The sequence below is a fragment of the Pseudorca crassidens genome, chromosome 15, assembly GCF_039906515.1.
Source record: "Pseudorca crassidens isolate mPseCra1 chromosome 15, mPseCra1.hap1, whole genome shotgun sequence".
NCBI lineage: Eukaryota > Metazoa > Chordata > Mammalia > Artiodactyla > Delphinidae > Pseudorca > Pseudorca crassidens.
Genome location: NC_090310.1, coordinates 15,078,952 through 15,211,341, shown reverse-complemented (window position 1 = coordinate 15,211,341; position 132,390 = coordinate 15,078,952). Strand labels below are relative to the sequence as shown.

The following is a 132,390-nucleotide window of genomic DNA, read 5'->3' as shown; positions in this document are numbered from 1 at the left end:
GGATACCAACAGCATTTGCTATGAAGAGTGTGTACAGATGAAGTTTTTTTTTTTTTTTTTTTGACCGTACGCGGGCCTCTCACTGTTGTGGCCTCTCCCGTTGTGGAGCACAGGCTCCGGACGCGCAGGCTCAGCGGCCATGGCTCACAGGTCCAGCCGCTTCGCGGCATGTGGGATCCCCCCGGACCGGGGCACGAACCCGCGTCCCCTGCATCGGCAGACGGACCCCCAACCACTGCGCCACCAGGGAAGCCCCAGATGAAGTTTTGATAGCTGTTTCTAGGTAGCCCTCCCTCCTCTGGGGCGTTCTCCCACTGCCCATCACCCAACCTTTGCCAGTGCAGTACCCACGACTCTGCCCTTAGCACCCATCCTAATGCTCACATCAGTCCTGTTAAGTGGTCATCTCTTGCTATTTACTGATGTCTGAATTTCACTTATGAGGAAGCTGAGACTTAGAGAGATCATCTCAATTGCCTGAGGTCATACAGATAAAGAGGAGATGGAGCTGGGATTCAAACCTGTTTCTGTCTGGCTCCAAAGCTTTTCTCTTTAACTGTCCCAATGGCCTCAGAGGAATGGCCTGCAGCAGGCACGAGGGAGGTAGGGGGGAGAGAGTGGCTGTTGTTTAGCTGTTATAATATCAGGTGAATCATATGAAATCGCTGACACGTTTGTTGACAAAAATGGCAATTGCATGCAGTTCATCGAGATACAAGAAAATCATGGCTTAGATGGACATCTGCTCCAGATGTGATAGGAAGGAAGGCAGGTGAGGGAAGTGTCCTAGGGGAGGCGACCCCTGACTCAAGAAGGGGCAAGAGTCTTCCAGTCAGAGGGCAGCACAGGTGGGGCTAAAAGAGTGGGCAGGAGCTTGGTTGGGCATCTGTGCTCTGTAAACTAGAGTGAGGAGTTTGAGTTTTATTCAAAGCGCAATTAGATGTCATCAAAGGATGACTGATAAGATAATGGCCCTTTGTATCTTTGGGGGTGTTGCAACACATGTCACTTGAAATTGTTCTACACAATTTCTTCTTCTGACTTCAAAATCCATTAAAAATCCATTTTCTTCTTCCTTACATTGAAAGACAAAAGACCTCAAGATCTCCAGATGTCCTTAACTGACCCAGAAAGGAGAGGGCCTCTGTACCTGCAGGCACCTGTCCTTGGATGGGCAGTCAAGGCTCAGAGTCCACATCGGCCTCTTTGCACTGGAAACTTGTGTTGAATTCAGTCAGATAGGAGCTTTATGATAGGTTAAAAAGTAAATTATTTGTAGTGACAAATTACCCTAGCATGATCACAAAGTTACTAATAAACAGGGCCATAAATGTCTGGTGAGAAGCAGATAAACCCAGGAAAGTCTGTCCTTGTTTTTACTTTTTGGGGTTCAGAATAAACAAATCTCTACAGTCTCCACCCTTCTTTTCTTACTTAGTAATAGGTTCTTATCGGGGACACCGTGAAAGATTGTTATATTGTTATATTAATAGTTATGACCCTCAGTGAATTGTGTTTCCCTGCATCCCACTCCCTTGCAATGTGACATTGCTGCTGCTCCCATCAAGTGGTGGGGTCTTCCTCTCTAGCCTCTGGAATCTGGGCTGCTCTTGTGCTTTGCTTTGACCAATGGAATGTGGTAGAAGGGCTATTGTGCAAGTTCCTGGGCCGTCAGAAGCACTGCAGCTTCTGTGCTCACCCTCTCAGACTCCTGAGACCACTGTGCTGAGACCCAGCTAGCCTATTGGAGAATGAGACAGCTGAGGCCCTCAGCTGACAAGCCAGCACAACCACATGCACGAGTCCACATTTGACCTTCCAGTCCAGTCCAACCATCCAACAGCTGTGGCTACAGGCAAGTCCAACAAAAGAACTGCCCAGATTGTCACTTCCTAGAACTGTGAGAAATCATAAATTGTGGATGTTTCAATCCACTGTATTTTGGAGTGGCTTGTTATGATGCAATGGATAACTAATACAGCCAAACAATGAAAGAACATTTCCCATTTTCCTTTGTGGCTAGGTGTGGCCATGTAGCTAGATTCTGATGAAGGGGATGTGAGTAGAGTGAGTGAACAACTTTGTAGTCAGGTCCTTTGAGAGAAGGAGTATGCTCCTTTCCTCCTTGCCATCTTTTCACCAGCTGGAGTGTGAATGTTCTGGTGCACCATTTATTCTTTTTTCAATTTTATTTTATTTTATTTTTTTAACATCTTTATTGGAGTATAATTGCTTTACAATGGTGTGTTAGTTTCTGCTTTATAACAAAGTGAATCAGCTATACATATACATATATCCCCATATCTCTTCCCTCTTGTGTCTCCCTCCTTCCCACCCCTCTAGGTGGTCACAAAGCACCAAGCTGATCTCCCTGTGCTATGTGGCTTCTTCCCACTAGCTATCAGTTTTACATTTGGTAGTGTATCTATGTAAATGCCACTCTCTCACTTTGTCCCAGCTTACCCTTCCCCCTCCCCATGTCCTCAAGTCCGTTCTCTAGTAGGTCTGCATCTTTATTCCCATCCTGCCCCTATGTTCTTCATGACAATTTTTTTTTTTTAGATTCCATATATATGTGTTAGCATACGGTATTTGTTTTTCTCTTTCTGACTTACTTCAGTCTGTATGACAGACTCTAGATCCATCCACCTCACTGCAAATAACTCAATTTCATTTCTTTTTATGGCTGAGTAATATTCCACTGTATATATGTGCCACATCTTCTTTATCCATTCATCTGTCGATGGACACTTAGGTTGCTTCCATGTCCTGGCTATTGTAAATAGAGCTGCAATGAATATTGTGGTACACGAATCTTTTTGAATTATGGTTTTCTCAGGTTATATGCCCAGTAGTGGGATTGCTGGGTCATATGGTAGTTCTATTTTTAGATTTTTAAGGACCCTCCATATTGTTCTCCATAGTGGCTGTATCAGTTTACATTCCCACCAACAGTGCAAGAGGGTTCCCTTTTCTCCACACCCTCTCCAGCATTTATTGTTTGTAGATTTTTTGATGATGGCCATTCTGACTGGTGTGAGGTGATATCTCATGGTAGTTTTGATTTGCATCTCTCTAATGGTTAGTGATGTTGAGCATTCTTTCATGTGTTTGTTGGCAATCTGTATATCTTCTTTGGAGAAATGTCTATTTAGGTCTTCTGCCCATTTTTGGATTGGGTTGTTTGTTTTTTTGATATTGAGCTGCTTGTAAAGTTTGGAGATTAATCCTTTGTCCATTGCTTCATTTGCAAATATTTTCTCCTGTTCTAAGGGTTGTCTTTTCGTCTTGTTTATGGTTTCCTTTGCTGTGCAAAAGCTTTTAAGTTTCATTAGGTCCCATTTGTTTATTTTTGTTTTTATTTCCATTTCTGTAGGAGGTGGGTCAAAAAGGATCTTGCTGTGATTTATGTGGTAGAGTGTTCTGCCTATATTTTCCTCTAAGAGTTTGATAATGTCTGGCCTTAAATTTAGGTCTTTAATCCATTTTGAGTTTATTTTTGTGTATGGTGTTAGGGAGTGCTCTAATTTCATTCTTTTACATGTAGCTGTCTGGTTTTCCCAGCACCACTTATTGAAGAGGCTGTCTTTTCTCCATTGTAATTTCTTGCCTCCTTTATCAAAAATAAGGTGACCATATGTGCGTGGGTTTATCTCTGGGCTTTCTATCCTGTTCCATTGAGCTATATTTCTGTTTTTGTGCCAGTACCGTACTGTCTTGATTACTGTAGCTTTGTAGTATAGTCTGAAGTCCGGGAGCCTGATTCCTCCAGCTCCGTTTTTCTTTCTCAAGATTGCTTTGGTTATTCGGGGTCTTTTGTGTTTCCATACAACTTGTGAAATTTTTGGTTCTAGTTCTGTGAAAAATGCCAGTGGTAGTTTGATAGGGATTGCATTGAATGTGTAGATTGCTTTGGGTAGTAGAGTCATTTTCACAATATTGATTATTCTAATCCAAGAACATGGTATATCTCTCCAACTGTTTGTATCATCTTTAATTTCTTTCATCAGTGTCTTATAGTTTTCTGCATACAGGTCTTTTGTATCCCTAGGTAGGTTTATTCCTAGGTATTTTATTCTTTTTGTTGCAATGGTAAATGGGAGTGTTTCCTTAATTTCTCTTTCAGATTTTTCATCATTAGTGTATAGGAATGCCAGAGATTTCTGTGCATTAATTTTGTATCCTGCTACTTTACCAAATTCATTGAGTAGCTCTAGTAGTTTTCTGGTAGACTCTTTAGGACTCTCTATGTATAGTATCATGTCATCTGCAAACAGTGACAGCTTTACTTCTTCTTTTCCAATTTGTATTCCTTTTATTTCTTTTTCTTCCCTGATTGCTGAAGCTAAAACTTCCAAACTATGTTGAATAATAGTGGTGAGAGTGGGCAACCTTTTCTTGTTCCTGATCTTAGTGGAATTGGTTTCAGTTTTTCACCATTGAGGACAATGTTGGCTGTGGGTTTGTCATATATGGCCTTTATTATGTTGAGGTAAGTTCCCTCTATGCCTACTTTCTGGAGGGTTTTTATCATAAATCGGTGTTGAATTTTGTTGAAAGCTTTTTCTGCATCTATTGAGATGATCATATGGTTTTTATTCTTCAATTTGGTAATATGGTGTATCACATTGCTTGATTTGCGTATATCGAAGAATCCTTGCATTCCTGGGATAAACCCCACTTGATCATGGTGTATGATCCTCTTAATGTGCTGTTGGATTCTGTTTGCTAGTATTTTGTTGAGGGTTTTTGCATCTATGTTCATCAGTGATATTGGCCTGTAGTTTTCTTTCTTTGTGACATCTTTGTTTGGTTTTGGTATAAGGGTGATGGTGGCCTTGTAGAATGAGTTTGGAAGTGTTCCTCCCTCTGCTATATTTTGGAAGAGTTTGAGAAGGATAGGTGTTAGCTCTTCTCTAAAGTTTTGATAGAATTCACCTGTGAAGCCATCTGGTCCTAGGCTTTTGTTTATTGGAAGATTTTTTTAAAATTAAGTAATTAATTAATTTTTGGCTGCGTTGGGTCTTCGTTGCTGAGTGTGGGCTTTCTCTAGTTGCGGCAAGGGGGGGCTACTCTTCGTTGCGGTGCGTGGGCTTCTCATTGCGGTGGCTTCTCTTGTTGCGGAGCATGGGCTCTAGGCACGTGGGCTTCAGTAGTTGCAGCACGCAGGCTCAGTAGTTGTGGCTCACAGGCTCTAGAGTGCAGGCTCAGTAGCTGTGGCCCATGGACTTAGTTGCTCCGCGGCATGTGGGATCTTCCCAGACCAGGGCTCGAACCTGTGTCCCCTGCACTGGCAGGCGGATGCTTAACCACTGCACCACCAGGGAAGCCCTAAATATATACTTTAAAGAATGTAAGTGGCAGACTTGACATTTCTCCAAAAAAGATATACAAATGGCCAGTAGCACATGGCAAGATGTTCAACATCATTAGTCATTTGGGAAATGCAGATCAAAACCACAATGAGATACCACTTCATACCCCTTAGGATGGCTATTATTTAAAAACAAACAGGGGCTTCCCTGGCGGTCCAGTGGTTAAGACTGGGGCACAGTTCGGTCCCTGGTCAGGGAACCAAGATCCCTCATGCCACACGGCATAGCCGAAAAAAATAATAATAAAAATAAAAACAAACAGAAAATAAGTGTTGATCAAGATAGGGAGAAATTAGAATCCTGTGCATTGCTGACAGCTCCCCTAATTTTTGGCCCTGCTTCCAACTTAGGACCAACTGTGACTGGGATGGGAACTAACCTGCATCTTCTGTACAGAGAGACCCGTTCCCCTGCCCGAGATCATCTCTGCCTTTCTTTAACTTCGTTCATGCACTGGGTATTGATGGGGTGCTTCCTATGTGTCAGGTGTTGTGCTGGGTGCTGGGGATAGAGGAGCTAGAAGGACACAGTCCCTACATTGAAGAGGTCTATAGCCCTCCCCCCAATCCTTGTCACGTCAAGTCATTCCTTTTTGTTTTTCCTTCTCCAAGTGTCTCCTTCTGAGACTCACCAAAGCAGAACTAATCACTTCCTGCAGGTCACTGTGCTGTACAGTAAAACTTCTATTTGAACGCATGAGATTATTTTCTTCCTGTAGGGTATGATCTCCTTGAAGGCTGGCCCCCTTAGCTGCATGTCTTGCTTCCCCAGCAGCTGGCCTACAGCCCTGGGTCAGGTGAGCAGCTCCTATGTATGGGATGAATGGTTGAGTGAAATAACGCTACCCAAGCAGCGCGGGGGGGGGGGGGGGGTGGGGTAGAGAGGGGGGAAGTAAGATCGTCGGCATCGTGGTTAAGACTCCAGCACCTTGAAACCTATCCTCACGTAGTACTAGCTGGGCAAACAGAGGCAAATGACTCAACTTCTCTGTGCCTCAATTATGCATCTGTAAAATGGGATAATAGCTACCTCCTTCCCCTAGGGCTGTTGTGAGGATTCAATGAGCTAATAGACATAAAGTGCACAGTGACATAAATAATCCCAGTTGAAAATCGCACAGAGGACCTAAATACACATTTTTCCAAAGAAGACATAGAGATGGACTACTGGCGTATGAAAAGATATTCAACATCATTAATAATCAGAAAATGCAAATCAAAATCACAATGTGATATCACCTCACACCTGTCAGAGTGGCTATTACCAAAAAGACAACAAGTAACAAGTGTTGGTGAGAATGTGGAGAAAAGGGAACCCTCGTACCCTGTTGGTGGGAATGTAATTGGTGTAGCTGTTATGGACAACGGTATGGAGGTCCCTCAAAAAATTAAAACAAAACTACTAGATGATCCATCAATTTCACTTCTGGGTATTTATCTGAAGAAAACAAAAAACACTAATTCAAAAAAATACATGCATCCCGATGTTCATTGCAGCATTATTTACAATAGCCAAGATATGGAAGCAACCTCAGTGTCCATCAACAGATAAATGGATAAAGATGTGGTGTATATATATATATATATATATATATATATATATATATATATATATATATATATATATATATATATATATACACACATACACACACACACACACACACACACACACACATACCGGAATACTACTCAGCCATAAAAAAAATAATGAAATCTTGCCATTTGTGACAACATGGGTGGACCTAGAGGGTATTATGTTAAGTGAAATAAGTCAGACAAAGACAAATACTTTGTGATTTCTCTTATATGTGGAATCTAAAAAGCAAAGCAAATGAACAAATATAACTCAACAGAAACAAAGTCATAGATACAGAGGATAAACATGTGGTTACCAGAGGGGAGGGGGAAGGAGGAAAGACAGAAATAGGTGAGAGAGATTAAGAGGTGCAAATTTCTACTTGCAAAGTAAATGAGTCATGGGTATGAAATGTACAGCATGGGCAATATAATCAATAACCTTGTAATATCTTTGTACAGTAACAGATGACAACTAGACTCATCATGGTGAAATGTATAGAAATATCAAATCACTATGTTGTGTGACAGGATCTAACATAGTATTGTAGGTCAATTAGACTTCAAAAACAATTAGATAAACTCATGGAAAAAGAGATCAGATTTGTGGCTACTAGAGGTAGGGTTTGGGGGCAGGGGTACCTAGATGAAGGTGGTCAAAAGGTACAAACTTCCAGTTATAGGGAGGTAATGTACAACATGATAAATATAATTAACACCACTGTATGTTATAAGTGTAAGTTGTTAAGAGAATAAATCCTAAGAGTTCTCATCACAAGGAAAAATATTTTTTTTCTATTTCTTTAATGTTTTACCTATGTGAGATGATAGATGTTCACTAACCCTATTACAGTCCTCATTTCATGATGTATGTAAGTCAAATCATTACATTGTATGACAAACTTACACAGTGCTGTAGGTCAATCATATCTCAATAAAACTGGAAAAAAATAAAGTGCACAGTGACATAAATGTTAGGATTATCACAGCTCCTTTGTTCTGCCAGTAAGATGTTATTATGCTATGCCTGCTTCTCCCTTCCATGTCCCGACCTTCCCAAGCATTGGCTAAAATTCTCCAGCACCCTCAAATCATCCATCACACCAGAACTCCATGCCCAGGGATCCAGGAGTGTAGGGAGAACCAGATGCTTTTGGAGAGAAGCATCTTCCTGAGTACCTATGCCTGTGTGTGTTTCTATACGATAGAATTCAAATAAATTGTTTTGAGAAAATGTGGGGGCGAGGTAGGAAACTGTCCTTCGAAGACAGAGAAGTGAGACGGGTTGCTTGTAGCAGGAGGAAGGGCAGAAACTTTAGGGAAAATCCATTCAGGCCCTGTGGGTGAGCATGGGGTGGAAATACATGAGAAACCCGAGGGTTTCTGCCCATTAGATTTCTGTTCTCTTCTTTCCATGGAAAAGAAACAACCTGGGAGACAGATTCCAAATAATTCAGTTCCACTTAGCTCAGGCAAACCAGACCTGAATTAAAACAGCTTTTGTCCTGGTTTCTCCACCACCCCAACCCTGCCCCAGTATGTGGCAGATCAGATGCAGCCCCTCCTGCCCCACCATCCTTCTGGAATCGTCTTCAGCATCTCTGAGCTCAAGGACAGAGTAGAGACTTACTGAGCCAGGAATGCCAGCAGTGGGAAAGGATGACTGTTCTCCAAATCTCCCCAGACCCTCCCTCTGCCCTTGACCTCTTGCTCCAGGCTAGGGGTGCCAGGTGGACAAAGCTGGATGTGGACTCCCTCTTCCTAGAACACCAGAATCACAACTAGCTGCTGGACAATCATCAACAGGAAGTCACTGGAACTCACCAAAAAATATACCCCACATCCAAAGACAAAGGAGAAGCCACAATGGGATGGTAGGAGGGGCACAATCACAGTAAAATCAAATTCCATAACTGCTGTGTGGGTGACTCACAGACTGGAGAACACTTATACAACAGAAGTCCACCCACTGGAGTGAAGGTTCAGAGCCCCACATCAGGTTCCCAACCTGGGGGTCAGGCAACAGGAGGAGGAATTCCTAGAGAATCAGACTTTGAAGCCTAGTGGGATTTGACTGCAGGACTTCGACAGGACTCGGGGAAACAGAGACTCCACTCTTGGAGGGCACACACAAAGTAGTGTGCGCATCGGGACCTAGGGAAAGGAGCAGTGACCCCAGGGGAGACTGAAACAGACCTACCTGCTAGTGTTGGAGGGTCTCCTGCAGTGGTGAGCGGTGGCTGTGGCTCACCGTGAGGACAAGGACACTGGCAGCAGAAGTTCTGGGAAGTACTACTTGGCGTGAGCCCTCCCAGAGTCCGCCATTAGCCCCACCAAAGAGCCCAGGTAGGCTCCAGTGTTGGGCTGCCTCAGACCAAACAACCAACAGGGAGGGAAGCCAGCACCACCCAACAGCAGTCAATCGGATTAAAGTTTTACTGAGCTCTGCCCACCAGAGCAACAGTCAGCTCTACCCACCACCAGTCCCTCCCATCAGGAAACTCGCACAAGGCTCTTACATAGCCTTATCCACCAAAGGGCAGATAGAACGAATAAGAACTACAATCCTGCAGCCTGTGGAACAAAAACCACATTCACAGACAGATGGACAAGATGAAAAGGCAGAGGACTATGTACAAGGTGAAGGAACAAGATAAAACCCCAGAAAAACAACTAAATGAAGTGGAGATAGGCAACCTTTCAGAAAAAGAGTTCAGAATAATGATAGTGAAGATGATCCAGGACCTTGGAAAAAGAATGGAGGCAAAAATCGAGAAGATGCAAGAAATGTTTACCAAAGACCTAGAAGAATTAAAGAATAAACAGAGATGAACAATACAATAACTGAAATGAAAACTACACTAGAAGGAATCAATAGCAGAATAACTGAGGCAGAAGAACGGATAAGTGACCTAAAAGACAGAATGGTGTAATTCACTGCTGTGGAACAGAATAAAGAAAAAAGAATGAAAATAAATGAAGACAGCCTAAGAGACCTCTGGGACAGCATTAAACGCAACAACATTCACATTATAGGGGTCCCAGAAGGAGAAGAGTGAGAGAAAGGACAACAGAAAATATTTGAAGAGATTATAGTTGGAAACTTCCATAACATGGGAAAGGAAATAGCCACCCAAGTCCAGGAAGCGCAGTGAGTCCCAAGGAGAAACACACTGAGACACATAGTAATCAAACTGGCAAAAATTAAAGACAAAGAAAAATTATTGAAAGCAGCAAGGGAAAAATAACAAATAACATACAAGGGAACTCCCATAAGGTTAACAGCTGATTTCTCAGCAGAAACTGTACAAGCCAGAAGGGAGTGGCATGATACACTTAAAGTGACGAAAGGGAAGAACCTACAACCAAGATCACTCTACCCGGTAAGGATCTCACTCAGATTCGATGGAGAAATCAAAAGCTTTACAGACAAGCAAAAGCTAAGAGAATTCAGCACCACCAAACCAGCTCTACAACAAATGCTAAAGGAACTTCTCTAAGTGGGAAACACAAGAGAAGAAAAGGACCTACAAAAACAAACCCAAAACAATTAAGAAAATGGTTATAGGAACATACATATCAATAATTACCTTAAATGTGAATGGATTAAATGTTCCAACCAAAAGATACAGGCTTGCTGAATGGATACAAAAACAAGACCCATCTATATGCTGTCTACAAGAAACCTACTTCAGACCTAGGGACACATACAGACTGAAAGTGAGGGGATGGAAAAAGATATTCCATGCAAATGGAAATCAAAAGAAAGCTGGAGTAGCAATACTCATATCAGATAAAATAGACTTTAAAATAAAGAATGTTAAAAGAGACAAGGAAGGACACTACATAATGATCAAGGGATCAATCCAAGAAGAAGATATAACAATTATAAATATATATGCACCCAACATAGGAGCACCTCAATACATAAGGCAACTGCTAACAGCTATAAAAGAGGAAATCGATAATAACACAATAATAGTGGGGGACTTTAACACCTCACTTACATCAAGGGACAGATCATCCAGACAGAAAATTAATAAGGAAACACAAGCTTTAAATGACACAATAGACCAGATAGATTTAATTGATATTTATAGGACATTCCATCCAAAAACAGAAGATTACACTTTCTTCTCAAGTGTGCATGGAACATTCTCCAGGATAGACCACATCTTGGGTCACAAATCAAGCCTCAGTAAATTTAAGAAAATTGAAATCATATCAAGCATCTTTTCTGACCACAACACTAGGAGATTAGAAATGAATTACAAGGAAAAAAAAAAAACGTAAAAAACACAAACACATGGAGGCTAAACAATACACTACTTAATAACCAAGAGATCACTGAAGAAATCAAAGAGGAAATAAAAAAATACCTAGAGACAAACGACAATGAAAACACGACGATCCAAAACCTATGGGATGCAGCAAAAGCAGTTCTAAGAGGGAAGTTTATAGCTATACAAGCCTACCTTAAGAAACAAGAAAAATCTCAAATAAACAAACTAACCTTACACCTAAAGGAACTAGAGAAAGAACAACAAACAAAACCCAAAGTGAGCAGAAGGAAAGAAATCATAAAGATCATAGCAGAAATAAATGAAATAGAAACAAAGAAAACAATAGCAAAGATCAATAAAACTAAAAGCTGGTTCTTTGAGAAAATAAATAAAATTGATAAACCATTGGCCATACTCATCAAGAAAAAGAGGGAGAGGACTCAAATCAATAAAATTAGAAATGAAAAAGGAGAAGTTACAACATATACTGCAGAAATACTAAGCATCCTAAGAGACTACTACGAGCAACTCTATGCCAACAAAATGGACAACCTGGAAGAAATGGACAAATTCTTAGAAAGGTATAACCTTCCAAGACTGAACCAGGAAGAAATAGAAAATACGAACAGACCAATCACAAGTAATGAAACTGAAACTGTGATTAAAAATCTTCCAACAAACAAAAGTCCAGGACCAGATGGCTTCACAGGTGAATTTTTTCAAACATTTAGGGAAGAGCTAACATCCATCCTTCTCAAACTCTTCCAAAAAATTGCAGAGGAAGAAACACTCCCAAACTCATTCTATGAGGCCACGATCACCCTGATACCAAAACCAGACAAAGATACTACAAAAAAAGAAAATTACAGACCAATATCACTGATGAATATAGATGTAAAAATCCTCAACAAAATACTAGCAAACAGAATCCAACAACACATTAAAAGGATCATACACCACGATCAAGTGGGATTTATCCCAGGGATGCAAGGATTCTTCAATATATGTAAATCAATCAATGTGATAAACCATATTAACAAATAGAAGAATAAAAACCATATGATCATCTCAATAGATGCAGAAAGAGGTTTTGACAAAATTCAACACCCATTTATTATAAAAACTCTCCAGAAAGTGGGCATAGAGGGAGTCTACCTCAACATAATACAGGCCATATATGACAAACCCACAGCAAACATCATTCTCAATGGTGAAAAACTGAAAGCATTTCCTCTAAGATCAGGAAAAAGACAAGGATGTCCATTCTCACCACTATTATTCAACATAGTTTTGGAAGTCCTAGCCGCGGCAATCAGAGAAGAAAAAGAAATAAAAGGAATACAAATTGGAAAAGAAGCAGTAAAATTGTTACTGTTTGCAGATGACATGATACTATACATAGAGAATCCTAAAAATGCCACCAGAAAACTACTAGAACTAATCAATGAATTTGGTAGAGTTGCAGGATACAAAATTAATGCACAGAAATCTCTTGCAATCCTATACACTAATGATGAAAAATCTGAAAGAGAAATTAAGGACACACTCCCATTTACCATTGCAACAAAAAGAATAAAATACCTAGGAATAAACCTACCTAAGGAGACAAAAGACCTGTATGCAGAAAACTATAAGACACTGATGAAAGAAATTAAAGATGATACAAACAGATATATACCATGTTCTTGGATTGGAAGAATCAATATTGTGAAAATGACTCTACTACCCAAAGCAATCTACAGATTCAATGCAATCCCTATCAAATTACCAATGGCATTTTTTACGGAACTAGAACAAAAAATCTTAAAATTTGTATGGAGACACAAAAGACCCTGAATAGCCAAAGCAGTCTTGAGGGAAAAAAACGGAGCTGGAGGAATCAGACTCCCTGACTTCAGACTATACTACAAAGTTACAGTAATCAAGACAATATGGTACTGGCACAAAAACAGAAACATAGATCAATGGAACAAGATAGAAAGCCTAGAGATAAACCCACACACCTATGGTCAACTAATCTATGACAAAGGAGGCAAGGATATACAATGGAGAAAAGACAGTCTCTTCAATAAGTGGTGCTGGGAAAACTGGACAGCTACATGTAAAAGAATGAAATTAGAATACTCCCTAACACCATACACAAAAATAAACTCAAAATGGATTAGAGACCTAACTGTAAGACCGGACACTATAAAACTCTTAGAGGAAAACATAGGAAAGACACTCTTTGACATGAATCACAGCAAGATCTTGTGTGATCCTCCTTTTAGTTTAATGGAAATAAAAACAAAAGTAAACAAATATGACCTAAAGAAACTTCAAAGCTTTTGCACAGCAAAGGAACCATAAGCAAGATGAAAAGACAACCCTCAGAATGGGAGAAAATATTTGCAAATGAATCAACAAAGGATTAATCTCTAAAATATATAAACAGCTCATGCAGCTCAATATTAAAAAAACAAACAACCCAATCCAAAAATGGGCAGAAGACCTAAATAGACATTTCTCCAAAGAAGACATACAGATGGCCAAGAAGCACATGAAAAGCTGCTCAACATCACTAATTATTAGAGAAATGCAAATCAAACCTACAATAAGGTATCACCTCACACCAGTTAGAATGGGCATCATCAGAAAATCTACAAACAACAAATGCTGGAGAGGGTGTGGAGAAAAGGGAACCCTCTTGCACTGTTGGTGGGAATGTAAATTGATACAGCCACTATGGAGAACAGTATGGAGGTTCCTTAAAAAACTAAAAATAGAACAACCATATGATCCAGCAATCCCACTACTGGGCATATACCCAGAGAAAACCAGAATTCAAAAAGACACATGCACCCCAATGTTCATTGCAGCACTATTTACAGCAGCCAGGTCATGGAAGCAACCTAAATGCCCATCAACAGACGAATAGATAAAGAAGATGTGGTACATATATACAATAGAATATTACTCAGCCATAAAAAGGAATGAAATTGGATCATTTGTAGAGACGTGGATGGATCTAGAGACTGTCATACAGAGTGAAGTAAGTCAGAAAGAGAAAAACAAATATCATATATTAATGCATGTATGTGGAACCCAGAAAAATGGTACAGATGAACCAGTTTGCAGGACAGAAATTGAGACACAGATGTAGAGAAAAAACATATGGACACCAAGGGGGGAAAGTGGCGGGTGGTGGTGGTGGTGGTGGTGGTGGTGGTGTGATGAATTGGGCAATTGGGATTGACATGTATACACTGATGTATATAAAATTGATGACTAATAAGGACCTGCTGTATAAAAAAAATAAATAAAGTTCAAAAATTCAAAAAAAAAAGCTAGATGTGACTGATTCATGATCTCACTGGGCTGAGAATATGAGTAACTGGGGTGTCCACCCCTTCCTCTATCATCCCCTTCAATTGCCATCTTTTTCTGGAAATGTCAAAGTCATGATTCACTGAAATAGGGCTGTGAGTGTCAGATACCCTAAGGTCTTGGCTGGAGCCTCACTGTCCTCATCTGTAAAATGAGTGTGCTGAATTAAGAACCCATCCTGTTCTACACTTTTACGATCCAAGTTATCCTTGACAAAGGCAAGGTGCCTTACCGTGGCTTTTCTCTGAAACATCATGGAAGTATGTTGGGCAGCTTGAGAGAAGAGATGGAGTCTTACTCATCCAGGATTCTTATCTTGTCCATCCTCACTCATCCAGGGTGGAACCCAAGTCTAAGAAAAGAGAGCGAAGGAAAGGCCAGGTTCAAGGTCCTTTGAAGGCTGGTGGTCTCTTGACCTGTCCACAACACCAGCTCTGAGTCTCCCAGACTTCTTCTGGTTTAAATCATTTCTGGTTGTCTTTTATCCTCTCCAGGATCTGGGCTACTTCTCCTTTCTCTTTATTGGGTTTTTCTGTCACCATTTCCTTCTTGGAATTGAACCCCTGCACCCTCGCTCTCTCCCTCTCTCAAATTTTCTTCATTGCCAAGAATTCCAGGGCCTTTATCCAGCCATGTTGTGTCTGAGGTCTCCTCAGGGCTGCTCCCCTCCGGTGACATTGCTACTCCCATCCCTGTCCCCTCCCCCTCCCCCACTGCCCTGGCACAGCCCGCTCCAGGGTCACCAATGGCCTCTGTAGCCAGATCCAGAGACTTCCTCATTTCTTACTTCACTCAGTGTCACTTGACGGCAGCCTGTGATGTTCATACTCCTTCTCTCCACGTTGCCTTTGCACTGTGCCCTTCTCTCTCCTTCTTTGCGGACACTTTCTTTCCCCACCTTCTTGAGCCCCTATTCTGTGTCCATCATTGGCATTTCCTTGGGACCCAGCCCAGGCCCATTTTTCTCCTTCCTCTTCACACTCCCATCAGTATCTCATCTAGCACTTCTGCCGATGGTTTCAGAACTCATCTCCAGCACAGACTTTTCTCCTGAGATCCAGCCCTGCACACCCTTCAGGATGTGGAGGTTTCCCCCCTTGGGAAGCGCACTTACCTAACGCAATAATCATCATAGCATAGTAAGGATAATAGCCAATAATAAAAGCTCTTAAATATTCTTTCGAGCATTTTCACACTTACAAACTCAACTGTCCCAGCAAAAATAGGAGGTGTGTATTTTTATTATCACCCCATTTTGCAGAGGAGGAAACAGGCATAGAGAGGTCGGAAGAACCCACGTTTTTTTTTTTAACTTTTAAAATTTTTATTTTTTAAAGTTTGTATTTTTATCAAAGTTATACATAGGCACAAATTATTTTACAAGCTTTGCTATGAAAAATAACAGGCCCTTATCCTTTCCCTCCACATCTCCCTCCCTGGGAGCAGTGGTTTTCAATGAAAGAGCCCAAACACTTTTTTTTTAATTAAATTAAATTTATTTTTATTATTTTTAAAAATTTTTAGTGGAGTATAGTTGATTTACAATGTTGTATTAATTTCTGTACAGAAAAGTGAATCAGTTATACATATACATATACCCAGTCTTTAAAATTCTTTTCCCATATAGGTCATTACAGAGTATTGAGAAGAGTTCCCTGTGCTATACAATAGGCCCTTATTAGTTATCTATTTTATATATATAGTGTGTATATGTCAATCCCAATCTCCGAATTTATCCCTCCCCACCCTCGTTTCCCCCATGGTAACCATTAGTTTGTTTTCTATATCTGTGACTCTATTTCTGTTTTGTGAATAAGTTCATTTGTACCATTTTTTTAGATTCCACATATAAGTGATATCATATATTTGTTTTTCTCTGTCTGACTTACTTCAGGTCCATCCATGTTGCTGAAGATGACATTATTTCATTCTTTTTTATGAGCCCAAACTCTTAAACACCATGTTTTGGCTTCCTCAACACCAAAGTTGCCCTAGCCCACCACCCGTCCCTCCTCCAGTACCCAGGAACCATCACCACTGTCCATGCCTTAGGGACAAGTCAGCCTTCCGTTCATCCCCATGGCCACCAGCTCACCCACAGGCCCTCATCACCTCTCTCCTGAATGATCTGTCTCCAGCTAGCTCCCAAGGAAACCGTGCCCTACACAGCCCCTCTCTCTAGCTTTCTGAAACATAAAATTGAAGATCTCAGTCTTCATAATTTGCTTCTACGCTTCCCTCTGTCCTCGTAAAATCAACAGGCCTTAAGGGGGCTTTCTGGGCCTGGGGCCTGCTTCCCCTTCCCTCTTCCCCCACTGACCTCATCTCTTGTCACTTTCTACCTCCCACTCTCTGGTTTCTATCACTGATTTCCTAAGAGGCCTTCCTGTCTCATGCCTCTTCCACAGCTGGCCAACCCTTCTGAAATACGCTCCCCTCTAGTCAGTTGCCTTCAAGACTCAGATCAAGTGTCACCTCTTCGGTGAAGCCTTCCTGGAAATCCACATGCTTCCAAACTGGGTAAGATACCTTGTGACCGATGGGTACCATCTCCTCTCACAGCAATGTCTTGCTGTTTACATATTTTTCTTCTTCACTGACCCCAGGGCTTGGGCCTTGTGGCTTGTGTTTTCTCCCTCTGCTAACAGAGGGCTTGCATAATCAGCCTCAAATTAGACTTGTTGAATAAACGATGAACAAATGAGCAAATACTCACGCTGTACCCCCTTCTAGGGTCCAGCTACTTGACTCCTGGGCCCAGAGGTTTCCAGGTCCAAAAAGGAGAGTTCCTACCAGAGTTTCTCTTAGGGCCCTGACCCCACCTTGGCATCTACCCCTTCCCCTCCCCAGGTTAACTGAAGTTTCAAGGTCAAGGGGAAACTTTTGCCAGTACAACGAGGGAACCTGGAGAGGTAGGGCAGGGCAGGAGATTTGCATGCACCCGAGCCTAGGGTGGGGAGACTAAGAGAAGCAAGTCATATCATCTCTGGACGCAGAGTGTGTGGGCTGCCTGGCCCCTTTCTTTTCCTATTTTAGTTGCATTCTCCACCCTCCACCTCTGAGTCATGCTGACAACTTCCCTCCCTATCTGCGGCCTCCTGTGTCCCTCTCTGTTTACTTGCTTTCTTGGCACCTTGGCCCAGCTGTTTCCCTGGTGGCTCAGACGCTCCGATGCCCATGTCTGACCTTCCAGTCATGACCAGGACCAGGATTTTCCTCCTCCTGTCGATGGGTAAGCTGAGAGTCACGACGAAGGGGGAGGAGGGGATGGGGGTCCAGGTAGGGGGAGAGCTGGAGTTATAGCGGGTTTGGGATCTGGAGTTTGTGGAGATCGAGAGGATACTGAACCCATTTTAGGGAAGTTCAAGAGATTCTGGAAGAGAGGCCAGTTCCCTGGGCAATCCAAACGTTTTTCAAGTAGGCAGAACGAGTCAATCTTATACTCTGTCCACTGCATCCATTTGGCCCCAAGTTTTCCTGGATTTTTCCTCATAGGAGCCCAGGGGGAGGGGTGGGAAAGGAGCATCTTTAGAGCTTGGGCGTTGCTCTGTGGAAATGAAGAACTGAAACTTGCTAGCAGACCAGTGGGTGAACAGCTATCTCTGGACCATCTGAAGGAGAGAAGCAGAGCTGAGCCTGGGGGTCCAGGAAACCAGGAGATGCTGGGGCATTGCACCTGGAGGGGACAGTGGGGCAGGGGGCTGGGGGCCAGGGAGACGGAGCAGAAGGGAGACCCTTCACCAAAGTGTGTCTCCTCACCCTCCTCCCCAGCCCTGGCTTCCTCTTTCTGCTTCAACTTGGACATAGACCAGCCAACAACCTTCCATGTGGACAGTGCTGGGTTTGGATACAGCGTGGTCCAGTATGCCAGCTGGTGAGGACTGTGTGGTGTCTGGCCTTTGGCTCGCATCTACTCTTCCCCTGTCCCTCCCCACATCCCTCTCTTTATTCACAAACTCTCCTCCGTCTGCCATGGCAATTCCCGCCAAGGCTTTGAAGAGCTGGACTGAAAGAAGGGCCGTCTTGCCATCTCGAGGACCCCAGCTAACTTTATTTATCTCTCAAGCAGTTACAAAGTGCCAGGCACCCTTTTGTGGGCACTGATTTCGTCCTCACAGCAACCTTATGACGTAGGAATCCATCACTCAACAAATGTTTATTGAGCATCTATTACTAAATGTCTCAGGAGCCAGGCATACACCAGAGCATAAAAGAGACAAAAATCTCTCCCATGCGGAATTTAAATTGTTGTTAATCTCCACTTTACAGATGAGCAAACTGAGGCTCAGAGAGGGGAAACAAACTGGTCAAGTGGCAGTCTGGCTCTGACATCCACACTCTTAGCTGCCGTGTTCTTTTCTCCCCCTAGGCTGGTGGTTGGAGCCCCCCAGGAGATAAAGGCTTCCAATCAAACAGGCGGCCTCTACCAGTGCGACTACAGCACGGGCAAGTGTGAACCCATCCTCCTTCCGGGTGAGTCACTGCTCCCGGCTGAGACCCAGGTCCAGGCTCCCGTGCTCTGGGGGCCTGTGGAGAGCACAGGAGACACACTTCCTGGCTTCAGCTCTGTCTGCAGACCCTTACCCTCAGACAGGCTTCCTGACCTACCCAGAGTCTCCCTTCCCAACGCACCCCTGTACCCCCATACCTCCATCAAGACCTGAGAGCCCCCTTCACCTGTCAGAACCCCTAATCTCCCAGAGAGGAGATGCTCCCTGCCTCCTCTGTCCTGAGGGTGACCACGCACACATCTGTACCTTCAGTGCCTCCAGAGGCTGTGAACATGTCCCTGGGCCTGTCCATGGTGGCCACCACCAGCCCCTTTCGGCTGCTGGTGAGTTGCCCTGGGTCACGGGAGCATCTGAGGGAAAGAGTGGGGACCTGGGGCTGCTGGTGCTGGGGGTCTCGTGAAGGGGGAAGGTGCTGGGATGGGAGGGTGGGACAGAATCAGGGGCAACCCCTCCCACCAGGCCCCTCTGTCCACAGGCCTGTGGCCCCACCGTGCACCATGCATGCAGGGAGAACATGCACTTGACCGGGTTTTGCTTCCTGCTGGTCTCCCCATCCTGGCAGGCCCAGAGGATCCCGGCTGCCCTGCAGGGTGAGTATTTGGGGCCACTGAGTCCTTCAAGGTACCTATACACCTCTGACTCTGGTTTGCAGTGGAGTCAGAGACACCCCAAAGTGGATAAAAAAGAGGGATCCAGAAAAAAAATTTACTGGATGGTATTGTGATTCCAAACATGGGCTGGAGGGGTCACCGCCTGCTTTTACACCTGCCCCATCACTGTCCCGCCGCAGGACCTTTCCTAGGACCTTTCCCTCTCTGAGCTTCAGTTTCTTCATCTGCCTGTGGGATAATATCACACCCAACACTGAGAGTAACACACAATGGTCCTCGGCCAGGGTTTGGCACAGTGCCTGGCATGTGGTGAGGGCTCAGTTAATGCCAGCTGCAAGAATTTTTAGAGTGAAGGGCATTTATGTTCACATAATGCACCCTGCAGCACAGATTCGCTCATGCAGCAGGCTGGGAAGGGGTGGTGTGGGTGCCGGCAGTCTGAGCAGTGTGTATGTGTGTGTGTATGAGCGTGTGATGTATGTATACATGTGTATGTGTGTGTTGTGTTATGTATGTGTGTGTGTATGAGTGTGTGATGTATGTATACATGTATATGTGTGTGTTGTGTTATGTATGTGTGTGTGTGTGTGTGTGTGTGTGTGTGTGTGTGTGCACGTTGAAGCACAGGGCCCAGCTTCCCTGGTGCTGACAGGGAAGGGGGATGAAGAGGTGGAACAGTGAGCTTTTCAGACCCCCCACCCCGGGGCAGGCCGAGGCCCCTCCCTGGTTTCACATTCACACTCAGGCCGTTGGGGAGACTGACATCTGGGGGCCTGAATGGGGTGCCCCTCCCAGTACCTCCTAGGTTCTAGATTCATCCACAGGTGCCTGGGCTACCAACAGGACACCCCTCTCTCTGATGGGAAGCCTTGGAGGCAGAAGGGGGCAGCTGGGAGCTAGATAGGAATCTCCCTGAGCAAGCCGGACCAGGAGAGCTTCCGCTTCTGAGGACAGATTCCTCTCTGAGGAGAGTGGGGTCCAGATGGAAGCTGAGGACAGCATAGGACCAGTGTGCCGCTGTTGCCAGGGATGACATTAAAAATGTTTAGCAAAAGTACAGTTTGGTGCTGACCAACTGGGGATGTACCGGGCCAGGGGCTGGAGCAAGGTCCTTTCAGTGCTGGATGGGGGCCATGTTGGGGGAGAAGGTGGGGTAGGGTCAGGGCGCGGGGCACAGACAGCCGAGGAGGAAGGAGGGGCCCCCAGCCTTTCACCATCTGGATTGGAGGAATTGTTACTTTTTTATCAACCAGGTGTGAGCAGCTGAATCGCAGACATGTCCTCTTCAGAGACTTCAGGAGACCAAAGGGCCCTGCTCTAGGCAGGAATTAGGGCAGCCCCTGGGAGGGTGGGTTCTCGTGGCCAGGAGGCCTGGGTTTTGGGAGTGTCCCTCGGGGGACTGGTGCCACCTCCTTCTCCAGAGTGCCCGAGGCAGGAGCAGGACATTGCCTTCCTGATCGATGGTTCAGGCAGCATCTCCTCCACCAATTTTGCCAAAATGCTGAACTTTGTGAAGGCTATGATGAGCCAGTTCCAGAGTCCCAGCTCCCAGGTGTGCTCTCAGGGGAGGGAAGGAAAGGGTGCAGCCGCCCCCTCGCCCTCCCCTCCCCAGGGGAAGCTTGTGGGAGGAACCCCAGGGTCCTGGTGCCTTGGCCCAGCCCCCAGCCCTGTGTGGTTCCCCCAGTTCTCCCTGGTGCAGTTCTCCGACAAGTTCCATGTGCACTTCAATTTCAAAACTTTCGCAACCAGCTCAAACCCACTAAGCCTGCTGAACTCCGTACAGAAGCTGAATGGGTACACGCACACGGCCACAGCCATCAGGATGGTCACGTGAGTCCTGGCTCCTCCCAGGTCTTCCCCCAAAGCATCTGGGTCTTCCTTTGGGCCGCATCTGTCTCCAAGAGGAAGGGAGAGATGGGTACTGGAGTTCAGTCTGTGGTCTCCTCACCAAGCCGGGGGCCTCTGGGTGGGATGGGGGCATCACAGAGGAAGCAGAATCTCCTTGTTCTCACAAAGGCATCAGAGGCTGAGCAGCAGCTCTGTTCACTGGCCTCTGGACCCTCATCTTCTCTGACAGAGAACAGCTGTTCAGTGCCTTATATGGGGCCCGAAAAGATGCCTCCAAAATCCTCATCGTCATCACCGATGGGCAGAAAAAACGTGACCCTCTGGATTACAAGGACGTCATTCCCAGTGCTGAGGCTGCTGGCATCATCCGCTATGCAATCGGGGTAGGATGTGGGGATGCCCTCCCACTGCTTCCTCCCCTCGCGGCCTCTTAAGCCACCTTCCCTTTCAAGGGCAGAAACCCCAGCTCTCTCAGCTTCTACTTCAGGATGAAAACTCTGTTTCAGCCTGGGGTATCCTCATCCTTTCCCTAAGCTCCTTGATGAGGCTGTCTGGGCCTCATTTTTCTTGCCTGTACACTGGGTGTAATAATATTAACCTTGCAGGGTTATATTGGAAGATCCCAGCACCCAGCAGGCATATTATAGTTATGATTATTTTCACTGAATTGGTCTTTGCTGGGGACAGGTGGGATCGGCTTTTCAAAATATACATTCCTGGCAAGAATTAAAGGACATCGCATCGAAGCCCTCCCATGAACACATATTTAAAGTGGAGAACTTTGATGCTTTGAGAGACATTCAAAACCAACTGAAAGAGAAGATCTTTGCCATTGAGGGTAAGTCAGAGATGGAACTACTCACTGAAGAAGCCCTCACCCATAAATGTTTTTCCTTCTAGAACCTGGACTCCTGTGTCATGGGCCAGTCTTTCCCTTTGGGTATTAGTCTCCACATGAGATCCTCTTAAAGCTGAGATCCTTCCTGAACCTGGCAAAGCCTGTCTTTCCCCATGAATCCTAGGTGTCATGCTTTCCCCCAGGTACGCAGACTGTAAGCAGCAGTTCCTTCGAACTGGAGATGTCCCAGGAGGGCTTCAGTGCTGTGCTCATGCCTGTGAGTGGGGCCCCTTTCAGGCCACTGATGTAGGGTGAGGCAGGGATGGGAGGAGGGAAGGCAAGAGTGAGTATCAGGCGAGTGGGTGGAACCGTCGGCAGGCACTGTTTTGGAATAGGCTGTCTTCTTCTTCTTCCCACCTGCTCTGGAATCCTTTCCTCCCAGGATGGACCAGTTCTGGGGGCTGTGGGGAGCTTCAGCTGGTCTGGAGGTGCCTTCCTGTACCCCGAAAATAGGAGCCCCACCTTCATCCACGTGTCTCAGGAGCACGCGGACATGAGTGACTCTTACCTGGGTGAGGCAAGGCTGTGGTCGGAGGGCCAGGCGGGAGACGGGCTGCCTGGGAAGGGCAGGGGCCCGGGGGTGGGGAGTGGAAGCCTCTGTGCTGAGGCCTGGTCCCCTCAGGTTACTCCACAGAGCTGGCCGTTTGGAAGGGGGTACACAGCCTGGTCCTGGGGGCCCCCCGCCATCAGCACACCGGGAAGGTTGTCATCTTCACGCAGGTGTCCGGGCAATGGAGGCTGAAGGCTGAAGTCACAGGGACCCAGGTTGGGTGTGGAGGAGGGTCTCCAGGGGCAGAGAGGGAGATGAAGGGAGTGCGGGACCCAGCAGGGAGGGGCCGGTATCCGGGGAGAGGCGGGACCTGGCCCAGCGCGGGTGCAGGGGTAGGCAGGATGACTCCACGCTCTGCCCTCCAGATCGGCTCCTACTTCGGGGCCTCCCTCAGCTCCGTGGACGTGGACAGAGATGGCAGCTCCGACCTGGTCCTCATCGGGGCCCCCCATTACTATGAGCAGAGCCGGGGCGGGCAGGTGTCCGTGTGCCCCTTTCCCCGGGGGGTGAGTGGCTGATGAGACCCGGGCTGGGTGGGGTCTGGGTGTGGAGGGGTCGCCTGGGGTGGGACCTGACACTGTTTGTGTTCTGCAGAGGGCTAAGTGGCAGTGTGGTGCTGTCCTGCGAGGGGAGCAAGGCCACCCCTGGGCCCGCTTTGGGGCAGCTCTGACGGTGCTGGGGGATGTGAACGGGGACAGGCTGACGGACGTGGCCATTGGGGCCCCGGGAGAGCAGGAGAACCGGGGTGCTGTCTACCTGTTTCACGGAACCTCGGGACTGGGCATCAGCCCCACCCACAGCCAGGTGAGGCCCGGTCACTGTTGCTGTTGCCACAGCAACCTCCTCCAGGCTTTTCCCTGTCTTTGACACTGCTGCCTGGAAAATTCTTTTTTCCCTTATCTTATCTCTTTTATCCAGCACTGAGCACCTAGTAGACAGTAAGAAAAATCTGTGGAATTTGAGAAATGGAAACATTGATCCATTCCCTGCTTTGCATGGTGACTTGATACTTGAGTGGGTTCTCCACCCAAGCCTTTTAGTCCCCCAGCAGTTTTACACTGTACATAGGCCAGGCATTAGCAAATGCATTTTAGAGATGAAATCTGGGGCATGGAGAAGATAAGTGCCTGGACTTGTCCAAGGTTTATAGTGGATCAAGAATGATGATGAGGGAGGTTCCAACCTCCTGACTCTAACCCAATGCTCCATCTCTTGGAGCCCCCCTTTGCCAGTCAGTTTAGTTCTGGTGGCCACAGTCTGCCTGTCCACTCACCCCTTCATCTCCCTGGACGCCATGACTTTATTCTCTCCTGCCATCAGTAATCCTGCCAAATGCCCACAGGCAGGAGCCTTTCACCCAAGGGGGCAGGGTTCTCTGAGAAGGGAGGGCTACTTCCCCTGGCAAAAGTTAAGGAAGCCCCAATTAAAAAATAAGGAAAGGATCTGAAAAGACTTTTCTTCAAAGATGATATACAAAGGACGAATACGCACATGAAAAGATATTCAACATCATTAGTTACCAGTTGTCAGGAAATCAAAACCACTTCACATCCACTAGGATGGCTAGAATCAGACAGACAGATGACAAGCGTTGGTGAGGGTGTGGAATATCCGGCACTCTCATCCACTGCTGGTGGGAATGTAAAATGATGCATCTGCTTTGGAAAACAGCTCCTCAAAAGGTTAAACACAGAGTTACTGTATGACCTGGCAGTTCCACCCAAGAGAATTAAAAACATGACCACACCAAAAAAGTTATACGTGATTGTTTATATGAGCATTATTTATAATAACCAAAAGGTGGAAATGACCCAAATGCCCATCAACTGATGGAACAGATAAATAAAATGTGGTATACCCATACAATGGAATATTATTCAGCCATGAAAGGAACGAAACACTGACACATGCTACAGCGTGGATGAACCTTGAAAACATTATGCTAAATGAAAGAAGCCAGCCGCAAAGGACCACATATTGTATGATTCTATTTACATGAAATGTCCAGAATAGGTAAATTCATAAAGACAGAAAGGAGATTAGTGGTTGTCAGGGGCTGGGGTGTAGAGGAGGGACATGGGTATGACATGGTGGTGAGGTCAGTTCTCCTGCACACAAGGCTGTCTGGCTGTGTTTGTACTATTTCTACCCCCTCTTCCTTGGTAATTGGTAAATTTCTCATTCATTTTATTATTACTACTCTCAATGTCTGCCAGTCCCGTCAGTGCCCAGAGATTTAAAGGGCATATTCTTAAAGGGACTGGTCGTTACAGGAGCCATGGAAATAAAAGGGGAGGGACCCACAGGGCGGATGGTCCAGGAGCGTGGAATCTGCACATGGGCACAGCCCCTCCCCATCCCGACCTGGTCCCACCTTGTCTTCTGAAGAGACAGGGTGGCTACGGAGAGCAAAAAGGGGTCTTGGGCATGAGGTCACAGAGTCTGATTTCAAGTCTGGAATTGGCCTCTTAAAGGCCCTATGGCCTTGGCACCATCTGCAATGTGGGAGGTAGGGCTGGAGCCCTGATACTCATAATAGTAAGTTACTGACTAGTGACCATACGTCAGGTGTGGTTCTAAGAACTCCATGAATTAATTCATTCAATTCTCTGAGGTGTTACTATCCCAGCTGAGGGTTGAGGAAACAGGCACAGAAAGACTGACCCCTGGCCTAAGGTCCCATGGCTCATAAGTGAAGGAGCCAAAGTCAGAACCCAAGACTAACTAGCTGAGTGAGTGAACAAAACTCAGGTCACCGGGCCAGTCTTTCCATCTCCACTTCTTCATTTCTGTCCTAGGAATCTTCCCTTGTCTCCAGTCACCACTTTCCCATCCCCGCCTCTCTTTAGGCACTTCTTGGAGATGTCTTTTTACTGCTCACCCCTTCGTTCTGTCTCCCATACCCCCAGCTCCCTGCTCCTCTCGTTCTTCTGTCCAACTTGTTTCCATCACCCCCAACCTGACTTGCCTCTCCCTCTCTGGCCAGCGGGTCACAGGCGCCCAGTTCTCCCCGAGCCTCCAGTATTTTGGGCAGTCGCTGAGCGGGGGGCAGGACCTCACCATGGATGGACTGGTGGACTTGGCTGTGGGGGCCTGGGGGCACGCGCTGCTGCTCAGGTGAGAACAGCCTTCCCCAGACACTCCCCTGGTGGTCCTGGGTCTGCCTAGGACACCAGCCTCCCTACCTGCCCTCCCAGATTGTCCTCCCAGGACCAAGGGCCTGTCCTCAGCTCAGTGTTCTGCCCGCAGGACCAGACCTGTGCTTAGGGTGTGGGCAAACCTCCACATCACACCTCCAGAGATCACCAGGTCTGTGTATGAATGCCACCAGCAGCTGGCCTTCGCCCAGTCTCTGGGTGAGGCCGTTGTCTGCCTTCGTGTTTCTCAAAGTCCCAAGAACCGGCTGGGTGAGTTATTTCCCCTCTGACCCAGGATGCCCTGACCCTGGGAGTCTCCAAGCCCAGGACTCCTGTCTCCTACCTTGCCCCTTGCCCAGCTGGGAAGTTCCTCACTCTCTCAGCCTTTTCTATTCCCCGCTTTCTCCTACAGCTAACCTCCAAAGCGTTGTGACCTTTGACCTAACCCTTGACCCTGGCCGCCTGAGTCCTCGTGCTGTCTTCGAGGAGACAGGGACTCGGAATCTGACTCGTGTTCGAGACCTGGGGCTGACACAGCACTGTGAGCCCGTGAGGTTGCTCCTGCCGGTGAGGGGGCCTCAGAGTCCTGGGAATAGAGGCCATTCTGAGGCTGTCAGGGGACTGGGCAGGGAAAGAACGGGTGTGTTCTGGTCCTCGCTCCGCCCCAGCATGGCACATGGAATGCAGGAGGTACTTGAGGTACTTGACACATGTTGGTGGAGTGAGTGAGTGAATGGATGGATGAGGTTGGCTTCATCTGCCAGAGGCTACACGGCTGGATTTCAGGAAAAAGAGTACGGCTGCTTCAGACAGCCATGGGGCGATGGGGATGGGATTCCTTTATCCAGCTCCTCCTCTGAGACAGGCCCTGTCCTTGTCACCAGGGACCCCGCAGTGGACAAAGCAATCATGCCCAGGGGGAGCTCTGGGAGAAGATCAAAAGTGACCAGATTCCTAAGTAATAGATGTCAGGTGGTGATGCAGGCTATGAAGAGAGATAAAGCTGGGGAGAGGACAGAGAGGGTGTTGGGGGGTCACCGGGAGCAGTCTGGGGAGACCCTGAGTAGAGTAAGTGAGCTTCTGGGAGGCTGCGGGAAGGGTGCTCAAGACCAAGGACAACCACAGCAGAGGTTCTGCACGCAGAATCCTGTGGATGAGCATTTATGGGGGGTGGGTAGGTACCACTGTTACTCCACTTTACGGATGAGGAGACGGGACCCAGCTAGTGGCTGCGATGGTGCATTTCTTAGCCAACTGCTCCCTCCAATGTCCGTTCGCCAGGCCTGTGTGGAGGACCCGGTGACCCCCATCATCTTGCGTCTCAACTTCTCCCTAGTGGGCAAGCCTGTCTCTGGCTTTGGAAACCTCCAGCCTATGCTGGCAGTGGATGCCCAGAGATACTTCATGACCTCTGTGAGTCCTGGTGCTGGGCTCTTCCAGAGCGGGTGGAGGGTGTGGACTCCAGATCTTGGGGAAAACCGTGCTTTCCCTTCACTCTCAGCTCCCCTTTGAGAAGAACTGTGGTGCCGATCACGTCTGCCAGGACGACCTCGGCATCTCCTTTGGGGTCTCAGGGTGAGCGTCCAGCCCCTCAGACCTCCCCTGGTCCCCCATCCCCCTTCCTGGAACCCGGAACTCCTGCCCCTGGCTCTCCCTAACATCTCTACCCAGTGCTCTGGACCCAGACATCCTGTCCCCATCTCTCCCCCGCTTTCCTACTCTGTGTTTCATCCCCACACCATTTCCAGCCTCAGTCACAGAATCACCTCCTCCCCTCTACCCCAACACCCAGCTTGAAGACCCTGATTGTGGGGAGTAACCTGGAGCTGAACTTGGAAGTGAGAGTGTGGAATGATGGAGAGGACTCCTATGGAACCACAATCACCTTCTTCTACCCACCGGGGCTATCTTATCGACGTGTGGCAGGGGGGCAGGTATTGTCCTCTCTGGGGAAGGAAAGGCTGATGGCAGGGGATCAGCAGAGACTCCTGTGCTGGGTTCAAGGCTCAGGCAGGGCTTCCATTGTTTAACAGCCTCTTGTAAACCAAGAGGGCTGGGCTGATCATGGTTGGGTGGATGTGGTTGTGTTGGCTGGGGCATGCATTGGCTCATTCTGTGTTCAACTCTGGGCTTGCATTTTAAGAATGACCGTCAGGAATGAGTTCCCAGGAGCCTGCTAATGTGAAGAGAGCAAGGACCCTGCTTTACATTTCTTTGTAGTCCACATCCTATCAATATTCCTCTTTTAAAGGAAAACATACCTTGGCCTTCAAATACTTTATTTTATTTTTTTTAACATTTTTATTGGAGTATAATTGCTTTACAATGGTGTGTTAGTTTCTGCTTTATAACAAAGTGAATCAGTTATACATATACATATATCCCCATATCTCCTCCCTCTTGAGTCTCCCTCCCACGCTCCCTATCCCACCCCTCTAGGTGGTCACAAAGCACCGAGCTGATCTCCCTGTGCTATGTGGCTTCTTCCCACTAGCTATCTATTTTAAAATTTGTAACATATATGTAAGTCCATGCCACTCTCTCACTTTGTCCCAGCCTACCCTTCCCCCTCTCTGTGTCCTCAAGTCCATTTTCGACATCTGTGTCTTTATTCCTGTCCTGCCTCTAGGTTCTTCATAACCATTTTTTGTTTTTTTAGATTCCATATATATGTGTTAGCACACAGTATTTGTTTTTCTCTTTCTGACTTACTTCAGTCTGTATGACAGACTCTACGTCCATCCACCTCACTGCAAATAACTCAGTTTTGTTTCTTTTTATGGCTGAGTAATATTCCATTGTATATACGTGCCACATCTTCTTTATCCATTCATCTGTTGATGGACACTTAGGTTGCATCCATGTCCTGGCTATCGTAAATAGAGCTGCAATGAACATTGTGGTACATGACTCTTTTTGAATTATGGTTTTCTCAGGGTATATGCCCAGTAGTGGGATTGCTGGGTCATATGGTAGTTCTATTTTTAGTTTTTAAGGAACCTCCATACTGTTCTCCATAGTGGCTGTATCAATTTACATTCCCACCAGCAGTTCAAGAGGGTTCCCTTTTCTCCACACCCTCTCCAGCATTTATTGTTTGCAGATTTTTTGATGATTCGGCCTTCAAATACTTTAAAACACTGTTCTGGGGAATTCCCTGGTGGTCCAGTGGTTAGGACTCGGTGCTCTCACTGCCGTGGCCCGGGTTCAATCCCTGCTTGGGAACTAAGATCCCTCAAGCTGTGCAGCGTGGAAAATATAAAATAAAATTAAATAAAAAGTAAGTAAAATAAAATAAAATACTGCTCTGTAGAGGAAGGAGTTGGATTTATTGGTTACTCTAGATCAGAGCTTGGCATACTTTATCTATAAAGGGCTAGATAGTAAATATTTCAGCTTTGTGGGCCACAGAGTGTCTTCACATCTTCTCAATTCTGCTGATGTAAGGTGAAAGCAGCCATTGACAATATGTGTATGAATGAGCATGGCTGTGTGCCAATATAACTTTATTTATAAAAGTTGGTGCTGGACTGTCATATGGCAATCCCTGTTCTAGAGGACAGAACTAGGACCACGGGGAGTCAAAGAGAAACAGATTTTTAACAAAAATTTTATTATGAAAAATTATGTTAAACATTTACAAAAGAAGAGAGTAGTTCAACAAACCTCCCCCAAAATTATTGCCCAGATTCAACAATGATCAACATTTCACCACATTTATGTCACCTGTTTTTTTTTCCCTTTACTCAAATATTTTAAAACCAATCCCAGACATCCTGTCATCACACACCTTCCTATTTCACTGTTATGGACAGTAGGGACATCTTACGTGACCCCATAGCCATTATCACACCCAATGAAATGAATGATTCCTTGGTATTTAGACCATAATCAAATTTCCTTAATTCTCTCAAAAATATTTTTTAACTGGTTTATTTGAACCAACCTCTTAACTAGGTCTGCACATAATGTTTGGTTGGTCTCCCATGTCTCTCTTAGGCTAGTCTTCCCAATGGGAGCATATTTTGATCAATGCATGAAGAAATACACTAGGAGCGGCAAACTCCAGCTGTGTGGGGGGTGAACACCCTATCGCTGGAGGTACTTCTAGACACATCAACCAGATGCCATGCGTGGACCTTTGTTGGATATTGCGTTTAAAAATGAACTGTAATGTAACATTTTTGGAGACCATCTAGGAAGACAGAACGTGACCTGGATATTAGCTGATCTTAGGGATCAGATTTTGTTGAGTATGATTTGTTGAGTCTTGTCTTATGTTAAAAAATACCCTTGTCTGTTGGTGATACACGCTGAAGTCTTTCAAGATGAAAGTATGTGATGTTAGGAATGTGCTTTAAATTAATCAGGAAAAGAGAAAAAAGAGTGGAGAACAGCTGAATAAAACAAGAGTAGAAAAATGTTGATAATTTAAGCTGCGTGATGGGGACTTTGGGTAGATTTACCTAGTCTCTCCACTTTTGAGTATATTTGAAATTTTCATAGTACAACCTTTTAAAAAGAACCATAAATAAAAAGGAAGAAAAGCAATTATACTCCAATAAAAGTTATTAAAAAAAAAGGAAGAAATGCTAATAAATCTGGGATTTCTACATTAGGAAGAAGTTTGACCAGATAGTGTTTAAAGATTTTTTTTTAAAGAAACATAACCTTAAGGTAGATTCAGGAAACTGTCAGTAGTTTATGGAGTCTCGTTGGAACACTAGCAAATGCTCACCGGCCTTGGTTCATCTGTGCTTCCTTGGAACCAGCTGCAGTCACGTGCCCCGCGCCTGAACTGTGACAGTGCCCCCACCGGGAGCCAGGGCACCCTCAGCACCAGCTGTAGCATCAACCACTTAATCTTCCGTGAGGGCGCCCAGGTGAGCCTTGCTTCTGCCCCGCCTACTCCCCTACCCCCGCCCCGTCCTACTCCTCGGTGACCTCCCCCACACCCCATTCCTACCTCTTCCTCAGATCACCTTCAGGGCCACCTTTGACGTCTCCCCCACGGCCATGCTGGGAGGCCGGCTGCTTCTTGCAGCCAATGTAAGCAGGTGAGTTGGGCCAGGCCCAGGGCAGTGCTCCGTCCCGCTCAGCCTCCTCCTCTGGGGAACTTGCCAGCTGGGATCCTCCTCCCTTTCCAGTGAGAATAACACCCCCAAGATGAGCAAGACCACCTTCCGGCTGGAGCTCCCAGTGAAGTACGCCGTGTACACCATGATCAGCAGGTACCACGCCACGACCTCCAAGGGCTCCTCCTCCATCACTCTGTGGGGCTCGGGGAACTCTCACTCTGCAGCAGCTGAACATCTGTGATATTTAAGCTTTATCACCACCCTCTCAATCGGTAGATGACACTGCCAGAAGCACTTACTAATCAGTCATCGAGTGCTCATTGTGGGTTATTGACGATAATAGTAATTGTGATATTATTATCACTACATCCTACATTTAACAGAGGCTTCAGTTCTCAGGAACCTTTCTTAAAAGCCTCAAGATTGTCCCGGGTTCCCTAAGACATACGAGATGTGACCCTGTTTTCAAGGTTCTTACAGCCTTTTTGGGGAGCAAGGTTATCCTGATTCAAGGAAGAATCTCATCAGGGGCCTCCCTGTGGTTCTGTCTCCTGAGGCTACCTGAGTTTTCAAGGGGACGAGGGGACACTAGGGTCTCCTGGCAGGGGAGGCTTCAGCTAAACATTGAAGTGTCCATGGCATTGCGCTTTAGCCTTGGCATCTGGGCAGGACAATTCCTCACCACAAGGAAGAGATTTACACTCTGCAGGGCTTTTAGAACCACCCCTCCCCTTTTTCCCAGTCTCCTTTGGGAAGGACAGGGGGAAATGACCTGCTGGCTGCAGAGACTGGGGATCAGGGAAAAGCTGGATGAAAGGAAAAGGGCTTAAATGCTGCCCAAGGAGGGGTACACACGGTGTTTGACACTAAGGAGTCAAGCTGAGAGCTTGAGCAGATACCTTCCTTCAACAAATACCTTCCTAGCATCTACTATGTTCCAGGCACAGTGCTGTGGTTACTTTCCATAAATTCATTTGTCATTCAACAAAGATTTATTGAGCCCCTATTATGTGTAGTCAACACCAGACATAAGCCCCTGCCTTTGTGAGATCCACACACTCGTGGTGTGAAACAGGCCCACATGGCTTAGCCCGGGTACCTTCCCCTGCTAGTTCTGCCCACGGGCCTCCTTGGATTACCTCCTTCTGCCCAGGGTTTCACTCTCTCCTTCACACCTGCACACTGGGGGCTCTCAGCAGCCCAGGCAGCCTTCAGCTCGGAGCTTGCTTGCTGGTGTGAGCTCCGGGGTTATCACACCTGCTTGCAGGGGACCCACCAGCAGGACATGCCATGCCTAGGTGTGTGTGACTCCACACTTGTATTCTACAGTTGTGATTCTGTGGGTCGGGGCACTCCGAGGGGCCCCCAGGACAAGGCTGGGGTGTTTGAGCCCCTCACAGAGGAGGGATGAGACTTTGGAGTCGGAGTGGGAGTTAGAATTTGAATGGTACAGGTAAAGGGCAGGTATGCAAAGAGTAGAGTGGGGCAGGGGGGTGGGGCAGAAGTGAGAGCAGCCACCCAGCGAGGGGCCAGGCTGGCCACTGGGTCTCCAGAGGGGCCTAGGCAGCCTCAAGGTGTTGTTACACTAAGACCCAGGGAAGAGTCTGTGTTGGGCCCACCCTCACCTCCAAACCTCAGGTCTAGAAAAGCTGAGGAGGGAATTCCCCGACGGTCCAGTGGTTAGGACACTGCACTTTCACTGTCGAGGGTGCGGGCTTGAAAAGCTGAGGAAACAGGAGAGAAGGGCCCCAGGGAAGGCATCTGGGAGACCAGAAGGGGCAGGTCCAGTAGACACTTGTCAACAGCATCCGCCTGAGTCTCCCTAAACCTTGCTGTGTCCTACCTGCCCATCCGGCATCCTCCGTGTCCATGAAGGCCTGGAAGGAAAACCCAGGTGCAGAGAGGACAGGCCCTGGCCCCCGCTCCCCCCGGGTCAGAGCTCTCAGTCCCTGTCACCGCACCCCCAGCCCAGCCGCCTTGGCGGTCTCCTATGTGGGCAACCTCTGCAAGAACCTTGCACGCAGCTTGAAGCACAGCCCTGCTCCCTAAACCCTCCCATTACCCCAGATCAGCCACAGACCTCATTCCAGACCACCCCAGGGGCCTCTGACAACCTGTCCTGTCATGCTCCCAGCCAGAGCCTCCTTAGGAGGCCCTAACAGAACTTCCCATCCACCCACGCCTCCTCTCCCCTCAGCCATGAACAGTCCACCAAGTACCTCAACTTCTCGGCCTCCGAGGAGGAGGAAAGCAGCGGGGCTCAGCACAGATACCAGGCACGTGACGGTGACTCAGGAGAGTGGGCTGGGGCAGGGGCCCAGGAGCCAGAGGTTCGGGAGGGATGTGGGGCTCGACATGACCTTTGCCCTCACTGTCCTCCGTGCAGGTGAACAACCTGGGACAGAGGGACCTGCCTGTCAGCATTGACTTCTCAGTGCCCGTGGAGCTGAATCGGTTGACCGTGTGGAAGGATATGGAGGTCCTCCACCCTCAGGTACTCAAAGACTGTATGTCCTCCACTAATGCCCTCTCCCTGGATTCCTCGGTCCTCATGAATCCCTGATGACCCCATCACATGCTTTCTCCCTGTGTCTTTTCCTAGAACCCATCGATTCAGTGCCCTTCAGAGAGAACAGTGCCCACAGAGTCCGACTTCCTGACCCACTTTCAGAAGAAGCCTGTCCTGGTGAGAGGGCTCTGGGCTGTCCCCCACTGGAAGCCACACTTCAGAGGAATTTAATTCAGGAATGCATGTTACATTAGATGGATGTCTGCTGAACAGCCTGCTTGAGCTCAGATGTGGCTGCTCCCCTCAAATCAGATAGTTGAATGCGGTCTTCTACCTTCAAACCCACCTTTCTCGGGCCTGATGCCGGTTCTCTTCCCCAGGACTGCTCTATTGCTGCCTGCCTGAGGTTCCGCTGTGACATCCGCTCCTTCGGCGTCCAGGAGGAACTTGACTTCATCCTGAAAGGCAATCTCAGCTTCGGCTGGGTCAGCCAGGTGTGTCCCCTCCCAGACTCAGGTGGGGCCTGATGTGTCTGTGCCCACCTCAAGCCAGGGCATTTCTCTAACCCCGAGCCCTCCCCAGAGCTATTTCCCAGCCTTCCCCTTCTCTTTTGCAGACACTGCAGAAGAAGGTGTTGGTTGTGAGTGTAGCTGAGATCACATTCAACAGATCCGTGTATTCCCAGCTTCCAGGACAGGAGGCATTTTTGAGAGCCCAGGTAGTGACCGTGTGGTAGGCAGTGACCAGGCTGGTCAGAGAGCTCCTGATGCTAAATCTGTGATGCTGAGTGGGGGGCTTGCAAGCCTGGAGAGAGGAAGGATGGAGGTCCCTGGGCAGGACAATTGTCCCTTAGCCCATGAATCCTTCTGTATCTCACTTCTTGGAGCAGAGCCTGATGAAGAAGGGGAGGGAGTTAAAGGGGACCTGGGAGGAGTCTGGGATAGCAAGAGTCCTGATACTTTCTGATGGAGTCATCTCCACTCCAGATGGAGCTGGTGCTGGAGAAGTATGAGGTCTATAACCCCACCCCCATTATTGTGGGCAGCTCTGTGGGAGGACTGCTGCTGCTGGCTCTCATCACAGCCATACTGTACAAGGTGAGTGTTTTCATCCCACTCCTGACACCACGAGAATTTGGTACCACACTTTCTACAGTGTGAGAAAGACTCACCATGGAGTCAGGCACACATTCTTCCTAAGTCACTGCATGTAAGAGATCGCTTCCCACCTGTGACATAACCAGTCCCCAGTTGACCCCATGTCTTTCTATCTGATTCTCAAGCCTCCTCTAATCTGTCTCCATTTCTTTTTCACTCTTCTCCACCTCTTTACATGTTTCCCTTAAACACAAATTAGAACATGAGAGCACAGCCTTGGATTTGATGTTGACACCACCACTGATTCTTTCCTTGACCATTGGCATGTGCTTGGTCCATGCTCGGTCTCGGTTTCTCATTCTGAAGGTGGTTCTACCCAGCTCACAGAACTGTGGCAAAGTCTAAATGACACAATTTATATAAAGTTCCTAGTGCAGTGCTGGAACATAGGGGGGTTCCAGAAATGGTGCTTGCTCCCCCTCCCCATCATCTCTTTTCCTCTCTTCCACTGGACTTCCTGATTTTCTTCTCCTTCATCCCCAACAGGTTGGCTTCTTCAAACGTCAGTACAAGGAAATGATGGAGGGAGCAAATGGACAGCCTGCTCCAGAAAATGGGACAGGAGACCCCCAAGTTGCCCAGTAAGAAACTACCTCCTGCTCTCCTTTGGATCTGCTCTCCCCTGAGATGTTCCCTGGCCTTCTTAGTTTCACCCAAGTCAGGCCTGATGGGGAAGAACATTCCAACTGAGGGAGGCTGGCATCAGGCTGCTTTCTCTCTTTGGGAGGATGCAGTGTGTTTGCACAAAGCACCTAGCCTGGGAAGGGCCATTGGTCTTGTCAAGGCTCCGACTGGAAATCCCAGGACAGGATCCCTGACATGCCTCTCCTGAGGACTTGACTTGGAATTTCTACCTAGAAATAGATGGACAATAGCCTCAGGCTCCAGTCTCCCTTCATCCACTAACCATCGATGGTCTTCCTAAAATACAGTTCTGAACCAGGCTCTCATCCTCATCCATCTTCAGTGGCTTCCCATTACTCGCAGTGTAACTTCTGAACTCTTCAGCTTGTGAACCAATACACAGATGTTTCTTAAAAACCCTGGGATGTATTGAATGGAATATTGTCTGCCTATGGTTAGTGATTGGAGAGCACTTTGAAGTCCTCTATCAGAGATGTGCTGCCCCCAATAAGGTCATTCTTATTATTATGCCGCCCATCTCAGCATAACGCTCAAAGTGGTGCCCGGTGCTCACCCGGGAGTCAACACACAGCAGGCCATTCCCTGCCCTGGAGAGATCCCACTGCTGCCACGACCGAGGTGCCTGGGCCACGTGGACATTTTAGTTAGAAAAGCAGAAGGGGAGGCAGTTAACCATGTGACTTGAGGTGACATGGTCAACTGTATCCCCTTCTGTCCCAAAACTATCTCCCCCATCCATCACAGGGTCCAAAACCCTTTAGGGTTTGGAAGCTTTGGGAACTCAGAAGGACCAACTATGATGAAATTGTCTCAAGCCGGGCTCCATTTAGACTTTATAAGGATTGGGCTTTAGAGTATTATTTCTCAAAAGGTGCTCCACGAACCTCTGGCAGTCTCCAATGGTCTCCTAAGTGCTATGTTTTAGAGGGTAAAAAAAGCAAGAAACAGTTTTAAACCCACGTATCTCACACATCTGAACCTGGTGACTTTCACAGAAATCCTGTTATACCCTTAATAATTGTGTTCCTAAAGCTTGTCCCTGGACTCCAAGGACTGCAGGGGGCTCTTGTCTAACATGCAGGCAATGGGTGCTATTTTTACATAATTTTCCTTCATGATTTATTGCTTCCCTGCATTATACTTGCAATTTTTCAGGATTGCTATCTAATTGTATTATATCTCCAAATCAAAAAAAAAAGATCAATGGCTCAAAAATTATTCATTGAAGCATAAAAGTTGTGATTAAATCAATAAAACATAATTGCTGCAACTTAGAATAATGTCATCAAAATCAGTACTGAACAAGTTTCTAGTGCACATTGAGTATAAGGATGCATGAATGCTGGGATGAGTGATTATGAGCTAAAAAATTTATCTAGAAAATATACCAGCTGAAAATTGGATTTTATTGGGTCAGATATCTGTTTGTTCCTAGGCTGTTGTCCATTATGAAACTTTGTCAAATCGTACCATGAAACTATCAAAGCTTTTGTGTCATTTTCAAACAAAGTATAATGACCTCTCACATAAAGCAACAGAGGTTTCTTAGAATGACTGCAACATATCACTTTCCCATCTAAAATCAATTAATTTCATCACTGAAGACAGAGAAGACAGAAAACTCCAGTGGCATAAATCAAAGTTGCTTTGATAGCAAAAGCATGTGTGAGTCCCATAATTTCCAAGAAGCTTACAGAACCAGCAGTGAGGTTAATGTCTCCACAGAAGATTGCTTTTGGCTGCAAGTAACAGGAACCCACAGAGTACATAAAGACATATAAAAGGCCTTCACACAAGAGGTCCAGTAGACCTTTGGCCACTGAATCTCAAGATCAATTTGCCTTCACGTGGGAGGGGCAACAGTGAACCTTTCTAGTGCTCCCCAAGGCTACCTGCACAGCCCCGCCGTATGTCACGGGATGGTAGCCCCAGACCTGTTCCTGTTCTCCTTCCCCACGTTAGTAAAACGGGCCCACTACACTGATGATAGAATATTAACATAGGAAGACTTGCCTCTGCTCAGGACACTCTGCAGACTTGGCTGGAACATGTGTGAGGGAGAGGATGGGTGGTGATCCCACAGAGAATTTAAGGCCCAGGCACTGCCGTAAAGTTCTGGGGACTCCTTTGTTGGGGGAAGGGGCACACTGTCCCAGAAGCTGTGATGGATGAGGTGCAAGTCTATCCAACCTCTAAGAATGGGAAGGAAGCACAAGTGTTTGTAGGATTTGGGGTTTGGAGGACTTGTATTCCTCACCCTGCACAGTGCCTCCGTCCCTTATACTGCCTGATAAAGGAAGGGCACGTGTGGTACAGGGGATCAGAGCAACAAGCCGCCTTTGAGAAGGCAAGACACTAGTGAAGCAGATTGAAGCTTTAGGCATTCCCCCAAGCAGGACTACCATTGGAGTTAGATGCGTCTGTGACTCTGGGAGGTATGAGTTCGGCACAGCCTCAGAGACAACAGGAGGGAGTACCCCTAAGATTTTGGTCCCAGTTCTAGAAGGGTGTAGAAACCCAATACACCTGCATATAGCACGAGCTCCTAGCAGTGCACACAGCACTCGTCCAAGTGGAGTCTCTCATGAAGGAACAGCAATCATGGTAAGAATCTCCCTTCCTGTTGACGGGGAAGGTTGACAACATGTGTCATCGACCCACCTCTGCCTGGCGCTAACTCTCAAGTTGACAAAAGGGCTCGCCCGTCTGCAGCAGAGGGACACCCTGTCCTCCAAATTCTCCTGCCCCTAATCCTGGTCCTGTGGCCTGTAAGGAGGGAGTGGGGGAGATGCCTGCTGATGCCTGGTATACAGATGGGTCTGGCTGGGGTGCACCAGTGGGCTGAACTCAGAGAGGTTTGCCTGGTGATCAGTCATGAGCTCTGGCCGTTAACACTTTGCACTTACATTTGGGCTGTTCTAAAGGGATTAACCTTATAGCTTAGAAAATGGGAAGCTGAGGGGCGGATGATCATAAATAAGCACTTGTGGGGCCAGGATATGTGGAAAGACATTTGGGTGTGCCTGCAAGAGCCTGAGTCAGTCCTCACTGTCCTCCATATCCTGGCTCAGAGGGCGCCAACACCCCTGGCAATGAGGAAGCTGATGCTGTAGCCCGGATATGAGCTCTAACAACGAACCCTTCAGCTATACTGCCCGAGTGGGACGGTACATTGCCAAGGATGCTGGATTGCCCTTGCTACTCTTTTGCATGTAGAGATCCAGTTTTCCCAACTTTATGCCTCTTTTTAATCTCAGGCAACCACTGATTTTCTTTTTGTCCTTATATGTTAGTTTTGCATTTTTAAAAGATTTTCTGTAAATGGAATCATACAGGATTTGCTACTTTTTGTTAGGCTTCTTTCTCTCAGGATAATGATTTTGAGGTTCAGCCATATTGCTGTGGGTACCAGTATTTCATTCCTTTTTATTGTACAGTAGCATTCCATTGTAATTCCATGCGATCTTTAAACGGCTAATGAGACAGAGAATTTTTATCAGACTCTGACGATGAACATAAACCCAGTTTTAAAATTTCAAGTGGTTTGTTCAAGTTTCACATTTCAGCAATATATTATTTAGTATCTTAAATAGCTTAAACCTGTCTAAGGCCAAAATATCACAATTTTCAAGGTGAAGGAAAAGCCACTGGGATTTCTTAAGACCAAATTGTGTTACGAACTTTTGTGTTTGCCCCGACTTCAAGATGGTCTTTACTCATCAGAGAAAAACAAATAACAAATAATACCGTGGTAGACATGATTCAAAACTACATCTTAACGCTGTAGCAGAGCACAGAGTCTGAGGAAATGCAATCAAAGACAGAGCTAGGAATCCAGTGCTACTCTTCCTAAATCCCAACACTCAAGCTCCCCTCTTTGGAATGTTCATCAACTTAGCACCTGATGAAACTCTAAAAGTCATCTGAGAGAGACTTCCCTGGTGGTACAGTGAGTAAGACTCCACACTCCCAATGCAGGGGGCCCAGGTTCAATCCCTGGTTGGGGAACTAGCTCCCATGTGCCACAACTAAGACCCGGCACAGCCAAAATAAATAAATAAAAAATAAAGTAAAAATAAAGTCATCTGAGAGACTTTTTCATGACTTTAGGTGTTCATGTTTTATCTGGAAATCTAGAATTATCATGCACAGCTGTCAACACATGCAGCCATTCTATTGACCTATAGTTTTGAATTAGGATTTTCTTGTTCAATCAAAATAAATAGTAGGAGAAGAAGAAAAAAAACCACCGGATGCAGAAATTAAGCTGTGGGGACCTGTGTCCATGCCTCTGTTACTGAGGCAAGCACAGATTATTCTGGTGAAAGGCTGTAAAAATATCCTCCCTCACACTGATTTGAAGAGAATATTAAATGTGTTCTTTAATTATTTTTTTCAGCCCTGGGGGCTCTTTATTGAAACAACTCACAGCACAGTATTTGAGACAGAGAGCATTGGCTGGCCGAATCCCAGGAGGCTGAGGAATTAAGGTTCCAGCACCCATCTCTGCCCTCCTGGGGAGGATTCCTCCATGAAGGCAACCAGGCCTGAGCAGCCCCGGGCTGGAGGGTGGGTGGTCCATGCATACAGTCAATAAGAGCACTAGGGATCAGCAGCCCTGCAGCACTGCCCTAGGCTGGGCCCCCAAAGTCCAACAGTTGTGGCATCCATGGGGGGGGCAGGCGCACCCGTGTTTAATTATTTTTTAAGTATAGCTTTGACGGTTCTGAGCACCCCAGTTTGAATGGTGTGCGTGCGTGTGTGTGTGTGTGTGTGTGTGTCGTTTTCCATATCACCAAGCAATTCTCGGAACCAGCTGGGTGTCCTGCAATTTAACTCAATTCTGACACTACCCAGAGAGAGCATCAGATTCCACAAGGTGAAGGGCTCAGTCCTACAAGTCTGCTCCTCGCCATCACTTCAGACACTGATTGCAAATCCAGGCTATCACCTGTGCGTCTGACCAGCTGGCTGTAGATTAGACGGTCCCACCATCCCCCCTCCTGAGGTTTGCTTAATTTTGCTAGAGTGGCTCACAGAATTCAGAGAAACATTTCACTCATTGGATTACTGGTTTAATATAAAAGGATGTAACTCAGCAACAGCCAGATGGAAGAGAGGGCAAGGTTTGGGGAAAGGGTACAGTGTTCGACCTCTCTGAGTGCATCAGTCTACCCAAATCTCCACGTGTTCACCAACCCGGATGCTCTCCAAATTCCGTCCTTTTGAATTTTTGTAGAGGCTTCATTACATGGGCATGTAGATTAAATCATTGGCCAGTGGTGATTGAACTCAATCGCCAGCCCCTCTCCCCTCTCGGTGGGGCTGAAAATTCCAACCCCGTAATCATTTGGTCCACTCTACTGGCAACCAGCCCCCATCCTTAGGTGCTTTCCAAAAGTCACCTCATTAACGTAACAAAAGATACCTCTGCCACTCGCATCACTGAATTCCAAGAGTTTTAGAAGCTCTGTGCCAGGGGCCATGACCAAATATATATTTCTTATTGTAAATCATAATATCGCAGTCCAACTGCTGGTCTTCCAACATGGCTCTCTTATAGTAAAACAACCAGAAAAGTCAGAAGTACTGGTATATTACTAGAATCCCTATTAATAACTATCAGCTACTGGTAACAATCCAGTCCATCGTCCTATGGTATGAAAAAGCATATCAGGGTGAGGCCACTCAGGTTCTCAGGCTTCCATTTAACATTGTGAGGCTCCAAAAGCAGAAGTGGAGTCAGCAACACGTGGCTTCACCCTTTCAGGCCTTTGGTATAATTGAGCTAAGAGACAACATCATCTCTTGCTCTGAGCCCCTTTGGAGGTGTTAATGTAATATTAGATTTCCCTTGTTACATAACCCATTTATTCATTCCTTTACCCGGAACTACTATTTTTCCTTCTCTCCTTTTATACCCAAACGTTTCCACCTTTGGAAGAGACATTAAGTTTGGCCACTGTACTGGTCTAGATTGCAGGCAGCAGCACTGGTGTAGCAAATGCCTCCCCTTCAATCCACTTCTATTCAGAAAATGTAAGGTTACACAGGCGCGGAACTGGTGGGCTATCTTTACCACCAGGCAATATAGCTGTATTTATTGTTAGCCCCAATTTTGTCAGATGGGGTGAAGGTATGTCCTGCCCCATCAGGCCCTTAGGAATTCCAACATAAAGGTTAAAAACACAGTCAGAGTTTCTTGCTTAGGAATCACCCCCATTTCCTGCCTTTGTAGTTGCAGCCCTGGTCTTATAACCACTGCATCAAGAAGAGGAGGAAAGAAAAAAAAGTTGAAGTGATGCAAGGAAGAGAGAATAACAGCACCTTCCCTAACCTCCCTTCCCCAGATCTGAAACCAAGCAGGACCCTGGGGGACCTTCCCAAGTACAAAATCCCCTCTGAGTCCCTCATTTCTTGTTTGTAGAAAGAAAGCTTTTGTCTCTTATGATTTCCCTGAGCTTCAAAGAGCAGACTCAAGCTAATTAAGGAAGTGAGGGAATGCAGCTACAAAGGAAAAGTAGTCAAGCAAGAAAAGTAACGATAGCTTAAACAATAGTTCAGTGATAAAACAGAGTCCTAGTTCCTCCTCAAGGAACATACATAATGATCTGACACATGTCTTTGATTTGTTCTGCAGAAACTAAGACTCTTACTCAGGTGGAGGATGCTAACTATATGCTGACTACAAGCACGTAGATCCCAGACTGACTGCGACCAGAGGGTTGATGATTAAGATTCCAGAAACATCACCCTGTTACCTCACCACCAACCAATCAGAAGAAAGTGCAGGAGCTGCACCCCTCACGCCAAGTGTTACCTTTAAAAACCCTTCCCTGAAAGCCACTGGGGAGCTCAGGTCTTTTGAGCATGAGCTGCCCATTCTCCTTGTTTGGTGCCCTGCAATATTCCTTCACCATAACCAGTAGACTGGCTTTGCTGTGTAGCGGATGAGCAGACTCAAGTTCAGTTCTGTAACAGGTCCGCCAAAAAAATGGAGAAATCTATCCAGTAGGGACACTATTTTGGCCCCACTTGTTTTTGTGTTGGATATGAGTACACACTTGTAAAGGCATGTAAGCCAGCTTTTCATGCCTTTATCCCCACCCCCACTCTGTTTTAGACAACCAGTGCTTTAACTGTCAGTTCCAATTCTTTATCAAACTAGTACTCCAAGGAGGACATCTCTCTGCCCGTTGTTGGACATTATAGGCTCTAGAGTGAGTTCCTTGGTCTGAAGAAATGATGGTTAGCCATCCATATTGGTATAATATCTTCTCTTCCAGTTCTTTCGTCATGTTCTAATCATTTGCATCTACCACCAAGTAAGCAAAGCCCATTCCAGAGTCAGTGTCTATTCCTGTCAGGATCCATCTGCAGCCCCCAGGGCTAGGAGAATCAGTCTGATTTGACAGCTATGTTCAGGGCCTTCCCACCAGGAAATCTGCAGTCTCTAACCACCTGCAGTCTCTGTCTCTTTTGCTGGAAGACAGTACAGTTCTTAATGACATTTTGTACCTTAGAGAGTGTGATAAAAAGGAGACAGTGGTCCCCAAATGGAGTAACATTTGTTAGGTTCCCATGTCAGCAAACCAAGACTCAATACATAACTAATTACAGTTTCAATCTTCCCCAGGAATGCAACCTTTAGCCAGCAAACCTGGAATTTCCTGGGCAGCACAAGGAAGAAATCTGCTGATAAACCCTTCCATTCCTGCTTAGAAGGATGACCTTGCCTAAAACAATGCTTGTGTTGCTGATAATTTCCTTTTCTCTGCTCCCTCTCTACCTTTAAAGACCTTTTGTTTCCTGCAGGTTGATGGAGCTCCTTTCTATTGCTAGATGAGATGCTGCCCAATTCATGAATCATTTTATAAAGCCAATTAGATCTTTAAAATTTACTTGTTTGCATTTTTGTTATTGAACAGGTGCAAAAGGAACATGTCTAGATTCAACCCATCTCTGCATTGCTGCAGTGCCCCCATGTCCCCTCATTTCTGGACCCAAGGGGCCATCTCAAGAGAGCATGTGGGGGGACTTCCCTGGCCGAGCAGTGGTTAAGAATCCACCCGCCAATGCAGGGGATATGTGTTCGAGCCCTGGTCTGGGAAGATCCCACATGCTGCACAGCAACTAAGCCTGTGTGCCACAACTACTGAGCCTGTGCTCTAGAGCCTGCGTGCCACAACTACTGAAGCCCACGTGCCTAGAGCCTGTGCTCTGCAACAAGAGAAGCCACCGCAATGAGAAGCCCGTGCACTGCAACGATGGGTAACCCCTGCTCACCGCAACGAGAGAAAGTCCAAGCACAGCAACAAAGACCCAATGCAGCCATAAATGAATATATTAAAAAAAAGAAAAAGAGAGAGCATGTGGGAATGTCTGCTTGTTAATTCCAGTCACTTTCCAAACCTGGAAGGGAGTTCTGATGGGCATAGACATGTCCTAGTTTAATGCACTCCTCGGATTTCCATAGGGTTGCGCCCCTTATGGACATCCCTTTAACAGGTCAGGTTTCCATTAACCTCCCACCTGACCAAATGGACTGGGCATTGACCGCTGCCCATGAGTCATTAAAAACCCAAATGTAGGGGCTTTTACCACTGTTCAACTCTTCCATCACTGCTAGGAAAACAGCATGCAATTCAGCACACCAGGCTGATCTCTTTTTACCTCCTTCAATCAGATTGGTGACCTTCCAATCAGAATGTTGTCCATTTACCTTGGAACTGCCATCTACAAACCAAGTAGCTCTTTGTCTGTCAGAGGAGAGTTGTTTATAGGGCACTGACCAAGCGACAATAGAATCCATCAACTCCTCACACAGTTCCAGAGTCAGTCTTAGCGGGGAAAAGGCTCCCTGCTGGTATCTATGTCCTCCTTGCATTCTCCCCAAAATAAGACCCTATATAAGCAATTTCCATTTTACTATGGAACTCTTTTGGGCACCACCATCTTCATCAGAGTGTTTCAACTCTCCAGTCCTAAGTCCCAGTAGGCATTGCTCATAGGCTTTGCCATATGTCCCAGTCTGTGCTCCACGCAGGGCTATCTCACATAGGGCTATCACAGGGAGAATTTGTCTGCACCAACACTCCAGCTTCTATTCTACAATGTGTGAGCTCAGGGAATCTTCCTGATTCCCATTTAGCATGTCCAATTAGCATTGCTGGAAGGGCGGATTTACATGCCTTCTGTTTTACACAATACTACGTAGGGGAAATATTCCCCTGTGAGAGTAGATGTCCACCCCCATAATACAACCAAGTAAAAGAAATGCAACCACTATAAAGACTGTTGGAATGTATCAATCTTCCTACAAACTTTTACCTTACATTTCTAACTGTAGCCTCCATTAGGACTTCATCCAGAGGTTTTGGTTTGCAATACTGGGTAGGGGAAATGTTCCACAGCCAAAGATAATATCCATTCCCATAAAAGGAGACACAAATTCTTTACGTATAACCTGTTGAAGCATTCCAACTTTCATAATCCTATCAATCATTACACGTTTACATTCTCTCGATCTAATTGTTGCCCATGTAGGGGCTTCACCAATAGGTGTGGCTTCTGTATCAAGGAGTCCTGGAAACTTTTCTCCACCCTCTGACCACTTTGCCCACTCTTGTGCCAAAGTCTTTTGGTCACCAGTGAGGGACTGAAGCAAGGCGCTTTTGCCAATCTTTAACCTGATTAATCTAACCACTGTCCCAAATGATGACTGCTCAGGTTTCTCACTGTAATTTCTGCATTCTGACCTTTACTTTTCTTTTTTTTTTTCCATTATTTAGAGAATACTTTATTAGTTTCTGTCATCAAACCCATGTAGATAAGACGTTACCTATTTAATACAGTGCATTAGCCCCGTACAAATGGAAAAAATTATGTTTAATGTTTCTAGACAAATATAGCTGCTGACTTTTTCAATTTCTCCAAAATCATCTAAAAATTTCCCTCCTGCTGGGACGGGTCTCATGACTCTCCTCTTTCTGTTTCCTCTTTGTTTTGCTCCTATCAATATTTGCTTATTCACCTTATTTCTTAATAACTATTCAAAAATTTCCACTCTGTTGGGAAGTCCTCTGAGTCTCCCCTCGGCCTCTTTGCATTCTCTTGTTAATTAACTTAATGTTTTTATTACCACCTGTGAAACTGAGTTCTTCTAAAACCAAGTTCCCTTACCGAGTTCATGATTAATCCCTTTATGCAAAACTTTATTCCCCTTCTTGTCCCCTCTAACCTCAATTCTGTGCTAACTGAACACTAGCCAACCAGAGTCAGATGACTAAAATTTTGCTGTTGTCGATAAAGTGTTTAATGTACTAAAATTGCTCTTATAGATATCATCATTAACGTACAGACTCAGGTTGTTTCTTCGGGGTAAAATAAGCTCACAGACTCCCAAGCCATGGACCACCTGGTCAGAGAATCATACATCAGAGACATCTTGACTTCCAAAACTATGATTAAGAAATGTCATAAGAAATGATTAATCCCAGCCTCTTTGTTCCTCACCTTAAAAAAACCCCGAAAGACCTTTAGTTCAAAGATCAAGTTGGAGTGGATCTGAGGCTTGTCTCCCATTCCCTTTCTTGACACCCTGCAGTAAATCCTTACCTTGCTGCAAACACCTGCTGTCATAGTTTGGCTTTCTGCGCTTGGGTACATGAGCCCTTTGCTTGGTTACATCTGTAAGACCTATGAGGGGAAGCTGAGACAGGAAATTCGATAAAGCTTCCTGCACTGTTCTTTGGTTTTGCAAAAATAGGGTTATATGGGGTGCCTTTGTGAAAGGGGACCCCTTAACCACAGCATTTACCATGTCCTGGGTAATGGGCATATTCATCAGGTAAATATCTCAGTCATCACAAAGCCCGTCCCACATGGCTTACATATGAAGCACATCAGCTGCTTCATTTGGGGTGTTCCACTTGGCATTCATAGCGGGTGATGGGCAATCTCCCTTCTCAGGGTTAACAGATGTTTTCTCCAGTCCATCAGGCTGGCTGAGCCCTCAGGAATAACCTCGTGTGTGTCTGGATCACATATAGCCATCTGTGATTGTTCTATAGTGAGCTGTGTGTCCCGTATCAACCCAAACATGCTCTTCTACTCTGCAGCACTCAACCAGTGACCAGTCCCCAAATTAATTACTCTCACAATCCATTTTATAATATCAATTCACAAAATGAAACAACTCCTTCACACTCTACTCCCTGGTTTTACTCGTTGCTTGGTTTTGCCCTTCCTTCACATTGACTACCTTCTTCATGATCAGGGATCTTAGAGGTACTTTCTGTTGTCCCTTGTTTAAAAAAATTTTTTTCAGCTGAATAAATTTTATTATTTATTTATTTTAAAATATTTATTTGGCTGTACCAGGTCTTAGTTGCAGCATATGGGATCTTGTTCCCTGACCAAGGATTGAACCTGAGCCCCCAGCATTGGGAGTGCAGAGTCTTAACCATTGGACCACCAGGGAAGTCCCTCAACTGAATAAGTTTTAAAGATCTAATTGTCTTTACTGAACCATTCATGATTTGGGCAACATCCCATCTAGCAAGTAGAGAGGAGCTCTGAGGAGCTGTACTAAAAGGAAGGCTTTTCTAGGCAGAGAGTGGATTACCTCATCTTCCTCTGGGGGATGGGAAGGGCCCGTGTGGTACCTCACTGGTGCTGACCAGAAAATTCCAGACAGACTGGTTAAAACTACGTTCTGGGAAATGTTGAAACTGTTATTAGGTTAGGTATTAAGTCTTGGTTTGTTGATGTGGGGCTTAGCACAAGTGACTCCATTTTGGGCCTGTTGTTCCTTTTTAATGATTCTCCCCTTTTGATCAGACTCTATGCTTAGCTGAAAGATGTGATAAAAATTTTAAGGCATTAGTGCCACTCTCAGCTACTGCTCTGAAGTTCTCCAATTTTTGTCAGTCCTTTGTGTAGTGTCCATAGGTCATAACAGTTTTGCTTAATCCCTGTGATATTTACAGGTCACAGCTTCAAGTTTACAATCTTTAAGTCAGTCATTCTCTTTCTTCCTTTTTAGATGTCCCAGTCTTAGGGAGATCATTTGCTTGGTGGTTAGCAGCTGTAACCATGCACTTAAAGCTTTTGAGAGAATACAATGCACTTCGGAAAGCGTTAAGATTATAAATAAGCAGGATGATCCCCAGTGTCTGGAGCACACTTTGGACTATGGTTCCTAAGACCCAAACCAATCAAAGTCAAATAAGTCAAAGATGACCCTGCTGAAGGAGTCATCTTTTTAAGCCAAGTGGCTTGCTCAGTGATCTTATGTAATTGGGTGTCAACGTTCCCAGAAGTGTCAATCCAGGTGCAACAGGTGGTGTTGGCCATGGAACACATACTTCATTCCTCAGCTAAAAGGTAATCAAGGGCTATCCTATTACCAAGAACAACTTTGGGGAAAAAACCCTCCACAACTTTGGCCAGAAAGTATAAGAATTTTTGTTGGGCAGCTATTGCTACTGCAGCAGATTCTGTAATATTTTCAGTAGTTAAGGAGAGGTTCCTCATTTGCATTTATGCATAACCAGGGAAGTAGGAATCTAGTAAAGGGAGCTAATTTTGAATCATGAATGCCTCCTGATAATTTCCATTTGAATCTATGGCTCAGAACTGGAAATGTGACAGTCATGAAGGCCAACAAAATGTTAGGGGTATGTAGACAATACAGGCAGTTTTATTCCTTTTATTTTTAATTCAATTTTTAATTTTTTATGACCCTTGTTTTGTGTCCCTTTCTTTGCATAAAGCCTGGAGGCAAAGTTCTCCAAACTTGTGTTGTTAACCAGAGACAGGGAAAGGGACCAGGGGTTCTCTAGCATAATGGACAGATCAGAGTTTTTGACGACGAATCCAGCAGTCTGAAATATTACCACCCATTTAGCAATGGCCTGGGAGATACAGATGGGATCTTATTTCCCCAACCAGGGATCGACCCTGCGCCCCCTGCTGTGAACGCACTGAATTTTAACTACTGGACCTCCAGGGAATTCCCCTGGCCTGTTGTTCTTAACATCCTGCACAATTTTTTCCTTGAGGTATGTCTTTGAGGCTAGTGGCCATAGCTCAGACTCACCTAAATCTGAGGTTGGTTTAGCATCAAGGCCCAACCCACACTTTCTTTTAATTTCATTTTAGCTATTATGGATAATAATCATCAAGGGGCTGTATGTTTAGCATGCTTATTATTTTGCATTTCCTTATAGATCCAAGAGCCAACTCCCTGGGAGTCGGGCTACTATTATTTCTAAACTTTATTTAGTAAATTTTACCTTTAGTAACAGATTGCAGCATAGTTGTAGTTTCATAGGATGAATGCCATCCAGGGATCAAGGGTTTGTCTTTCCCTGCCCTTTTACCTTTTTCTTCTTAAACCACCTGTTACCATGAGCCAGGGCCTTTCTAGCATACCCCACTCCTGACACCAATTAATGATTCTGAACATCCCAGTTCCAAGCAATGGATTGTGTTTGGGGTTGACAAATGCGGGGCGGGGGGCGGGGGGTTGGAAAAAGCCCTTGAAATGTAGGGGGTCTTCCCTGAGGCTTTCTAGCTTAGCCTTTGGGAAGGGGGACGTCGATGAGTCAAGGTTGGTGAGAGTGAATTGGACTCCTGGCTGTGCCAGTGACTTGCTGTGCAGTTCTGGGTCAGTCAGCAAATACATGTCCCCTGCTAAGGGCCAGGCACTGTCCCAGGCACCAAGACAAGAGAGATGTAGTAGTCCTTGCCCTCCTAGAGCCTGGCACCAGGGACGGGGACATGGAGAACACATAATGACAAATAATTAATCTCAGAATTCTAAGTCTGTTCCCCAATCTGGATCTCAGGGTCTCTGCATAACGAGAAGATGGGGCACGACAGTTTTTAAGTGGATGACCTGGGGGCAGTCCCAATATCCCTGGTGTAATTATTAATGGTGCCCCTTCCACTCTCAGAACGTCCCAGTTTAGACAGTAAATGTACGGTCACTTTATCTTTAAAGGATATTCCTGATCTAAGCTATCAGGAGGTGACTGGCCTAATTTCAGATTGTGGATGTATTTGAAGTGCCCATGACGGGGCATTTCTCTGGATTGTTTCCCGTTGCATTGTGATTTGACTATTTTTGATGGAGGGTAAGAGATGGGAGCCACACAGAAGGCAACCAGGAAACAAAGAAGGAAAGAATGCCCTTCTCCCGGGCAGATGGGGAACCAAGGCTATGCAGGGTGGGTATCAAGATCCCAAGAAGTCAGGTGTCCAGAGGAGAAGGGGCTTCTCTGACTGTCCCTTTCACCTCCCCTTCCCAAATTCCTCAGTCCTGGCTTCTTATCATGGATTCAATTTGGATGTGGAGGAGCCCATGGTCTTCCAAGAGGATGGAGCCGGCTTTGGGCAGAGCGTGGTCCAGTTTGGCAGATCTAGGTAGGCTCCGTCCACTTCCCCAGCTCCACCCCCTTGGCCTGCAGGGAGGTGGCTGCATGTGGTAGCCCAGGAGGTTCCCTGGAGGAAGGGCAGCATGGGCGAGGAGCCTGTACATGACACCACTGACTCCTGACCCCTGGCATGAGCTGGGCAAGGACAGGGTCAGCCGTGCCCAGCCTGCCCAGTCCTTAAGAGTCTGTGCTGACCCTGTGAGGATCCCCGTGCATGAAGGAGTGTGACACCAAATAGCAAATAGGAAACACCAGGACAGGCAGAGAGGGAGGCACTGCAGAAGAAAGGGGGAAACAATTTTTTCCAATGACAAGAGACCCTGCATTTTTATTTTGCACTGGGACCAGCAAATTATGTACCTGCCCTCCCTCCAGAAGTGCACATTCTTGGGTCCCAGAGACAGGGACCCAAGGAGTTGAAGTCACAGTGTGATGCAAGCATAACCAAAGTCTGGGAGGCAGAAGAAGGGAGACCTCAAACCAAGGAGGGAATTCCAGGAGGACTTCACAGAGGAGGTGGCATTGGCAAAGAGCCTGAGAGCACAAGACAGTTCACGTGGCCAAGAGGGAGCACACAGAGGCCACTGAGTTCAAACTGTACATCCCTCCTCCTTCCTCACCCTGCTGGCAGGCTGGGGATGTGGAAGCAAGTGCCAGGAGCCAGAGTTTTATTTTTTCTTTGTTTGTTTGTGTTGAAATATAACACAGAGACTGAAATGCACAAATACCAAATCCAACTCAATGAATTTTTCATATGTGTGTACCCAGGTAAACACCACCTACATCAAGATGTAGAACCTCTCCAGCCCCCTCTCGCGTGTGTTCCCTTGGGACTCTCCCGATCACACAACACTGAACAAATCCAAAGAGAGCCTCTGTCCCACTTACCATCACCACCAATTTGTGTTGGGGCCCTATTTTTTTAAAAAAATGAATATAAAACTCTTGATTGACTGCTGTTCACCAGTATTTACAGTAAAGTAAATAATATATATTGGATGATATTCTAATTGCTACAAAGTTACTGTTTTTCCTCATTTCTGCTGAGTTGTTACCCAAATACGGGAAGACTGAGCCCACGTCTAAGGAATTGGAGGGTGAAGAAAGACATGCAGATCAATAGCCTAAGACTAAAAGTTGATTCACACATTTGTGCCAGCAGGTCCCAAACGGCTGCATCTCCAGCATCTGATTCAGTTTCATCCTCAAGCCTTAGACAAACAGGGATTTCAGGTTTCCATAAAGAAATGACTCTCTAGAAGGAATCTTGTTAAATGACAATTTAACAAGACTTGCTTGGCTAATTAGTTAAAGTACACTAGTATTTGTCTAGTTTCCTCATCTGAGTAGCGAGGTTGTTGGTAGTGAGAACATTTTTCCAAATTAAAAAATTCTTTCCTCTCAAGGAATTTTGCAAATAAATGGGTGCATTTATATGACTGCAGACATAGATGTGACTTCTGATACAGCTGCTTAAAATGGTCCAATTTAAATTGTTTATCTTATATTTAAATTGTCCAATTAATTACAGAATTATCTATTTGGTTTCAAAAGCTTATGGCTTCGGGACATTTTTCCGTTTTTTCTATTTGAGGCGACCTATTTCTTGGGTGGCTCCGAATGACGGCTCCTAGGAAACAAATCGCACTGAACTGTGGCTGGGAAATGCTGTTTTTGTTCTGAATAGTATTATTTTGGGTGAATGTTAAAATACACACACACACACACACACAAACCATTTGCATACACAAACACACATATATTTATGTATACACACACACATACACAAACAAATAAACAAAAAGCCCAGCGCGGCCTTTCAACATACGTGGGTTAGACTCGGGCCCTGAATTTTTTTTGTTGTTTTTTTTTTTGTTTTTTTTGGGGGGGGCCCTGATTTTTAATAGCCTCACACGTGGCCGAAGCCAAGAGCTCCCCTCATGAAGTCTCACTTCCCCTTGGCACTTCTTCACCCGAAGCACCTTGTGCCCCAACCCCTGTCTGTCCTGGTTGTGCCTCCGGACTCGTGGTGGGAGCCCCCCTGGAGGTGGTCGCAGTCAACAAAACAGGACGTTTGTACGACTGCCTGGCTGCCACCGGCTTGTGTCGGCCCATCTTGCTGAATAGTGAGTGACTCGCCCCAGGAATCAGGGCCTTCAACCCTCCTACACCAGACCGCCCCCTCCTCAGCCTCCAGCTCGGACTGTCGCCCCAAACGAGAGTGTGCCCTTGAGTGTGACCCTGTGTGTCTGTCCTCTCAGCACCCCCAGAGGCCGTGAACACGTCCTTGGGCCTGTCCCTGGTGGCCTCCACCGATCTCTCCTGGCTGCTGGTGAGTGTTTCTGGGTCCCAGGAGGGTCTCAAGGGAGGAACAGGAGCCAGAGGAGGCTGAGGCTGGGCGAGAAGGAGGGGAAGCGTTCTGGGGGCCCCCTCGCCCACACAGGCCTCTGTCCCCAGGCCTGTGGCCCGACCATGCACAGAGCCTGTGGGGAGAACATGTATGCAAAAGGCGCTTGCCTCCTGCTGGGCTCCCACCTGCAGATCACCTGGACAGTCCCCGCCACCCTAAGGTCCCCTAGAGACAGCAGTTCCACATGGAGCACGTGCTGGCACTGCTCATGCGTGCAGAGCATGAAGCCTGGGTCTCGGCCTCTTGGGCCTCCTGTGTGCAGGTCCCTTCCCAGAGGCCTCAGCAAGCACAGGAGGGGCTGGGGGCATGGGCTGGCCTGGCAGGAGGGGTAGCTCATGGCAGGAGCCCTAAGCCGGCCAAGCGGTAATGGCTCTGATGGGGCAGGAGGGAGTCCAGCTCTTGCAGGAGGCATGAGGGCCCTACATTTGCCAACAGGTGCAGGGATGCCTCCTGGTTTCCAGAGGAAGGGCCTTGGGGGGGGGGGATGAAAATGTGTGGTGAGGACGATAGATCCAAGAATCCAAGAGGGAAGCAGTCCTGGGTCATTCACTGCTGAACTGCCAGGACCCCCCCCAGACTCACTCCTCCCCTTCCAAGGGGAGCAAATGACCCAGCCATGGGGAGTGTGAGGCACAGTTTTGCAGCACTGATGTCATCCACAGAGAATGGTGACTGGGGGCCCTGCCGTGGCTTCTCTCTGAGAGTCTGTCTTTACAAGTTCATCTTCTGTGTCCTTGGGCAAGTGGCTTCTTTCCCTGGGCCTTAGTTTCCTCATTGGTAAAATGGAGCTTAATAATCAGGGTGGCTATTAGGATTAAAAAATTTAATACACATAAAGTGCTTCGACTCCTTTCTGGCACATGTATGTGATCGCCATTATGACTGATTTTCTAGCTGAAGACCACGTGTTCCGTCTAGGAGGAAGATACAGATAAACTGCCCCATCTGTGGCATCAGAGGGAATAGTGGGCCCCAAATGAGATCCAGGGACCACTCAAGGCAAGATGTGAACCAGAGAAACCATGACGCCAGCCTTGGTGGGCTTTTAGCAGAAAGCGAAACAGCAGCAGAAAGAGCCCCCAGACCAAATTGTGAGAGCAGAGTCTATAGAGGGGACAGAGAGAGTGGAAAAGACTCTTGTGGGTACCAGGCCCCACCTGGGATGTCTGTGCAGCCAGACATTTACTAGATGGTAAATGTCTTTTCCTAGATGTTTCTGGGGCTCATGAGGTGGGATGCCTGATGAAAATGGGACACAGATGTGTAAAACTGGTCCAGACGAGGCAGGTTTGAATAGATTTGGCAAGACTGTGTGCCAGGCAGTACTGGGTACTGGGTTCCGGGTGTGCATCACCTTATAGCATCCTCTCAAGATCCTTGTGGAGGCCAGGATGATCCCCATTTGACAGAGAAAACTGAGGCTCAGAGAGGTGAGTTTCCACTTTAGGAAGTGGCAGAGCCCAGAGCTTGAGCCAACCTTGCCTGATTGGCTCAGTTCTTTTTCAGAAGGCCATTCAGCTACAGCCAGCTGCCTGCTATGGGAAGCCCAGTGGATGCAATAAAAGAAGCAAGAAACAGAAGTAACATTGCGAGGGCGCTGGCCCCAGGCCTAGTCTGAGAGAGCATGTGGGGGTGGTTTTGTGATGCAGCTAAAAATGTGGGCCCAAGTACAAGACGTGGTGGCAGGGAACGCCAGCTACCCAGCTGTCAGGGACAGATCAAGGGTGAGAAGGGGAGCACCTGAGGGCTTCTTGGCCTGCTGTGTCGGTGGCTGGATTTCCTGGTCTTCAAGGAAGCAGGGAGGGAAGTGATCTTCCATTTCTTCTGGGCACTGGTGATGTTGGTTGAGTAGGTGGGATGGGTGAGGAGTGAGGAGATGCGAGAAGGCATTCTGCTTCAGTGCCCTGAGGCAGGGTACCACAGCTCAGCATCACACCTCATAGCTGTGGTGGTCTGATCTCCCAGCACCCTGGGACCAACACAGGATGTGGGGTGCTGGTGGAGGCATCAACCGGGTTTTGCACGCAGGCCACAAGCCCCTATGTAAGTCTGGGGACAACCTGAAATGTTTTATTTGTTCATTTACGTATGATGTGTCTTTCCATTACGGTGTGGACTCCACAAGGGCAGGGACGAGATCTTTTTGTTTTGTTTTTTGCCGTATGCGGGCCTCTCACTTCTGTGGCCTCTCCCGTTGCAGAGCACAGGCTCTGGACGCACAGGCTCCCCGGCCATGGCTCACGGGCCCAGCCGCTCCGCGGCATGTGGGATCTTCCCGGACCGGGGCACGAATCCGTGTCCCCTGCATCGGCAGGTGGACTCTCAACCACTGTGCCACGAGGGAAGCCCACAAGATCTTTTTTAAAGCTATGGTCTTCAATCAGGTTTCCCCAGAGATAGACTTAGAGGCTCACCTGGGAATGTTCTCGGGAGCAATCCTTATGAGAGTGTGAGGGGAGCAGGACTTGGCAGACGGAGGGGGTGCACTGTGAGAGGCCTCAGCTGCCCCACGGAGAGCTCAGAGCATGGCCGGATATGGGTTGCCCGCAGGAGCAGGAGGTGACCTTGGGCAAGGCACCTCCCTTTTGAGTGGGGTGACACTTAGGGAGGAACTCTGCTGGAAGCCATCAACAGCCAACTTCCTGCAGCTGGGAATGAGCGCCTCCATCCTGGTGGGGGGCAGGTCTTGGTGGCACACCTTAGCATCCGCTGCAGGTGTGTCCTTGGGCCTAGAACAATGCCTGGCATGTGGTGATGATGGTGATAACAGCTACCCCTCATGGGGTGCCAGGCCCTGTCTTAAGTACTTTATGTACATATTCATTCTTTTTATCTTTGCAATAATCCCATGTGGTAGGCACTACTATCACCCATTTTACAGATGGGGAAAACTGAAGCCCAGTGAAGTTATGTAACTTGCCTGCATTCACCACTAAGAGGTGGGAAGAGGTGGCATTCGAGCCCAGGCATGCTGGTTCCAGGATGCACATTCTGAACCGCTTCGCTAAATTGCCTTCCACTGAGCCCCACAGTATCCCTGGTGGTGTATTCAATAAATATTCGTTGACTAAATGAGTTAGGAACCCACCCGGGCCCCACCCTCTACTTCTTCCTCCCCTTTTGTAGGCCTTGTGGAGGGAGGGGAGCAACAGGGATTCTGCTGAAGGGAGAAGGGGCTTGGCCAACAGATTTGGACCTCCTCATTGGAGGGTGTCAGAAACTGGGTGGGCCAGGGGGCCTTGGCATCCCTACGCCAAGGACGGCCCCCTGGCTCTGTGGAGCAGAAAGGGTTTCTGGGTCCCAGGAAGTGGCTGGGACCTGCCCATGCATTTCTGATTCCTCCCTCCCTCTCTGCAGAGTGTCCACATCAAGAGATAGACGTTGTCTTCCTGCTCTGGCAGCATTGACCGAAATGACTTTAAACGGATGAAGAACTTTGTCAGAGCTGTGATGGACCAGTTCAAGGGCACCCACACACTGGTGAAGGCTGGGCCCCCGAGGCCTGGGGACTGGGATCAGGGAGGGTCTACCTCTGGGAAGGCCAACCTGGGAGGGGGCCTGGCATCGCTGGGGGCTGGCTCAGTGGACGTGTGCCATGAGGAGGCCAGGGTCCAAGGTCAAGGTATGGTCCCAGTGCAGGGCCGATTTGAGTCCTAATCTGAGGAGGTACCCCCATCACATGTACTATGTCCCCGCATGCCACAGGAAATACAATGTTTTTGCTGTTTAAATACATTGAAAGGATTATCAAATCAACTTACTGTGATATTTGACTGAAGGTAACTTGGCCAAATGATGATTTCTTTATTATGTTTTCCATGTAACTCACAATTTCTTTATCTTATTGTTTTATTTCCCAGTAACCAGTGTGTGTGTGTGTGTGTGTGTGTGTGTATATATATATATATATATATATATATACAAATTCTTGAGAAGCAAGGAAATATAACCTACAAATTGATTTCATGTATTATAAATTTTTTTAAAAAATCTAAGTTTAACAAATATTGTGGTTGGCAAGGCTATTCTTTGTAAACTATGAAAGAAACATTATTTGGTTTTGATTTTCCAGGTTTCTTTTGGGACCATTTATTTTTTTCTGGGTCTCAGTATATATTTGTCGGGCCTCAAAATCACATGGAGCATGGTTTGTAAATACAAAATTATTCCAAAATAAAAAACTTCCTAAAAAACAACTCCTGAGCCCCAGGGCCCTCTTCTTGGCCTTCACAGTTCTTGCTGATGCAATACTCAAACCTTCTGAAGACCCACTTCACCTTCAGCCAATTTCAGACCAGCCGGAGCCCTCAGAGCCTGGTGGATCCCATCGTCCAACTGAGTGGCCTGACGTTCACAGCCACAGGCACCCAGACAGTGGTGTAAGCTCTGCCCCATGCTGCCTGTGAATGAGCTGCTACCTCACTGCTACCTACTGCTGGGTCTGCACAGCCCTTCTTAGAGGCTGAGGGAGGCTCTGGGGAAAGGGGCTCACAGGGGAGCGAGGGGGCTGCAGGCAGAGTCCTCCCTGGAGTGTTTCTGGTCCCATCGCTCATTGCCATCCCCTGATCTAAGGCGGGACTCCTCTGCAGCGTGTTTCCCCTTTGCCTGGCTTTGGCTTGGCTGGACCCTGAGCCCACCTGGGCTTTGCTTCTCGGTTCCCATCCTGGCTCTCCGTTAGCTACCTGGGCCACCCTTGGAGTTACTGACTCTTTCTAAGTCTCAGGAAACTGTCCAATGAGGAAAAACTCACAACTTGGTTAGAAGGATTAAGCGAGATAACATGGGTGAGGTGTTTCCGCACAAGAAGTGCGAGATAAATGGTTGGGGATTTTATCCAAAAAATGGTGCAGCTCCTCTTTACCTCCCTGGAAGGGACTCAGGAATTATTTCCAAGTGTCTTCTTTGTGCCTTTCTCCCCACTCAGCTCCCTTCATCCCTTCATCCTCTCATCCCTCATCCACTCAAGTCTCTATGTACCATGTGCCTGCCCAGAACTGGGGGCTAGGTGGTCCGGGAAGAAAATGGCTTAGGTCGTGGGACCACAGTGGAATGTGTGGTTCCCATGGGAAAAAACTGGGTAGAATGTCTGGGATCCTTGACTTCCTGCACACCCTTGGGCACTGCCCTGGGGATGGTGCTGGAGAAATATTGAAAAAGGGATGATCTCTCCAAAGGCACTCTCTTTACTTTTGGGTGGCTTTTCTGCCTTGAACACTGACCTGTTGGGACTGGACAACCAGGAAGAAAGCCTCTGTCTCTTGAGTTGAAAGTCACACAGGAGAGGCATCTCTCCCAGTCCCTAAAGCTCCTCCCAGCCGTGGGCGATGGTGTAGTTCTCATCAAAATCCATCCTCTCCCATCACCTCCCTGCTCCCTAGAGCCAAGCCCAGCTCTGCCACTGACTGGGTTGTTGCTGTGTTTTTTTTTTTTTTTCTTTTAGAAGTTTCATTACAAAAAAGACAAAAAGGCAACAACATTAAGGAAAGTTTTGAAAAAAAAAAAAAAAAGAAATATTACCTACAGTTCCTCTAGCCAACCATCTTGCAGTATTTTGGCAACAAGAAAGAATAAGTACAAATGAATAAATAAATCCTACTCTCAAAAAGCACAGTGTCATTTCCATCCTTGTCTTTATGTAGACATATTTTATATAGTCACAATCAGGGCAGAAACTATCTTCATCCTGCCATTTTTTTCCATCTGTTCCATAAACCTGTTCCACGCTTCTCTACAGCTTTTGTTTTCCTTTGAAATGGCTGTGTACTTTTCCACCAAGGGGCTGGGTCATGATTTGCTAAACCCCTTCCCTAACATGGGACATTTAGGCTGCTTCAGTATTATATCTGGTGTGTGTATGTTATTTGGTGCATATGTGTGTGTGTGTGTGTGAGTGTGTGTGTGTGTGTGTGTTTATTCTGAGTTTGTAGAACTGCATGAACATATATGTTACATTTTTAATCATTTGTAATAGCTACCATAGAATTAATGCTTACCTGTAGGCCAGTCACTGTTGGAAAAGCTTCACCTCATTTGACCCTCAGGATAACCTGATACTATTTGTCTCAGTTATTTATTGCTGCCTGACAAACCGCTCCCAAGTTTAGTGGCTTAAACAACGCCCCTTTTGTTACTCCTTTTCATGATCCTGGGGCTCAGCTCTTCTCAGGTGGGGTCTCTCACGTGGCTGTGGCCACGTGGCACCTGAGGCTGGACTATGAGAGCTTCATCCACGTGGTTGCTGCCTTGGCAGGATTGGCTGGAAGGCTGGGCTCAGCTGGGGAGGCTGGGCCTCTCTCTTCATGTGGCCACTGCACGGGGTGCCTCTAACAGGTTGGCTAGACTTCTCTCATGGCGGCTCAGGGCTCCGCAAAGTGCAAAAGCTACCAAGGTTTCTTAGGCCCATAACTGGCACAGAGTCACTTCTGTTGCATGTTGCTGATTAAAGGGAGTCACAGGCCGGGCTCAATACGGGAAAGGAACCAGGTGTGGCTCACTGGGGGCCATCTTTGGAGACCAGCTATGGTACAATTATTGCTCTCATCTTGCATGGAGAGAAGCAAAGGCGCAGAGAGGTGAAGTAACTTGCCTTGTTGCCTCCTGGGAATGAGGTTCTGTAGTGGATGGAACTTTAGGAACAAGGAATATGAGTACCTTTGTTCTCAGTCTCACTAATGATTGTCAGTATGTATCCACGTCTTAACATACCTGAGTCTCAGGGCGCCAGGACTCCCCAGTCTTTCCAGAGGAGCTTCTAGTGCTGCAAATGATTTCTTCCCAGAATCTCAGTAGAATCACCCCCCTTTTCTTCCTCGATAGGAAAGAACTATTTCACAGTAAGAATGGGGCCCATAAAACTTCCAAGACCCCCTGAAATACAGCGACGTCATCCCCCAGGCAGACAGAGCCCGCATCGTCCGCTATGCCGTTGGGGTGCGTCCCCTTCCTCATGGCTCCCCCAGACTCAGCCTGCACCTCCCCCAGGCAGAAGGGCTGGCTGGCTCCTCCTCCTCGGCTGCCTCTCTGCCACAGGTGGGAGATGCTTTCCAGGATCCCACTACAAGGCAGGAGCTGAACATCATTGGCTCAGTGCCTTCGGAGGACCATGTGTTCAAGGTGGACAACTTTGCGGCACTCAGCAACACCCAGAAGCAGCTGCAGGAGATCTTTGCAGTCGAGGGTAAATGGGGCATGACCTTGGGTCTCGGAATTGAAAGAGTCGCGAGTTGTGCCCCTCAGTCCTGAAGGTTCATCCCTGCTCATAGCTCACCCCAAATTGTTCCCCAGAACCCAAGCCCCAGACCACATTCTCCTCTTTCTGCTCTGAATCTTCATGGTCTCAAGGTCTCCGGGAGCCCGATTGACCTGTTTGCCCACAGGAACGCAGTCAAAGACAAGTCGCTCCTTCCAGCATGAGATGTCTCAAGAAGGCTTCAGTTCCGTCCTCACAACGGTGAGTGGAGTGTGTGCTCGATTAACGAGTATCAGGCACCAGCCCTGTGTTGGGAGCTGGGAACCAGAATAAACAAGAACGCAGACCCTGTCCTCAAGCTCACCGTCTAGTCCGGGAGAGACACACAGGCAGTGTATGTAGGTACAGAGAACAGGATAGCAGAGGTTCCTCCTCTCCTGGATCGCATAACTAGTGGGAGGCGGTGACAAACGACAAACAAACGAAAGACTTTCAGGTTGTGCTAAGCATTGGGATAGAGAAAGAGAGGTGTCAGAGGAGGCCTAAGGAGTAACAGCTGAGGCTGAATGATGAGAAAGGGCGAGGCCTGGAAAAATATGGCGAGAGATTGCTCCAGGTAGAGGAAAAAGCAAGTGCAAAGGTCCTGAGTCAGGAACAAGGTTACTGTACGAGAGAGATAGAAGGGCCAGCACAGCTGGAGCAGAGTGAGCTAGGGGCAGCGCGGAGAGAGGGTGGGAGAGATGGGAAAGACCAGCCCGTGCAGACCAAAGAAGTGACAATATAGACAGACAATTGTCTGAAAGTAGATGTGTGTTCAAAATATCCAGAGAGATTTGCTTCAGAATAACTTTGAGGGCAATTGAGGGGGACGTAGACGTGGAACAAGGTTTGTCATGAGTTAATCACTGATGCTGGGTCACGGGTTCTTACGGATTCATTACACATTTCTTTCGACTGTTAATGTCCTAAATTAGCCATAAGCAAAAGTTTGCAAAGGCAATAAGCATTCAGAGGAGGAAATGCCAATCCCTTCCTGAGGGAGCCTAGGAAGACCTCGCAGAGCTGACTTAGAGGCTGACTCTTCCAGAGAGAGGAGCTGCGTCCCAGAAAGAGGAGAGAGGAGCGTCCAGGCCAGAGGCTTGGTGTATCTTGGAACAGAGTGTCACTGCGCAGGCTCGATTGGGAAGGATCCTAAATGCCACCCTCAGGAGCTTGCGGGCAGTGAGCCTCCATGGTTTGCCAGCAGGGTGGTGGCTGCACGTTTGGGTTGGAAGAAACCCAACTCTGGGGCAGTAGATGAAACAGAGGAAAGCAAGCTAGGAGGCAGGAAGGGCAGTGGGTGAGAGGCGCTGGGGTGACCGTGATGGCGGCAGTGGGGACGGACTGAGAGATGTAGGAATCAGGGACACGGAGGCTGCTGGTGAGAGCCAGGGAAGAGCAAAGAGAATTCCACATGATGGGCGGAGTCAGTGGCAGCCATTGCTTCTGAATAGGCTGTCTTCTTCTTCTTCCCACCTGCTCTGGAATCCTTTCCTCCCAGGATGGACCAGTTCTGGGGGCTGTGGGGAGCTTCAGCTGGTCTGGAGGTGCCTTCCTGTACCCCGAAAATAGGAGCCCCACCTTCATCCACGTGTCTCAGGAGCACGCGGACATGAGTGACTCTTACCTGGGTGAGGCAAGGCTGTGGTCGGAGGGCCGGGCGGGAGACGGGCTGCCTGGGAAGGGCAGGGGCCCGGGGGTGGGGAGTGGAAGCCTCTGTGCTGAGGCCTGGTCCCCTCAGGTTACTCCACAGAGCTGGCCGTTTGGAAGGGGGTACACAGCCTTGTCCTGGGGGCCCCCCGCCATCAGCACACCGGGAAGGTTGTCATCTTCACGCAGGTGTCCGGGCAATGGAGGCTGAAGGCTGAAGTCACAGGGACCCAGGTTGGGTGTGGAGGAGGGTCTCCAGGGGCAGAGAGGGAGATGAAGGGAGTGCGGGACCCAGCAGGGAGGGGCCGGTATCCGGGGAGAGGCGGGACCTGGCCCAGCGCGGGTGCAGGGGTAGGCAGGATGACTCCACGCTCTGCCCTCCAGATCGGCTCCTACTTCGGGGCCTCCCTCAGCTCCGTGGACGTGGACAGAGATGGCAGCTCCGACCTGGTCCTCATCGGGGCCCCCCATTACTATGAGCAGAGCCGGGGCGGGCAGGTGTCCGTGTGCCCCTTTCCCCGGGGGGTGAGTGGCTGATGAGACCCGGGCTGGGTGGGGTCTGGGTGTGGAGGGGTCGCCTGGGGTGGGACCTGACACTGTTTGTGTTCTGCAGAGGGCTAAGCGGCAGTGTGGTGCTGTCCTGCGAGGGGAGCCAGGCCACCCCTGGGCCCGCTTTGGGGCAGCTCTGACGGTGCTGGGGGATGTGAACGGGGACAGGCTGACGGACGTGGCCATTGGGGCCCCGGGAGAGCAGGAGAACCGGGGTGCTGTCTACCTGTTTCACGGAACCTCGGGACTGGGCATCAGCCCCGCCCACAGCCAGGTGAGGCCCCTCTGCTTCAGCCTCTTCTGTTCGCCTCCTCCCCGCTGTCGTAGATTCGCCTGATGCCGCCTCCTGTCACCGGCCTCGGCAGTGACCATTCCCTTCCTGCTTTCAGTGGTTTACTTTCCTGAATTTCCCCAGGCCCAGCTAAGCACAATTCTCTTTTCTCTCCTTTGCCTCCAGACTTCAGAGTGTGTGGGCAGCTTAGTAGTTAAGAGATCACAGGCCCCAGGTCAAATGCCTGACCAGCCCTGTGAGCTGCATGGCCTCAGTCAAGTGACCGATTTAGCCTCTGTGAGCCCTGGTTTCCTTCTATGAAAGGATGAGCAAATTCTATTGGCTTCTTGTAAAGATAACTCCGTGAGAGCACTAAGCACTCCATTCCTCAAATATTTATGAATGAACATACGTAATTTATGAATCAACGTGTAAATGATGAATAAATGAATCTATTATGCTCCCATCATTACGCTTTGATTTTGTCATTGGCCTGCACCTTCGTGGTCCTCATTGGACCCAAAGTGCTCTCCTCTCTGCCTGTGGACTGTGGGGTCCTCACTTTGCTTGCTCTCCCTCCTCCCCGCTCTTCAACTTCTCTACTCAGTGTCCTTTCCAAATCTTTCTTCCCCAACCTTTCCAATCCCCTTTCCTTGATTTGCACTGCTTTTATCCTTCCCTGACCAGTGGATTGCAGGCTCCCAGCTCTCCCCCAGGCTCCAGTATTTCGGGCATTCACTGAGCGGGGGTCAGGACCTCACCCAGGATGGACTGGTGGACCTGGCCGTCGGGGCCAAGGGGCACGCGCTGCTGCTCAGGTGAAAACTCCCCTACTCTCCCCTTGCCTGCCCCTTGTGTCTGATTCACTAAGCTGCCCCCTCCCTTGTTCTCCTTCTGGGGGCCAGAGGCCTGCCCTCAGCCCCCCATGCACCCTCAGGAGCCTGCCGGTGCTGAACGTGGAGGTGGCTATGAGGTTCACACCCCCGGAGGTGACAAAGTCTGTGTACCAGTGCTGCGAAGAGCTGCCCACCGCCCTGGAAGCTGGGGACGCCACAGGCTGTCTCACTATCCACAAAAGCTCACAGGACCAGCTAGGTGAGTTTCCTCCTGGTAGACCCAGACCCTCACTGCCCCCGAGAGGCCCCCAGCCCTATATCCTCAGGACAGAATGAGCCCAGGAACCCAAATCTCACCTCCATGTCCACCCAGCTGTCCTCCTCCCTCCCTCTTCCCACACCCGGGCCTCTAGGTTCTGTCTCCAGGACACATCCGAGGTCTGCTCTCTCCACTGCCTTTCTCGAGGACAGGCTTCGTCTTCCCACCCACTCTGAGCTGTGCCCACGGCTATTCTTGCACGCCCCCTGCACTCTCCACAGGGAACTACAGCGATTGGTCCTAAACACTGTTTAACACCCCTCAACCGCCCCTTTCTTCCATTTATAAAGACCAGAAGTTTTGCCCACAATGACCCCATGATTTGGTCCCTCTCTGCCTTTCCAGCCTCACCTTGTCCCCTTCCCCCCTACGCCATACACTTCTTTTCTTTTTTGGCCTGGCCATGTGGCTTGTGGGATCTCACTTCCCCCATCAGGGATTGAACCCAGGCCCTCGGCAGAGAAAGTGCAGAGTCCTAACCACTGGACCTCCAGGGAACTCCTTTTTAATTAATGTGCCAACCTCCCTCTCCCTTCTGGTCTTAGCCACTATTCCCAGAGTCTGGGATTTTCTCCTCCCCGCTTTTCACCTGACTCCTTTTCATCCTCCAGGTTGGAGCTCAGACGAGGCCCATCCAGGAAAGCATCTCTGACCCCCAGCCTGAGTTAACAAGCCCTCTTGGGTACCACTGAGGACCCCACCCTTGCATGGATCTCGCTGTGATGTTATGTCCTATGTGCTGGTCTCTGTTTCTAGGCTGTGAGCTTATGAGGGCAGGGACCATAATTCTCCACCTTCCCCACGTGGGGATACATTCAGCATCTGTCACCTCTTCTCTGGCCTCTTGTTGTGTCATGGTGATACCATGCCAAATACCATGTGACTGGACTCATAGCAATCTGTGTCTACTTCTGTGGCTCCTTTGGTATTGAAGGTTCCTTGAGTGCAAGAACCGTGTCTCATTCACCTGTAGTTCCCACCTTTCCTGACCCAGAACCTGTTCCATCATGGACAATCTATAATGTTTGTTGAATGGTTGTTCCAGTGTGATTTGGATTTGACTCCTCAGCTAAGCTTTCTGTTCCTTGAAGCCAAGGATCTTCTCTTATCTTCCCTTTATATTCTAACTGCCCCTCCCTCATTGCCCTACTTGCCAGTGTTTAGCACGGTGCTGGGTGCAGGGTGGGTGCTAATACTCAATGTCGATGAGTACTCCTAATGAGGGGATTGGAGATGGATTAAGACATGGATGGGAAGAGAACATACTGTTTTGCTGCAGCTCCCCTTTGAGAAGAACTGTGGGCAAGGGGACCTGAGTGTCAGCCTCAGCTTCTCAGGGTGAGTGAGCTCTATCTCCTTTTATAGCCAGACACTCAAGCTTTTGGGTCTCCCATCCTCATAGGATGAGAAGTCCTTGTGTTTCCCTTTGGCTCTCCTTCTAACAAAGAAATGCTTTTGATTGGACAGTTATCAGCCTGTAGCTTGTGAGTTCCCACAGCCCTGCCCCTGCCCCTGATTCAATTCCAATCTACTTCCTTGAGTCTCTGTCCCAGTCTTGTCCTTCCTTGTTCAGCCTGCAGACCCTGGTGGTGGGGAGCTCCCTGGAGCTTCCTCCAAGCCTAGTACCTCGCCCTGCAGGCCAGCCTGCTCTTTTGAGGATGGGTATCTAAGCTAGCCACTCTGATTCCCCACATGGCGATTCTTGTGACCAGCCATATATTTATACCATAGCACCATATCCCACAATTCTTGGTTCTTCTCTGACGAACTGACCTGCTGGTGGGACACACATGCTTTGCCACCACTGTGTATCCTCTTCTCTCTCTCCAAGATGCAGGCTTCCTTTAACATGAAGCCAGTTCCAGCCTTTGTGCTAAACACGAATACGCTGAATTGAAGCTACTAGATTAAGACTGAGGCTTTTCTGAGCACTCTGAAGTGGGGAGCTTGTGCCCAACAGGATATGGTCTGTCACCACACAGGGTGAAGAGAAGGTCAGGTTCTCACAAAACTCAGAGGACAGCAGAGATGTGAGAAACTGTTGGGACGGTTTTTAAGAGCCCAGGGCTGAGCAGGCCACAGGAAAGGCAAGTGTAGGGCTGCTGCTCTGGGTTCTAAAGGTTGGGGAAGGGGCCAGGCTGGGAGCAGGACAAGGAGCCCCACCCACCTGGCTGAATTCCAGAGGCTTTAGGGTTGATCAGAAGCTTATAATATTGCCATGGGACAGAGTTTGCTGCTGCTGCTGCTGTGCCAATTTTCAGGGGAACTAGAGAGGGGGTTCAGGCAGTGTCATTGCCCTTCCAAATTCCATGTGTGAATTTCCCCTTCTATCCACGGGAAAACACTGAAATTTACAATAAGAGCTTACAGTCATATATACTTACGATATGCCAGGCCTTGTTTTAAGTACTTTACATGTATTTACATTTATTTAACCACTCTATTAGCTCTGTGATATAGCTATTGTAAATTTATTTATTTATTTATTTATTTTTGGCTGCGTTGGATCTTCGTTGCTGCGCACGGGCTCCCTCTAGTTGCGGCGAGCGGGGGCTACTCTTCGTTGCAGTGCACGGGCTTCTCATTGTGGTGGCTTCTAACGTTGCGGAGCACAGGCCCCAGGCTCGCTGGCTTCAGTAGCTGTGGCACGTGGGCTCAGTAGTTGTGGCTCCTGGGCTCAGTAGTGGTGGCTCGCAGGCTCTAGAGCGCTGGCTCAGTAGTTGTGGTGCACGGGCTTAACTGCTCCGCGGCATGTGGGATCCTCCTGGACCAGGGCTCGAACCCGTGTCCCCTGCACTGGCAGGCAGATTCTTAACCATTGCGCCACCAGGGAGGTCCCGATATAGTTACTGTTATACACCTTTTTGCCAACAAGGAAATCCAGAGGTTTTTACCCCTGTCATTCAGCTGGTAAGTGGCAGAACCAGGAATCAAACCCAGGTGGTTTGGCTCCAGAGCTGTGCCCATGGCCATATACTACATGCCTCTCCAAGGACTGGAGAAGCTGAGTGATTTACTCAAATTTGAAAAGAGGTTTAGAACTGGAAGATTTTAAGGTGGGAAAATTGAAGCAGAGAGAGAAAGGGGTAGGATGGGGATTGTCCATCTATTCCCCACCCCAAAGGTGATAGATTTCATTTTCTCTTGTGGTTCCTCCTTAAGTGAAGACCCGCCTCAGTTTCACTCCTCTCCTGTCCCCAGGACTGCTCCACTGCTGCCTGCCTGAGGTTCTGCTGTGATATCCCCTCCTTTGGCGTCTAGGAGGAACTTGACTTTATTCTGAAGGGCAACCTCAGCTTCGGTTGGGCCAGCCAGGTGTGTCCCTTCCCAGACTCAGGTGGGGCCTGATGTGTCTGTGCCCACCTCAAGCCAGGGTGTTTCTCTAACCCCAAGCCCTCCCCAGAGCTAGTTCCCAGCCCTCCCCTTCTTTTTTGTAGACTTTGCAGAAGAAGATATGTGTCGTGATTGTGGCTGAAATCATTTTCAACAGATCCATGTATTCCCAGCTTCAAGGACAGGAGGCATTTTTGAGAGCCCAGGTAGTGACCGTGTGGTAGGCAGTGACCAGGCTGATCAGAGAGCTCCTGATGCTAAATCTGTGATGCTGGGTGGGGGGCTTGCAAGCCTGGAGGGAGGAAGGTTGGAGGTCCCTAGGCAGGCAACTGTTCCTAAGCCCATGAATGCTTCTGTATCTCACCCCTTGGAGCAGAGACTGATGAAGAAAGGGAGGGAGTTAAAGATTGGGAAACTGGGAGGAGTCTGGAACAGCCTGATACTTTCTGATCCCCAAATCAGGTAGAGATGGTGCTAGAAGAGTATGAGGTCTATAACCCCATCCCCCTCATTGTGAGCAGCTCTGTGGGAGGACTGCTGCTGCTGGCTCTCATCACAGCTACACTGTACAAGGTGAGTGCTTTCATCACACTCTTGACACCACCAGCACCCAACCCCAGCCCTCCCACAGACAGGAGGGTATAGCAGGGAGAACTCAGACAGTGAAGTCAGGCAGGTCCGGGTACACATTTTCGCTCTGACTCGCTGTATAATGTCAGGCAAGTTGCTCAACTTCCCTGAGGCCCTTTCAACATTTTCGAAATGAAATAATGCCTACATCATAGAGTGACTGAAATGAGACAGACATGAGGCCAGGGTATGCAGAAGCTTTGCTTTTCTGCTGTGGATGGTATGTACGGCTACTGAGCTGGGCATAGAGAAGACACTCAGTACGTGATAGCTGTTGTTCACATAAGTGTTCTGGCACACAAATACAAGTCAGTTTGGCTTCCTTCTTCTGTCTCAGCTTCTTCCTACTCCCAACTTCCTACCCTGCCCTCTGATCCAGATTTTCTGATTTATTTCCCCTCACAGTGTGGCTTCTTCAAACGTCAATACAAAGAAATGATGGGTGACAACCCTGAAGACACTGTCACATTCAATGGGGAGTATCTCAGCGGTGAGGCCCCCAATCAGCCTTTGTCCTAAGAATCCACTTTCCCATTTAGCTGTACCCCCATGGGCTGACTGTGTAGATCTGGACTGGCCTGAGCAACTTGCCAGGTGCTAAGCCATCTTCCCAAGGCATCGAAAGGTTTTTATGTTTTTACATATCTACCAGACTTCAGTGATGACCCACTTTTTACAGAAGCGGGCATGATGCCAGCATGAATTCTCATATGTATAAGAACTGTCACATTAAATGAGGATGTTTATAACACAGTTTCCTTGTATGAAAGAGCTCTAATCTAGGGACCTGAATGCTGTTCTAGTAAGGGGGGAGGGGCTGCTTGTGGGTACAGAAAATGTTCTCTCTTTCTCAGGTGACTGGGGCCTGTGAGCATCTTTTCTTAATGGTGCCGTGACTAGTTTCAGGAGAGGAGGGCAAAATAAGTTGTGTGTGTGTGTGTGTGTGTGTGTGTGTGTGTGTGTGTGTGTGTATGTGTGTGTGTGTGTTTGTGTGTTGGTCATGGGTTTCAGCTTAGGCGTCAGGCTCCTTGGTAATGGCAAGTGAGCTGACTGTCCTAGGAGGTGAATGAAATGTCCAGAGCTTGTCTGAACCAACATCCCCCTTGAATGGGGTCCCCCAAAACTAGGAGAACCAGGCTTCCAGAAAGGGAACATCTAATTTCCCCCAACTAATACAGAAGACCCATTAAAGGTGGTCATAGCGAATGACCAAAATATTCCAAATCCAGAATTAGGTCATGAAGATCTACACAGAGGGCTGTAGATCCTGTGTTTGAAATCACAATTGTCTCTAGACAGCGGGAAATCACAGAGGCCCTGAATGTGTGTCAGGAAAAGAGTGGTACCTCAGGATCTGCAGCCCTGAGTCTCCACCGGGCCTCCGACGAGCTGCCTGAATTTAAGTCATTTAATCTCTGAGAATCTCATATTCCTCCTCTGGAGAAGGTGGAACCAAATTTAGACCTTGCTCCCAGAGTTACTGTGAGAAGTCAGTGTATATTAAAGCCCTTTACAGCCTAGAGCCCTAATTATTAATAGGTGAGAGGGGAGGGGCCATCTCCTACCTGTCCATCGAGGCTGTTCCCTCGAGTCCCTCCCAAGTCAAGGTCTCCGGAAGAGCACGTGGAGCGCCCACTGCACTTCGCGCACAAGCCCAGCTCTAGCCATGGACGCCCCGCCCCGTGGTCCCCATGGAGCCCACGGCCACACACGGCTTCCACACTTTTATTGCGTCTGGGGGAATCGTCCAAGGCCTCAAGGCTTTTCGTAGCCCGTGGGCAGAGGGTTGACACGGGGATTGTGGAAAAGAGTGTGGTTGCCGTCTCCCCAGGAGTAGGGCTGTGGAGAGAGGGAGGGGGGAGCGAGGCGTCAGCCTGGGGGTCCCCCGCACCCCCTCGCTCGCGCCCGCGCGGGCCAGTGTACCTTGGAGCGGATCCGGAGGTGATGGTAGGGGATGAACTCTGGGCGCTCGTGGTGGCCCGAGTGGAGCCAGGAGTTGAGGGTGCAGAGGGCCACGCTCGGGAGCGCCAGCACGAAGGTCAGGAGGCGCCAGGTGCGGGCTGCAGCGGGGAAAGGCAGGGCTGAGAGAGAGACGGACTGGGCGGGAGGGGGAGGCGTCGCCAGGACCCTGGAACGTCCCAGAGGCAGGAGTGGGGGACAGATGGACAAGGTCAGGAAGCCACAGGGTCAGGCCCTGGCTGCAACTCACCTCCTGTCCCTCCGTGGTCTCCCTTGGCCGCACTGGCCAAGCCCCGACCCAAGGACCTCAGAGGCAAAGCCATGTCAGTGAGAGAAGCTGGGGACAACGGCACCGTCCTTTCCTTCTCCTTCACTGAGGCCTCGGTTCCCCTCCCCTCTGTTCCGGCCAATCACCTGTTGAGTCTGTAACGTGGGTGGCTATTTTTAGGGGGTTTCTATATTTAAAACGAGGCCTGCCTGGAGGTCTTTCTCTCCAGACAGCTGCTGTACTGTGCCTCTTATTTTGGTAAGGGGACATTTAAAATACAATATGCCATTCTTTTTATAGTTGTGGGGAAATATTTTGTTCAATACTGTATTCCCAGTGGCTGGCACACAGTAGGCCTTTAATAAATATTTGTAGAATGAATTGTGTCCTTTTGAATCTCAGGATTTTTTCAGGTGTAAACTGTATAATAATTTGTACCTTAAATGATCTTTATGAAGTTTAGGTAAAGCAACAGAGGATTGTGCCAGCCTAGAGTCTGGCATGGAACAAGAGCTCAGTATATGTATTAGTCACAGTTCTTTGCAAAGAGCAGAACTCCCTTTAACTAGCTTTAAAAAGATACGCAATTGTGAATCTTAGGTAGCTCGCGGTATCTCTGGTACCGCCAGAAACAAACCATTCTGTGGGCCAGCTGTGCAGAGACAGTTCACACTGCTGGACACTGAGTGCCAAAAATGTCATCAATGCTGCCATGGAAAGTGTCACCAAAATTTAATCAGTAGTCAATCTAAGAAAGACATAGGGACTTCCCTGGTGGTCCAGTGGGTAAAACTCCCCGCTCCCAATGCAGAGGGCCCGGGTTCGACCGCTGGTCGGGGAACTAGATCCCGCATGCATGCTGCCACTAAGAGCCCGCATACCACAACTAAGACCCGGAGCAGCCTAAATAAATAAATTAATAAATAGATTAATTAATTAATTAAAAAAAAGAAATGGAAAATTTTATTGGAGGCAACCTGAGGGTTATAACCTGGGAGACAGTCTTTCAGAAAGCTCTGAGGATTGTTCCACCTGTTAGAGGTCGAGATACAGTTATGTAAGTTTTTGAGACAAAGGGTTATACATCAATGTAACATACTGACAGTTTACATACTCCAACAAGGCATGTAGTGGGCTATTGTGACCCCTTACAGGGTTGAGAAAGGAATGTTATCTCCAAGGAATTACCCTGCTGGCACCAGGAGGAAATTGCTTTTTTGGGAGGGTGGAGGGGAGTGAGTAGGCATTCCTGTGTCTTCTAAGGGTATCTAGTTAATGTATAAGGCAGACACACAATGCACACTAAAGGGGAGGGGGTAGTGGCTCAAAGGGGCAGACAATTTTATGCTTAAAACTTTCCTTGTCCCACCTTAAAAATTTTATTTGATCAAAAGCTAGATTCTTCCACCCTCATCCCCTCTTGAAAACGGATTCTTCATGAAACTTGCATCCTTCAGTTGCTCTCTTCTCGATCAAGGAATCACGTGGGCACCAACTGGCCACACCTAGGTCATTGCCTGTGCCATGGCTTCGGGAAAGGCTGGGAGACCTAGTTCTGGCTTCTGCCTTCAGGAGGTTAGGAATTGTATCTTGGAGAAAATGTAGGACGAGTATTCCAAAGATGCTGGACAGCCACAAACTTGACAAGTGCCTACTGCTAAGTATGTTATTTCAGTCTGAAAAATCAGGCTACTTGGAGGAAAAAGAAGAAAGAATATGCAGGGCTGTGTGAACCCTAGAGGCTCTAGAAAACTGCAAGACAGGGCAGGGCTGACGTCTGCCTTGTCCGTGGTTCTGTCCTCAGCACGAGCACAGAACCTGGCATGAAGTGGGTGCTCTAAAAATGTGTATTTAATGAATGTTTGGACCGTTACTTTGGATAACGCTATAGAAACGCCTTTTCAGAGCTACAGTCCAACAGGATGCCCCCAGCTTTGATCAAGAGCTGATGTACCTGACATGAATTTAATATATAAAAGAAAAATAAGTTTTATGTATTGATACCTAATCTAAATATATGAAAGAAAAATGAGGAAGGTATATTTTCAAGAAGGTTCTCCACACCTGTTCCTCCTGATGGGGCTAAACTGGTTCTACACGTCTTTTTTCAGCTTTTTGTTTTGTTTTGTTTTTAGTAACCTTGTTGAACAGTTAAATTTTATATAGTGTTGCTAACTTATTCCCACGCCCTCACTGAGCTATAACAGAATTCTTCCTACAGTTGCTTTTTCCCAGTTGTATTTTGGAATTGCTGCTGAGAAGATGGGACCTTATTCCAGTTAAAGTTACTTGGCTTCTTTGTCCACACACAGTCCCCTCAAGCCCCCTCCCTACTGAATGATTATGGCTCTTGGAGAAAACAAAAATGAAGGGGGTATTTTTACCTGAAAAGGTTCTAGGCGCCCCTCTCTCCACTCAGTTTTGCTGGTCATCACCAAACAATTCCTTGGGGATTCCCATCCCTTAGCCTCAGCTTGGAAGTTCCCACTAAGAGCTGGTACTTGGTCGATGGCCTGAGGGCTGCCAGCATCCTCTGCTGCTGTTGCCCTCTTGTGGTGCACCTGCCCAAGTACCCCTCCTGCTGAAAATCTGATGAGCCCATATTGATAAATGTATACACTGGCATAATCACCAACACAATCAAGGTATAGAACATTTCCATCACCCCTCAAAGTTCTTTCATGCCCCTGTGCAGTCAGCCACTCCCTCTCCCACCCAGCCCCAGATAATCACTGATATCTGCTTTCTGCCCCTATAAATTAGTTTTGCCTATTGTAAATTTTCATCTAAATGTAATTGCATATTATGTATTCTTTCGTGTCTGGCTTCTCTTGTCTAACATCATTTTGAGATTCAAAAGGAACAACGTCTCCTCTCTCCTGTCCCTCAAATCTCACAATTTACAGAAGGATTTAGGGAGGTAGTAGGCAAAGGTATGTTACTGAAATCCTTATATCCTTGGTATGGACAAGCATAATATTAAGTGATGTCTCAACATCAGTGATTAATAAATTATTTCCCTTGTATTTTATAAAAATTATTTAAAAATTTGTGTTGGTCTTCCCAACCATGTGCTATTAGCATAAAAAAAAATGTGGAGTTCGATGAGAACTCCAACAGCATAGAAGTGCCTCAGAGCATCACCCATCCCGTTTCCAGGTTTGCTACCTAAGTCCTTTTTTTCTTTTTACTTATTATTCTTATCTTTTCATGTGTACTCTTTTTATTTTTTATTTTTTAAATTTTTGGCTGTGAGGCTTGTGGGATCTTAATTCCCCAATCAGGGATTGAACGGGGGACCTTGGCAGTGAGAGCACGGAGTCCTAACCACTGGACCACCAGGGAATTCCCCTACCCAAGTCCTTGACTCCGCTTTTTCCCCTAGCTCTGCACCTCCAACTCAAGTCTCTTCAGGCACCACATCCTTTTTGTTCTACTTCAGAAAGATTTCTCAACTCCATCCTCTCCTCTCTGTTGCCAGTTCTACTGCCTTAAGTGCAAATCCTTGTCATCGTTTGCCTGGATTATTGCAAAAGACTCCTTCAGCCTCCCCTGCTTCCAGTCCCTGCATTCTGGTTTATCACCCATATAATCCACCAGTGATAGTTCTCCCTTAAACCCCAGACTCCAGCATTAACTCTGATGTCACTCCCCTGCTTCAAAGCACCTGTGCCTAAACGCCACCCACAACACGGCCTACAGAAGAGTTCAAATGCTTCAGCATGGACAGCAGAGCTCAGCCTGGCTTTGCCCCAGCTCTGCAGCTTTAATCGCCATGACCTTTCACACCTCTGTTCTTTTGTACTTATTTTACTTCCAACTGCCCAGAATGCCCTTCCCCCTTTCCTGTCGCCTAAACGTGTCCTACTTATCACGTGAGCCCCAGCTCCATTGAAAGCTTTCCCAAACTCTCCTATCACACTTGGTGTGGTGACTGTTGCAGTGGCATTGAGAACCATCAGGAACGTCTGGTCACATGTCTGACTCCCCAGTAGACTGAGCTCCACGAGAGCAGAGGCTCTGGCCTAGTGCCTGACACAGTAGGCCCCCAATAAATGGTAACTGAATCAAGGAACCACTTCCGGCTGCTCAGGTTTGCTTATGCGAAGACTCAGATTCTTTTATCTTTGTTGTCCTCCCAAGTTACAATGTGGACACACTTGGAAAGTTAACCAAAGGGACCATGAAAGTGACCACACCCAATCTAAGTCTTCCCAGTCACTTTGCCTGCCAGTCAATGAGATCATGGTTATTTCTATAGCAATAACAGAGAAAAGCAACTAAAAACAATGCTGTTTACTTGGGTCCAGTGCATTTCATCTACGCATCTGTACTAATGAGATTATCTGTTCTAAGAATTTCCACACGTTGATTAAACCTCACGACAACTAACCAAGAGAGGGAATATCACCCCATTTTACAGATGAATAAACTGAGGCACCGAAAGGTTTTAACCTTGCCAGTGCTCATCCATACAATAAGTGGCAGAACCAGGACCCAAACGGTCTGGCTCAAGAGAGCTTCCTGCTAATTTCTCTGCTATAACGCCTATCTCATTAGGACAATTTTGAAAAAGAAACTACCTTTCCTCCATAATCCCACCACTTCTAAGAATAATATCATCATGTTTGCATGTTTCTTCAGGCTTTGCCAACATGCCTACATATTCTGACTACTCTGTAGTCATAGTTTAGCTACTGAACAAGAGAAAACTACTCCAAGCAAAAGATGAATCTAATTTTGCTTTCCGAAAAGAATTTGTGCATTCTTTTCTTACTTGTGAACATTTTCTGGCTCATTCATATTCTTTCATAAGGATATTTTAATGGCTATATACAATTTTTATTTAAAATCCCACATTTTATTCATTTCTTTTATTATTGGAATGTCATTACTACAGAAAATGCTGTCATGAGCATGTTCAGGCCACGCACAGAGCTTATTTTTTTTTAATCTCTTGTGTGGAAATCATCCTCAGGAGTGCAGCTGATGCCCTATGTAAGAAAGGGCCTTTGGCCTTCATAAAGTAGACGCTCTTCTGAAAATCTGAATGGCCACAGTTCAATTTGCTCGTGTCTGAGACTGAGCCAAGCCTGATGACCGTGGTCCATTCATGGTCTTGGGGGCCCTAGGAAAACCACAGCAGTTCTGGCAATGCTCTCTGAGCCAGCTGGGACACAGTCAGTGCAGTCAGCCCTTGTGACAACTGAAAGTGCCACAGGTTGCCAAAAACTTCGATCTTGTTAGCCACCATAATCCACCACTCTGTCTGTGACTATCATTGCTCTCCCCTCCTACATTCCCTGTCTAGCCTGGGCTTTCCTTACCTCTTCCTGAGATTATTGTGTCTTTCTTCCAACTGCCTTACATAAGGCTGTCAGATACGTTTCTTACTGTAGGGCAGAGCTTCCTTTTTCCACAGCCTGGGACACATAGAAAATGTTAACAATGATTTGTGCAGCACCCTGGGATAAAGGGTTGAGGCTGCTCCCAGCTGAAGGGGCCTGGCCTAGTGCTTCTGGGCATCCCAGGCCCCACCCATCTGTCCTAGGGGTTAAAGCAGTGGTCTCAACCCTGGCTGCACACTAGAATTAACCAGAAGTTTTACAAAATTCTTTTGCCTAGGCTGTACCCCAGAGTAATAACAATAACGTACAGCCAAGGTTGAGAACCTCTTAACTAAAGGGATATCTCAGGTTATCCTCAGTAACCTCCACAGGTTACTCCTTCCTTCACTGCAGTGTGTCCCTTCTGAGCAATGGGTCCAGGGTATCAATAGACTAAGATCGAGTCCTGAACTTGGGTGTGTGCAGCTCTCAGTAGCTGGACTCAGTGTCACATGATGATAAAATTTAACTTAACCAAACCGTCTAAGCCTACATGATTGTGTCCGGGCTGGGGGTACACAGTGGCCTAGTGGAGAGCTGAGAAAGCTGAACCTGACGGAAGGCGGGTGCGCGGGGTGGGGTAGGGTGGTGAAGGCAGAACGCAGCGGACACCTTGGGAACAGTAGTAGAGGCCCGGATTTTAAGGCGGGAGGGGCTGTGGTTCTTTAAGGGAGTTAATAGAATAACTGGACTCCAGGAAGAGAATGGAGGGTGGAAAGCTGAAAAGGGCTGTGGAGGTGCTCGTCCCGCCCTTTCTACTCCGGATAACACCCGTGTGCTTTCGGGGCTCATTGGGCGCCGCCTCAAAGGGGCTCGGCGGAGGCGTGTGTTCAGAAACGCCCCCTGCTCTAGGTGGAGGCGGCGGGCCGGGCTGCTGCCGATCGCCAGCTCTTACCCACTGAGACCCCGCACCTGCGTGTCTCCTGCATGACACAACCGAGGTGCAGCCGAGACGGGGCCAGTCGCCCCCACTCTCCGGAGAGGGCCAGACCCCAGTTCCGGGAAAGCCATCCGTGGCGTCGCAGAGGGCCCAATCCCGAGAGGGCTGACACCCGAGGGAAGACTGAGAAAACGCGGCAGCGGCGGCGCCTGGCTCGGCTGCGAGGGACGCAGCCCAACCTCCACGGCTGGCAGCCTCCCGCGGCGCCTTCTGGGAAATGTAGTCCCGCAAGGGGCCGAGACCCGGATGCGGAGGGTCCCGGGCATCCTTACTCAACCTCCGGCAGGAGGCGCTCCATCCCCCGCCGCCCTGCTTGCTTCTCCACCCCAAAACCCGCCCCGCCTGTCCCCAGGCCTTCCCAAGATGGGCCGAACCGGTCAGAGCGGTGAGCACACCATAAAGAGCCACCGAGGAACCACATCCCAGTCCCTAACTAGAATGTGAGAGGAAGTAGCCGGCTGGGGCGCCCGGGCGAGCGAGCCCTGGTGGAGGTGACCTGGCCTAACGTGGTGTGGTGGTACCTAAAACCTCTCGCTAAGGAAAGACCGAGCGTGAGGAGCTGGCCTCTGGCAGAGAATTTAAGGGAACGCCCCCAAACTCAGTAATCAAGAGAAGACATTGCAACGCGATATTTCAAAAAAATCAAAATGAATGCAAAAAATTCATGGTGAACAAAATATCGAAATATCGAAGATTTAAATAAAGACAGGCATCAACCCTGTATTTTCTCCACCCTGCCTCACTCACCTCACCCTAATCATGGCCCTGGTTCCAATAAAACTTTATTTAGAAAAGCAGGTGGCTGGCACAGGTGGTAGCTTTCTGATTTAAAAGTATATATAGGGGGACTTCCCTGGTGGTCCAGTGGTAAGGAATCCACCTTGCAATGCAGGGGACAAGGGTTCGATCCCTGGTCAGGGAACCAAGTTCCCGCATGCCGCGGGGCAACTAAGCTCACGTGCCTCAACTAGAGCCCGGGTGCAGCAACTACAGAGCCCATGCGCTCTAGAACCCGCGCGACACAACTAGAGAAGACCTGCGCACTCCAACTAGAGAGAAGCCCACGCACCGTAAGGAAAGATCCCGCATGCCTCGACAAAGATCCCACGTGCCACAACTAAGACCCAACGCAGCCAAAAATAAATCAAATTAAATAAGTAATAAATAAACCTTAAAAATATATATACGCATAGATGTATCATTTATCTTGATTGCGAGTATTTTCATGCCCCCTTAACTTTTGCACTAGAGGCTGATGCCTCGCTCATCTAACCCTAGTGCCCCTCTGCCAAGTCCCCTCAGCTTTGGGAGCCACATATCTGCCCTGGCACCCAGAAGTGGACTACATCTGGAAAGAACCCTGATTTTGGTCTAAGTTCAGCCACCAGCTGCCTGAGTGACCTTGGGCCAGTCAGGCTCCACCTTGCCCTCTGTTGACCCCCAGAGCTGTGTCTTCCCAGAAGGGGCAACTTTTTCTTCACGTGGTGTCATATAAGCTAGAGAAGACTTGGATCACAGCTGCAAACCGGGGATTAGGAAGCTGCTTCATTGCCTCTAACCTGATTCTTGACACCCACAAGGCTGAAGATTAGACACGGCAACACTGCAACAGAAAATCCCCATGCCTCCTCTACCTTACTGGTCATCAGAAAATAGCAGCAAGAAAGTGGCCCATTTCATTCACACCTTCTAAATCTCATGCAAGGATATTGGAAGAACCTAATATGCAAGGGAATCTAAGAAATGTAGTGTTTAGTTTTCCAACAACTACAGTCCAGAGAGCCTCTTTAGAAGGAAGTGAGAATAGATTCTAGGTGTCAAATGACATCCCAAACTATGGGAAAGCCAAGTTTCAATGCAGGTATAAACCCATGCTGGCAAACATGCACCCTACACATAGCAGAATCATAAACTCTTTGAGGGAAAGCTCTGCGAGGGGCTCTGAAAACCATCTCATCCTATCTGCTTATTTTACAGCTGAAGAAACTGAGGCCCAGAGAAAGGAAGTGATTGGGGAGTGGGGGTGGGCAAAGGGTGGTATGAAGACGCTGGCACGGGTGAGCTGGAAGAAGAACCTGCAGAAAACTTCTTGGTGCCCAAAGAGTTTCTAAATTTACAAAGATTGTACTGAGGTTTGAATGTGTTGTGCCTAATTCAGATCCAGGAGGACGCTGGCCATTAAGAGATATAAGCATTTTTCCAGGTCATGAAAAACAAAGAAATTGTCCTAAAATACTAAAGAATTCTTCTAGATTAAAAGAGACTAAAGAACCATGAAAACTAAATGCAATATGCGCATCTAGTTGAGATTATATCCTGGACCATAATTTTTTTTCTTATGCTATAAAGACTATTAGTGGAATAATTGGTGAAACTGTAATAAAGTCTGTTCATTAGATGACAGTACTGGATCATTGATAATTTCCTTGTTTTTAGAAAATCCATATTATTTAGGAATAAAGAGAGAGAGAGAGAGAGAGAGAGAGAGAAGCATTTTGAACTGGCAGGAAATAAGAACAGAAGAGGAAAGAAGAACAGAAAGGGATCCTGAATCCCAGGGAAGAGAAGCTGCGAATCACCCAGGCAGTGTGATCAGACCTTCCTCAAGGTGTTCTGCACCTACCCCATGTGGGATGCTGGGGACTCAACAGGGACAATGCAGAGTCCCTGTCCTCCTGGAATATGTCTAGGGAAGGGAGGGAGGGAGGGACTTTGGCTTGGGGCAGGGGGGGATGCTGTTCCGGCATCCCCAGTGCACCTCTCAAAGCACCTGCCATGGGGCTTCCCTGGTGGCGCAGTGGTTGATAGTCCGCCTGCCGATGCGGGGACACGGGCTCGTGCCCCGGTCTGGGAAGGTCCCACATGCCGCGGAGCGGCTAGGCCCGTGAGCCATGGCCGCTGAGCCTGCGCGTCCGGAGCCTGTGCTCCACAACGGGAGAGGCCACAACAGTGAGAGGCCGCGTACCGCAAAAAAAAAAAAAAAAAAAAAAAAAAAAAAAAGCACCTGCCAGCCACTGTTGAGCTTCTGGGTGGGTGGGACTCCAGCTGCCAGCCAGTGGCCACACCCACTGCCCAGCACCAGCCTCTGTACCGCCCACCAGGCTCAGAGGAGGAACCAGGCTCCCAGGACTGGGTGAGATCAGACAGAACTGGATGGAGTCCAAGCACATGTCCAGAAGCCAGGGCCAGCCCAGGGGAGACAGTATTACTGACGCCCCCTCCCTCCGAGCCCACCGGGGCCTTAGCGTTTATAGAGCACCTCCACACCTGCTTGCTTCCCAAAATAGCCCTGCGAGGGGTGTCTGCTGAGGACTGTCTCCCTGAGGTTCACAGGGCCCAATACTCGGCCCTCTGACCAAGGCACACAGGGGTTTGCCTGGCCTTGCTGAACCCGTAAGCTCTGCCCCTACTCCCTGGCACATACGGAAAGGAGCTTCAATATTAGAGGGTGATATCTGGGGTCGGGAAAGCAGGTCCGGTCTGTCAGCTGGGCTGGGGGCTGGGGAGGAAAATGGCTGGTGGGGGGCAGGAAGGGGTGAGGGAAAAGAGAAACTGCCTCCACTGTATGGGCCTTTCTCACCCATGAGAGTGTAGGGTGGGGATGGTCACCCCCAAACGCCTTTCTGTAGCTGTTAGGCAAGTAATTCAAATGAAACTCGCTGAGTCAGAGACACACCAGGGAGCGGTGGGGACTGTCCATGTCCGGGGCAGCCACTACTCAGCCCTGTCAACACGTTGTTGCTGGAAAGCTCCAGTGTTGCTGAATTTTCTGATCCTCTCCCCTCTCTCCTCCCCAAAAACAGCAAACTAGAAATCTAGATTGTGATGTGAAATCTCCTGATTTAAATGTTGGTTCATGGGACTTCCCTGGTGGTCCGGTGGTTAGGACTCCGCACTTTCACCGCTGAGGGCATGGGTTCGGTCCCTGATTGGGGAACTGAGATCCCACAAGCCACCGGCAAAAAAAAAAAAAAAAAAAAAGGTGGCTCAATAGTGTAAACACACACACACACACACACACACACACACACACACACACACACACAGAGTGAAGGCCAAAGCAAACATGTCCGCTGCCTCTGGCCTAAGTACTGGCCACATGCTTGGAGAGTGCCTCTTTCCCAGCTCAGGGCACAGTGAATGCCGGATAAACCCCTGTTGGATTAAGCCCATCCTTCCTGTTTCCAAGGACTGGCCTGCCTCCCTGCTCTGGGCAGGACCTGTCTCTACAACTGAGAGGAGATGGGGCACATGGCTATTTACCTTAATGTGAGAAATTAGCTTCCAGTTGACTGAAAGGGATTTTGCAAACAAATCCTCCTCCCATGCCCACCTCTGCCATGTACCTAACGTCCACCTGCAGTTACAATTTCGCAGAGAACGCAATCCAGCTTGGAGGAAGCTGAGGCCCCAAGGTCACTAGTAAGAGTAAACAGGACCTGATCATAACAACTATTTACTGAATGCCTACTACCGATGCACCTGGCTCAGGCCTCCAACTCAGTCACTGGCTTGTGCTATTTTGAGATGCCATTGATGGGGAATATGCCAGAACCCATCTGTTCATCACAGACCCAGCTTGAGGAGACAAGTGGCATCCATTAGATGTCACCTTCATGAAGCCTCTTAGACTTACTCCAGGTGATGCCCTTTCTCCAGTGCCAGCATCGAGCCTGAGTCCATCTCCTTCACGACACCAAACTACTCCAGGACTGGGGCTGCCTCACTCATTTCTGTAACCTTTGGGAGAAGCTAGGAAGCGTGCTGGCGTGATGTCTGTGGGCCAACACCACCGGTGACAGGGTGACAGCCTTGAGGAAGAGCAGGGAACTGAGGACTGCTGAGTCCTTTCCTTGCCGAGTCCTTTCATCATCCCTGTTTTACAGATGAAGAGACTGAAGCTCAGAAGAGGCAGACCTGTCCAGGGTCCACAGTCACAAAGAGAGAAGCCTGGACACTCTGTGCTAGAAGCTGAGGGAGGAGTTACCTCACATCCTTCCCCTTTGGCCCCTCTTCCCCGTGGATACGGTTCTAGATGCACCAAACCTGGTGAGAGACAAGATCTGGGGACAGGGCACCAGATGCATGAGGCTCATGGTCCCATGGGGTGGGCATTAGGCCTCCCCCAACCTCATAAGGGCTACATTCTGTGCCTCTCCCAGGAACACAGCCAGCTACGGGGGGGAGAGCAGGGCCTCACAGCTTAGACTCTGCTCTGGGCACACATTGTGCAGTGCTTCGGGAAGCCTCCGTCTGGCTCCCATATACTCTAAGTTTTACCAATAGAAACACATTCGTTTACGGAGGCAGCCCGCCCCAGCGCCCTGGCAAAACGACCATGTCTAGTCCCCGGTGTCCGGGCACAAGTGAATCTTCACATTTTCTCCTCTGTTGAGGGATCAGAGAAAAAGCCTGGGGAACCTGCAAGGGAAAAGGCTAAAGAAGAGGTAGGGGCAGACAACCAACCTCGGGCCTTCTGCCCTTGCCTAGAAATGTCACCGGGCACCCCCCGAGCTCAACAGACAGGCCTCCCGGTCCTTTGCTTTGGCCCTGGGCCCCACCAGCTTCACCCTGTAAAGACAGCTCTCTTTCAAAGGGGTCACACACCCCAGAGCTCACCTAATGGTCCCAAATTCAAACTCTGATCCTTGTGCTAGAACACAGCCTGCCTTATGGTCCCCTCTGGAGATGAGGACCTCCCCGACCCCCTCTTCCCCTACTGCATTCCTCACGGGGGCTTGCCTGGCGTTGAGCCCCATTCCTCTGGGCTGAGGTAACTGTTGCTTTTGGTGTGATTAGCCCCATCACTCCCTAGGCCTGTGAAGGGACACACCTAGGCCGCCAAAGGTGTTCTGCATCTTAAAGCAGCTGGGCCAGCTCTTGCCATCCCCAAACTCTCCCTCCAGCCGGAATCCCATCTCCAGGGCCTCAGAGAACAGGCCTAAGCCCACTTTTCTGTTCCGATTCCTCCAGCCTGGGGTTCCCTGATTCAGCCCACTAATCAGCAGCCCTAGAGGAGCAGAAGTGAGGTTTACTGAGAAATGCTGGGCCCCTCAGGCTCCTTGAGCCTGGACCAAAGTCAGAGCTGAAGTCTGGGCTGCAACTTAAGCCAGGGATACTGGCAGGGGCTGTGCCCCTGCAGCGTCCGCTGGTGCTGGCCTAGGTTGGAGCTGCGGGCGAAGGCCTTGCCACACTGCAGGCAGACGTAGGGCTTCTCACCGCTGTGCGCCACCTGGTGGATGAGCAGGTGGGCGCTCCGGCGGAAACTCTTGCCACACTCGCCGCAAGCATAAGGCTTCTGGCCCGTGTGAGGGTGTTGGTGCCGCAGCAGATGTGAACTGTCTCCAAAACTCTTGCTGCAGCTGGGGCACTTATAGGGCTTCTCGCCTGTGTGCGAGCGTTGGTGTTTAAGGAGCTTGGCGCTGTGGGAGAAGGATTTGCCACATTCTGGGCAGGCATTGGGTCGTTCACCCATGTGAACGCGCTGGTGACTGGTGAACTGGGTGCGCTCACTGAAACCACGACCACACTTAGGACACTTGAAGGGCCGCTCTCCACTGTGGGTGCGCTGGTGCCGTATGCAGTCCGAGATGTTGGTGAAGTTCTCGCCACGCTCACAGCAACTGTAGGGCTTCTCCCCAGTGTGCAATCGCTGGTGCTTGAGCAGAGAAGAGCTGCGCCCAAAGCTGTCACCACACCAGGCACAGCGGTAGGGCTTCTGGCCCGTGTGTGAGCGCTGATGCTGCGCCAGGTTGGAGCTCAGGCTGAAGCGCTTGCCGCAGTGCCCGCAGCGGTAGGGCTTCTCGCCCGTGTGCGTGCGCTGGTGCTGGATCAGGTTGGAGCTAACGCTGAAAGTCTTACCACACTCAGCGCAGGTGTAAGCCTTCTCACCCGTGTGCACCCGCTGGTGTTTAACCAGGTCCGAGCTGCGGCCAAAAGCCTCCCCGCACTCCAGACATTTGTGGGGCCGGAGGCCTGAGTGGGAGCGACGGTGTTGGATGAGGTTGGAGCTCAGGCTGAAGCAACGGCCACACTCAGGACAGGGGTACGGTTTCTCTCCAGTGTGTACTCGGTGGTGCTTAACCAGATCTGAGCCACGTCGGAAGCTTTTGCTACACTCCGGGCAGCAGTAGGGCTTGTCGCACCCATGGCTGCTTTGGTGGTGAATGAGGTTAGGGAGGTAGGCTGCGGACAGTCCACACTCCTGGCGCTCGAAGGCTCTGGGGACTGCAGGATAGTTGGTCTTGCCAGGGGCTTCTTCCTCCCCAGGGCCAGAGACTGACCTACGTAGGTACTGCAGGCCCATCATCATTTCCCGTGCGGCCGGCTGCCCCGGCCACACCAGGAAGGGCCGCTTGGGTGGAACAACTCCGCAATCGAAGGCGGACCTCGGGACTCCCTGGGCTCCTGACGACCGGTTGGTTCCCCCGCTACTCGGCCCCGTCGGAGTCCTCCCTTGCCGTTTCTGGAGCCACCAACTCCATAGCGGTAAGAACGTACCGTTTCCTAGATACCAACCACTGGGCTCACAAGCACAACCACAGCTGGAGACACTCTGGACCCAGTGATTCATCACCGGAAACGGAAATGTCCACCAGCCCGTGCAGTTCTAGGAAGTGGCAGCGAACGGTCTCGGTAGGTTTAACCCTCTCATTCACCTGGCGGAGCAAGTGCTCCCATCTGCAGCCGCTGTAGGAACTTGATACTTTCCGCTTGGCTCGGGGTTCTCAGTCCGTCAGCTCGGACTTCAGTGCCCCGGCCACCAATGAGGGGCGGCGAAGCGAGCCTGAAGGAAAAGGCTGTTGCTGCCAAGGACACGCTGGGGGCAGAGTAGACAAGTCACCTGGAGCAGCACTGTACTGAAACTCCATGATCGGATGTCTGGGTTCTCCAGAGGCACCGGCCCACCCGAGTCCCTTGAGAGAGTTTCCCATCCATCCTAAGCTAGGCGTCTTAAGCTTGGCGCGGACTACATAACCCAGCATGCGCCGCACGCGCCTCTGGGGCTCGCACTACGATTAGATAACCACTACTCTCAACATGCCTTCTGCAACTGTGCAAGCCAGAGCACCGGGATCGAGAACTACAACTTCCGACTCGCATGACAACTGCGGCGGCGCTATTTAAAAAGCGTCAGAGAGGAGGTGCATGGCCACGTCCTTCTCTTCCAGTTCCGCTCCCTAGGATGAGCGGCGAGGAGAAGGGCGGAGCCTTAGGCCTGAGCCAAGATGGCGGCTGCGAAGCTAAGCCCCGCGGACTCGCTCTCATTCTGCCTCGCGCAGCTCACGGCGGCGGCCGGGGAGGGTCTAGGTGGGAGAAAGGACACAGCTACCAACGAGGCACCCTTGGGCCGTGCGCTCTTAGCCCTCCGTACGCGCCACGTCAAGGCAGCTGGGGGAATCGAACGCTTCCGGGCACGCGGCGGGCTCCGCCCCCTTCTCGCGGTGCTACGGCGAGCGGCTGCAGCGGGTCCCGCCCCTTCCCAGGCTGGCCCAGGCTCCGCCCCCTCGTCTGTCGAGTCAGCGGCTTCTGGCCCCGCCCCTTCTCCGGGCCCCGCCCCCTCTGCTGTGTCGTCATCGACGCCCTCGCCACCAGCGCGCCTGCGCAAGACGCTGGACTTGGCGCTCAGCATCCTAGCCAACTGTTGTACGGAAGGGGAGTGCCGGGCTGAAGTGCGCAGACTCGGAGGCATTATCCCTTTGGGTAAGTGCTCCGCCCCCATTTCCTAGAAGGATTCTACCCACACCTCTGTCTGTGTCTGGGCCTGGGCGGAGTCTTGAGTTCTTTGTGTTGTAGCCTGGAAGATCGTGCTTTCTGACGGCGCAGCGCCCGCAGCTCTCATGATGTCATGACCCGTGACGTCACTGCTCTCTCTATAAATTATACCCTAGCCCTCTTAGATCAGATGCCAATTACCTGGGTATTGGTTGTAGAGCACCTCTCTCGCATCTGGGCTGGTGGAGGCCAAAGGGTTATTTGATGACTCTTTCAAATGATTCTTACTCTCCATTTATGTTCATAGCAGGCACTCAGTGCCTACTGTGTCCAGCCTTGTGCAGGGCTCTGAAATCCCATTTGATGAGCTGGGGGTCAGAAAGTGTAGTGGTTGAAAATGTGGGCTCTGCAGTCACCTAGACCCATCCGAGGCTAGGATTGTAAAATGGAGTAATAGCTACCTCAAAACACTGGAATAGGGAGAAAATGAAATACAAAGATAGAACACAGATATCTGAGTCTGGACTGGGTACTTCTAGTTATTAAAAACTAGCACAGTGAGAACAAATCCTGGGAATTCCCTGGCGTCCAGTGGTTAAGACTTGGCACTTTCACTCCTGGGGCCTGGGTTCTGATCCCTGGTCGGGGAACTAAGATTCCGCAAGCCTTGTGGCACAGCCAGAAAAAAAAAGAACAAATTCTAAGCCAATATTTTATAATAACTATAAATGGAGTGTAACCTTTAAAATTTGCGAATCACTGTATTGTACACCTGAAACTTATTTAATACTGTACATTAACTACACTTCAATTTTTTTAAAAAAGAACAAATCCTAACAAAAGATAGCAAGCTTTTCTGTTTACCAGCTAAATTGGCGCCTCCTAGTGGCAATGTTGTGAACACAGTTTACACTTCATTGCCAGCTATGAAATTATGCCTATTTTGATGAAATCTTAATTTTTTTGATAAAATAAAACATTAATATATTTAAAATTTTCATTGACAAGAGGCCTGGCACATTAATAAGTCCTCATTCACTGTTTTGTATTTTAAATATCTCCTGAATCCATCCACTTCTTTGCCTTCTTCCATCACGTGCCCAGAGACTGTGCTGGGCTGTGCTGGTAGCTGACTTGGGTCAAGCCGTCTTCTCACTATTGCAACAGCCTCCATGTTGCTCCCCCTGCCTTATTCTTTCCCCCTGTAATCCATTCTCCCCATGGCTGCCAGATTTTATCATGTCACTTCCATTCTTAAAACGCTGTGTGGCTCCCAGTGCCCTCACATTCAAGACCTGAGCCCTTGGCCTGATCAAGGCCCTTCATGAAGTCATAGCATAAACACTAGATCTCACCTCTGGGCCTTTGCAAAGGTTACTTCGAAACCTGAAATGCCCTGTAACACTCCCATCCACCATCCTTCTAGCAAATACCTACCTATCTAACCTTCCAGCCCCCACAAGTGTTAGGCCTTTTCTGGAGGCCTTCCCTGACTCTCTCAGGCGACGTTCTTGAGGTGATTAATGAGAGAGACAAGAAGGGGTAGAAACCTCAAGAGGCCAAACCCTCTTGCAGTGACTATTCTTCAGTGTGTGAAGACAGACAGCATCCAGAACCGAACGGCCCGTGCTCTGGGGAACTTAGCCATGGAACCTGAGAGCTGTGGGGACATCCACTCTGCTGGTGAGCAGGCTCTGAGGGTGGAGCCACCCAGGGCTTGGGGGTGGGAGAGGGGCTTGGGTGTCTGTCCTCACTCACCTTCTGTCTTCTTCCCTCTGCAGGTGCTGTTCCCCTGCTTGTTGAGGGCCTGACGGCCTGCCAGGACTCACAGTGCCGCCAGAGTGTGGTTCGTGCCCTCCGCAACCTGGCGGACTCACCCCAGCACCGCCTGGCCCTGGCAAAGCAGGGAGTGGTGCGCCCGCTGGCCGAGCTTCTGGCCGCTGCCCCAGACCCTGCGCTGACCTTGGCCTTAGTCCGTGCCCTCCTGGAGCTGAGTCGAGGCTGCTCCCGGGCCTGTGCTGAGCAGCTAAGTCTGGGTGGAGGACTAGGCCCACTGGTCAGCCTGGCGTCCCACCCCAAAAGAGCAGTGCGTGAGGCAGCCATCCTGATCCTTGCCAATCTGTGCGCCCAGGGCCTGGTAAGGCCTGCGCTGGGCAACGCTGGTGCTGTGGAGGTGCTACTAGGTGAACTCCGGCGGCGCCGCGACCCCAGCGGGGCTAGCCCAGCCTCCCAGCAGCCCCTGGTGCGGGCCGTGTGTCTGCTGTGCCGGGAGGCTATCAACCGGGCCCGACTGCGGGATGCTGGTGGTTTGGAGCTGCTGATGGGCCTGCTGCGGGATCCTCGCGCCAGCGCCTGGCACCCTCGTGTTGTGGCAGCCCTCGTGGGCTTCCTCTATGATACTGGGGCCCTGGGCCGGCTGCAGGCTCTGGGACTTGTACCTCTCCTGGCTGGGCAACTGTGTGGTGAGGCTGGTGATGAGGAAGAAGAGGGAAGAGAAGCTGCTTCCTGGGACTTCCCTGAGGAGAGGACTCCTGAGCGGGCAGAGGCCGGAAGCTTCCAAAGCCTCAGGTGAGTTCCCACCTGATGCTGTGGGGTAGAGTCTCTTCACTACCCTCACTCTCCGCCCGTTCTGTCTCGGTAAGACTTTTATTGACTCTGATTCCTAATTCCTTGTTCTCACTGAACACAACCACTTTCCAGTCCGCATTAAATACACCTCTTTTCCCTTGGGGCCACCTTTGACCTTGGCTCCACCCCAGCACCTCTGAACTTTGGGGCCCAGACAGGTTCCCTGGAAGGTAGTATGTGCACTGGTTCTGATGATACGTTCTGGCATCTAAGTTCTTATTCTGGTACCACCACCTACAAGCTGAGTCATCTCAGGAAAGTTAATTAACTTCTCTGAGCATCGGATTCCTTGTTAGTAGAACGAAGGCTAATGCATACCTACCCCATAGAGTTGTAAAGATCAAATGAGGGCACTTTGCACCTGACCTGGCACTAAGCAGCGCTCAGTAAACGTCAGCCTCTGTGAACTCCTGACCTCATTTCCCACTGCTTTCCTGGTGCCCACGATACTCTTACACACTGGCCTTCTAGCTAGTTTTTGGACCTGGCAGATAAGTACCATATCAGGGCCTCTTTGGTTATTGTTCCCTGTGCCTAGGGCACTCTTCCTCCAAGATGCCTTGATTAGATCTCACCCTCATCAGCACCCAATTTTAAAATGTCAGCTCTCCCCTCCCTGGGCTCTTTTCTGTTCCCTTTTACTTTGCTCCGTATGCATCACTTCACACCACACTAATTGCACACTAACATACCTTGTGGTTTCTTATTTTGTTATCTGTTTCTCCTCACTAGAATATAGAGTCTAGCAGGCAGGACCTTTTGCTCACTGCTTCTCCCCAGCATCTGAAACGGGGCTTAGCACACAACAGGAATCAGTAATCGCTGAATGAGCTGGGGTTTGCCCCTACCTCCCTTTTTCCCTGTCCCCCGCTCGGGCCCACCCTCTCTCCTGGCCTCTGTCACCTCTTTTTTGCACAACCGATCTTTTGGCCCTGCCCCCTCCCCTCGGCTCTGGGTTCCATTCCCTCTTTCTCCCTCGGCAGGTCCTGGCTGATCTCCGAGGGCTATGCTGCGGGCCCGGGCGACATCTCTCCCGACTGGTCCCCAGAGCGCTGTCCGCCGCCGCCAGAGCCGGCCAGTCGGGCCAGCCCCTCCCTGGGCCCGACCTCGCTGCGGACGCCCCGCGCCCTGCGCCCGCCCGGCCGCAGCCCCGCCGCCACTGCCCCCGAGGAGCCCTGGAGCCGCGAGGGGCCAGCGCTGCTGCTGCTGTCGCGCTTCTCCCAGGCTCCCGACCCCAGCGGGGCGCTGGTGACCGGCCAGGCCCTGTGCGGCCTGCTGGCCTACGTGACGGGCGCGCCGGGCTCGCCCAGCCCCCGCGCGCTGCGCATCTTGGCGCGGCTCACCTGCAACCCCGCCTGCCTCGAGGCCTTCGTGCGCAGCTACGGGGCGGCGCTGCTGCGCGCCTGGCTCGTGCTCGGCGTCGCCCCCGACGACTGGCCCGCGCTGCGCGCCCGGCCCGCTCGTCGCAGCCAGCACCAGCACCGGGAGCTGGGTGGGTACCCGCGCGCCTCCCTGCCCACGTGTGAGGCCACGCGCCCCTGCATGCCTTCCGTGCGCCCTGCAGCTCACCCGCTGTCTCACTGCCCTCCTCTGCCCACCGCCCACCGTTTGGACAACCTCAGCCACTAGGTGGTGGCGGGGAGGGACTCCTTTCTGCTCCACTGTCCCCACACGCAGAGTTCTTCAGCCTCTGCCCGAGCCTTGGGGCCCAGAGACCCCAGCACTGGGCTTGGCCCGAACAGCTTAGAATTGTGCCTGTCTTCGTCTCCTTACCCAGTGTCTTCTTGGTTCCGCGTTGTCCTGACTCCTGCACTGTCCTTGACTACCACTGGGCCCACTGATGGTGAACCCAGGCTCGGGCACCATGTCCTCCCAGGCCCCACCACCCCTTCCAGCCCTGCCAGGGACTGCCGGGGCTTCTGTGCCCTGTTTCAGTCCTTGAGGGCCCAGACTCACTCCCTGACCATCTCACTCCCCGTTCTTGCCCTTGACCTCCAGTTCCTAGTGTCCAGACCCCATCCCTCCAGGGCCTTCAGTCATCCCCCTCTTCCTTGCCCCGGGGTTGTTCGCCCCCGTTCCTTTCGGGGACCCAGAGGCCTGTCTTGCCCATCCCACCGCCATCTTGGATACCAGCTCCCAACCTGACCTGCTCTGCCCACACCGGCAGGTGAGATGCTGCTGCAGAACCTGACCGTGCAGGCCGAATCGCCCTTTGGAGTGGGTGCCCTCACTCACCTGCTGCTCTCCGGGAGCCCTGAGGACCGCGTGGCCTGCGCACTCACCCTGCCCTTCATCTGTCGGTGAGGGAGGCGTGGGTGCCTCGCAGGGGTGGGGGGAGCAAGGTTGCTGTTCCCCAGCCCCGCCCTTTCCCACCTTCTGAAAGGTTCTCTTTTCTCCCCGAAGGAAGCCCTCTCTGTGGCGCCGGCTGCTTCTGGACCAGGGCGGCCTCCGTCTCCTCCTCTCAGCGCTCACTCGGCCAGCTCCACACCCGCTCTTCCTCTTCTTTGCTGCGGACTCCCTTTCCTGCCTCCAAGGCCTGGTGTCTCCCACTGTGAGCCCGGCCCTCCTACCTGCAATCCCCTTGGACCTGGACCCGCCCTCCCCTTGCCTCTATGAGCCTCTGCTGGGCCCCGCCCCCACGGCGGCCCCTGACCTCCACTTCCTGCTGGACTCAGGCCTCCAGCTCCCTGCCCAGCGAGCGGCCTCAGCAACCGCCTCCCCCTTTTTTCGGGCCCTGCTAGCTGGCAGCTTTGCCGAAGCCCACATGGACCTAGTGCCACTGCGGGGTCTGTCACCCAGCGCAGCCTGGCCTGTCCTGCATTACTTGCACGGCTGCCGGGGCTGCAGAGCTGCCCTGGGGCCCGTCCCTCCGCCGGGCCAGCGCCTGCTGGGCTCAGAGGCTGAGGAAGCCCTGGAAGCTGCTGGCCGTTTCCTGCTGCCCGGGCTGGAGGAGGAGCTGGAAGAAGCCGTGGGCCGCATCCACCTGGGACCCCAGGGCGGCCCAGAGTCAGTGGGTGAGGTCTTCCGCCTGGGCCGGCCCCGGCTGGCTGCCCACTGCGCTCGCTGGATCCTGGGGCCGGGGCAGTGCCCACGGAAGCGGGCCCTGGCCCTGGTGGGGCTTGTGGAGGCAGCAGGCGACGAGGCGGGGCCCCTAACTGAGGCCTTCCTGGCTGTGATGATGGGGGTAGAATTGGGGGGCGAGGGTCCCAGCCTCGACGGTTGATGTCCCCTGGGAGGAGACCCGAGGATGAGTTATCTGTGAGGAGTTCTCCCTCAGAGCGGCACAGGAGGAGGCCGAGCAGAAGGGGTCCCCGTCAAGGACCAATGACAGCGTGGACCGAGACCCCGGGCTGATGATCTGAAGGCTCAAGAGTGAGAAGCCAAGGCGAGGCATGGGGCCCACAAGATGGAGGACCGCCCACGGCCCCAGGCACTTGGCCTGGCTCAGCTTTCTGGAGTTGGAATTAAACACTTTGGAGCTGGCTACCCCTGTCGTGTGGTGTCTCTGCTTACCTTCCTGTGGTGGTACCCCAACCCCTTCACCCATCAAGTAGGGTCCTGTCGCGGTTTCTGTGTCTCAATACAGGCCACCCTTGGCCTATAGGAGTTGTTTTCTAAATTTTTTATTTACTTATTTTTGGTTGCATTGGGTCTTCGTTGCTGCGCACGGGCTTTCTCTAGTTGCGGCGAGCGGGGGTTCCTCTTCGTTGTGGTGCACGGGCCTCTCATTGCGGTGGCTTCTCTTGTTGCGGAGTGCGGGCTCTAGGCGCGCAGGCTTCAGTAGTTGTGGCTCATGGGATCTAGAGTACAGGCTCGGTAGTTGTGGTGCACGGGTCTAGTTGCTCCGTGGCATGTGGGATCTTCCCGGACCAGGGCTCAAACCCGTGTCCCCTGCATTGGCAGGCAGATTCTTAACCACTGCGCCACCAGGGAAGCCCAGGAGTTTAATAAGTAATTATGCGCTGGTTCCTGGAGCCCTGGGATATGGTTGAGTTCCCAGGCTGCTTCTGAGGATGTGGTTTTAGGCCCCAGGGGAAGCCTGCTTCCTGCTGAGGCTACTTCATTGCTCAGATAGCCACCCAGCTAGACACAGACCTTGATCAGGACTAAGAGGGTTGTGCTGAGGGGATGTGAGAGTGGGGATGTACATCCAAGACCTTGGCATTATGGTTTCCTCAGTTCCCTTCACCCATCGTGGGTCTTTAGTCTCTGGATCCATTTTCATATCTTGGGCCAACTGTCCTGCCATTTTTCTGAGGGAAGACCTACTGTGTTCTTCAAGGCCCTGAGGCCCTTAGTCGTGCCCAGAGGGAGCTGGAGCCCTAGGCTGGCATTCAGGTGAGGAAAGCGCTTGCGTTGCTTTGGTCGTCCAGGCAGGGTCTCCATAATCTGGCTCCCAGATCACTGGCCACTTAGGTGGCAGCCTGACTTTGAGGACAGTGTCTGGACTGGGCTTGTCTGCTAGCTTCTGGGGAGCTAAGGTTGCCCCGTGCTGCCTCTGTGCCTCAGGGAGTGTCCAGGTCTCTGTTCTCAGGCTGTGCCTTAAAACCACACAGAGAGCTTTTTTTTTTTCCCGCTAATGTATTATATAAATATTTATATAAGGATCTATTCATTTCTCTGTCTTTTTTTTTTTTTTTTTTTTTTGTGACACGTGGCATATGGGATCTGCATGCAGTATCTTAGTTCCCTGACCAGGGATCCAACCCATGCCCTCTGCAGTGGAAGCATGGAGTCCTAACCACTGGACTGCCAGGGAAGTCCACAGAGAGCTTTTTAAAAATACTGATGCCTGGGCCCTTTCTGACTGAATTGGACTGAGGGGAGGGTGACTTGGGCATCAGTATTTTGAAAAAAGCTCCCAGGTTCTGATTTACTGCTGGGTTGAGGAACCCCCTGCCCCCATTCCAGTGCTCACATCTGGACTCAGGTCTGGGTTGAGACCCACAGTCCAGTGGCTGCAGCCACACTTGTTGTGTCTGTCCACACCTATCTCTAGAGTTTCTCGTTTCCGACTTGATTTCTCAGGGTCTCAGTCCAGGGAAGGCCTCTTGTTCCTTTGTGGCTGGAGTCTGTGTCTTGCTTTCTTCGCTATGTTCAGCAGTATCTTGGGAAAGGGCTCTTTTGGGACAGGTCTGGCTCATCTCAGTGCTGGGGACGGCTGGCTGGGGCTGGCTGCCTGGGAGTGTTTCCCCTGAGTCTGTGTGGGGCTGGGGCCTTGGTTTCTGTTTACCTGTGTCTGTATATCCGTTTCCAACACTATGACTTAGAGTCTGTGGGTGGATTCATTGTGTGTCTCTGTCTCTGAAAGATTTCTTTGTATCTAGTTTGCGTGCCCTTTGGGATCTCTGTTTATGTCATTGTCACGGTCTCTAAGGGAAGGTCTCTGAACCTGGGATCTGACTGATCCTTAGAACATCACTCCCACCTCCAACCCCAAGACTCTGTCTGGAGCAGGCTCCCAGGAACAGCCTGGGTGGGAGAGGAGCTCTGTCTAGGACTCAGGGTGCTAGTTTTGGGGTGGCGGTGGGCTTGGGGACCTCAGTGTGTGTCTAAGGGTCTCCCGGGCAGAGGATCCCCAGCTTAGTCTGCAAGAGCCACTTTCTTACTTTGGCTCTGGCCGCGGGGGGCTTCCGGCAGCTGAGGCCAAGGCTGGGGTGTGGCCGTCTCCGCAGCAAGCAAGCAGGCTGGGCCTGAGTGGGCCGGGGCCCGGGGCCCTCCCTCCCTTTCAGGCCCCCACCCCGGGTTCTCCCGTTCATTGCCCCCCCCCCCAGCCCTATCCCAGCGGGTCCCGGCTTCCTTACATGGTCACGGCTGGGCCTCCAGCTCCCGGACGTCCCCCCGCCCCCCGCCCCCACCGGACACGGCCCCCGCCCTGCTCGCCCCGCGAGGTCTGCCCGCGCCCCGTCATGGAGGACCTGGGTGAGTGGGGCCCGGGTCCCCTTGTCCCCAGTCCCTCCCCACCGCCTGGACCCGCTTCCCCATCCTGGCGCCCCCTTCGCACTCCCGGCATCTCTCCATCCCTGCCTCCTGTCTTCTCGCTTCTGGTCTCTGCCGGCGCCTCCTTTCCGACTCCACGTCCCCCTTCCTGCCTCTCCCTTCCTGCCTTTGCCAGACTGGCTGCTCCCTCCCTTCTTCCCTCGCTCCACTCCTCCATCACTGGCTGCGGACGGATGGGCAGGGAGGCGCAGCGCCTGTCGGCGTCTGGGCTCAGGAGCTTTGGGAAGGGAGGAGTTAAAGGCACCTTGGGTCCAGGGACTGGGAAAGTAGACGGGAAGGGAGAATATGACATCAAGTTCTGGAGAAGAAAATGGGCTTGCCCTAGGGTTTTGGGAATGAAAGAGTTAAGGGCCCTTAAGTATGGTAGGGGTCAGGTCCTTGGGGCAGAAAGTATAATAGATGAGTGCCAAGATGCCAGGGAGAGGTTAAGTGTTCTACCAAGGCGCTCAGAGATGCGGAGTAAAGGGTCAGGGACTTCTAGATTCTGGAAGGTAATGAGTTCAAAGGATTCGGATCTGGGGATGCAGGCCTGGGGGGCAGTGTGTGTGTGTGTGTGTGTGTGTGTGTGTGTGTGTGTGTGTGTGTGTGTGTGTATCTGTCTGTCGGTTTTGGGGCAGGAAGGCGCACCCAGGCATCTCATCCTCCCTGTCTGTTAGAACTGGGGCTGGAAGGCTGTGCCCTTCGTGGGAGAGAAAAGGATCCAGCACCCTGCAGTAGGGGGTGCTGCTCAGCTGGGGTAACGCGCACTGGTACGGTGAAGAATAAGCCAATCAGAAAGCAGGTCCCAGCGGACTCACCAATGAGGTGCATAGGGTGGAGCCCAGTGGCGTCTGGAGGTGGGCCAGGGCTGGGAGGGGTCTCTTTAGGTGTAGGGGGTGTGGCAGAAAGAGCATCCAATCAGAAAGCTGGTGTCAGGCATACAGCCAGTTGAGCAATTTGGGGTGAAGCCAAATTTGGCTCCAGTAAAAAGCCACTTTTGACTGCATTACGGAAGATTCGGAGAATAAAAGAATCAGGTAGCTGAATTTGTATATGAATCTCAGGATGAGCCATGTGGAATGTTCTGATCATAAATAGTCCTTGCTGCCCTTCCACATCTCTGCCTTGGTCTGGCTTTGTGTTTCTTCTGATTCTTGACCTCTGCTCCTAATACTGGCCTCCGTCTTCCTCAAACACTGCCCACTTAGAACACTTGTTCTCTGATCTCTTAAGGCCCTGTCTCTGCCTTAACCTTGACCTCCCAACCTCTCACCCTGACGGCCTCTCCCTGCAGATGCCCTGCTCTCTGACCTGGAGACCACAACCTCTCACATGCCAAGGTCAGGGGCTCTAAAAGAGCGGCCCCCAGAGCCCCTCACGTCTCCTCTGACACAGGTGAGATCAGATGCTGGGGACTGCGGCAACCACTAGGGCCAGGTTTGGCAAGGGCAAAGGGAATCTAGGCCTGAGTGGGTGCGGCGCAGGCCTATCATCCCACACATATGTCCTTCTCTATAGATGGGGTCCGGGGAATCTTCAGGAGCCTCTGGGGACAAGGATCATCTGTACAGGTGAGGGGGCTGGGTACTGGGGGATGGGGGAGCCCATTGAGACTCAGTCTTGTATTCCCCACCCCTGAACCCAGGCCCCCACCCTGTTTCCCAGCACGGTATGCAAGCCTCGGTCCCCGAAGCCTGCGGCCCCTGCAGCCCCTCCATTCTCCTCTTCCTGTGGTGTCTTGGGCACGGGTCTCTGTGAGCTAGACCGGTTGCTTCAGGAACTTAACGCTACTCAGTTCAACATCACAGGTACCAGGGTAATTGGGGCAGGGTTTGATGTGATGGGGGGCAGGGCAGGGCAGACACTAAGTGGGTATAGCCTTCCCAGAGTAGCAGCTAAAGCCTTACCTGGGAAGGAGGCTAGAGCATGGCCCCATGTCCAGTGCCCTTCTGTCCTCTCTGCAGATGAAATAATGTCTCAGTTCCCATCTAGCAAGGAGACTGCAGGAGAGCAGAAGGAGGACCAATCTGAGGACAAGAAAAGGCCCAGCCTGTGAGTTTGGCATAGTTGGCAGGGCTGGGAGAGGGGTGATCAGTCCTGGATGCCTGAGTTACAGGAGGAAGCGTTACTCTGGGGCTCTAAGCTGACACAAGTTGTGTTCTTCACAGCCCTCCCAGTCCATCCCCTGTTCTCCCAAAGCCTTCGGCCACCTCAGCCACCCTGGAGCTAGATAGGCTGATGGCCTCACTCTCTGACTTCCGTGTCCAGAATCATGTGAGTCACTCAGGGAGTGAGGGGTGGGCCAGTGTGGATTTGTGGCTCTCAACCCATTTTAGACCCTCCCACATCTGCTGCCTTGCTGACTCAACTCTCCTGTCCTCTCCGCTGCAGCTTCCGGCCTCTGGGCCAACCCAGCCACCAGTGCCAAGCTCCGTGAATGAGGGCTCCTCCTCCCCACCAGGGCCCGCTGGCAAAGGCAGCCTAGACACCATGCTGGGGCTGCTTCAGTCTGACCTCAGCCGCCGAGGCGTTCCCACCCAAGCCAAGGGCCTCTGTGGCTCCTGCAATAAACCCATTGCTGGGCAAGTAAGTGGAGCCCTGCGAACAAGGGAGTAGAGGCCCACAGACCCATCTTTACTGAGGGCCAGTGGGGTATTATTGTTGTTCATATGTTACGGATGAGGAAACTGAAGCCCCAAGTCACACAGCAAGTAAGTGGCAGAGTAAGAATTCCAATCCAGTTATTATTTATTCTGGTCCTACCGTGTGCCAGGCTCTACGCTAGCTCCTTTACAAACCCCCATCTCAATTAATCTTCACAAAAGCCTCATTGGCTCCACCCACCTGTCTGGTTCGGGAGCTCCGGTCCTTGGCTTATTACTGAGCAGATGTTACTGGTAACGGTGCCCAGTGGTTGACCTAGTTCCTCCTGCTAGATAAAGCACCCTACCACCATCCTAGAATTTCCAATCTCAGCAAAGCAGGGTGGCATTATGACTTTCGTGGGCCCTAAGCATTTTCACCTTCATGGGCCCCTTCTTCCATTAATAAAATATATTAAAAATTGCATTTTATGACTGTGTTGGTATAAAGATGGATATATTAGTATTATATATGAAGTCATTCTTCTCCTAGCTCATTTTTTCTTCTAATTTTAAAAGAAACTACAACATTTTTGTGGGTTCCTAAAGTATGCTGGGCCCTAGGCACTGTGCTGGAAGACGGGTTGAGTCTCCATCACTTACAGACTGAGTGACTTTAACGTTAGATTCTTCATCCTGATTGCTCAGAGATAAGATTCGAAAAGTGCTACGCAAACCTTGACTCACTGAGCACATGGCAGCCCGAGGGCCACTCTGACCCAGGCCTCACCCCCCAACTCACAGGTGGTGACGGCGCTCGGCCGTGCTTGGCACCCTGAGCACTTCGTATGCGGTGGCTGTTCCACAGCCCTGGGAGGCAGCAGCTTCTTCGAGAAGGATGGAGCTCCCTTCTGTCCCGAGTGCTACTTCGAGCGCTTCTCCCCACGATGTGGCCTCTGCAATCAACCCATCCGACACGTGAGCCCCGCCTCTGTCTCACCCAAGGCGCCTGTGGGATGGGCCTCATCCACTTACACTTCTCCCATTCCCACGCCCACCCCAGCCCCGTCCCTCGTTCTCGTCCACGGCCCTTTAGACTTCGCCCTCTCTCTTTGATTCCCAAGTTCCTGCTTAGGTCTCCCACACCTTACACTCGTACTTCAACCCACTCACCTAGGTTCAGGGCGGAAGAGGGAGGGGAGTAGAAATTGAGGGCCACACTGAGTGCTCCCTTTTATTCCCCGCAGAAGATGGTTACTGCCTTGGGCACCCACTGGCACCCGGAGCATTTCTGCTGCGTCAGTTGCGGGGAGCCCTTCGGAGATGAGGGTGAGAGCTTGACTCCCACCTTGAAAGCCGCGGGTCCGCTTGACATCCCGCCCTGCTCTCTTTGGGCCAGCGCACTACGACCTCCGAAGTCCTCGGGGCCGCGAATTTTCTCCTGCTCTCTCCTGGCCCCAACCTGTCCCACCTGTGTGTTCCCATCCCATCCGTTCCCGCTCTGCTCCCGCCCCAGACCCCATCCCTCTCGGCCTACCACCTCCCCTGGCCCCATAGACTCAGATTTTGTGGGGCTCCTGGTGCCACCGCGCACTCTTTTCCTTCCTCCTACTCGGTTCCCGCTCCTAGGTTTCCACGAGCGGGAGGGCCGCCCCTACTGCCGCCGAGACTTCCTGCAGCTCTTCGCCCCGCGCTGCCAGGGCTGCCAAGGCCCCATTCTGGATAACTACATCTCGGCGCTCAGCGCACTCTGGCACCCAGACTGTTTTGTCTGCAGGGTGCGTGGCTGGGAGGGACAGACCAGCGCGGGGCGGGACTGGAGCCTGGGGCGGGGCGATTATTCAGAGCAGGGTCCTGGGGAGGCGAGGCTTCGCCTTTGAGGGCAGTGCGGGGGCTGCGGGGGGGTCTTGGGACTGGGGTCGGGTTATTCAGCTCGTAGGGCAAGTTATTTCGTCTGGAGATCGGCGCTGACCCATCCTTTCTCGGTTGCCCTTCCCCAGGAATGCTTCGCGCCCTTCTCGGGAGGCAGCTTTTTTGAGCACGAGGGCCGTCCGCTGTGCGAGAACCATTTCCACGCGCGGCGCGGGTCGCTGTGCGCCACGTGTGGCCTCCCGGTGACCGGCCGATGCGTGTCGGCCCTGGGCCGCCGCTTCCATCCGGACCACTTCACCTGCACCTTCTGCCTGCGCCCGCTCACCAAGGGCTCCTTCCAGGAGCGCGCGGGCAAGCCCTACTGCCAGCCCTGCTTCCTCAAGCTCTTCGGCTGACCGCCTGCCGGGCTCGCCCCTTTGGGAGAGCGCGGCCCCCCAAACCTCGCCCTTCCCGAAAAGACCGGGCTCTCCAGACCCCAAGGCCTTGCTCTTAGAGCGTGGGGCTCCCCCAGCCCAGCTCCGTGAGGCCCCACCCACTGGAGGGACAGGCCCCGAAGGTACTGTACGTTCTCCATGGGCGAGTTCAGAAAAAGCCCCGCCGATCCTAAGGCCACGCGCCCCACGAAGTGGGTCGTACACTGGCAAGCGATCCCGCGTGAGCCCTTCACTTTATTCCCAGCCTTGAGGGAGCCCCCCGACTGGAGGAGGGCCCTTGCAATTCCCACGAATCCGAGGCCAGGCCAGGATGTCCCTCTCCCCGCCCCTCACTGCTCAGTGCACTTTTTTCTACCTACATAAACACACATTCCACGTCACACAGGTGCTGTGTCTCTGCGCGGGAGTGCCTCGCGTTGCGACGCCCCGCCCCTTATACTGTCTCGGGCTGTGATGCGTGATGCGTTCTAGGCCACCGCCCTGTGGCGGGAGCCGGACCTTCAGACTCAGCCCTCGCAGGCTGTCCTTCACCTGTCAGATGCGCCTGAGGAAAAGCTGGCCACCTGCGCAGGATTGTACAGACGGTGACAAGCCGGGACGGGAGCTAAAGCAGGACCCACCAAACCTTCCCGTCCCCAACCCCCCATCCTTCATTTCCTTATATCCTCGAAATAAGCACTTAATCTGTACCCCTCCCACTCCCTTCCACCTTGCCACCTTGGCTGGTTTCCAGATTTTCCCCCCTCCTTAAAAGACCCTCAGAGATGGGGCTCCATTCAAGTGCCAATTTGTGCCCACCTTTTGGATCTGGGCATTAAATTACAGCTTCCCTCATATGGGTATTGACCCATAACAGCTCCGCTAGGCAGAGGATGACACTTGGGGTGGTCAGGGCAGTGACTGAGGGAAGCACTGGGGGCTGTAAGAGCCAGAAGGAGGCTTCTAACTCAGATTGGAAGTCAAGGAGGGCTTCCTGGAGGAGGTGACACCTGAGCCTAGCCCCAGCAGAGAAGGGTGGGGCCAGGGGTTCTTAAGTATGGAGAAGTTCAGGCTCCATCTGAATCCCTAAGCCCCAGAGGCCTCTCTAAGCCTGGTACCTTAGACTCTGAAGTTCCCTAGGGAGGGGGCCTGGACTCCTGGGTCCTAACTACAGGGACCTTTGAGGCTGGAAACAATGGATTATCAGAGGCCCTTCCAGCTCAAGGAGGAGCTAACAGCCAAGGAGAACATGTGTGGGCAAGAGACAAAGGTGAGGTTCTCTGTCTTGGCCTCGGGCAGAACCCCCAGATCCTTTCCTCTCTGAGGCTCCACCCCCTGGGTCTTCCTAGGCCTCCTGCTCTTCCTCTTCCACAAATTCTTCCTGGGGAATGCTTTCCATCCCTTGGCTTGTAACCACCACCAAGTCTTGAGCCATTCATTTACCAAGTGTTTACTGAGCACGTGCTGTCCTAGGCTCCATGCCAGGTGCTGGGGAGACCATAGGAAACATGTTCCTTGGCCTCACAGTCTAGTAGGGGAGACAGAGGAAAAACAAACACACAGTGACAAGCATGATGAAGTAATGGGGACTTCCTTGATGGCCTAGGTAAAGCTGGCCCTTCCCTCTAGTTTCCACCCACAGCACCTCCCTAGTCCCTCACTTATCACTATTGCAAATAAGTGTTTGTTTGTTGCTTGTTTATTTCTGAAATGAAGGCAAGCTCCTGGGAGTTTGTGTGTCAGATGACATGTTTGTTTTGCCGACCGTTATCTGTCCAGCGTCTAGGATGCTGTCTAGCATGTGGTAAGTGCCCCATAAATGTTGGCTAATGAAGGAAGGAATGAGGAAGGAAGGAAAGGAGCGAAGGTAGAAGGAAAAAATAGAGAACTAAGTTAGTGAAGGTGGGGAAGGGAGTACTTGAACCAGATTGTCAGAGAAGGCCTCTGTGAATATGTACATTGAGACTTTGAAGGTTGAGGAAAGAGGCAGACAGGCAAAGAGCCTGAGGAGAGCATCCCAGGCAGAGGAAACAGCAAGTGCAAAGGCCAGGCGGTAGGAAAGAGCTTGGCACATTGGAAGAAGGAAAAGAAGGCCAGTGTGGTTGATGAGAGTGAGCAAGGGAGAGAGTAGTTGGAGATGAGGTCAAAGAGGAATCAGGTGCCACCTCACGAAGGGCTTTGCAGGACCCCGCGAGGACACATAGATTTGATTTTAAGTGCCCATAACCCCAACGTGTCCTCTGATGCTTGCCCCTGGATTTCTCCCAGGCCCTTCAAATTCATCACCCACTGAAGCAGACACTGTGGGTGCCCTGCCCATATCCACCTGGCCCACCTGGGAAGTCGTATGCAGACACTTCCCAGACACTCAGTCTCCCCAGCTGCTCCCTGAGTTTCTGTCTAAGGGTCCTCTCTGGAGGAGGGCCTGGGGTGGGTGGGGGAAGTTCCATAACCTCCAGCCAGTTAGAGACAGGGATTGGTGAATGAATACCCCAGCTTTCTGGCCCCTTGGGGGTCAGTTCTGAGGTGAGTTCTCCACAGTGTCTCAGAGGGTCCCCACTGGGATTGTCACAGTGGTAACCTTTCGATCAATACATGCTTTATTGGCTTTTCTCCTTTCTTTGTCTCTCTTCCCCACTCCTTACTGGGATCGGCTCCCCAATACAGTCATTGCACCCCAATTCTCATCGTAGAGTCTGCTTTTGAAGGGACCAAAATGAAGGCATTCCTTAAATAACTCATCACATTCCCCTAAAATATTGTTCTCCGTTCCCCATCTCCAGCATGAACCCAGTTCCCAAAATCAGACATCCAAGTCGGGTCAGTTCTTCTAGAAAGGCAGAGGTATGGCTATTTATCCAGCCTCTCCCTTCTTGCATCCAGCCCTGTGCTGAGCAATGGGGCGCCAGGGATGAATCAGATCATTTCCTGCTCTTGAGGAGTCTTTGGTCAACTGGGGAGACAGACATGGACCCAGGCAAGGTCCATGCAATGTGCTCAGAACTGTGTCAGCAAAGTCCAAGAAGTTTTTCCCAAAGAGATGCCATGGGCTGGGCACTAAAGGCTAAGTAGGAGCTGACCATATGAGAGGCAGGGGGGCATTCTAGGCAGAAGGCACAGCTCATACAAAAGTTTGAGGGTATGAGAATACAGGGGCTGGGTTGGGCAAGGGAATGGGAAGGAAATATGATTTCACTCTGGGTTTGGTATGGAGGAGCAAGGGGAAGGGTGGGCAGGGGTCGGGGCATCAGGCTGAGAAGCTGCTGCCTCCTCCAGGGTGTGATGGGGAGCTATGGAGGCTTCCTAAGCAGGGGAGTGACACTGTCAGATTTGGGTTTGAAAATGATCCCTCTTGGTTAGTCAGAATCAGGGGGCTGGCTCAGCCGGGATCCCTAGGTCAAAGCTGAAGGGTAAGTATTTTCAGCAGGTGAAAGAAGTGATTTTGAGCCTGGAGCTCTGGGGAAGGGGTGGGGGCTAAGGCCCAGGAAGGGGAGTGCTCTTGAATTTGAAAGTGTCCAGCTCCGCAGGACCAGCCTGCAGCCTCGCTGAGAACTGATTCAGCTAAACAAATCCAGGGAGGGGGGACTTGTCGGCTCATTGCCCCAGGGGTAACCATTAATCTTCCCCTGGGGGGAATCCAGGGGCTGGTGCCCTGAAGGGCAGATTCTGGGCAGAATGGAGGAACACACAGAGGCAGGCTCAGCACCAGGGCTGGGGGAACAGAGGGCGCTAATTGACAACCCTGCCGACATCCTGGTCATTGCGGCTTATTTCCTGCTGGTCATTGGTGTCGGCTTGTGGGTGAGAAGTTGGGGGATGCTGCTGGGGGCCCGCTTTTGGAGCCTGGGGGAAAAGTCTCGGACAGTCCTGATGTGTGGTAGGGGAAGGATGCCTGGATCTTTGAGGGAGAAACCCGGGGTGGGGGGCAAGTAAGTCTTTTGCTAGCCCCAGGGTGGCCCAGCCCACACTCACGCATGCCTTGTCTGTCCACCTTTGGATTGGACTAGTTGAGGGGTTGGTGGGTCTTCATCGGGACAGCATTCTAAATGAGATCTCTTCTACATAATGGCTGGCTGACCAGAAACCCAAATCCAGGGTCCCCAGGAAAGTGTGGCTGAATGCAGCCACACTCAGGCTTGGGGAACCGGACCCTAGGTTAGGGTCTGGGTAGATCTGGGTGCCTGGGAGGAGGCTGGGGGTGCAGGTGTGAACCGTCAGGGGAGCCGTGCGCTGGTTAATCTTCAGCCTGAAACAAGGCCGAGGAATGTGTTGAGGAGGCTAATGAGGTCCAAAGATGTGCCCCAAACCCAGGCCTCTCCCCACTCCCGTCCCCCAGTCCATGTGCAGAACCAACAGAGGCACCGTTGGCGGCTACTTCCTGGCGGGACGAAGCATGGCGTGGTGGCCGGTGAGAGAGACTGGGCTATGGAGTGGGTGGAGGCCTAAGGAAGCAGCCTGGCTCACCCCAACCTCTGGCCACCCAGGTCGGGGCCTCTCTCTTCGCCAGCAACATCGGCAGTGGCCATTTCGTGGGCCTGGCAGGGACGGGCGCGGCAAGTGGCCTGGCTGTGGCTGGATTTGAGTGGAATGTGAGCGCCCCATTTTGCCAATAACCCCCACCTCCCCGTGGGAACCCCTGGAAGGGTCACACCTGGAGAGGCTCCAGGCGGGAGAGGTGGGGATGTGAGACCAGAGGTGGGACTTCCCAGCTGTGAGGTGGGGTTGGACTTCGAGGGAGGCTCATGCAGCCAGCTTGGAGGCAGAGGCATGTGGGAGATACCACGTTCAGGGCAGGGGTAGGCCCTGCTCCTGACTTGCTATTGCTATGTGAGCCTGGACCAGCCACGCCCTCTGTGGCCTTGATTTTACTCCTCTCTGAAGTGGGATGAACAGTCTCAAGGATAGTGAAGTGCTTCTTCTGATGCTCTCTGAATCTGTGGCCTGTGAGGTTCACTAGGCTAAATGAAAGCCCCTTGCAGAAGGGGGCAGGAGACGAAGCTCTGGGACTGAGGCTCACCTTGGAGGGTCAGCAAAATCAGGGCTTTGAGCTCAGGGCTTCCTGGAGGAGGAGGCCTCTGAGCTGAGCCTTGAGGGACAGAAGGTTTGGGTGGGTGGAGAGGAGAGGGAAGGCAGAAGTTGGGGGTCAGCCTGAGGGTTCTGTGCTTGGATTCAGGTGTGTGTGTGTTGTGGGGGACGAAGAGGATAGGGATCATCTTGGGAGGGATGGCCAGGGGTCACGGCCTGGCAGGGCAAGAAGGGCTCTAGTTAAGGGCCCAACAAAGTATCAAGACCTTGTCCCTAATGACCAGGGCCCAGGGACCTCTGCATCTGTGTCCTCTGGGCCCCTCCTGCAACCTTGCCTTGGAGTAGCACTTTTCACCAAGAGAAGAAGGTTCCTCAGACCCATCAGGGGCGAGGACGCACTCATGGCAGGATCTCCCACAGGGAGTGACCCTCAGCTGTCGCGCTGTGCCCGCAGGCGCTGTTCGTGGTGCTGCTACTTGGCTGGCTCTTCGTGCCCGTGTACCTGACCGCGGGTGTCATTACGATGCCGCAGTACCTGCGCAAGCGCTTTGGCGGCCGTCGAATCCGCCTCTACTTGTCCGTGCTCTCGCTTTTTCTGTACATCTTCACCAAGATTTCGGTGCGCATGCGCGGGGAGCTGGTCGGGACCCTGGTAGGGTGGGATCACCCAGTGGAGGTCTCTGGAAAGCCCTGGATGGGGCGGGACCAAGGAGCAATGGCTGTAAGAACCGTGATGGAGGCAGGGCCTGGAAGGAATAGGCTTCTGGGGCGACAACCATAGTGAGAGGTATCTGGGAAGACCAGGGCATCGAAAAACGAGGGAACCTTTGAGGTGTGGCCACATAGGGTCGTGATCTGGGTAGGAAGTGGACCTGGGTCCCCACCCTGGCCCCTGGGTCCTGACCTGTGCGCTTGCTCCTCCCCCCAAGGTGGATATGTTCTCCGGGGCAGTATTCATTCAACAGGCTCTGGGCTGGAATATCTATGCCTCCGTCATCGCGCTTCTGGTCATCACCATGATCTACACTGTGACAGGTGGCAGGTGGCGGGGGCTTAGGGAAGGGAGCGTGGATCTGTGGGCGGGGCTTAGGGGAGTCACCAAAGGAAAGCGGGCTGGAGAAGTTCTTAAGTGTGATGTGATCCAAGCAGGAGAAGGACCTAAATCTTTGGAAAGCAAACTACTCCCCCCCTCCACGTTCCTTGGATTTGGTCTGGAAGTTCAGAGATCTGAGCCCGTCCTGGGCCTGGGCAAAAAGGAAGATGTAACAGCTCTTGAACACCTGGGAAGGGAGAGCCGACTTGGCCAGACCCCAAAGCTCACCAAACCCAGTGCAGGTTGGAGGATTCTGGGGTGGTGCCTGAGGCCTGACGCTGGAGCAGCGTGGGTGGGGCCTGGTACCAAGGCCGGCTTGAGGGGCCCGTCCCTTCGAATGGGATGAGAATCGGACCTTAGAGAATCACCTCCTCCTATCACACAGAAGAGAAAACTGGGGCTGAGAGGAGGGCCTGTAGTGGAAGTCCTGCACGTGGGCACCTGGCATTAGTGGAGTCTAAAACTCAGCCCCACTGTGCTCACGCAGCCCTGCCTCCTGATGCCGGAGTGCGTGAGCCCAGGGAATGGGCCATCCTTTTGAAATTTGCCCTCCAGGAAAGGGGAGCCCTTTTCCAATTCGCACAAAGACACTGTATGTACTAGTGGCAGCCTGTCTGGGCTGTCTCCACTGACCCAGGCCATTGCAGGAGGGCTGGCAGCGCTGATGTACACGGATACGGTGCAGACCTTCGTCATTCTCGCGGGGGCCTTCGTACTCATGGGTTACGGTACGGGCTCAGCCGATGGGGGAGGGGCGCAGAGGTCACAGTTCGCAGATCTCTCCACCTGGGAGCAGGGACATCGCGCGTCTGCGGCATGTGGGTCCTAGGGAGGGCCTTGTCGCGGGCACCATGTCCCCTAACTGCTTTGCCCTCACAGCCTTCCACGAGGTGGGCGGGTATTCGGGGCTTTTCGACAAATACCTGGGGGCAATGACGTCCCTGACGGTGTCCGAGGATCCGGCGGTGGGCAACATCTCCAGCTCCTGCTATCTACCCCGGCCCGACTCCTACCATCTGCTCCGGGACCCTGTGACGGGGGACCTGCCGTGGCCTGCGCTGCTTCTGGGGCTTACCATTGTCTCAAGCTGGTACTGGTGCAGCGACCAGGTGCGGGGTCACGGCCTGCGCGGCGAGCGAGGCTGGGGCAGAACTGGAACCGCGGTGGGCGGAGCTGAGATGGGTGGAGCCTGAACCCATCTGGGAAGCCAGGTGGAAGGCGTGGTCCGAGGGAACGGGAAGCCCGCCAGTTAGAGCTAAGCCAGATGGAGTTGGATCCGAGTCAGGGTCTGCGCTTGGAGCTGAATTGCCCGCTTCGATGGGCCAGCCGCGGGGTCTGGATTAGAGCGGCGAGTTGAGGCAAGGCAGGAGGGGCGGGGTACCCGGGACTGGACGCAGGTAGTTGAACGCCCCTCGTCGCAGGTCATAGTGCAGCGCTGTCTGGCTGGGAAAAACCTGACCCACATCAAGGCGGGCTGCATCCTGTGCGGCTACTTGAAGCTGATGCCCATGTTCCTCATGGTCATGCCGGGCATGATCAGCCGCATTCTTTACCCGGGTAACGTCTGCAACCCCGCCCCGACCGAGAGTCCTGTGCCCCATCCAGCCCCTTTCTTGTGCAAGGATACAGGTGCCTGTCTCCCATTTCCGTTCCCGTCCTAAGATCTGGGCCACCCAGTCCCACCTCCCACCCGGGGGGCCCATCTCTCCTCCACTGGGATTCCCCGTCCCCACTTCTGGGATCCGAAGGTTCAGACCCGGTGCCGCCATAGCCGCGTCGTGCCCTTTCCCGCAGACGAGGTGGCGTGCGTGGTACCAGAGGTGTGTAAGCGCGTGTGTGGCACCGAGGTGGGGTGCTCCAACATCGCCTACCCGCGGCTCGTCGTGAAGCTCATGCCCAACGGTGAGGGCAGGCCCCCGTGTTGCCCCGCTGCCCACAGGCGCCAGTGGGAGGAGTCACCCCTCGCCCAGCCCGCACCCTCCCGGGACCCCCTCGTGGCCGCAGACTCACGGCTCCGTCGGCCCGCAGGTCTGCGCGGACTCATGCTGGCGGTCATGCTGGCCGCGCTCATGTCCTCGCTGGCCTCGATCTTTAACAGCAGCAGCACGCTTTTCACCATGGACATCTACACGCGCCTGCGGCCCCGCGCGGGCGACCGCGAGTTGCTGCTAGTAGGACGGTGGGCCTGGGTTTTCCATCTCCTGCCCCACGAATCAGCCCCGGGTGGGGGCAGGGAGCACTCGTAGGGACAGGGGGAGACGGGGTCCTGGGTGAAATCACCTGATGGCCGTCCACCGCAGGCTCTGGGTGGTGTTCATCGTGGCCGTGTCGGTGGCCTGGCTTCCCGTGGTACAGGCGGCGCAGGGCGGGCAGCTCTTTGATTACATCCAGTCGGTCTCCAGCTACCTGGCGCCGCCGGTGTCGGCTGTCTTCGTGCTGGCGCTCTTCGTGCCCCGCGTCAATGAGAAGGTGAGTGTGTGTGCTCATTGGGAGCTCGGGGCCGGACTTGGAAACCCGAGGCTGATGCGCTCTCTGGCCCCGCAGGGCGCCTTCTGGGGACTGATCGGGGGCCTGCTGATGGGTCTGGCACGCCTGGTTCCCGAGTTCTCCTTTGGCTCGGGCAGCTGCGTGCGCCCCTCGGCGTGCCCCGCACTCCTCTGCCGCGTGCACTACCTCTACTTCGCCATCGTGCTCTTCGTCTGCTCCGGCTTCCTCACCCTCGTGGTCTCGCTGTGCACACCGCCCATCCCGCGCAAGCACGTAAGTACGGGCCTCTGGACCAGGCAACAAACGTGGGCCGCTGCGGGCCCTCTCCACCAGCAGTCGGCCAGCCTGCTTCCCAGAACTCCCAGTGGGTAGCACCTGAATTTCTATACTGAGGCTTGGTGAGGGCAGGCTGTCAGTCCAGTCTGAAGCTTCATTTGCAAAGCAAGTACAATGTTTTTATTTAAATCACATTTATTTGAGGTGCTTTGGAGGTGGCTTGAAGAAGACTGTAGGGGAGGTTAAAGCCCCCCTGAGTCTTGGCCTGACTGGTGGCAGAGAGGGACAGAGTACTACCCTGAAAGCCCCAAAAGGGTTTGGTCTTGTGCTGTGGCAAGGCAGGTGGCCCAGGGCAGAGCTGACTGGGGGGAGGACAAAAGAAGTGGGCCCAGAAGGATGGGCAGGAACCCACAGGTGGAGAAGCGGAAAGGCAGCAGGAGGGAACCCTGTGAGCGAACACCCACAGGAAGGAACACTGTTAGCAGGGCTGTAAGACTAAAGTACTACAATCATGAGTGTAGACAGGGTGATGAAGCAGAGGGCTGAGCAGGGCCAAGAACTTTAAACACCCAGCTGAGGAGCTTGGGTTTAGCCTGAGGGCAAAGGGCAGCCATGGAAGGTCATCCTGGAGTGAGCCCGGGCAGGTGTGCAGGCTGGACAGAGGGAGGTGAGGGAGTGCCGGTGTGGACGGGGGACCTCCAGGTTCGGGGTGGGGGAACAGCACTCCCACTTGGTCCCTGCTCCCACCCTTCCCCAGCTCCACCGCCTGGTTTTCAGTCTCCGGTACAGCAAGGAGGAGCGCGAGGACCTGGATGCTGAGGAGCTAGAAGGTCCAACCTCAGCCCCTGTACAGAACGGGCGCCCTGAGCACGCGGTGGAGATGGAGGGTAAGGCACTGCCCGGGGAGTTGGGGCGGGGGAGCTGGGGGAGCAGACTAACTGTACGGCTGCAATTTCTCCCAGAGCCCCCATCCCCAGCACCAGGCCTGTTCCGCCAGTGCCTGCTCTGGTTCTGTGGAATGAGCAGGGCTGGGGCAGGCAGTCCCCCACGCCCTACCCAGGAGGAGATGGCTGCCGCAGCCAGGCGACTGGAGGACATCAGTGAGGACCCAAGCTGGGCCCGAGTCGTCAACCTCAATGCCCTGCTCATGATGGCCGTGGCCACATTCCTCTGGGGCTTTTATGCCTGAGGTCAACTGTGTCGGATGCCATGAGCCACAGCCTTGCAGCAAGTGGGGGTGGGGAGCCTGCAATGGTGAGAAGGGCCTGGGGCAGGAGAGTGCGGGGGAAGGCCCTGGTACCCCTTCTCTCCACCTTGTCTCTGCCTAGGGCCCAGTCCATCTGATTGGTAGTCACTTCCTTGGCCAAATGGCCACACCGGTGCCCCTAAGCAAAAATAAAGCTGCCTTTCCCAGGTCCTGCTGTGGCCAAAGTGTCCTTGCTCCAGGCTCCTGTCCTGGGACCTGGGCCTCTGGCTGGGCTGCTCACAAGAGCTTCTTTTCTGGACACAGGAGCCATGTGGCCCTCCACTCATCCACCTCTAGCTGGTGATTCTCAGTCCTCCAGCCCGCATCCTGCAGTCCTGGGGATAGGGCATAGGGATACCGCTGGGGAGGAGACTCTGGGCTGCCCCTGGGGAGGGGGCATAGGGATACTGCTGGGGAGGAGACTCTGGGCTGCCCCTGGGGAGAGGGCATAGGGATACTGCTGGGGAGGAGACTCTGGGCTGCCCCTGGGGAGGGGGCATAGGGATACCCCTGGGGAGGAGACTCTGGGCTGCCCCTGGGGAGGGGGCATAGGGATACCCCTGGGGAGGAGACTCTGGGCTGCCCCTGGGGAGGGGGCATAGGGATACCCCTGGGGAGGAGACTCTGGGCTGCCCCTGGGGAGAGGGCATAGGGATACCGCTGGGGAGGAGACTCTGGGCTGCCCCTGGGGAGGGGGAAGGAGCAGCACGGGCTGGGTGTACTGCTCAGGTTCCCCTTGCCTCTGCTGGGTAATCTCTGGCATAAAATGAGCCTAAAACCTCATCTGGTTGCAGCAAGAATTCATTGAGCAGCACATGAAAAAGGACCAGAATGGAGTAGGTGCTAAATGAAAGAGCATCGTCAGTAATCTGTGAGCCTTGCCCCCCCCCCGCCCACCGTTCTCCAATGCCAACTGCGATTCACAGTCTGTCAACACTGACAGCGCCTCAGAGACCATCCTAACCTCCCCATCCTGCAGACAGGGAAACTGAGGTCCAGACTTGAGATCACAGAGAGAAACCCAGGTCTTCCACCCTCTAGGTGAAGGGGTGGGGATGGGGGTAGGCAGGCCCTCTGGGAGAAGGCCTAGGAGCCATGAAGCAGAAGGATATTACCTTTCAAGAACTTTGGAAATAGCTTGTCCAACACTTGGTGGGTCTCCCTGACGATGACGCAGCTCTCTTTCTCAGGACCTGGAGTGGGGTGAAGAACCAGAAGCTCTTGGGTTCCCCAAGCCGAACAGGGTCCTTCCTCTCTCCACCCCGCTTTGAGTCAGAAGCAGCCTAGATTGTGAGGCGCTTACCAGCCCGTACTCGGTTCCTCAGTCCCTCCAGCTCTCCTGGGAGGGCTCCATCTCCCTGCAGGGCTCCAAGCACCAGTCCGTGAGTGGCAGCCCTCAGAATGGTCTCAGGGCCTGCCATCTGGCTCAGGACAACCTGTACCTGGTCTGGAGAGACCCAGGGACAGACTGGTACCAGGGAAGGGCCACGTCCCCAGACACTCTCAGGCCTACCAGCCTGCTTCATCCCTGTCTGGCCCAAAGGCCTTGGCCTGGCATGAAAGGCCATCTCTCACCCTTTCCTTTCCAACTTCATCTCATGTTGCTCCCCAGTGCTCTGGCCAAGTAATTTCTAAGATACAACTTCAGAGCAGCTCCCTGAGGTGGGTTTATTTTGCTCGTCTTTAATGGCTAGTGAGAATAAGCAGCTTTTAACACACGACCAGCAGACCAGTAAACTTTAGTACATGTTTCCGCAAGAGGTGACCCCGGACAGGAGAGGAAGGTGGTTCCTCAGGGATAACCAAAGGTCTTAACCTCATCTGAGTGTGCTGCAATGTACAAGGTGCTTTTACATAGTCACCTTATTTGATCCTCATGAAAACCCTGCAGCTAATAAGGCAGGTATAGTTAGCGCCATTTTACAGAGGGGTAAAGGGAACTTCACTGGGGCATGTAGCTATAAGCTGAATGCATCCAGTCTTAGTCTAGAGCTCCCTTCAGGACACTAGGCAGACTCCAAACTGTCCAGCGCGTGTCCAGGGCTTGGGGCCCTGGGGCTGGAGGAATGAGGGGCTGAGCCCGGGAGGGTGAGTCGGAAGCTGGGGGAACGCGGCACACTTACTTTGTGACCGGTCCCAGCGAAGGAGGTAGGGTTCTTGGTGCCCCTCAACCAGCTTTTGCAGCTCAAAGACACTGAAGGAGAGAAGAGCGTGCAGTGCGGGAGGAGAAGACAAAGGCAGTAGCGACCACCCAGTCAACTGCAGAGCCACCTAACTGTTAACCCTAACTGTCCTGCACCTCCTTGCCATCCAGCCCTCAGCCGTTACCCCTCCCCCACATCAACCCTTCCTTTCTTCCTGCATCCAACAAATATAAGATCCCTTATATCTACTTCATGTCATACACCTGCTGCCCTCAAGCACCCACACTGACCCCCAAGTCTGTTCGGTGGAAACAGAGAACCAGAGAGGTGGGGCTTGGTTGGGGGAGGCCAGTGTATGATCAGAACAGGGAGCCCGTGTTGGGAGGGGGTGACCGTGGTGATGGGTGGGAGATGCTGGGCCACTCACCTGGAAGTCACACGGTGTAGGGGGACCCCCAGGGATAGAGACAGAGATGGCCAGAAACCTGTGGGAAGCTGGAGTCAGGAGGCCCAGGCAGGGGGAGACATAGGAAACTTGAAACCGAGGGGCTGGCTCACCTGTCCACAGCGGTTCCATCTGATTGGCTGAAGCGGGGCCAAGTACCTCTCCCCGCTGAAGGAAGTGCTTCAGGACCAGCCAGAGCCGGCCTTCGTTCAAGGTCTCTATGACAAGGGCCCGGACTGCCCGGTAGTTGGCATAGATGTGGAGGGCAGTGAGGAGGAAGAAGCAGCCAAGGCTTAAGCTGGGGTGACAGAGTGAGGTGGTCAATAGGAGCAGAGGCCCAGCGGGGCGCCTCCTCCCTGCCCTTGGTCCCGGCTTACCTAGGGCAATCTGACACCAGGGGAAGCATCAAGAGGCTGACCAGGAGCCCTGCCAGGCTTACCAGCGTCTCCTGGAAAATGGCAGAGGGGATGGGAGCTGGAGGGCTCCCCTCCAGGCCAGAAAGAATACCCCTGAGCGCCTTTCACCACACCCCTCCCTGCCCCAGACACTCCCTACACTGATAAGGGTGCCTAGGAAATTTTTAACGTTTTTGATGAGTGAGCTGTCATTTAAGATACCAGCTGCTTCTCTGCCCAGGTAGGTGCAATGCCCTTGGAATGCCTGTGGAACATGCCTCCTTTGTTTTGCAAGAGTCAAAGTGTAGCCCTACACTCAGGCAAGTAAATGTCCACAGAGTAAAACTACTTTATTTTGTGGTTTAAAAAAAAAAAAAAAGGGAATTCCCTGGCAGTCCTGTGGTTAGGACTCTGCACTTCCACTGCAGGGGGCATGGGTTCGATCCCTGGTCGGGGAACTAAGATCCTGCAAACCATGCAGCGTGGCCAAAACAAACAAAAAACCCCGAAAAACAGAAAAAAAGGTCCATCCGCCCAGTAACCAGCAGATGCTTTTTGCAAAGGGGTCAAGGAACCACCCAGGAAGAAAAGCACAAGATCCAAACTTCCCTTGAGAATCAATATTATCAGATCCTCTGATGGCCCGAGAGGGCCCGACTGAGCTTACCCTAGGGGAAAAGACCCCTGGCCACCGCCCCCCAACTCATCATGAGAGAGGAGGAGTCTGGACTGGTGTCCCTGACTACGGGGTTCCCGGGGAGAGTTGGTTCTGGCACAGAGGGGGCCTGAGACTGCAGCTCTTCTTACCCAGTCGTCCTGGCAAAGGGGTGGGCCGTGGAAATAAAGGCTGTGGGTGTGACAGTAAACTGGGGATCAGGGGCCTTGGAGCTCAGGGGCAGAGGGACCTCCCCTCCCCCAGGTGGGAACAGTCATTTCCAGCAGCCACATCAACTGGCAGCAAAGCAACATCAGCAGAAAGCAGGGGCCGAGTCTGGGGCTGAGCACGCGTCTCGTTGCCCCACTGATGTTACTGCCTCCGTGAACTGAGGAAGCCCTGGGGCCTTGGAAAATGCATCTGGGGGTGGAAGGGGCTGGGGGTTAGAAAGAGGGCAGGTGAGACAGCAGGCACGGGGCTGGTTGTACTTATTTCCCCTCCCTAACAACCTGTGGAAGTGATAATGGGGAAGAACTCATCCAACCATTTCCGGGGAGAAGGGATGTGCCCAAAGGGACCCAGGGAGACTCGACCATTCGGTGCCTTTTTCCCCTCATCTGTAGAGTGGCAACAATGAACAGCCCTGCACAAGACCACTGTAAGGATTTAACGAGTTCATCCACGTGAAATAGTTGGCACATGGTTAATGTTTAAAAACATTAGCTTGTGTTAATATTATTGAAAGGAGTTAGGCAATTTTTTAATGAAATTCTATTGAATAAAACAATATAAGAGAAGGCCAGAAAGTAGGACTGGAGAGAACAGAGGTTTCTAAATTGCTTCAGTGTCAAAGAAAACCATCACACTTGTGACCACCCTGGGCCTCACTTTCCCCATCTGTAAAAGAGAGATAGTAACAGTATCCACCTTAGAGGATTGGTGTGAGAGGTAAACGATGCAGTGCGCATAGCCACTTAGCACCGGGGTACGGAGGGAGGCGACACCTGAAGGGTTCAGCCTAAGGGTGCCTCCACCTCCACTTCAGGCTCCTTTGGTCAGGTGAGGGCTGGGCCGGAAGGGCTTTGCTAAACTGCCCAGCGGAGGCCTCTGCAGTGACTCCGGCCTCCTCACATGCCAGGCGCTTTGACGTGTGGGGCCTCATGGGGTCAGAACATGCACCTCCCAGGGTGGGGCTCTGCCTAGAGAGGGTGAGGTCCAGGGCAAGGGCTCCCTCTTGGCCTCAAGGGCAGCAGGCAGGGGCTGAGATGACCAGCTCGGACTTGTTGCCGCCAGAGCCCGAGCCCGAGCCCTCACACCGACTACCTATCCTAAGAGTCAGAGCAGGGAGAAGCTACATTTCCTCCCGCCTGTCTCCCACCCCGCCCTGTAGAAGCACTCAGGTGCTTCTCTTCATATGCCCAAATCGTGGCTCGGTCTGATGTCTGCCCCCCTCCGGTACATCCGCGCACCCCCCGCCATCCCTCCAATTCTGGCTGCTCACCTGGCTGCCGTCCTTGGCTGACACGTCGGCCATGTTGTTTCTCCGGGCCTGATGCATGGTCAGTGCGGCCCGAGTGGCCCCACCAGCCACGCCCACAATGCACTGGGTCGGGAAAGGGAAGAGTGAAAGTCAGAGTGGCCATAACCTGCTCTGTGGGTGAGCCAAACAAATGGCTCAAACCAGTTTAAGAAAACTGGGCCTCAGGCCACCCCGCAGCAAAACCCTGAATGCCGTCCCTGGTCTCCTGTTCTCACCCCGCATTTCCACTAGGCCCACCTCCCCTGTCCTGCTCCAGGAGAAAACTGAAGGTCTGCCTGTCACACCACCCTGTGGACCCAGCCCCAAGGAAACTCACTTTCTCCCCGCAAGGTGGAGGCCCACAGACCATTCTTAGCCCAGAACCTCCCCAGCCTCCAACTTCTGCTTTGGCTGCACCCTCCCCCTTGCAGAGCCAAGTCTGGTTTCCAACTTGGTGCTTACATTCTGCCTACCTGGAACTAACTCCACTCTCTTCCTGCCCCAGTCGAGGCCTAGCCAAGCCTTCCAGGCCAGTTCCAAACCCACACCAGTGGCCCTGACCTCCTAGGGCTCTCCCTCTGAGATGGGAGAGCTCATCGATTAGGGTCACTGACTTCGTTCATGTTTATCAAATCTCTTTAGATGTCAGATACAGATTTAGGTGCTGTGAGAGACTTCAATACAACCCCTGCCCTCATGAAGCTTATAAACCATCAGATGGTAAACAAATAAACGAGTTGTTACATAGGCAGTGTTTGTTTGAAGGTAAGAGGAATGTGGATCAAAATGAGGCTGGAGTTATGGGCGGGGACCTGATCACATAGAACTTACCAAGCTTTGTAAGGTCTTTATACCAAGAGCAATGGGCACAGGGAAGTGACCTGATTTGATTTCCACTCTAATAAGGACTATGGGGTTGCTCTGAGAAGGACTGAAGAGGGGTGAGAATAGACGCAGGGAGATGACCTAGGAAATAACTGTGCTTTTTCAGCAGCAAGGAATCACCAGGTGAGATGGGGATGGAGGTGTGAAAGGACTGGAGAGATTTAAGAGGGCAAATAACAGACATGAATGGAGGTTTAGCTGAGGGTGACAGGTAAAGGGGGAGGAGATGAAGGCATGGGTGACAACCAGCCTTCTGGTTGGTGTACCTCAGGGACGGAGGTGCTGGAACTCTAGGGAGGGGCGGGAAGGTGGGGAAGGGGAAGTTCATGGCCCTGTTCGAGTCCCTTATTCGACAGATGAAGAGACTGAGGCCTGCAAGGCGGAGCTTAGTGCAGAATTTAGGCAAAGGTCACAATCCTTGGTTTCTCTGTGGTCGCCTGCCCTGGAGGGGGAGGGGGTGCTCACGGCCTTTAGTGCCTGGGCCAGGGAAGCTCCATGGCCTCCACCACAAAGAACTGTTCCTAAAATCCTAAATATCAGTAGTGCCCAGCAGAGAAACACAAGTGATTCTGAACAGATGGATGGGCCTTTAAGATGGGTCTTACGTATCTTCTTAAGACTCTTTACTCTGTGCCAGGTACTTAACCCTGTGGGGAAGACAGGCTGAGCTCTTTACCGAACCTTGCTAGGCCTCAGTTTCCTCATCTGGACGAGGTCAACTTGAAGGAATCATGAGGGTGAGCAGCCTGGCAGAGAAGAGCTTGGATTCAGCCCAATCACCCCTTCAGCCTTGCTGTCCGGTCTGTGCTCTGTCTTGCCACTGGACCTTGACCTGCACTGTTCTTCCTGCTCAGAACGCCCACGCTGTACCTCACACTCATACTTCAGGACCCAGCCCCAGGGAAGACCTTCCTGCATCCCTGGACCAGGCCAGATCCCCCGCTGAACCCTCCTGCAGCCCCCTACACTTCTCATCTGGAATACCTATAGCTATCACTCGATAAATATTTAATTATGTGTGGCTTTCTATCAAAGATGGGAGGGCCTGTATTCTGTGCCGAACGTGCAGTAGGCACCCTAAGTATTTTACTGAAAGAATGAAAGGTAGCCAGGGAGCTGGTCCCAAGGTGTTGACACTGGACCACCCGTACTCTCTTTCAGCTCGGAGCTCCCTCACCAGTCCCGTGGCTCCAGACACTGCCTTAGACCGACTCTCTGAGGCTCTAGAGGCTGTCTGGCTGGAGGAGGATCAGAATACATGGCTGAGTCCCAGAAGAAACATCTGAACTTCTTCACTCTTCTAGAAATGCCTTGAACACTGGGCCCAGGCGGGGATCCCCTGTGGGCCCCAAGCGAGCCCGCACATACCACCACCAGGGCAGGGATCTCGGGTCCAGGGGTGCCCCAGAGGGGGGTACCTTGGCCAGGTTGCTGATGCAGATGGTCATGGTGAAACAGATGGGGAATATGGGAGCCATAATCTCCAGGAACATGGCTACATCATTGAGGATGTCGGCAAAAAGCCTGGGGGAAGGGATAAGAGGTCAGAGGTCAGAGACCTTCATACTAGAAGACTCCCCTCCCCTCAGTTCCAGCCCCTTCTCACCTCCACTGCTTGGCATTACAGTCCATTTTGCTCCTGTGGGGGAGGAGAGGTTGGTTTGCAATTTGGATTTAAGGAGAAAACACAGTCTGTGGGCAGTGCAGGCGATTCCTATGCCTTGGAAAGGTCCGAAGGGCTCAGGAAAACCCACACCCCAGCCAGACATCTGTCCCCACACCCTGTCACTGCTGCCAGAAATGCCACCATTAGCTGGGAGGACCTTCAGTGGTCACTCATATTTCCCTGTTACTAACCCATGAGGCACCAAAGGAAAAAGCTGACTGCCTTGTGGCTGCTCCCCACCCTCGGGTCCTCCTGGGAGAGAGGCCATCCCTGGGTCCTCTGCCAACTCCCCTCCTCTTCCTTCTGCTTCATAGAAGGTACCCAGCAAGAAGTCCACATATTCTATAAACAATACATTTAGTGTAAACACTACGCAGCATGTTATAGACAACTAGCCCAGAGAGGGATATGACTTCCCTCGGATCAGATGGGAGTGGGGGGAAAAGGCCGAAAGAGCCAGGCTCTGACATGCAGCCTAGGATCTCTCTATTACACGATGCCGCAGATGGTTCCCTCCTCTGCAGGCCGAGTGACACCCTGGCCTTGCACAAACCCCCAGGGACTACTTCTCCAAGATCCCAGTGGCAGGAGATGCTGCAGCCCCCTGCCCAGCTCAGAATTTGCAGCATTAGCCCTGACCCTTCATTTGAAATCTCCTAGAGGGAAAGGGAGCATTCCTGGACGGGGCATGGGACACACATGGGGAACTCCTGATGGAGCGAATATATGGCAAAGGCAGGACTAGAACACGTGGGCCTGGTCTTGGGCTCTGCCTGATGCCACAGAAAGACCACAGGCTTTAGGTTCAAATCCCATCTCACAAGCTGTGTGACTTGGTCTGCTTCACATCTGGAAAAGGTACACATTCAATCCTAGTCTACACAGTTATTATAAGGATTGGAGAGGATACACAGAGAGCTGGTAAGGCCCAGTTAGGGTTAGTAATTGCAGCTGGTGTTTACTGAACACTTATTATGTGCTAAGCACTTTACATAGCTCACTGCACCTCACAACCACGACTGAAGGCAGATACTAACTCACTCCTGAGGTCACCCAGTAGTGACTCAAGGAGGAAGCACGCAGCACGACACCCTCAATCCCTTCTAGATAAATGGTGATGTGGATCCCACGTCGGACAGGGATCCTGATAACCTACCCAAGCCCACTCCCCACTCAGCTTAGCAAAGTCTAACCAAGTATCTAAGCCGCCACAGTAGCCTCTGGAGTAAAGGTATTCCTTCTGGGCTAAGCACTGTCCCATCCAAGCTTCTCTTTTAACAAGCCAGCAGAGGATGCTCAGAGCCTGTGGCTCCCTGTGTTTTTCCATGATGGGCAGCAGAGGGGCAAATCGGTGCTCTTGAAGGCAGATCTCATCTTGGTAATGGCTCTGTGGCTTCACTGCTTGGTGACCCCGGGCAAGTCACCTGTACTGGGTACTCACTAAAGACTCCTTAGCTCTGATATACCTGCTAAATCTCTCCACCCCTGGAGACTGGTAGGAAAGAGGGGGAGCTGAAAATACAGCCAGGGCTGAGAAAGACATGACTCCTGTCTAGGGAGAGTGGCTAGAAGTCTGCAGATCGGGAAGAAAAACTCACCCCATCCACCAGGCAAAGATGATGCGGCCCAGCATGCCAGTTGAATCTGGGGGAGAGAGGCATCGGTAAGGAACAAGCAAGAGCCTTGGGGGCTGTAGGGCCTGGCAGAGCCTGGCACTGAGATGGCTTTCCATCTTGGATCGCTGCCCTTGGAAGCTCAGTCTGGTATAAGTTCTAGACAGACGTAGCTGCATTATGGGGTCAGAAGTGCCTAGACTTAGCAGTCCCTCAGCATGTACCCCAGAGAACTAGGTACCCATGCACACCAAGAGACACGGACCAGAAATATTCTTTGCAGCATTGTTTATAACAGCAAAAAACTGGGAATAATGCAAATGCTCATCAACAGGAGAATGCATAAACAAATTCTGGTACATTTACTCAGGGGCATACTAGACAGCAGTGAAAATCTAATGGACCACAATTACCCACATCGGCATGGATGAATCCTAGTATTATCACCCTGCATAAAAAAGTAAGTCATGATGACTACATACAGCACAGTACACTCTTCATAAAGCTCGAAAACGACTGAGACTAAACAATATAGTGTTTGGGTATATATATCTATATGGTAAAACTATTTTTATAAAAAGCAGGAAATTCTGTGTGGAAAGTTCAGAGGTTATTGTTGATATTCTAGCTCTTAGGTTGTGCAGTGGGTCCACAGGTGGCCATCAGAGTATAAATAAGTAAAAAGGATCTGAACTGCAGGTTGGTGACAAGTGAGCTGGGAGTGTGGGGCAGAGGGAGAGGCCTCCTCAGACTAGGGAGAGTCAGAGAGGTCTCTGGAATCCACCAGACCTTCACTTGCACAACAAGTGCTTCTTGGCTACCCACTGCCGTGAGGCCTGGGGGGCACTACAGTGAGCCAGAGTCATGGTTCCAGGCTCAAAAGCCAGAGTAAAAGCAGACAGCAGCCCCTACGAAAAACACTGATTTAGACCAGGGGTCAGTTAACGGTGGTCTGTGGGCTTCTTCGCCGTTTTTGTGAATAGTTTTACTGGAACACAGCTGTGCCATTTGTTTCCAGACTGTCTATGGCTTTTTTCATAACACGATGGCAAAATCAAGTTGCTGCAAGTGAAACTGTACAGCCTGCAAAGTGTAAAATGTTTACAGTCTGGTCCTTTACAGAAAGTTTGCCCACCACTGATTTAGACCCTACCTTATACTGAGAGTAGTACTCATTAAGCCCAGCAGGGGGATCACAAAGAAGGACTGTTCTAGAATCAAACTGAGAAGGCCTCACACTGCGGGCACTGGGAAGGACAGGCAGAGCGGGCAGAGGACCCTTAGCTTGTTTGAGCTTGAGGGAAGGGACTCTTAAGTGGGGGACTAGAAGAAGGAGAACTAGGTTGTGGGTAGGAGGGATGAGAACGTCCCACGACATATAAAGGTGGTGACATGGGCCAGCCTTCCTCATTCTCCTCTTGCCACGGCGGCCATCCTTGGGCATTGACCCCTTCTAGCTAGACATCTTTACCCAGCCTTGGACTTGAAGGAGACCGCTAAGCACTCTGGCAGAAACCTGAAATACCCAAGTCTTTCAATTGTCACAACAATTCTACGAGCTTAAGGGATCATCCCCTTTAGATGAAGCAACTGAAGCTCGAAGACTGATAAACGAAAATGGGGCATTTTCAAGAAAATCTGGATTTACAGCTTTCCGAGAAGAACCTGAAGACACGGCAGCACCAGGCCTGCTTCCCCGTACCGCTCCAGTTGGCTGGGGCTGAGTAGCAGCTGCCTCATTCAGAGGCGTGTGTACAACACACTTCCCATCCGGCCTGCTCGGCTTCTCTATTTCTGTCCCCTCTGTCCATGGAAGTTATACTTCCCAGGGTGGGTTGAGAAGCCTCCTCCCGCTGTCACTCACCCACACTCCTCCTTTCAAGTACTTTTAATTCTACACAAGATTTTCATTGTTCAAGATTTTTGTATTGGATCATTTTAGTGACTCTGAACATGGCAAGGTTACTTTTACGGGGTGAGAGCTCACAGGGCCAGACTATTTTTCTTCCCTCCGACTGCACAGTCTTTGCCAATCAGGTATGTATTTTCTTCACACAAGAAAGGGACCTACTCATCTTTCATCGGAGGCAGTCTGCAGGGCCCTTGTCAGAATCTGGAGGTTGGCAATAGGACGCAGTGACATACATCCTCCCTATTAGCTGAAAGTCAACACTGTCCACTAGACCAGGAAACTTAATTCCCACCTGCTCCTCTCTGCCTCACTTACAATTGTCCATGCTGTAAGATCTCAAAATTTTGAGTCCTAGTAAGGGATCAACTGTCCATAAATTGTACTCGGCTCCACTCTGAAATCCTAACTGGCCAAAGAGTGGGTGGTTAAGAGTGGGACACAGGAGTCAGTGGGCCTGGGTCCAAATCCTGGCCCTAGGTGACCTTAGGCAAGTTACTAAACCTCTCTGTGCCTCAGCTTCCCCCTCTGAAAAAGGTACTCATAAAGGCATCTACCTAATATGGCTGCCGCAGAGATTAAGTTACATATTACACGTCAAAACGCCTGGCATACACTCAGCTGGCAAAATATTGGCTGCTAGTAGTATTACTATTGCTAGTTATGACAATTAACATCATGTTCTATTAAGAGATCTGTAACTAAAAGTGACCACATCAAAAAATTCCAAGGGAGTTTCTTAGATAAAGCTCCGCATACAAATTTCCCATGTCTGATGGAAACAAGTTTGTAATATCCTTTCTAGTTAAGGGGGTTTCCTTTAATATCAACAACAGGCTTTAAAGTAAGAGGATATTTTTCCACATCTTAAAATGGTCTTATTTTTTTCTTAATAACTTGCCTGAGCTGAAGACATATATAAGCAACATGTTGGTGATAAGACTAGGGTGCTTAGACATGACATGGAACTACTGACCCAAGCTCCCACTGCATTCCAAACAATTAACCAATAGGAGAGGAATGGAAAAGATCCAAATTAAGCACAGTGCGGTGGTATGAAAATGTACTCTGGAACTAAACCTCCTGGGTTCACATCCGTGACCCTGGGCAAGTTACCGTTCTGTGCCTCAGTTTTCCCATCTATAAAATGGAGATAATGACAATACCCGTCTCAGAACTATTGTGAAGACTGAGTCAGGACATTTAAAGACCGGTACACAGTAAGTACTGTTCAGGAACTATTATTATTAAAAGAAGAGACAACTAGGACAAGAGGCACAGATCACCACCACTTCTCCACTGATATGCAGTCTCAGAGAAAGAGCTTCTTTCCAGCAGTGACTCACATTTGGACAGTATGCTCGTCTTCATGGTAAGGGTATAAGCAGGAGCCTCCAGATTCTCCAAAAGGTCCACGGAGGCTCACCAGAGCTGTGGCCAGGCTGATGCCAGGTGCAGAATGAGCCTTACCTTGGGTCTGATTTAAACCTCCACTGGGAACAACAGTGAAAGACAAAGGATGGTGGAGAGAGCCATTGGCCCTCCTGATGTGGGCAGTTCCCCTTTTCTTCTATACTTCACTCTCTAAGTAGCACGGTACCAAACTGTATCTTTTTTCCCCCCCTTTAGTGGTTTTTCAAAAAGCGGTACACATTCAACAGATAGTTACTATAGTTATTATTCATGGCATCATCTAGTATCCCAGAGGATATAAAACGCCTTTCATCCTTCCCCAAAGCTCCTCTCTGCCACTCAGGACCTATTACAAAACTGTTTCTGTCTAGAATTAACCAATTTCCCACACCCAAGGCAGTTGGCAGTTTTATTCAATAACCAAACTCTTAGGCAGTCCTCCACAGATTAGGAGTAAAGGGGAGGGGACGGTTTACTTAGGGATCTGGGCTCCAGATGATTAAGGGACACTGCACAGCACGTATGGGGAACGGAGTGCAGCTACCGAGGCTAGTGGGCGGGATCAGGGTGTTCCCGCCATGGGTTACTAGTCAGTCGTCAATAAAGCCAATACAAAAATTTACTCAGTTGAATTTTGTTTTTTAACGAGGTACAAGGCACTCTTCTAGGAAGTGGGGAGGCTTGGCTCCCGGATCTAATCAGACAGGAATGCATAAGTAAACATACTCATCAGAGCCCAGAGCTAGGTGCCAAAACACTGGGAGAAGGGGAAAATAGGGGCTGGGCTTCCCAGCTGAAGGAAAAAATGGACAGAGAAATGGCAGAGCTGAGAGGAGCGATCGGTGAGACTCCAGGGGTCCAGCTCACCTTTCACGAGCCAGGTGGCCGTGGCAGCTGAAACCGAGGCTTTTGCGTTCCCTACCCCTATGCCCAGCAAGACTGCGTGGGTGGCCAGGGAACCCGAGAGGCTGGAAGCAAAGGCCTGGAGAAGAAAAGAAGTGGGGTGAGGAGTGGGCGCAGGAGCATGGAGGTCTAAGACCTGTTATCAGCTCTCCTGGGTGTGTGGCCTGGGACGTGTCACAGCTCGGCTCCGGGCCTCAGTGTCCAGTCTGTAAGCGGGGAGGGAGAGGCGGCGCGCTGTCTCCCCTGCCCCGGCTACATGTCGCTCCCTTCCCCAGTCGGCCGGGCTGACCTGCACGGAATCCCACAGCTGGTAGGGCAGATAGTCCGGGCTGACGCTATCGGGGAAGCCCTGAGGCAGGAAGACAGCCAGGAGCCGGGAAAGAGGTGGGACGGCCGTCCCGGGAGCCACACTTTCGCCCCCATCTCGTCCTCCCGGTTTCGTTGTGAAGGCCCCAGAGAACCCCCACCAGCGCCGCCCCCAGGCCTCCCACTGCAGGCTCCCGTCGGCGGCGGCGCGGCAGCCCCGGGCCGTCCCGGAGCCGAACTGCTCGGAGCACAGTGGGGCCTCACTCCTGGCGACATGTGCCATCCTGAATTCCTCCCTTTAGTTCCGTGGGCAGAGAAACGTGGCCGGAAGACGCATCCTGCTCGGCTACGGCAGCTGCAGAGGGGCATTATTCCTTCGCGAAAGGGCCTCCTGCCTCCGCATACTCTTCCAGCCAGCCCAGGAACCAGATGGTTCCTTTCCGACCTCCCGGCCCCGCCTCGACCCCTCGGGGCTGGTCCCGATCCTGGTTCTTTGTAGCATCTTGTTTGGGGCCGCGGGAGCCTTTTGGCCCGCCAAGCCCTGAAGGTACCTGTTTTGCTGTGACCCCCGAGTTACAGTTATGGGGAGAAGGGAAGAGGGCGTCCCTAGGGAATCGTGTTGAGACCCGGTGCGGCCACAGAATTTTTCGCTGTGTGGCTTTGGGCAGCTCAGTGTCCCTCTCTGGTTCTCGGGTGGCTTCTTTGCTGTGAGGCCAGGGCCTGTATTTTACTTCTATTCTTTCCCGGGTACCCAACACATAGTAGGTGCGTAAAAGAGATAATATTTATGAATGAATGCATGCATGATGAGAAGTTGGACCAGATGATCCCTGAGGCCCTGTAAAGCTTCCCTTTTTGTTTGTTTGTGTTTTTTGGGGGGTTTTGTTTTCCTTCTGGGCGTCTCTGGCCCTCCACTAGAAATTTTCAACCCTTCAGCCTTTCCTGACTGGAAGAGTATTATTTCTGAAAGGATCCTAAGAACTTTTGAGGAGCAAGGAAATCAAGGGATTGTAGTGAATAGTGTCAGCAAATAGGAGAAATAGGCAAGAAGTTCTTCTGTGTTTATTGGGGGAGAGGGTCTATGAAATTGGGGAGAAGTCTAAAGACAGTGTTTCCCTCCAAACTCACCTCTTTTTCTCTTTCCCTCTCTTCTCTCCCTTCCTCCTTCCCATCTAGTGCGATGTACTGCCTTCAAAATAGAAATTTGCTAAAAGCGTTCTCTTTTCTTCAGAAAATAAAATATCCTGGTTCCTTAGCCCAGCATTCTTGGACCCTCACAGTTTGATTCCCTGCTTGAAACTTCTGATTCTCCCTAACTATCATCTTTCTCTTGGACCTCAGCCTGGAATGCTCTTCCACCTCACCTCACCTTACCTAAAAGCGAGACAGAGTCTCTGAGGCTGAGGTAGACCCAGGGCATTTGATTTTTTGCTTGTTTGTGTGGTTCCTGTGAGAGTGAAAAATTGAAGGGATACAAACGTGTAATATTTTAAATGTTAGCTTCTCTGGGTATATTGAACTGAGACTAACCTCCAGGAATGAATTCCACCAGAGGGCTTTAGTTTGGGGGCAGGTTCTGTCACTTAGTATCTGTGAGACCTTGGGCAAGTTTCTCACCACTCTGTCCTTCAGTTTCCTCACCTGTACAAGGGGAATAATACTAGTACCTACCATATAGGGTTGGGATGAGGATTAAATGGGTCGTATGTGTAAAGCTCTTAAACTATGTTTGGTACATAGTGCATGCTATTTAAGTGTTGACCATTATTTGGAGTTAATGTCAAGTATTCAAATGTGAGGCCCTTTGCTCCACAGGGCCCTCATGACCAGCACTACTCTATGACATATTGTCCAAACCAGGATTTTTTTTTTTTTGGCTGCGTGGCGCGACTTGCGGGATCTTAGTTCCCAGACCAGGGATTGATTGAACCCGGCGCCATGGCAGTGAAAGCACCGAGTCCTAACCACTGGACCGCCAGGGAATTCCCCAAATCAGGATTTTTGAGAGTGTTTTTAAAGGAGGCACCGTTAATAATCACATTGGACTAACAGACTGGAGCCATCCTGGGCAAACTGAGAAATACAGTCACACTATTTAGCAACCCTCTAGGCTTTACTGACCATCTTTGTCCACATTGACCTCTCCCTGCTCAGAGACCATGGCAACCCTTGTTCACTGTAGAACTTATTTAATGCTTAGCATATGCTTTCTGGAGCCAGTTTGTACTTGCTTTTATTAGGTATCTAAGTCCTGTCTTCCCAAGTGGACTGTAAGTGCCTGACAAGGACTCATACACTTCTTTGCAACCCCAGTGTCCAGAACAGTGGCTTGACAAAGAGATGAGGGATGCTTCCTCTTCCCCTACCCCCTGAGACCTCTTGGAAGCCTGCATTCAGCAGTATAGTAAGCACCGGGCAGAACACTCCAAGCTGCTCATCTCCTTGACTTTATCCTCACTGATCTCCCCACTTCCACAACTACCCGCTTATGGTCTACTCCCTACACAGCTTAAAACTCCCCGGCTCAAAACCTTTCAGCAGCTTCCTCTTACTTTTATGGAAGAGGATTGCAATATTCTCCTCCAAACCCTTCAATGACTTTCCTTCATATTTGAAAATAAAACATGAACTTCTTGTCATGGCCCATGAAGCTCTGTAGATAGGGCCCTGCTCCATCTTTCAGACTTCACCCCTTACGGTTCATCCTCTCACTCCCCCCACTAGAACATAAGCTCCCAGAGAAGAGGAACTTCGTCTTTGGCACTGATGCATTCCCAGGGCCTGGCACAAGGCAGGTACCAAATACCTATTTGTGGAATGAATGAATTTATTTTCTCAATAACCCTCATAGGTATTATTTCATTCCTCCTTTAAACAGAGAAACTGGGGTTTGCATGTGTGAAGTGACTTCAACAAGATGACAGAGCTGAAAAGTGGCAAAAGCATTCATTCTCCTATTCATTCAACAGATATTTAGTGAGAAGCTGCTACTCTTCTAGGCCCTGAGGCAGGTGTCCAATTTGAGGCTAATGGTTTCAGAACTATACCATCTTGTTTCTTTCTTTTTTATTTTGTATTCTTGTTAAGTATTATAAAAATAATGGAAGGATACATTCTCACTGTAAAATAATTCAAACAATAATATAGATGGAGAAGGTCAAATTCTCCCTTGACATTTATCCCTCTTTCCATTTTTCAACAAATACCAGTCAATGCCCAGAAGTAAACATTATTTACCATGAGAGAGAGAGAGAGAGACAGAGACAGAGAGACAGAGAGAGAAATATCATTTTACATTTAATCCCCTCTCCCATACTCGCCGCCTGAGGTAGCCTGCTCTACTTATAGTTCATTTAACGTTGTCTTTGAGATCTTTTCCTATCGGCACATGTGTAGCTACCTCATTTATTTTAATAGTTGCATGTCATGCCATGGTGTGAATGTGCCATCGTTTCTATAAAGATTCCCCATATTGCTTTTTTCATTATTACAAATAGGTATGATAAATTCCTTGTACAGGCCTTTCTGTACATTGAATATGAATATTTCTTTAAAATGAGTCCAAAGCAGAATTGTTGGGCTGAAGGGTATGTGTATTTTAATTTGAACAAGTATTGTCAAACTATCTCTCTAAACAGCTTTACCAATTTACACTCCTACTAACAGTATATAAGAATCCTTGTCATAGTCAAGATATGTATTGCCATTATCTAAAAAAGTTCTCTCGGGCACCTGTGCATTTTAATGTCCACTCTTGTATTCTGATCGCAGATAACCCCTAATGTGCTTTCTGGTCACTATAGATTATTTTTGCTTCTTCTAGAATTTCATAGAAATGGAATTATACTGTATATGGTCTTTCATGCTTAGCTTCTTTTGCTCAGCATAATGATTTTGAGATTCTTCCATGTTGTCATGAGTACCATTAGTCTGTTTCTTTTTTTTTTTTTTTGTGGTACGCGGGCCTCTCACCGTTGTGGCCTCTCCCGTTGTGGAGCACAGGCTCCGGACGCGCAGGCTCAGCAGCCACGGCTCACGGGCCCAACCGCTCCGCGGCATGTGGGATCTTCCCGGACTGGGGCACGAACCTGTGTCCCCTGCATCGGCAGGCGGACTCTCAACCACTGCACCATCAGGGAAGCCCAGTCTGTTTCTTTTTATTGCTGAGTAGTATTCCATTGTATGAATATACCACAGTTTGTATATGCACTCACTGGTAATTGGACATTTGGGTTGTTTCCAGTTTTGGGTTATTATGAATAAAGCTGCTATGAACATTTGCATTTGCACGTAAGTATTTTTGTAGACGTGTATGGACTCCACCTAGGAGTGGAATTGCCAGGTCATGTGGTAAGTGTATGTTGAACTTTATGAGAACTTGCCAAATTGTCTTTTCAGACATTTCATTTTACCCTCCCACTGGCAATGTATGAGATTTCTAGTTGTCCTATATCCTTACCAACACTTAATCAGTCTTTTTAACTTGCAGGAGCTGTAGTGGGTATGTAGTGGTATCACATTATAGCTTTCATCTGCATTTTCCTGATGAATAATAATGTTGAACATCTCTTCATGTGCTTATTGGCTATTTGTATATCTTCTTTGTGAAGTGCCAGTTCCAATCTTTTGGCCATTTAAAAAAACTGGGCTGTCTTATTATTGAACTATCAAGAGTTTATGTTAAATTCTGTATACATTTTTTTTTAAAGGGCTTCAAATGCTTGGCTTTTTAAATTATTATTTATTTATTTATTTTATTTTTGGCTATGTTGGGTCTTCATTTCTGTGTGAGGGCTTTTCTCTAGTTGTGGCAGGCGGGGGGGCCACTCTTCATCGCGGTGCGCGGGCCTCTCGCTATCGCGGCCTCTCTTGTTGCGGAGCACAGGCTCCAGACGCGCAGGCTCAGTAGCTGCGGCTCACGGGCCTAGTTGCTCCGCGGCATGTAGGATCTTCCCAGACCAGGGCTCGAACCCGTGTCCCCTGCATTAGCAGGCAGATTCTCAACCACTGTGCCACCAGGGAAGCCCTGTATACATTTTTTTTTTGGTCAGGTCGTATTGCAATTATTTCTCCTAGTGGTAACACATACTTTCTACCCTAAATCAATGAAAACACGTTTACACAAAAATCTGTACACAAATATTTATAGCAGCTCTATTCATACTTGCCAATAACTGCAAACAATCCAGATGTCCTCCAGTGGGTCGATGAATAAACAAACTGTAGTGCGTCCATACGATGCACGCTTAGCAATGGAAAGGAACAACCCACTGCTACTTGAAACGACTTGGATGGAGCTTAAGGGCATTATTCTGAGTGAAAGAAGCCAGTCTCAAAGGTTAGATGTTGTATGACTCCATCATAAGACATCCTCAAAAACACTGAACTGTAGTGATGGGGAACAGATCAGTGGTCGGCAGGATTTAGGGATGAGACTACAAAGGGGTAGCACGAAGGAGTTTTGGGGCAATGGAAACGTTCTGTATCCTGATTGTGGTAGTAGTTACATGAATCTACGTATTAAAATCCAAACGTCGTACACCAAAAGAACGTTCATTTGCTGTGTATTAATTAAGATAATGCTATAAACAAAAAAGCAGAGCAACAAGCCATGAGTGTATAGGTGCCTATGAAAACTGGTTTTTGAATGGAGGAAGATGGGACAGGAAATACACACATCTTGAATGCTGGTTACTTTGTCGGGGGAGGGAGCAAAAATGATCCACTTATCAGTGTGAATTTTTATAATGTTTCACTTATTTCAGTGATTATATGGTGATTTTGAAATTTGAAAAAATCTATTAAAAATGGAAAACGTTAGGAAAATATTTTAAAAAAAGAAAAGAAGTAGTTTTGCTTTGTGAAGTACCCGATGATATGTTAGAGAATAAGACACGTGTGTCTCCATTCCTGTGGAACTCAGCCTAGTAGAGTCCAGTCCTCCCCATCTTACCGAAGACTCATCTGCAAAATATGACTGTTATTGGAATTTGCCTAACAAGAGTTTTCATAAGAATAAATACTTATTCTTATTATTTTTTTGGCCATGCCACGTGGCTTGCAGGATCTCAGTTTCCTGACCAGGGATTGAACCCAGGTCATGGCAGTGAAAGCCCTGAATCCTAACCACTAGGCCACCAGGGAACTCCCAAGAATAAATACCTTAATACTTGCTTGAAACAGTGCCTGGCACAAATGATGACTGTAATGTTAGCTGCTATTAATATATCACCTATGAATTGGAAGAATAATTGCCACCACTTGTTAGGATGATTTTAAAAGTGCCTTTCTCGTAACAGGGCATCTAACAGTTACTGTTAGTTTCGTTAGCGTTTGGAGCCTGGATCCTGGGATGTGGGGGAGAGGGCATGGCTCTATCCCTGGTTTGGTTTTCTGGGTCTCCCCGCTTATCTGTTCTCTTGGCTTTGCTATCTTTCTAATTTCAGGGAAGCCTCTCCCTCCTTCCCCTCCCCTGGTTGACCTATCACCCTCCCTCAGGACCTAAATGCAGGGCGTTTCCCTCTTTGGCTGACACTGGACTCCTTGTCTACATCTAGCTTGGTACAGAGGGACATCCAGACGCTGAAAAGTGTGGGTGAGATGTCTATACATAGCACTGTTGGACCTGACAGTGAGCCAACCTGGGGGGAAATGTGATCTCAGAGCAGGGCAGGGTTTGAAAGGTGGTGGAGGGGAGGTGACCCTGCAGGGCCCCAGGGATGCTTAAGGGGAGTGAGGAGATTGGGGGAAATACCCTGGGAGAAAAAGATACTTAAATTCCATCTCTTTCTCTAATCAGGCAGATGGCCCTTCTTCAAACCAATAAGGATCTCATTGCTACAGGAATGAAGGAATTTAACATTCTGCTAAATCAGCAGGTAAGTCTGGTGCTCTGTTTCAGAGGACAGGCCTGGAGCGTTGGGAGGTGGGTGAGGACAGAGAAGGGAGAATAATTTGGAGCTGGGAGGGTAATGGTTGAGTTGATGGAAACAACTAGAGACAGGTAATACAAATCAGAGAAAAGAGGATGTCAGAGTTTGTGGTTATCCCTGAATCACATGGCCGAGCGTGGTCTCCCTTGCCAAATCCTGACCTCCCCTATCCCAATCCCACCCCCACCCCCAGGTCTTCTCTGCTCCTGTTGTCTCTGAAGAAGACATGGTGACTGTGGTGAATGACTGGGTGAACTTCTACATCAGCTATTATAGGAAGCAGATGGTGGGGGAGCAGCAAGAGCAGGACAAGGCTGTGCAGCAGCTTCGGCAAGAGCTGAATACTCTGTCTGCCTCTTTCCTGGACAAATACAGGAACTTCCTGAAGTCCTTGTGAGCGCCCGATCGCAGGCTGCCTTCCTCCTAGCCGGGAGACCCAGGCTTGTCTGAGACCCTTAAATGCTGCCTCTGTGTCTTCAAGGCCTCAGGCTCTGCCCCTTCATGGTGTTACTCCACCCTGACACCTCAATAAAGACCAGTACTGGTTTTGGTGGTTTTCCTGGCTCTGTGGCTCTTCTTTGGTTTCCATCGCTGCCTCGTGGAGACAGTTGGTCCCTTTTCCCTCACCCTGCTTCCTAGATATGATCTCGGAGATCTAATTCCTTAGAGCAGAGGTTTGCAGCTTTAAGTAACCCCTGGGCAGCACTAAAATAGCCTGAAGGAGGGGCCAGCCGGCAGAGCCTAAAGAATAAGTGCTGAGGGACGGCGGAAGGGCTCGTAGACAAAACGGGGGAGATAGAGGCTCTCCAGAAACTGTGGCCCTGTGACATGCTGTCTAGAAGACAGTTGTTGAAATCTCCCAGTCTTGTTTATCCTTCACTAGGTGGAATCAAGAGTCCCCTCGCCTCAATTTTCCAATCCCCTGCCCTCGGCCCCAGCTTGAACAACGTTATAGGCTCTTCTAACTCTAAAGACGACCACAGAACACCTGCTGGGAGTACCGCTTGATTTAGAGTTGGAAGGGGTCTTGGGAACTCGTCAGCACACCCCTTATTTTTCAGACGGGAAAACCCTGGGCTCTATCACCCCTCAGCCCCAGATCCCAGGCTTGGGAAACGAAGATTCCTGCCAGCCGTCCCTGCCGCCCCAACTTTCTCCTGTCACTCCCCGGACTAGACCCCCTTTCACTACGACCTCCAGACCCTAGGCCTCCTTATTTTAGGGCTTTAGGGTGGAATAGGGCCGGTCCAGGCTCTCGAGCTTTTAAAAAGTGAAGTGAAAGTGTTAGGGGGAATGAGGAAGGGTCCGCTGTCTAGAAGACCCTTACCTAAAACCTCGGGGCGCGGAGGGAGGGGCGCGGGGCAGGAGGGGCGGGGCTCGGGGACAGGGCACACCAATCAGATGCTGTGCTCGGCGTGCGCCGGGGGAGGGAATGGGGAGTTCTCCTGGTGACTCTGTCTACCGCGTTGGAGAGAGGATAGAGAAGGGGTGTTTTCTCATTCCAACCTACAGCGAGGCTTCATTTCGGATCTGTGCACTCCCACCTCCAACTTCTGGGTTTTGGGGCCTCTGTAGTCCAGTTCAAGGTCCAAAGGGAATGAGCTAGGTAACCCCAGCCATCCTTTCAAACTTGGGGTATGTGGAGGCCCCAGACCTTGCAAGAGAGTAGCGGCCTCCAGGTAACTAGGTAGCGAGCACCTCTACGGTGTGACTGGTGGCCCAGGCTGAGGCCAAGGCTTTCCCACTGCGCCCATCAGAAAGTCTCAGCCCTCAGTTAACGGGGACCCAGGGCCTGCTCAGGGGGGGATAGTAGTCAACAGCGTCACCTGTGCAAAAAGACCCGTACTGCTGCGCGTGGGTAGAGAGAGAGACAGAGGTACCACATGAAAAAAATATTAGATTAACCCCATTGCTGTTGGAAGCATAGCTGAAAAGTATGGTCAGAAGCCACTTCTTTCCGGTCTTTTTTTTTTCAATGATTTTTTGTGTGTGTGTGTGTGTGTGTTAGTTTCTGCTTTATAACAAAGTGAATCAGTTATACATATACATATGTTCCCATATCTCTTCCCTCTTGCGTCTCCCTCTCCTGTCTTTTTTATCCCCTGCTGCCCCCAAAAGCAAAGATTAATTTAAAGGCAAAGATGGAGTCCCTGTAAACTCACTTGTCCTCATTTACACCTTCCTTTTCTTTTGCAATGCAGCAATTAAAAGTAAGTATAAAGCATGGTGATTTGGAGTTGCTTTGTGTGTCGGAATCACTGGTAAATTGTTGGCTGAGAGCAGTTCCTCCCCTTGCACTGTGAAAACACACTGAGTGCTTAAAGAGATTAGACCGAGAAATAATTTAGTATCTTTTCTCTTAGAAAAAAAAAAAAAGAAGAGAAGAAGAAGAAGCCATTTTGGCTCCATTAATGAAGGTAAACTTTCTATAAATTTGGAACTATCTAGCCTTGAAGCTGTAAGCCAACCGTTTCTCAACGTCTAAATTCCATTCCGACTATTTCATTAACTGTGTGAAATTGAGAAGTTGCAAAACATTTTTTAGGCCAGAAATCTGTTAAATTGCACTGCATGTTCTTGAATTCCTACCATCCAAGCATCTGGCAGTAAATCTACAAAGAAGTAAAATGTGGAATATTTTGATTTTTCAGAGTTAGTGGCATGAATTATCTGGACCGGATGGTCCATAATAATACAATTAAAATTACTGGGCCAGTGAGTACCCCAAATCCATTACTGTTCCCACAGAAAAATTAACCAGAATCAGCAGGAAGAATAATGCTCCTTTTACTTTGACAGCAGTACTTGAATTAATACTAGAAATAAGATTGTAAACAAAAGGTGAAATATTACAGCCATAACCCTGCCCTTATCCTCACCCTGACATTGACTCTGCCCCTAGAGTTGTGAACTTGAACCTCACCTTTAATCTCACCCTGACTCTGACGCTTATCCGCTCTCACTTGACCTTGATTCTGACCATGACAAACACCCTTACCCTCCCACTGTCCCTGACCTTCACACTGACATTATCTCTCATTCTCTCACACTGATCCTGATGCTGAACTAGACCCTGAACTTTATCTGACCCTACTTTTCACCCTGACCCCGATTCTGACTTCTACTCTGACCCTGACTGACAGACATATCCTGTCCTAGACACTGACTCTGAAGTTGACTTTGACCCTGATACACATAAGTACCCTGCTCCTAAACCTGACTCTGACCCTCATGTCTGACTTATATTCTGACCCTTAACCTCACATAGTACATAACTCTGAGCCTCACCCTGACCCTGAAAGTTATAAGGACTCTCACCCTGACCCTCACCCTGAGTCTGCCCTTGATGCGCTAATCCTGACTGATTCTTAACCTCGCCCTGACCCTGAACTGCTTATTCACACAGATCCTGACTATTACACTGGCATGACCCTCAACCTGACACTGACCCCAATTGTGACTTCATTATGGCCCTGCCCTACTCTGACGTTGATCCTACCCTGACCCTCACCACATCCCCGAT

The 132,390-nt window shown here is 50.2% G+C and overlaps 9 protein-coding genes across 22 annotated transcripts; 6 read left to right on the top strand and 3 right to left on the bottom strand.

Moving 5' to 3' along the window:
- The first annotated feature begins 17,043 nt into the window (after positions 1–17,043).
- On the top strand, positions 17,044–36,807 carry ITGAX (integrin subunit alpha X). The gene is made up of 31 exons (XM_067706044.1): positions 17,044–17,121; positions 17,745–17,833; positions 18,373–18,475; positions 18,971–19,074; positions 19,365–19,435; positions 19,588–19,702; positions 21,145–21,275; positions 21,408–21,553; positions 21,801–21,954; positions 22,259–22,409; positions 22,613–22,686; positions 22,852–22,981; positions 23,092–23,234; positions 23,385–23,525; positions 23,614–23,823; positions 26,006–26,136; positions 26,269–26,426; positions 26,569–26,723; positions 27,438–27,569; positions 27,658–27,731; positions 27,949–28,090; positions 30,923–31,039; positions 31,134–31,213; positions 31,304–31,387; positions 33,432–33,510; positions 33,621–33,728; positions 33,837–33,920; positions 34,124–34,237; positions 34,360–34,461; positions 34,730–34,840; positions 35,387–36,807. Exons 2-31 carry the CDS (start codon positions 17,773–17,775, stop codon positions 35,483–35,485), a joined length of 3,504 nt encoding a protein of 1,167 aa, XP_067562145.1. The 5' UTR covers positions 17,044–17,121; positions 17,745–17,772; the 3' UTR covers positions 35,486–36,807.
- Positions 36,808–49,150: 12,343 nt separating this feature from the next.
- LOC137206530 (integrin alpha-D-like) lies at positions 49,151–67,965 on the top strand. The gene is given in 24 exon segments (XM_067705228.1): positions 49,151–49,160; positions 49,870–49,974; positions 52,008–52,112; positions 52,248–52,318; positions 52,444–52,552; positions 55,751–55,787; positions 55,789–55,876; positions 56,630–56,775; positions 59,213–59,247; positions 59,250–59,326; positions 59,426–59,573; positions 59,773–59,846; positions 61,126–61,255; positions 61,366–61,508; positions 61,659–61,799; positions 61,888–62,097; positions 62,782–62,912; positions 63,032–63,263; positions 64,529–64,587; positions 64,823–64,871; positions 66,451–66,564; positions 66,687–66,788; positions 67,045–67,155; positions 67,618–67,965. Coding segments are annotated over 24 exon segments (2,541 nt in total). The 3' UTR covers positions 67,732–67,965.
- A 956-nt stretch (positions 67,966–68,921) lies between these two features.
- On the bottom strand, positions 68,922–69,582 carry COX6A2 (cytochrome c oxidase subunit 6A2). Its single transcript, XM_067706088.1, has 3 exons — positions 69,422–69,582; positions 69,136–69,272; positions 68,922–69,051 (listed from the first exon to the last, which is right to left on the bottom strand). Exons 1-3 carry the CDS (start codon positions 69,492–69,494, stop codon positions 68,968–68,970), a joined length of 294 nt encoding a protein of 97 aa, XP_067562189.1. The 5' UTR covers positions 69,495–69,582; the 3' UTR covers positions 68,922–68,967.
- A 10,624-nt stretch (positions 69,583–80,206) lies between these two features.
- LOC137206881 (zinc finger protein 436-like) lies at positions 80,207–83,250 on the bottom strand. Its single transcript, XM_067706074.1, is given in 2 exon segments — positions 80,207–83,192; positions 83,194–83,250. Coding segments are annotated over 2 exon segments (1,404 nt in total). The 3' UTR covers positions 80,207–81,845.
- Positions 83,251–83,994: 744 nt separating this feature from the next.
- ARMC5 (armadillo repeat containing 5) lies at positions 83,995–90,595 on the top strand. Its single transcript, XM_067706047.1, has 6 exons — positions 83,995–84,469; positions 86,057–86,164; positions 86,263–87,049; positions 88,093–88,601; positions 89,277–89,409; positions 89,513–90,595. The coding sequence occupies exons 1-6, from the start codon at positions 83,995–83,997 to the stop codon at positions 90,330–90,332; spliced, it is 2,832 nt and encodes a 943-aa protein (XP_067562148.1). The 3' UTR covers positions 90,333–90,595.
- A 2,311-nt stretch (positions 90,596–92,906) lies between these two features.
- TGFB1I1 (transforming growth factor beta 1 induced transcript 1) lies at positions 92,907–98,356 on the top strand. 4 transcript variants are annotated; one of them, XM_067706062.1, is made up of 11 exons: positions 92,907–93,031; positions 94,383–94,483; positions 94,607–94,659; positions 94,754–94,896; positions 95,053–95,140; positions 95,257–95,362; positions 95,480–95,674; positions 96,475–96,648; positions 96,918–96,999; positions 97,300–97,448; positions 97,671–98,356. In XM_067706062.1, exons 1-11 carry the CDS (start codon positions 92,914–92,916, stop codon positions 97,935–97,937), a joined length of 1,476 nt encoding a protein of 491 aa, XP_067562163.1. In that variant the 5' UTR covers positions 92,907–92,913; the 3' UTR covers positions 97,938–98,356. The 4 variants fall into 4 exon arrangements, with proteins under 4 accessions (XP_067562163.1, XP_067562164.1, XP_067562166.1 ...); XM_067706063.1 differs by having other exon boundaries at positions 92,914–93,031; positions 94,322–94,483; XM_067706065.1 differs by lacking the exon at positions 92,907–93,031 and adding an exon at positions 93,180–93,600.
- A 1,460-nt stretch (positions 98,357–99,816) lies between these two features.
- SLC5A2 (solute carrier family 5 member 2) lies at positions 99,817–108,251 on the top strand. Its single transcript, XM_067706094.1, has 13 exons — positions 99,817–101,756; positions 102,292–102,363; positions 102,440–102,544; positions 103,435–103,599; positions 103,910–104,015; positions 104,721–104,801; positions 104,953–105,182; positions 105,495–105,630; positions 105,868–105,975; positions 106,102–106,252; positions 106,374–106,542; positions 106,618–106,833; positions 107,594–108,251. Exons 1-13 carry the CDS (start codon positions 101,631–101,633, stop codon positions 108,023–108,025), a joined length of 2,097 nt encoding a protein of 698 aa, XP_067562195.1. The 5' UTR covers positions 99,817–101,630; the 3' UTR covers positions 108,026–108,251.
- On the bottom strand, positions 106,994–122,218 carry RUSF1 (RUS family member 1). Of its 7 annotated transcripts, none has more exons than XM_067706066.1 (13): positions 121,919–122,218; positions 121,594–121,708; positions 117,390–117,435; positions 115,732–115,764; positions 115,544–115,649; positions 113,223–113,324; positions 111,049–111,158; positions 110,785–110,969; positions 110,654–110,711; positions 110,206–110,276; positions 109,386–109,529; positions 109,198–109,275; positions 106,994–108,417 (listed from the first exon to the last, which is right to left on the bottom strand). In XM_067706066.1, the coding sequence occupies exons 1-13, from the start codon at positions 122,216–122,218 to the stop codon at positions 108,320–108,322; spliced, it is 1,446 nt and encodes a 481-aa protein (XP_067562167.1). In that variant the 3' UTR covers positions 106,994–108,319. The 7 variants fall into 7 exon arrangements, with proteins under 7 accessions (XP_067562167.1, XP_067562169.1, XP_067562170.1 ...); XM_067706068.1 differs by having other exon boundaries at positions 111,049–111,119; XM_067706069.1 differs by lacking the exon at positions 109,386–109,529.
- On the top strand, positions 121,422–129,423 carry AHSP (alpha hemoglobin stabilizing protein). Of its 5 annotated transcripts, none has more exons than XM_067706090.1 (3): positions 121,422–121,568; positions 128,735–128,813; positions 129,061–129,423. In XM_067706090.1, the coding sequence occupies exons 2-3, from the start codon at positions 128,739–128,741 to the stop codon at positions 129,262–129,264; spliced, it is 279 nt and encodes a 92-aa protein (XP_067562191.1). In that variant the 5' UTR covers positions 121,422–121,568; positions 128,735–128,738; the 3' UTR covers positions 129,265–129,423. The 5 variants fall into 5 exon arrangements, with proteins under 5 accessions (XP_067562191.1, XP_067562190.1, XP_067562193.1 ...); XM_067706089.1 differs by lacking the exon at positions 121,422–121,568 and adding an exon at positions 122,346–122,482; XM_067706092.1 differs by lacking the exon at positions 121,422–121,568 and adding an exon at positions 122,531–122,700.
- The last annotated feature ends 2,967 nt before the right edge of the window (positions 129,424–132,390 follow it).

Bases quoted from the DNA above. Each gene is read 5' to 3' on its own strand.
- ITGAX (XM_067706044.1), top strand. From the start codon at position 17,773: ATGCCCATGTCTGACCTTCCAGTCATGACCAGGACCAGGATTTTCCTC. The intron at 19,703-21,144 runs GTGAGTATTTGG...CTCCTTCTCCAG, and splicing joins GATCCCGGCTGCCCTGCAGG to AGTGCCCGAGGCAGGAGCAG. The intron at 23,526-23,613 runs GTGAGTGGCTGA...TGTGTTCTGCAG, and splicing joins TGTGCCCCTTTCCCCGGGGG to AGGGCTAAGTGGCAGTGTGG.
- COX6A2 (XM_067706088.1), bottom strand. From the start codon at position 69,494: ATGGCTTTGCCTCTGAGGTCCTTGGGTCGGGGCTTGGCCAGTGCGGCC. The intron at 69,273-69,421 runs GTGAGTTGCAGC...TCCCCGCTGCAG, and splicing joins AGACCACGGAGGGACAGGAG to CCCGCACCTGGCGCCTCCTG. The intron at 69,052-69,135 runs GTACACTGGCCC...CTCTCTCCACAG, and splicing joins ACCTCCGGATCCGCTCCAAG to CCCTACTCCTGGGGAGACGG.
- ARMC5 (XM_067706047.1), top strand. From the start codon at position 83,995: ATGGCGGCTGCGAAGCTAAGCCCCGCGGACTCGCTCTCATTCTGCCTC. The intron at 86,165-86,262 runs GTGAGCAGGCTC...TTCCCTCTGCAG, and splicing joins TGGGGACATCCACTCTGCTG to GTGCTGTTCCCCTGCTTGTT. The intron at 89,410-89,512 runs GTGAGGGAGGCG...TTCTCCCCGAAG, and splicing joins ACCCTGCCCTTCATCTGTCG to GAAGCCCTCTCTGTGGCGCC.
- TGFB1I1 (XM_067706062.1), top strand. From the start codon at position 92,914: ATGGTCACGGCTGGGCCTCCAGCTCCCGGACGTCCCCCCGCCCCCCGC. The intron at 94,897-95,052 runs GTACCAGGGTAA...TCCTCTCTGCAG, and splicing joins TACTCAGTTCAACATCACAG to ATGAAATAATGTCTCAGTTC. The intron at 95,675-96,474 runs GTAAGTGGAGCC...CCCAACTCACAG, and splicing joins ATAAACCCATTGCTGGGCAA to GTGGTGACGGCGCTCGGCCG.
- SLC5A2 (XM_067706094.1), top strand. From the start codon at position 101,631: ATGGAGGAACACACAGAGGCAGGCTCAGCACCAGGGCTGGGGGAACAG. The intron at 102,545-103,434 runs GTGAGCGCCCCA...CTGTGCCCGCAG, and splicing joins TGGCTGGATTTGAGTGGAAT to GCGCTGTTCGTGGTGCTGCT. The intron at 104,802-104,952 runs GTACGGGCTCAG...TTGCCCTCACAG, and splicing joins CTTCGTACTCATGGGTTACG to CCTTCCACGAGGTGGGCGGG.
- RUSF1 (XM_067706066.1), bottom strand. From the start codon at position 122,218: ATGGCACATGTCGCCAGGAGTGAGGCCCCACTGTGCTCCGAGCAGTTC. The intron at 117,436-121,593 runs GTGAGCTGGACC...TCTCTCCCCCAG, and splicing joins GGCCACCTGGCTCGTGAAAG to ATTCAACTGGCATGCTGGGC. The intron at 110,970-111,048 runs GTAAGCCGGGAC...CTGTCACCCCAG, and splicing joins CTGGTGTCAGATTGCCCTAG to CTTAAGCCTTGGCTGCTTCT.
- AHSP (XM_067706090.1), top strand. From the start codon at position 128,739: ATGGCCCTTCTTCAAACCAATAAGGATCTCATTGCTACAGGAATGAAG. The intron at 128,814-129,060 runs GTAAGTCTGGTG...CCCCACCCCCAG, and splicing joins ACATTCTGCTAAATCAGCAG to GTCTTCTCTGCTCCTGTTGT.